This window comes from Bombina bombina, chromosome 3 (assembly GCF_027579735.1).
Source record: "Bombina bombina isolate aBomBom1 chromosome 3, aBomBom1.pri, whole genome shotgun sequence".
Taxonomy (NCBI): Eukaryota; Metazoa; Chordata; class Amphibia; order Anura; family Bombinatoridae; genus Bombina; species Bombina bombina.
The window spans coordinates 563736001-563880179 of record NC_069501.1 but is presented as its reverse complement, the minus strand read 5'-3'; the positions used below and the strand labels follow the sequence as shown (position 1 = coordinate 563880179).

At 38.3% G+C, this 144179-nt stretch overlaps 2 protein-coding genes across 4 annotated transcripts; one reads left to right on the top strand and one right to left on the bottom strand.

Moving 5' to 3' along the window:
- Nucleotides 1–36139: 36139 nt before the first annotated feature.
- SNRNP40 (small nuclear ribonucleoprotein U5 subunit 40) lies at nucleotides 36140–78675 on the bottom strand. Its single transcript, XM_053704783.1, is given in 16 exon segments — nucleotides 36140–36640; nucleotides 37475–37578; nucleotides 45301–45322; nucleotides 45325–45361; nucleotides 45446–45466; nucleotides 45468–45529; nucleotides 45927–46008; nucleotides 46010–46047; nucleotides 46212–46329; nucleotides 46331–46348; nucleotides 47314–47334; nucleotides 47336–47398; nucleotides 47401–47485; nucleotides 56470–56563; nucleotides 58987–59116; nucleotides 78457–78675. Coding segments are annotated over 16 exon segments (1035 nt in total). The 5' UTR covers nucleotides 78547–78675; the 3' UTR covers nucleotides 36140–36590.
- A 145-nt stretch (nucleotides 78676–78820) lies between these two features.
- Nucleotides 78821–136163, top strand: ZCCHC17 (zinc finger CCHC-type containing 17). 3 transcript variants are annotated; one of them, XM_053707102.1, is made up of 8 exons: nucleotides 78821–78859; nucleotides 86130–86230; nucleotides 103452–103509; nucleotides 105286–105386; nucleotides 112879–112970; nucleotides 113462–113562; nucleotides 119642–119772; nucleotides 135481–136163. In XM_053707102.1, the coding sequence occupies exons 2-8, from the start codon at nucleotides 86189–86191 to the stop codon at nucleotides 135670–135672; spliced, it is 717 nt and encodes a 238-aa protein (XP_053563077.1). In that variant the 5' UTR covers nucleotides 78821–78859; nucleotides 86130–86188; the 3' UTR covers nucleotides 135673–136163. The 3 variants fall into 3 exon arrangements, with proteins under 3 accessions (XP_053563077.1, XP_053563076.1, XP_053563078.1); XM_053707101.1 differs by having other exon boundaries at nucleotides 78830–78865; XM_053707103.1 differs by having other exon boundaries at nucleotides 78839–78869.
- Nucleotides 136164–144179: the final 8016 nt, after the last annotated feature.

Here is a 144179-nt window from a genome sequence, read left to right as displayed (position 1 = left end):
AAATTGACAAAGACGCATCCTTTCCCAAACAGGCCCTACAGGCCCACATAGCAATAATACCTAAGCCTAATAAATCTTCTAGCCAAATAACAAACTACCGCCCAATTTCACTGTTAAATACAGACATTAAACTCTATGCAAAAATTATAGTAAATAGGATTAATCGAACATTACCATCCCTTATACATCAAGACCAGGTTGGCTTTGTTCCCAATAGGGAGGCAAAGGACAACACGGTCCGTAATTTACATTTACTTAGATACGCAAAGGAGAAGGGTATCCCTTCTGTTTGGCTTTCCACCGACGCGGAAAAGGCCTTTGACCGGGTCAACTGGTCTTACCTCAAAGCAACACTACACACAATTTTTGCACTCTACCTACACCCTAGCGCCCAAATTTCCGAACACGGTATTCTCTCTGATTCTTTCTCAATCACAAATGGGACTAGACAGGGATGCCCTCTATCCCCAATTTTATTCACCTGTCTCATAGAGACTTTCGCCACCAAAATTAGAAATAATCTCGATATACCGGGTATAACTCTCAAAGATGACGAATATAAATTGTCTATGTTTGCAGACGATGTTCTCTTTTCCCTAACAAGGCCAGAAAAAGCAATCCCCACTTATTACAAGAGCTAAAACTATTTCAAAACGTTTCCAATTTCCTAATAAACCCAAATAAATCAGAGATTTTAGGAATCTCTCTCACTCCACAAATGGAGGAGCAAATTAAAACCCTTTGACCGTTTAGTTGGTGTAGGGACTCGCTGAAATATCTAGGCATTTTACTAGCTGACAACCAAGAGACGGTGTTTAAATTAAATTTCAATCAAAACTGCATTAGTTTGAGACCTCTCTTCTTGGACCTCCAAGAACTGGACATGGCTGGGTAGAATACACACCATTAAGATGAATGCTTTCCCCAGACTCCTATATATCCTGCAAACCCTTCCTATCCCGTTACCGCACAGTTACATACCACAACTACAACACATTTTTAGCTCTTTCATCTGGGATAGAAAACCACCCAGAATAAACAAACATGTCATGTCACTTCCTACACTCTCGGGTGGGCTTGGAGTACCAAATATAGAATCATATTGACAGTCTGTATTTCTTCAACGTATCCTAGACTGGAGAATACATACACAACAAAAACTTTGGGTGGTTCTGGAGGGGAACCTGAGTCCCGATATAAACCTTGGATCCGTCTGCTGGCACCCGAACATTAAGCACTTACTTGGATCAATAACCAACCCTATTACAGTTGAAACCATACAGGCTTGGGAGGCGGCTAATAGATCAAACCAGTTTTTATCACTAGACCTGGACCACTAACCTCTTTAACTTATAACGATGAATTTTTGCTTGCGGAACTACTGAATCCCCCCATAGACTTGGATACATACCAAATAATAAATAATGAACAGGTCTCCTCACAGGAACACCTGAAGGACTTGAACATCCCTTGGGCATCTAGTTGGTTTTCGTACAGGAGGGTTCATCATTACATTACAACTCATAAACTCACTCTTAACCTAACCCACCCACTAACTAACCTTGAGAGACTATTCACATCAACCCCCCCTCTCAAACACACGTTGTCTCACATTCACAAACTTTACTCACAACCCCCCCCGGGAAACACGCCGTACTATATTGAAACATGGGAAAAGGAACTGGGTACAACCATCACCCCCCAGATAGCGACTAATATTTTCCAAAATACAAAGTCTTCCTCCACAACATCAGCCATATTGGAGATAAACTACAAACTGCAACACTGTTGGTACTTAACACCGAAGCGCATGCATAGATTGTTTCCTAAAACCAGCAACAGTTGCTGGAGGTGCGGGCATGTGGGCAGCGGTATGGGCCACATGTGGTGGTGGTGTAATCAAATTAATCAGTACTGGAGAGATATAATAACGGAAATTGAAGACATTTTACAAACAACCCCTCCCCTAGATCCAAGGATCTGGCTGTTAAATAAATCTATTAAACTCCCTAACAAAACATACAAACCCCTCTTTCGAGTAATGGTTAATAGCGTAAGAGTCCTAATTGCCAAAAACTGGAAGTCTAAAGAAATCCCCTCCCTGAAAATGTGGAGATCAAAAGTTACTAACGTGCTTGAACTAGAAGAATATAGCACATATAAACTAGAAAATAGAGACCCGTTCATTGAATCACAGGCAGCGTGGGAACAATACCTGGGGAAAAAAAATAAATAAAAAAAAAATAAAAAAAAATAAAACTGAAATAACTATATTGAGCCAGAGGGAATCATATTAGTCCTAGGGGTATAACGTGCCTAAAACTTCACACAGACTGCACCAGACTAGGAGCTACAATAAACTGTACATTTATATAATTTTATGAGAGCTACAGGGATACAGAGAGCTGCGATGCTGCAACTACTATTGATTATTGTTAATTTTATTAAGAATGGAATCCACAATGTAAAGTTTTAATTTATTCAAGAATAATTGTAATACATTGTTGTTTACTTCTCTGGATTCTTAATAAAAAGAAGTTGGGAAAAAAAAAATATAATCAACAAGTCTTTTGTTTTTTTTTAAACAGAAGTTGCATTTTTTTTATCAGCTTCAAAAAACATGAACCACTATTAATTAAGGGGACATAAAACCCAAGTTTTTAAGCCACGATTCAGATAATGCATGCAATTTGAAACAACTTTATAATTTACTTATATCTATTACCAAATTATTTTTTAAAATTGTATGTTTGGGTTTCATATTCCTTTAATGATATATTATTGTCAATAAATAAAAGAATTTCCTTAGAGATGCTCGCTATAGAAGCTGCCAGGAAGTTTTTTACCCCAACTATAACATATTTCATAAGAACAATGTTATAGTCCTATAACAGCAACCATGATGTCCCCCGTTATGATTAACACTAACAAAATTCACCAAAAGTATCCTCTTGCACATAATAAACCCCATTTCCTCATTTGAAGCTACCCCACCTCACACTAAATTACATTTAAACTTTACACTTTTATTTTGTATACAGCAGTGTATATTGGATTTTGATTTCACAAATTCTGATTATGCCTCACAGTTTCTGTATCACTTTAACAAATTAGTCTCATACTTGGTATATTTATGTGCATCTTTTACAAATTGCATTGCACTTTGCATTTCTTCTATTTAAAACTGAAAACCCGTTAGCTTCAGTTTCCCAGAGCAGAGAGCTTCATTACTTTCTATGGGCTAGATAATCAAACATTCTCTAATTTGACAAGAGATTATAGTGCAAACTTCACAGGGACTGAACTCACTGAATTTTCTAAGAAAATGGGAGGAACCTTGATGTCCCAGATAGATGAGAGATACCTTCCAAAGAAAGTAATGAAGCTCTCTGGGATACAAAATTTCACATGGGAAAGAGAATGTAACTGGAGAACACTATGGGCTATTATTTCTTTTGAGCATTTAGTGAGTTCAGCCCCTGCGAAGTCTACAATTTCTATCCAAGCTGGAAAATCCTTTGAATATCAGGGCCTATGTCCCCACACTCAGACCCCTTCACTGAAAATGGGTGAGCTCCATTTTAATAGTGAGCCTGCTCATCTGTAGTCCTGAATAGTTGGATTCATTTAGTCTAAAAGGGGTAATTGGGTTGGTGACATTGTGTTGGGACCTAGTCTAAGGGCCCGATGATCTACAGCTTTCTGCTTAGATGAGATGATTTAAAATGATCCTCCACCACTGTGAGGTCCCTCTGAAGATTCTAAAAAGGCAAATTTTGCTATACTTCTCTAAGGGGCATTCCATTCATTTCTGGGTGTGAAGGAGAGACAAGCACAGTGTAATAGAATACTGCATGGCATGAGTGTTTTGTCACATTTACACTTTGTATTTTATATTACTTTAGCCTTCAGATTGTGTCCTTTAAGTTTAATTACATTTAAGCTTTGCACTTTCTATTTTGTAATGTAATGCATTTAGAATCTCTATATAACAATGCATTTAAGATTGTGATTTTACAAATTCTGATTATGGTTAGAAGAAGTTTGTTCAAAATTCACATATACTTATTTACCTGACAGAAAAGTAATAAAATAATATAAACTTGAAACAGACTTTTTATTACACAAAATATAACTGAAAGTTTCAGAAAATGGCAGAGACAGGCGAGTTCCCCGGGCTGAACAGGAAAGTTCCTAAGACTAATCCCCAAATAGGCACTCACCGTTCCTGAAGTCCGGCGGGAAAGGTCTTCTTCCACAATTCTTATGATATCCCCTAAACATTTTACACCTGTGGGTCTAGACAGCTGTATGCAGAAAAAGTTTTCTTAAAATTGACATACATTTATTTAGCTGACAGAAAAGTAATGTGTACAAAACTAGAAGCAAATTTAAGTTAAATTGTACTGAAAACATTTGTTTTTAGTTGTATTTACTGCAAACCTGGACTTGATATCAGTGCTATGTGCCCACCTGTTAACTTTGTTATCCCCTGTGACATTATCTATCCCAGAGGGCTTTATTACTTTCTATGGGAGGCAGCTCTAATTTCTCTGAAACTTTCAAGTCCTGACTTTTTACATAGAGAAATCAGTGAGTTCAGCCCCAGAAAAGTCTGCACTATAATTTCTCTCCAAGCTGGAGAATTTCTGATAGTCTAATCCTAAAGGAGAAACTGCAAAGTGAAGGACATCTTGAGGGGCCAGGTCAGCTTAGCTTAGGGTGAAGTGTATATTGGAGGATGGATAAATCTTTATAGGGACATGGGACCGAAAATGTATCTTTCTTGATTCAGAGAGAGCAGGAAATCTTAAACAACTTTCCAATTTACTTCTATTATCTAATTTGCTTCATTATCTTGGCATACCTAGCTAGACTCAGGATCTGGCAGTTAGCTGCTGATTGGTGGCTGCACACAAATGCCTCTTATCATTGGTTTACCAATGTCTTCAACTAGCTCCCAGTAGTGCATTGCTGCTCCTTCAATAAAGGATAACAAGAGAATGAAGCAAAACTGAAAATAGACGAGAATTACACAGTTGTTTACAATGGTATGCTCTGTCTGAATCACAAAATAAAAATGTTGGGTTTCATGCCCCTTTAAGGTGGAGAGATCTTGTGCTTAGAGTTAAAGGGACAACAAAAATGTTTATTGTTTAAAAAGATAGATGATTCCTTTATTACCCATTCCCCAGTTTTGCACAGCCAACATTGTTATATTAATATACTTTTTCCCTTTGTGATTATCTTATATCTAAGCCTCTCCTGACAGCCCCCGATCACATGGCTATTTATTACATATTGGCTTGCATTTTTGTCAATTAGTGCAGTGTCATGCACAACTCCATGGCAGTGAATACAATGGGGGTTTTTTATGGCACACATGAACTACTAGTTGTGGAAAGCTTATAAAAAAAAAAAAAAAGCATGTGACAAGAGGCTGTCTGTAGTGGCTTACAAACAGGCAGAAATTTAGAGGTTTAAATGTTATAAAGTGTATTAATATAACAATGTTGGCTGTGCAAAGCTGGGGAAGTAAAGACGTTGTCTATCTTTTTAAACAAAAACCATTTTGTTGAAGACTGTCCCTTTACCTATAATTTGGGTCACTGGGTAAGCAATGGTTATGGTTAAAAGAACAAGAAACCCATTTGTATTATAATATAAAATGCTTAATTATGTAGCAAAAACACCTTTAATATACTTTATTTATTTTGCCTTTTTCCTGTAATTTAACTCTGACTTGTGAGTTTTCCAATTGGAAGTGTACACTACAGATTTTACAAGTATATCCCTTATATTTAACAGTTCCCAACTGGCCTCAGCAAAAGACATAAGGAACTGCAAAACAATGCAAGTTTTCCTAACAAAATAGCAGCAGCAACATATGTTAGCTCCAGTAAGACAAAGTTGACTTTGGACATCGAAAAACAATGTCAACAAATAAAGTGTAAATGTATGCTAAAAGTTTCCATACTTAACTGGTATGGTTATTTACTACAAGCTGATTTAATTGCAATCAGGAGGGGTTTAACTCAGTGTGGATCATATTTTACTTTAGGCTGCTGAAATGCCGTTGTATAACAGCTGAAATATATCTCTACCAAAATGAGTTTGAGTAGAATTATAGGCTGCTGAAAAAACTGCAACACAAGATACTTATATATTGACTTCCATAGTAATAACTGTCACTGTTACTAAGGAGCTACCACGGGTTGAGCTGCTGAACTTCTGTAGCAATCAAGTGTTTTGGCTGACTTGCTGCTACTGATAGTAACAGGGCCATCAATATGTGTCATTGCTATGTTGCTCTCAGTTATAGTTTACAGGGGACGTATTTTTTTTCGAATTCAAAGAAACTGGTAAAAACTTGAACTTTATTCCAAACATAAAAAATGGCTCACATGAAAAGTTAAAATGATTAAGGTACAGACTTATTTTTTTCCCCTTGTCCCAGGGACAAAGCAACATCTAAGAATTTCAAACAGTGAATTTCCATTTGTGAGCATTTAACTCCAAGTAATGTCCCATCTTTTGAGTTAAAGCCCAGCGCTGTTAGGACGGCATGGTACGTACTAACATCGTGAAGTTGTTAATTGGCACATTCAGAGTTTTGTGAATACTTGAGAAACACAGTAGGACCATCAAATCAGTATCAATGCACAAAAAAAGAAGTCTCTTGTTTCTCTTGTGGCAAAATAGACAAATTGCCCTATTAATGAAGAAAAGCAGCAACACACTAATGGAAACTATCTGCTGATTGATGGATGGATATATATATATATGCGCGCCTCTTGTCATTGGCTCACTTGATGTGTACGGCTAGTAACCAGTAGTAACCAGTAGTGCATTGTTGCTCCTTCAACAAAGAATACCAAAAAAATGATAAGTGAGATTCGATCATTTAAGTAAATTGAAAGTAAATTTGAATTATGAAAGTAAAAAAGTGGGTTTCATGCCCCTTTAAGAGAACAATGAAACTGAGCATATATAACTATATATGCAGGGTTAACAAACAAATGCTTCTCAAAGATTTTTTAACATGCTCCAAAACAGATTATCTGAGTTCTGCTGGTGTGTAGTTTTACAATACTTCCCAATAAACTACCACTGTTTTATGGAATTGTTTTTTTACTAAATGTAAACACTTCCAGTAAAAATGAAACCAATGCGATCACTTGATTTCAAGACCAGGATCGGATGGGGGGGGGGTTCCTAAAATATTAGCAAGGGTGTGTGAAAAAGGCTCTTGAAAGAGTAAAAGGAAAAGTAAACACCTTGTAATTACAAAACATTTCTGATGTGCCGATATAGAATAACTTATCAACCAAGTCTTATTTTTAAAACAAACATCCTTTTTACTGCAATGATTTATCAATTGCCAAACTCTGCCCATCATTTTCTAGCCATAGTTATAAAGTTAGTATAAAAGGAATTGCTTTGCAGTTATCTGCTAAAGCCAGTCAGGGACATATATGTAGCAGAGTTAGCCAGCCTTTATAAGTCAACAGGGTACATTCCATGTTCTGAGAATTGTAAAATGCATAAAGGGATATAAAACCCATTTTTTTTCCTCAGGATTCAGATACAACAAACAATTTAAATCAACTTTTAATTTACTTCTATTATCAAATTCTTTTCCTTTTTTATTCTATGATGAAAAGCAGGAGTTAAGTTCAGGAGTGTTCATGTGTCTAAAGCACTATATGGCAGCAGTTTTGCAAAAATTTTATATAGTAGCCAAAGCAATAGATGGCACACGCTACCTATCTGGATATCTCATTAACAAAAGAACAACATGAGTACAATGCAAATTTGATTATAGAGAATACAATTTTTAAAACGTTTTCCATTTACTTCTATTTGAATCATGAAAGAAAAATGTTGTATTGCATGTCCCTTTAATTTTCAGAGCTAACTTAAATGAAAAAGGGACAAAAACATAATTTATGTAAGAACTTACCTGATAAATTCATTTCTTTCATATTAGCAAGAGTCCATGAGCTAGTGACGTATGGGATATACATTCCTACCAGGAGGGGCAAAGTTTCCCAAACCTTAAAATGCCTATAAATACACCCCTCACCACACCCACAATTCAGTTTAATGAATAGCCAAGAAGTGGGGTGATAAGAAAAAAGTGCGAAAGCATATAAAATAAGGAATTGGAATAATTGTGCTTTATACAAAAAAATCATAACCACCACAAAAAAGGGCGGGCCTCATGGACTCTTGCTAATATGAAAGAAATGAATTTATCAGGTAAGTTCTTACATAAATTATGTTTTCTTTCATGTAATTAGCAAGAGTCCATGAGCTAGTGACGTATGGGATAATGACTACCCAAGATGTGGATCTTTCCACACAAGAGTCACTAGAGAGGGAGGGATAAAATAAAGACAGCCAATTCCTGCTGAAAATAATCCACACCCAAAATAAAGTTTAATGAAAAACATAAGCAGAAGATTCAAACTGAAACCACTGCCTGAAGTACTTTTCTACCAAAAACTGCTTCAGAAGAAGAAAACACATAAAAATGGTAGAATTTAGAAAAAGTATGTAAAGAGGACCAAGTTGCTGCTTTGCAAATCTGATCAATCGAAGCTTCATTGCTAAAAGCCCAGGAAGTAGAAACTTACCAAGTAGAATGAACTGTAATCCATCGAGGCGGAATTTTACCCGACTCGACATAGGCATGATGAAATAAAGATTTCAACCAAGATGCCAAAGAAATGGCAGAAGCTTTCTGTCCTTTTCTAGAACCGGAGAAGATGACAAATAGACTAGAAGTCTTTCGGAAAGACTTAGTAGCTTAAACATAATAATACAAAGCTCTAACAGCATCCAAAGAATGCAATGATTTCTCCTTAGAATTCATAGGATTAGGACATAATGAAGGAACCACAATTTCTCTACTAAGGTTGTTAGAATTCACAACCTTAGGTAAAAAATTCAAAAGAAGTTCGCAGCACCGCCTTATCCTGATGAAAAATCAGAAAAGGAGACTCACAAGAAAGAGCAGATAATTCAGAGACTCTTCTGGCAGAAGAGATGGCCAAAAGAAACAAAACTTTCCAAGAAAGTAATATAACGACCAAAGAATGCATGGGTTCAAAAGGAGGAGAAATTGACTTAATGACAGGTTTTATACGAACCAAAGCTTGTACAAAACAATGAAATATCAGGAAGATTAGCAATCCTTCTGTGAAAAAAGAACAGAAAGAGCAGAGATTTGTCCTTTCAAGGAACTTGCGGACAAACCTTTATCTAAACCATCCTGAAGAAACTGAAAAAATTCTCGGTATTCAAAAAGAATGCCAAGAAAAAATGATGAGAAAGACACTAAGAAATATAAGTCTTCCAGACTCTATAATATATCTCTCTAGATACAGATTTACGAGCCTGTCACATAGTATTAATCACAGAGTCAGAGAAACCTTCTTTGACCAAGAATCAAGCGTTCAAACTCCATACCTTAAAATTTAAGGATTTGAGATCCTAATGGAAAAAAGGACCTTGCGACAGAAAGTCTGGTCTTAACGGAAGAGTCCACAGCTGGCAAGAGGCCATCCGGACAAGATCCGCATACCAAAACCTGTGAGGCCATGCTGGAGCTGCCAGCAGGACAAACGAGCATTCCTTTAGAATCTTGGAGAATATTCTTGGAAGAAGAACTAGAGGCGGAAAGATATAGGCAGGATGATACTTCCAAGGAAGTGATAATGTATCCACTGCTTCCGCCCGAGGATCCCGGGATCTGGACAGATACCAGGGAAGTTTCTTGTTTAGATGAGAAGCCATCAGATCTATTTCTGGGAGTTCCCACATTTGAACAATCTGAAGAAATACCTCTGGGTGAAGAGACCATTCGCCCGGATGCAACGTTTGGCGACTGAGATAATCCGCTTCCCAATTGTCTATACCTGGGATATGAACCGCAGAGATTAGACAGGAGCTGGATTCCACCCAAACCAAAATTCGAGATACTTCTTTCATAGCCAGAGGACTGTGAGTCCCTCCTTGATGATTGATGTATGCCACAGCTGTGACATTGTCTATCTGAAAACAAATGAACAACTTTCTCTTCAGAAGAGGCCAAGACTGAAGAGCTCTGAAAATTGCACGGAGTTCAAAATATTGATCAGTAATCTCACCTCCTGAGATTCCCAAACCCCTTGTGCCGTCAGAGACCCCCACACAGCTCCCCAACCTGTAAGACTTGCATCTGTTGAGATTATAGTCCAGGTCGGAAGAACAAAGAAGCCCCCTGAACTAAACGATGGTGAACTGTCCACCATGTCAGAGAGTGTCATATAATCGGTTTAAAGATATTAATTGAGATATCTTTGTGTAATCCCTGCACCACTGGTTCAGCATACAGAGCTGAAGAGGTCGCATGTGAAAACGAGCAAAGGAGATCGCATCCGATGCGGCAGTCCTAAGACCTAACATTTCCATGCATAAGGCTACCAAAGGGAATGATTGTGACTGAAGGTTTTGACAAGCTGATATCAATGTTAAACTTCTCTTATCTGACAAGGACAGAGTCATAGACACTGAATCTATCTGGAAACCTAAAAAGGTTACCCTTGTCTGAGGAAACAATGAACTGAATGGTAAATTGATCCTCCAACCATGATCTTGAAGAAACAACACAAGTCGATTCGTATGAGATTCTGCGAAAATGTGAAGACTGAGCAAGTACCAAGATATCGTCCAAATAAGGAAATACCAAAACCCTGTTCTCTGATTACAGACAGAAGGGCACCGAGAACCTTTGAAAAAATTTCTTGGAGCTGACGCTAGGCCAAACGGTAGAGCCACAAAACTGGTAATGCTTGTCTAAAAAGAGAATCTCAGAAACTAAAAGTGATCTGGATGAATCGGAATATGCAGATATACATCCTGTAAATCTATTGTAGACATATAATGCCCTTGCTAAACAAAAGGCAGGATAGTCCTACAGTTACCATCTTGAATGTTGGTATCCTTACATAACGATTCAATAGATAGATCCGGAACTGGTCTGAAGGAATTGACCTTCTTTGGTACAATGAAGAGATAGAATAAAACCCCAGCCCCTGTTCCAGAACTGGAACTGGCATAATTACTCCAGCCAACTCTAGATCTGAAACACATTTCAGAAATGCTGAGCCTTTGCTGTGTTTACTGGGACACGGGAAAGAAAAAAATCTCTTTGCAGGAGGCCTTAACTTGAAGCCAATTCTGTACCTTTCTGAAACAATGTTCTGAAACCAGAGATTGTGAACGGAATTGATCCAAATTTCCTTGAAGAAAACGTAAACTGCCCCATACCAGCTGAGCTGGAATGAGGGCCGCACCTTCATGAGTATTTAGGAGCTGGCTATAGGTTTCTATAAGGCTTGGATATATTCCAAACTGGAAATGGTTTCCAAACTGATACCGCTCCTGAGGATGAAGGATCAGGCTTTTGTTCCTTGTTGTGAGGAAAGGAACGAAAATGATTATTAGACCTAAATTTACCTTAGATTTTTTATCCTTTGGTAAAAAAGTTCCCTTCCCTCCAGTAACAGTTGAGATAATAGAATCCAACTGAAAATCGAATAATTTATTACCCTGGAAAGAAAGGGAAAGCAAAGTTGACTTAGAAGACATATCAGCATTCCAAGTTTTAAGCCATAAAGCTTTTCTAGCTAAAATAGCTAGAGACATATACCTGACATCAACTCTAATGATATCAAAAGATGGTATCACAAAATAAAATTATTAGCATGTTATAGAATAATAATAATGCTATAAAATTATGATATGCTACTTGTTGTGCTAAAGCTTCTAACCAAAATGTTGAAGCTGCAGCAACATCCGCTAAAAATATAGCAGGTCTAAGAAGATTACCTGAACATAAGTAAGCATTTCTTAGAAAGGATTCAATTTTCCTATCTAAAGGATCCTTAAATGAAGTACTATCTGCCATAGGAATAGTGGTACGTTTAGCAAGAGTAGAGACAGCCCCATTAACCTTAGAGATTTTGTCCCAAAACTCTAATCTGTCAGATGGCACAGGATATAATTGCTTAAACGTTTAGAAGGAGTAAATGAATTACCCAAATTATTCCATTCCCTGGAAATTACTTCAGAAATAGCATCAGGGAGAGAAAACACTTCTGGAATAACTACAGGAGATTTAAAAACCTTATTTAAACGTTTAGATTTAGTATCAAGAGGACCAGAATCCTCTATTTCTAATGCAATTAATACTTCTTTAAGTAAAGAACGAATAAATTCCATCTTGAACAAATACAAAGATTTATCAGCATCAGAATGATGATGTTCATTTAAAAATTCATCTGAAAAAAAGAGAAGTTTTAAAAGACTTTTATGTATACTAGAAGGAGAAATAACAGACATAGCCTTCTTAATGGATTTAAAAAATAAAATCTCTTATGTTATCAGGAACACTCTGAAAATTAGATGTTGACGGAACAGCAACAGGTAATGTAACAGTACTAAAGGAAATTTTATCTGCATTAATAAGTTTGTCATGACATGCAATACAAACAACAGCTGGAGAAACAGATACCAAAAGTTTATAGCAGATACACTTAGCTTGGTAGCTCCAGCACTGGGCAGCGATTTTCCTGAAGTATCTTCTGACTCAGTTGCACATCCGGAACGCCGACACTTTTGACGCAAAAAAACGTAAAAAAATGACGCAACTTCCGGCGACACGTATGACGCCGGAAACAGAAAAAAAATTTTGCGCCAAAAAAGTCTGCGCCAAGAATGACGCAATAAAATGAAGCATTTTCAGCCCCCGCGAGCCTAACAGCCCACAGGGAAAAAGTCAAATTTTTTAAGGTAAGAAAAAATGATTGAAACAAATGCATTTATCCCAAGTATGAAACTGACTGTCTGAAAATAAGGAATGTTGAACATCCTGAGTCAAGGCAAATAAATGTTTGAATACATATATTTAGAACTTTATAAAAAAGTGCCTAACCATAGCTTAGAGTGTCACAGAAAATAAGCTTACTTACTTACCCCAGGACACTCATCTACATGTTGTAGAAAGCCAAACCAGTACTGAAACGAAAATCAGCAGAGGTAATGGTATATATATAAGAGTATATCGTCGATCTGAAAAGGGAGGTAAGAGATGAATCTCTACGACCGATAACAGAGAACCTATGAAATAGACCCCGTAGAAGGAGATCATTGCATTCAAATAGGCAATACTCTCCTCACATCCCTCTGACATTCACTGCACGCTGAGAGGAAAACCGGGCTCCAACCTGCTGCGGAGCGCATATCAACGTAGAATCTAGCACAAACTTACTTCACCACCTCCATAGGAGGCAAAGTTTGTAAAACTGAATTGTGGGTGTGGCGAGGGGTGTATTTATAGGCATTTTAAGGTTTGGGAAACTTTGCCCCTCCTGGTAGGAATGTATATCCCATACGTCACTAGCTCATGGAATCTTGCTAATTACATGAAAGAAATAAATAATGAAAGTATATTGCAACGTTGTTTCAGTATGCATAACTAAACTTTTTTAAATAAAAATGTCAAGGTGTTTACTGTCCCTTTCATGTCTTTTGTTTGATGGAGTTAGTATAGCCTCTATCGAGGGAATAGACCATTCCCACTTTTCAGAGGTATTTTTCAGCAAAAGCAGGCAAAATAAATAATAAATGTATAGATTTTTAAATTTTTGCTTTAAAGGGACAGTCAATGCAAACATTTGTATTATTTAAAAATATAAATAATCCCTAACTAAAAGATGAGAACTAACTCTAACCAAAAGATGAAGCTGCAGCAACATCCGCTAAAGATATAGCAGGTCTAAGAAGATTACCTGAACACAAGTAAGCTTTTCTTAGAAAGGATTCAATTTTCCTATCTAAAGGATCCTTAAAGGAAGTACCATCTGCCGTAGGAAAAGTAGTACGCTTAACAAGAGTAGAGACAGCCAATATGAAAAGAAATGAATTTATCAGGTAAGTTCTTACATAAATTATGTTTTCTTTCATGTAATTAGCAAGAGTCCATGAGCTAGTGACGTATGGGATAATGACTACCCAAGATGTGGATCTTCCACGCAAGAGTCACTAGAGAGGGAGGGATAAAATAAAGACAGCCAATTCCGCTGAAAATAATCCACACCCAAAACAAAGTTTAAAACTTATAATGAAAAAAACTGAAATTATAAGCAGAAGAATCAAACTGAAACAGCTGCCTGAAGTACTTTTCTACCAAAAACTGCTTCAGAAGAAAACACATCAAAATGGTAGAATTTAGTAAAAGTATGCAAAGAAGACCAAGTTGCTGCTTTGCAAATCTGATCAACCAAAGCTTCATTCCTAAACGCCCAGGAAGTAGAAACTGACCTAGTAGAATGAGCTGTAATCCTTTGAGGCGGAGTTTTACCCAACTCGACATAAGCATGATGAATTAAAGATTTCAACCAAGATGCCAAAGAAATGGCAGAAGCCTTCTGACCTTTCCTAGAACCGGAAAAGATAACAAATAGACTTGAAGTCTTTCAGAAATTCTTAGTAGCTTCAACATAATAATTCAAAGCTCTAACTACATCCAAAGAATGCAATGATTTCTCCTTAGAATTCTTAGGATTAGGACATAATGAAGGAACCACAATTTCTCTACTAATGTTGTTAGAATTCACAACCTTAGGTAAAAATTTAAAAGAAGTTCGCAACACCGCCTTATCCTGATGAAAAATCAGAAAAGGAGACTCACAAGAAAGAGCAGATAATTCAGAAACTCTTCTGGCAGAAGAGATGGCCAAAAGGAACAAAATTTTCCAAGAAAGTAATTTAATGTCCAAAGAATGCATAGGTTCAAACGGAGGAGCTTGAAGAGCCCCCAGAACCAAATTCAAATTCCAAGGAGGAGAAATTGACTTAATGACAGGTTTTATACGAACCAAAGCTTGTACAAAACAATGAATATCAGGAAGATTAGCAATCTTTCTGTGAAAAAGAACAGAAAGAGCAGAGATTTGTCCTTTCAAGGAACTTGCAGACAAACCTTTATCCAAACCATCCTGAAGAAACTGTAAAATTCTCGGAATTCTAAAAGAATGCCAGGAAAAATGATGAGAAAGACACCAAGAAATATAAGTCTTCCAGACTCTATAATATATCTCCCTAGATACGGATTTACGAGCCTGTAACATAGTATTAATCACAGAGTCAGAGAAACCTCTTTGACTAAGAATCAAGCGTTCAATCTCCATACCTTTAAATTTAAGGATTTGAGATCCTGATGGAAAAAAGGACCTTGTGACAGAAGGTCTGGTCTTAACGGAAGAGTCCACGGTTGGCAAGAGGCCACCCGGACAAGATCCGCATACCAAAACCTGTGAGACCATGCTGGAGCCACCAGCAGAACAAACGAGCATTCCTTCAGAATCTTGGAGATTACTCTTGGAAGAAGAACTAGAGGCGGAAAGATATAGGCAGGATGATACTTCCAAGGAAGTGACAACGCATCCACTGCTTCTGCTTGAGGATCCCTGGATCTGGACAGATACCTGGGAAGTTTCTTGTTTAGATGAGAAGCCATCAGATCTATTTCTGGAAGACCCCACATTTGAACAATCTGAAGAAATACCTCTGGGAGAAGAGACCATTCGCCCGAATGTAACGTTTGGCGACTGAGATAATCCGCTTCCCAATTGTCTATATCTGGGATATGAACCGCAGAAACTAGACAGGAGCTGGATTCCGCCCATACCAAAATTCGAGATACTTCTTTCATAGCCAGAGGACTGTGAGTCCCTGCTTGATGATTGATGTATGCCACAGTTGTGACATTGTCTGTCTGAAAACAAATGAACAATTCTCTCTTTAGAAGAGGCCAAGACTGAAGAGCTCTGAAAATTGCACAGAGATCCAAAATATTGATCGGTAATCTCACCTCCTGAGATTCCCAAACCCCTTGTGCTGTCAGAGACCCCCACACAGCTCCCCAACCTGTAAGACTTGCATCTGTTGAAATTACAGTCCAGGTCGGAAGAACAAAAGAAGCCCCCTGAACTAAACGATGGTGATCTGTCCACCACGTCAGAGAGTGTCGTACAATCGGTTTTAAAGATATTAATTGAGATATCTTTGTGTAATCCCTGCACCACTGGGTCAGCATACAGAGCTGAAGAGGCCGCATGTGAAAACGAGCAAAGGGGATCGCGTCCGATGCCGCAGTCATAAGACCTAGAATTTCCATGCATAAGGCTACCGAAGGGAAAGATTGTGACTGATGGACACTGAATCTATCTGAAAACCTAAAAAGGTTACCTGAGTCTGAGGAATCAATTAACTTTTTGGTAAATTGATCCTCCAACCATGATGTTGAAGAAACAACACAAGTCGATTCGTATGAGATTCTGCTAAATGTGAAGACTGAGCAAGTACCAAGATATCGTCCAAATAAGGAATACCACAATACCCTGTTCTCTGATTACAGACAGAAGGGCACCGAGAACCTTCGTAAAAATTCTTGGAGCTGTAGCTAGGCCAAACGGCAGAGCCACAAACTGGTAATGCTTGTCTAGGAAAGAGAATCTCAGAAACTGATAGTGATCTGGATGAATCGGAATATACAGATATGCATCCTGTAAATCTATTGTAGACATATAATGCCCTTGCTGAACAAAAGGCAGGCTAGTCCTTACAGTTACCATTTTGAATGTTGGTATCCTTACATAACGATTCAATATTTTTAGATCCAGAACTGGTCTGAAGGAATTTTCCTTCTTTGGTACAATGAAGAGATTTGAATAAAACCCCAGTCCCTGTTCCAGAACTGGAACTGACAAAATTACTCCAGTCAACTCTAGATCTGAAACACATTTCAGAAATGCTTGAGCCTTCGCTGGGTTTACTGGGACACGGGAAAGAAAAAAATCTCTTTGCAGGAGGCCTTATCTTGAAGCCAATTCTGTACCCTTCTTAAACAATGTTCTGAATTCAAAGATTGTGAACGGAATTGATCCAAATTTCTTTGAAAAAACGTAATCTGCCCCCTACCAGCTGAGCTGGAATGAGGGCCGCACCTTCATGTGGACTTAGGAGCTGGCTTTGATTTTCTAAAAGGCTTGGATTTATTCCAGACTGGAGATGGTTTCCAAACTGATACCGCTCCTGAGGATGAAGGATCAGGTTTTTGTTCCTTGTTGTGATGAAAGGAACGAAAACGATTATTACCCTGGAAAGAAAGGGAAAGCAGAGTAGACTTAGAAGACATATCAGCATTCCAGGTTTTAAGCCATAAAGCTCTTCTAGCTAAAATAGCTAGAGACATATACCTGACATCAACTCTAATGATATCAAAGATGGCATCACAAATAAAATTATTAGCATGTTGAAGAAAAAATGCTATGAGAATTATGATCTGTTACTTGTTGCGCTAAAGCTTCTAACCAAAAGATGAAGCTGCAGCAACATCCGCTAAAGATATAGCAGGTCTAAGAAGATTACCTGAACCCAAGTAAGCTTTTCTTAGAAAGGATTCAATGTTCCTATCTAAAGGATCCTTAAAGGAAGTACCATCTGCCGTAGGAAAAGTAGTACGCTTAACAAGAGTAGAGACAGCCAATATGAAAAGAAATGAATTTATCAGGTAAGTTCTTACATAAATTATGTTTTCTTTCATGTAATTAGCAAGAGTCCATGAGCTAGTGACGTATGGGATAATGACTACCCAAGATGTGGATCTTCCACGCAAGAGTCACTAGAGAGGGAGGGATAAAATAAAGACAGCCAATTCCGCTGAAAATAATCCACACCCAAAACAAAGTTTAAAACTTATAATGAAAAAAACTGAAATTATAAGCAGAAGAATCAAACTGAAACAGCTGCCTGAAGTACTTTTCTACCAAAAACTGCTTCAGAAGAAGAAAACACATCAAAATGGTAGAATTTAGTAAAAGTATGCAAAGAAGACCAAGTTGCTGCTTTGCAAATCTGATCAACCGAAGCTTCATTCCTAAACGCCCAGGAAGTAGAAACTGACCTAGTAGAATGAGCTGTAATCCTTTGAGGCGGAGTTTTACCCAACTCGACATAAGCATGATGAATTAAAGATTTCAACCAAGATGCCAAAGAAATGGCAGAAGCCTTCTGACCTTTCCTAGAACCGGAAAAGATAACAAATAGACTTGAAGTCTTTCAGAAATTCTTAGTAGCTTCAACATAATAATTCAAAGCTCTAACTACATCCAAAGAATGCAATGATTTCTCCTTAGAATTCTTAGGATTAGGACATAATGAAGGAACCACAATTTCTCTACTAATGTTGTTAGAATTCACAACCTTAGGTAAAAATTTAAAAGAAGTTCGCAACACCGCCTTATCCTGATGAAAAATCAGAAAAGGAGACTCACAAGAAAGAGCAGATAATTCAGAAACTCTTCTGGCAGAAGAGATGGCCAAAAGGAACAAAATTTTCCAAGAAAGTAATTTAATGTCCAAAGAATGCATAGGTTCAAACGGAGGAGCTTGAAGAGCCCCCAGAACCAAATTCAAATTCCAAGGAGGAGAAATTGACTTAATGACAGGTTTTATACGAACCAAAGCTTGTACAAAACAATGAATATCAGGAAGATTAGCAATCTTTCTGTGAAAAAGAACAGAAAGAGCAGAGATTTGTCCTTTCAAGGAACTTGCAGACAAACCTTTATCCAAACCATCCTGAAGAAACTGTAAAATTCTCGGAATTCTAAAAGAATGCCAGGAAAAATGATGAGAAAGACACCAAGAAATATAAGTCTTCCAGACTCTATAATATATCTCCCTAGATACGGATTTACGAGCCTGTAACATAGTATTAATCACAGAGTCAGAGAAACCTCTTTGACTAAGAATCAAGCGTTCAATCTCCATACCTTTAAATTTAAGGATTTGAGATCCTGATGGAAAAAAGGACCTTGTGACAGAAGGTCTGGTCTTAACGGAAGAGTCCACGGTTGGCAAGAGGCCACCCGGACAAGATCCGCATACCAAAACCTGTGAGACCATGCTGGAGCCACCAGCAGAACAAACGAGCATTCCTTCAGAATCTTGGAGATTACTCTTGGAAGAAGAACTAGAGGCGGAAAGATATAGGCAGGATGATACTTCCAAGGAAGTGACAACGCATCCACTGCTTCTGCTTGAGGATCCCTGGATCTGGACAGATACCTGGGAAGTTTCTTGTTTAGATGAGAAGCCATCAGATCTATTTCTGGAAGACCCCACATTTGAACAATCTGAAGAAATACCTCTGGGAGAAGAGACCATTCGCCCGAATGTAACGTTTGGCGACTGAGATAATCCGCTTCCCAATTGTCTATATCTGGGATATGAACCGCAGAAACTAGACAGGAGCTGGATTCCGCCCATACCAAAATTCGAGATACTTCTTTCATAGCCAGAGGACTGTGAGTCCCTGCTTGATGATTGATGTATGCCACAGTTGTGACATTGTCTGTCTGAAAACAAATGAACAATTCTCTCTTTAGAAGAGGCCAAGACTGAAGAGCTCTGAAAATTGCACGGAGATCCAAAATATTGATCGGTAATCTCACCTCCTGAGATTCCCAAACCCCTTGTGCTGTCAGAGACCCCCACACAGCTCCCCAACCTGTAAGACTTGCATCTGTTGAAATTACAGTCCAGGTCGGAAGAACAAAAGAAGCCCCCTGAACTAAACGATGGTGATCTGTCCACCACGTCAGAGAGTGTCGTACAATCGGTTTTAAAGATATTAATTGAGATATCTTTGTGTAATCCCTGCACCACTGGGTCAGCATACAGAGCTGAAGAGGCCGCATGTGAAAACGAGCAAAGGGGATCGCGTCCGATGCCGCAGTCATAAGACCTAGAATTTCCATGCATAAGGCTACCGAAGGGAAAGATTGTGACTGATGGACACTGAATCTATCTGAAAACCTAAAAAGGTTACCTGAGTCTGAGGAATCAATTAACTTTTTGGTAAATTGATCCTCCAACCATGATGTTGAAGAAACAACACAAGTCGATTCGTATGAGATTCTGCTAAATGTGAAGACTGAGCAAGTACCAAGATATCGTCCAAATAAGGAATACCACAATACCCTGTTCTCTGATTACAGACAGAAGGGCACCGAGAACCTTCGTAAAAATTCTTGGAGCTGTAGCTAAGCCAAACGGCAGAGCCACAAACTGGTAATGCTTGTCTAGGAAAGAGAATCTCAGAAACTGATAGTGATCTGGATGAATCGGAATATACAGATATGCATCCTGTAAATCTATTGTAGACATATAATGCCCTTGCTGAACAAAAGGCAGGCTAGTCCTTACAGTTACCATTTTGAATGTTGGTATCCTTACATAACGATTCAATATTTTTAGATCCAGAACTGGTCTGAAGGAATTTTCCTTCTTTGGTACAATGAAGAGATTTGAATAAAACCCCAGTCCCTGTTCCAGAACTGGAACTGACAAAATTACTCCAGTCAACTCTAGATCTGAAACACATTTCAGAAATGCTTGAGCCTTCGCTGGGTTTACTGGGACACGGGAAAGAAAAAAAATCTCTTTGCAGGAGGCCTTATCTTGAAGCCAATTCTGTACCCTTCTTAAACAATGTTCTGAATTCAAAGATTGTGAACGGAATTGATCCAAATTTCTTTGAAAAAACGTAATCTGCCCCCTACCAGCTGAGCTGGAATGAGGGCCGCACCTTCATGTGGACTTAGGAGCTGGCTTTGATTTTCTAAAAGGCTTGGATTTATTCCAGACTGGAGATGGTTTCCAAACTGATACCGCTCCTGAGGATGAAGGATCAGGTTTTTGTTCCTTGTTGTGATGAAAGGAACGAAAACGATTATTACCCTGGAAAGAAAGGGAAAGCAGAGTAGACTTAGAAGACATATCAGCATTCCAGGTTTTAAGCCATAAAGCTCTTCTAGCTAAAATAGCTAGAGACATATACCTGACATCAACTCTAATGATATCAAAGATGGCATCACAAATAAAATTATTAGCATGTTGAAGAAAAAATGCTATGAGAATTATGATCTGTTACTTGTTGCGCTAAAGCTTCTAACCAAAAGATGAAGCTGCAGCAACATCCGCTAAAGATATAGCAGGTCTAAGAAGATTACCTGAACACAAGTAAGCTTTTCTTAGAAAGGATTCAATTTTCCTATCTAAAGGATCCTTAAAGGAAGTACCATCTGCCGTAGGAAAAGTAGTACGCTTAACAAGAGTAGAGACAGCCCCATCAACTTTAGGGATTTTGTCCCAAAACTCTAATCTGTCAGATGGCACAGGATATAATTGCTTAAAACGTTTAGAAGGAGTAAATGAATTACCCAAATTATTCCATTCCCTGGAAATTACTTCAGAAATAGCACTAGGGATAGGAAAAAACTTCTGGAATAACTACAGGAGATTTAAAAACCTTATCTAAACGTTTAAATTTAGTATCAAGAGGACCAGAATCCTCAATTTCTAATGCAATTAGGACTTCTTTAAGTAAAGAACGAATAAATTCCATTTTAAATAAATATGAAGATTTATCAGCATCAACCTCTGAGACAGAATCCTCTGAACCAGAAGAACCATTATCAGAATCAGAATGATGATTCATTTAAAAATTCATCTGAAAAATGAGAAGTTTTAAAAGACTTTTTACGTTTACTAGAAGGAGGAATAACAGACATAGCCTTCTTAATGGATTTAGAAACAAAATCTCTTATGTTATCAGGAACACTCTGAGTATTAGATGTTGACAGAACAGCAACAGGTAATGTAACAGTACTAAAGGAAATATTATCTGCATTAACAGTTTGTCATGACAAAACAGTACAAACAACAGCTGGAGGAACAGATACCATAAGTTTATAGCAGATACACTTAGCTTTGGTAGCTCCAGCCCCAGGCAGCGATTTTCCAGAAGTATCTTCTGACTCAGTTTCAACGTGGGACATCTTGCAATATGTAATAGAAAAAACAACATATAAAGCAAAATTGATCAAATTCCTTAAATGACAGTTTCAGGAATGGGAAAAAATGCCAGTGAACAAGCTTCTAGCAACCAGAAGCAATAAAAAATGAGACTTAAATAATGTGGAGACAATAGTGACGCCCATATATTTTTAGCGCCAAAAATGACGCCCACATTATTTGGCGCCTAAATGCTTTTGGCGCCAAAAATGACGCCACATCCGGAACGCCAACACTTTTGGCGCAAAAGAACGTCAAAAATGACGCAACTTCCGGCGACACGTATGACGCCGGAAACAGAAATATTTTTTTTTGCGCCAAAAAAGTCCGCGCCAAGAATGATGCAATAAAATGAAGCATTTTCAGCCCCCGCGAGCCTAACAGCCCACAGGGAAAAAGTCAAATTGAAGGTAAGAAAAAAATTGATTTATTCATATGCATTATCCCAAATATGAAACTGACTGTCTGAAATAAGAAATGTTGAACATCCTGAGTCAAGGCAAATAAATGTTTGAATACATATATTTAGAACTTTATAAAAAAGTGCCCAACCATAGCTTTAGAGTGTCACAGAAAATAAGATTTACTTACCCCAGGACACTCATCTACATGTTGTAGAAAGCCAAACCAGTACTGAAACGAAAATCAGCAGAGGTAATGGTATATAAATAAGAGTATATCGTCGATCTGAAAAGGGAGGTAAGAGATGAATCTCTACGACCGATAACAGAGAACCTATGAAATAGACCCCGTAGAAGGAGATCATTGAATTCAAATAGGCAATACTCTCCTCACATCCCTCTGACATTCACTGCACGCTGAGAGGAAAACCGGGCTCCAACCTGCTGCGGAGCGCATATCAACGTAGAATCTAGCACAAACTTACTTCACCACCTCCATAGGAGGCAAAGTTTGTAAAACTGATTTGTGGGTGAGGTGAGGGGTGTATTTATAGGCATTTTGAGGTTTGGGAAACTTTGCCCCTCCTGGTAGGAATGTATATCCCATACGTCACTAGCTCATGGACTCTTGCTAATTACATGAAAGAAAAACCTAAACTACCCATTGTCCCTAAAAGGGCATTTGTATGGGCATTGCCCTTAAAAGGGCAATCGGCCCTTTCACAGCCCAAAAAACCCTAATCTAAAAAAAAGCCACCCCAAAAAATAAAAAAACCTAAGACTAATCCCCAAATAGGCACTCACCGTTCCTGAAGTCCGGCGGGAAAGGTCTTCTTCCAGGCGGCTCCATCATCTTCTAATCTTCATTTGGAGTGAAGACGGAGCGGAGCGGGCTTCCCCGATGTGCGGATCTTCAGTGGCGGTCCAAAGCGGCGTGGAGGCTCCTCTTCATGTGATCGTCTGCCGCACACTGAAGATTAAGTGGAAGTGGATTCAAGGAGCGCCAAATAGGCAGAGATAGATATTTAATTAACAATAAGTTCACACAGGTTATACAATACTAAAATCATATAATGCTAAAAAATCATACAAGTTTATACAATACTAAAAGTCATGGATCCATGATAAAACAGTTAAAACAATACAAACAAATTGATTCACAATAGAGTATACAAACAGTTCTGTTTGAAAATTCAAACGTTGGATGCTAGTGACATAAAGCATATGTTAAAATGCTAGTTCTGAAATACTACTAAATTACTAAAATACTAATACTGGCATAAATCAAATGTGCCCAAAAAGTAATGATGTGTGGACAATGACAGTGATGTGTTGATGATGTCAAGTTATCCTGCCCACTATTTTCAGCTCTGCGTGTTCAAAATACTTAAACCAATGAAATTGTGTTTAAAGCGCCATTTTGAAACCTAGGTATTGTAAACGGATTGGTACAGAGCAAAGGATACCCACGGAGTGGGTTTGGAAAACAATTAAATTTGCAGACAAGATTTCTGATATACGGTAGAGATATGTTAATGAAAAGCTATTGATAAAAAGCGTATTTGGGGTAGTTAGTTAGTAACAGGCATAGAAAATATTTACTTACAATGGCCCTTTAAATATTTAAACCTCCGCTTCATGTATCTGTATTGTTCGTGAAGCCGGAACCGGAAATGACCTAGTTACTCATGGAGCCAGAACCGGAAATGACCTAATTATACGTCACTTCCGGATTTCACATACCGGATGTTGTTGGAATGTATTTCTGTTTACGTTACACCGGTTTATATTATTATGTATACACGGGAATAGATTATATGTACAGATATGATGATAATAAAATATATATTTAGAACAAACGGTCAAAAAATTGCGGATCATAGATGAATCCGTGGTGATGGGGTATATTCCAATGGAAATGGTTCCATAAGCGGAATTTTTCATAATTATAATAGGTTAATGTACTAATATATAATTATTAGACATATATAGAATATCAAATCCTGAACATGTATAGCAAGGGTATAAGGTGGGAAACATAATATAGATATAATATAGATTAGATTGAGGGTAGTTCCGACCTGGAGACTTCTCCATGTTTCATAATCGGTATGTGTATTTATCCCGAAAAAATGGGGGATGGATCTAGATATCCATCACGCCCAAAACCTCATATAGAAATTCGAACCTTCAAGTAAAAAACTTTATATACAGAACCTTATTAAGCCTTATATAAACCCAAATAAAAAACTTGTATATGAAAAACTTAGCTGGCTGATGCCATATAATCTAAACCTTCCATGACTAATAGGGCAATTGGGGAAATAATAGGAGATATAAAAATGTGAAATGGAAATGCTCTTTTGAAATAATCTATTGATTATAACCAATTAAGATGACTCTTGTTCCATACCTTGACGGTATACTAATGTTAACTAGCAGTGACTAATATAGGTACCGGATAATCTGATAAGCCTGGTTCTCATTACACAGGATATTCTGATAGATGGCTTAAGTTATAGGCTGGAGGGGATATAATAGACATTGGTTAGCTATATATTAGATACTAGTATTAAACTCCTAGCTACTCGTCGCTAGTATGAAAATACATGCTAAACTTATGCTAGGATAGTGTGAGTATTAATCTAGTATACATCCATAATATATAAAGGTTTTTGTAACTAGAAAATAGGCGGACATGAGTGTATAGATCTATGTCTAATTATGTCATTTCAGATTAAGTAAATGTGATAAATCTTCCTTATTGTTTAATCCTCTAGGATATAAACAATCCAGATCAAAGATCCACCTGGACTCATAGGTCAGGAGCTTCTTTTCAAAGTCTCCACCTCTCCAGCTAGGTGTTACCAATTGAATGCCAAAGTAGCTCAGATCCTTTTGGTTGCCCTGATGATGTGTGGTGAAGTGTCTGTAGAGAGGGGTGTCGGTAGTTCTGTGTTTCACTTGGAGTAGGTGCTCTTGTATCCTATCCTTGAGACACCTAGACGTTTGCCCCACATACTGTAGGCCACAGCTACATTGTACTACATAAATGACTCCTTTACTACTACATCGTATCAGGTCCTTAATTTCATAGCTTACTCTGGAGTTGTGGGAAATGAAGCTCTTTATCTTAGTGCCCCTTTCACATGCTTTGCATGTGGTATATGGGAAGAAGCCTCTTATATCTTTGCCGAAAACATCTTTTACTCTTTGCTTCTTCTTTCGGGGTATACTTGGGGATAATATGCTTTTCAAATGGTCTGTTCTCCGATATAGAAATCTTGGTCTTGTTATTAGTTTCTCGCCGATTATCTCATCGTCTTTAAGAAGGGACCAGTGCTTTTCTATGATTTTCTCAATTAAATGCCTATTTTCTGTGTATTCGGTTATAAATGGAACTTCCAAGACATCTCCATCATGTGGATTCTTCTTATCTTTATTTTTGTCTTTATACTTTAAAAGTTCTCTGAGATCTGTGTCTCTTACATCTTGAATATGGATGTTTAGTCTATCCTCCTCGTATCCTCTTTCCAGAAACCTTTCCTTTAGAACCAGGGCTTGTTCTTCCCATTTGTCGGGGTCTGAGCAGTTCTTCTTAAGTCTCAACAATTGACCCTTAGGTATGTTGCGTTTCCATTTGGTGTGATGGCAACTGTCGTTGTGGATGTAATTGTTGCAATCTACTTTCTTAAAAAAGATAGAAGTTTTAATTCGCCCATTCTTAATCTCAATTTTCAGATCTAAGAAGGTGATTTCTGTACTACTGTATTCGTAGGTAAATTTCAAATTATGGATGTTATTATTCATCACTCTTATGGTATGTTATAGGTCATCTGTGGTTCCCTTCCCAATCAAGAGAATATCATTGATATATCCGGGGTAGAGGACCAGGTCTGCGCCAGCCGGGCAGGAGTCCCAAAATATGAGTTCCCACATGCCCATGTATAGATTTGCGTAGCTGGGCGCGAACCTGGTCCCCATTGCTGTTCCACAGAGTTGCCTATAGTATTTTCCGTTGTTGAAATAATTGTGATTTAAAATATATTATATGCTTTGTAGTATAAAGACTTTCTGTGATTCGGGTACTGCTGGATCTTTATCTAGAAAGAATTTCGTAGCTTCTAGACCACCCTCATGCGGTATACTCGTATATAGAGAGGTAACGTCACGTTACGAGTATGTAGTTCTCTGCCCATTCGATGTTCTCTAAGATGTTAAGAACTTGAGTCGAATCTCTTAGGTATGAGGGTAACGATGAAACATATTTTTGTAGATTTTTATCGACATATTCTGACAAATTACTCGATAGTGAGCCAATGCCTGAGATAATCGGCCTCCCTGGCGGATTGTGGAGAGACTTATGTATCTTAGGTAAATAATAGAATACGGGGGAAATTGGATGTTTCACCCCCAGATACATATATTCTTTCTCATTCAATATGCCTTTGCATTTAGCGTCACCCAGAATTACATCCAACTCTCTTTTGAAAGCCTCAACCGGATTGTTTCTCAGTGTTTCGTAGGTCTTGGTGTCTGATATTCTTTCACATTCGAGATCATAGTCCTCTTTGTTTAGGATAACGATCCCACCTCCTTTGTCCGCCGGTTTTATGACAAGACTGTGGTTCTTCTCTAGAGTTTTAATGGTCTCCAATTGAGTTTTGGAGAGGTTGTGTTTATGTTTTTTCAATCTGTTGGGATTGATATCTCTAATTTCATTGCAGATTAGTGTTTCAAACGCCTTTATGGCATTACCCTTACTAGCAGTAGGGAAGAAGGTAGACTTTGGTCTAAGATCTGTATGTTGGTATGGATCCGTATCTGCTCTGTAGTTGTTACCAAAAGCCTGTGAGTTAAATTCAATTGGTGTTTTTAGGAAATGTCTTTTCAATGTGAGTTTCCTCACAAATTCCTTAGCGTGGATGAATGTGTTGAACTTGTTTATGCTTTTAGATGGAGCAAAGGAAAGTCCATAGCTCAGAATAGAGTTTTCTTTCTCTGTGAGTTTTGCTGAACTAAGGTTATATATACCCTTTGCTCCAATGGTTGGAGTGTGTTAATTAGGGTACCTTGCATTCCAATTGGCTGAAATATTGAAATTTAGCCAATAGGATGAGAGCTACTGAAATCTTATTGGCTGATTTGAACAGTAGCCAGCCAATAGGAATGCAAGGTACCCCAAATTGAATGCATTCAATTTTCAGTGTACGACGGAGATCGGATGAAGGAGCTTCCACGCAGATTTGGGACGCTGCGCGCCGCCTTAGCTCCGGATGAAGATAGAAGATAATGGAGCCGCCTGGAAGAAGACCTTCACCGCCGGACTTCAGGAATGGTGAGTACCTATATGGGGCTTAGTCTTAGTCTTTTTTTTTTTTTTTTTAAGATTAGGGATTTTTGGGCTGTAAAAGAGCTGAATGCCCATACAAATGCCCTTTTAGGGGCAATTAGTAGCTTAGGTTTTTAGACTTAGATATTTTTTATTGGGGGGGTTACTGTTAGGGGGTACTTAGTAATTTATACATGTAAAAGAGCTGATTTATTTAGGTCAATGCCCTAGAAAAGGCTCTTTTAAGGGCTATTGGTAGTTTATTGATAGATTAGGGGGGTTATTTTACTTTTATAGGAGTATTAGTTTGTTTAAATTTTTTATTTTGGATAGCTTTATTTACATTTTTTTATTTTTTGTAATATTAGCTTTGTTTTTTTTTTTAAACATAGACTGCCCTCTGGGCAGGCTTATCGCCTAGTAAAAATATAATCATTTTTTTGTGCAAAACTGAAGAATGGGTAGTAAAGGCATTATCTATCTTTTTAAACTATAACAAATTTTTTTGACTGTCCCTTTAAACATTTTATAGGAAGATAAAAAAAAATCTTAAGTTTAACGCCCTTTTAGCTGAAAACCAAAATTTCCAAAGAGGGCCGCGGTGCATCGCATGACAATTAACCAGCACTGTACAGCAGCCAAAGGTCTTAACACACCAAAGATTTTAAATATTCCAATTCAATTTAATAGACTGCTTTTTGCATGTGATCTGTTGGAAGTGCATCAATCTAGTTCTGTGTCAGGTGTGATCTGCTCGAGGAAAATCTTTAATCTGGGCTAATGTATTTTTATACTTTCCCTTTTAATTTTTGAATACATATGTTGATTATTATTAGGTCTGTGGGACTAGTGTACAGCAGCCTAAACCTTTATCTAATAAGTGATATACAACAGTGACCATTCATACACTTTCTCCCATGTGCTTAGGGTTGTGTAACAGTCATCACTAAGCATAATCTATGAAGTAAACTATATGAATAATATGAAGTAAAAAAATGCTATATGAGCAAGCAGCATTGCTCCCCCTCCACGCCTTTAGCAAATCAAAAATGTTGATATTCATTAGAACAAAATCATTAGAACAGAACTAGAAAAAAAACAGAATTTAGGCTTACCTGATAAATTACTTTCTCCAACGGTATGTCCGGTCCACGGCGTCATCCATAACTTGTGGGAATATCTCTTCCCCCAACAGGAAATGGCAAAGAGTACAGCAAAAGCTGTCCATATAGTCCCTCCTAGGCTCCGCCCACCCCAGTCATTCGACTGACGGACAGGAGAAACTATAGGATGCCGTGGTGACTAGTGTATAGAGAAATAAATTTATCAAACCTGATTAAAAAACCAGGGCGGGCCGTGGACCGGACACACCGTTGGAGAAAGTAATTTATCAGGTAAGCATAAATTCTGTTTTCTCCAACATTGGTGTGTCCGGTCCACGGCGTCATCCATAACTTGTGGGAACCAATACCAAAGCTTTAGGACACGGATGAAGGGAGGGAGCCAATCAGGTTACCTAAACGGAAGGCACCACGGCTTGCAAAACCTTTCTCCCAAAGATAGCCTCCGAAGAAGCAAAAGTATCAAATTTGTAGAATTTGGCAAAAGTGTGCAGGGAAGACCAAGTCGCTGCCTTACATATCTGATCAACAGAAGCCTCGTTCTTGAAGGCCCATGTGGAAGCCACAGCCCTAGTAGAGTGAGCTGTGACTCTTTCAGGAGGCTGCCGTCCGGCAGTCTCATAAGCCAATCGGATGATGCTTTTCAGCCAAAAGGAAAGAGGTAGCAGTAGCTTTTTGACCTCTCCTTTTACCAGAATAGACGACAAACAGAGAAGATGTTTGTCTGAAATCCTTTGTTGCTTCTAGATAAAACTTTAAAGCACGGACTACATCTAAATTGTGTAACAAACGTTCCTTCTTTGAAACTGGATTCGGAAACAAAGAAGGCACAACTATTTCCTGGTTAATATTCTTGTTGGAAACAACTTTTGGAAGAAAACCAGGTTTTGTACACAAAACGACCTTATCTGAATGGAACACCAGATAGGGCGGAGTACACTGCAGAGCAGATAACTCAGAAACTCTTCTAGCAGAAGAAATAGCAACTAAAAACAAAACTTTCCAAGATAACAACTTAATATCTATGGAATGTAAAGGTTCAAACGGAACCCCTTGGAGAACTGAAATAACTAAATTTAAACTCCAGGGAGGAGTCAACGGCCTGTAAACAGGCTTGATCCTGACCAAAGCCTGAACAAAGGCTTGAACATCTGGCACAGCTGCCAGTCGTTTGTGTAACAAGACAGATAAAGCAGAAATCTGTCCCTTTAGAGAACTCGCTGATAATCCCTTATCCAAACCCTCTTGTAGGAAGGAAAGGATCCTAGGAATTTTATTCTTACTCCATGAGAATCCCTTGGATTCACACCAACAGATATATCTTTTCCATATTTTATGGTAAATCTTTCTAGTTACAGGTTTTCTGGCTTGTACCAGAGTATCTATCACAGAATCCGAAAACCCACGCTTAGATAAAATCAAGCGTTCAATTTCCAAGCCGTCAGCTGGAGAGAGACTAGATTTGGATGTTCGAATGGACCCTGTACCAGAAGATCCTGTCTCAAAGGTAGCTTCCATGGTGGAGCCGATGACATATTCGCCAGATCTGCATACCAAGTCCTGCGTGGCCACGCAGGAGCTATCAAAATCACAGAGGCCCTCTCCTGTTTGATCCTGGCTACCAGCCTGGGAATGAGAGGAAACGGTGGAAAAACATAAGCTAGGTTGAAGGTCCAAGGCGCTACTAATGCATCCACTAGAGTCGCCCTGGGATCCCTGGATCTGGACCCGTAGCAAGGAACTTTGAAGTTCTGACGAGACGCCATCAGATCCATGTCTGGAATGCCCCATAATTGTGTCAACTGGGCAAATATCTCCGGGTGGAGTTCCCACTCCCCCGGATGGAATGTCTGACGACTCAGATAATCCGCCTCCCAGTTTTCCACTCCTGGGATGTGGATCGCAGATAGGTGGCAGGAGTGATCCTCCGCCCATTTTATGATCTTGGTCACTTCTCTCATCGCCAGGGAACTCCTTGTTCCCCCCTGATGGTTGATGTAAGCAACTGTCGTCATGTTGTCTGATTGGAATCTTATGAATCTGGCCTTTGCTAGCTGAGGCCAAGCTTTGAGAGTATTGAATATAGCTCTCAGTTCCAGAATGTTTATCGGGAGAAGAGATTCTTCCCGAGACCATAGACCCTGAGCCTTCAGGGAGTCCCAGACCGCGCCCCAGCCCACTAGACTGGCATTGGTCGTGACGATGACCCACTCTGGTCTGCGGAAGCTCATTCCCTGGGACAGATGATCCTGGGTTAGCCACCAACGTAGTGAGTCTCTGGTCTTCTGATCTACTTGGATCACTGGAGACAAGTCTGTATAGTCCCCATTCCACTGTTTGAGCATGCACAGTTGTAATGGTCTTAGATGAATTTGCGCAAAAGGAACTATGTCCATTGCTGCAACCATCAATCCTACTACTTCCATGCACTGAGCTATGGAAGGTCGAGGAAGAGTGAAGAACTTGACAAGCGTTTAGAAGCTTTGACTTTCTGACATCTGTCAGGAAAATCTTAATTTCTAACGAATCTATTATTGTCCCCAAGAAGGGGACTCTTGTCGACGGAGACAGGGAACTTTTTTCTATGTTCACCTTCCAGCCGTGAGATCTGAGAAAGGCCAGAACGATGTCTGTGTGAGCCTTTGCCTTTGAAAGAGACGACACTTGTATCAGAATGTCGTCCAAGTAAGGTGCCACTGCAATGCCCCTTGGTCTTAGAACCGCTAGAAGGGCCCCGAGTACCTTTGTGGAGCAGTGGCTAGCCCGAATGGGAGAGCCACAAACTGGTAATGTTTGTCCAGAAAGGCGAACCTTAGGAACTGGTGATGATCTTTGTGGATAGGAATATGTAGATACGCATCCTTTAAATCCACGGTAGTCATAAATTGACCCTCCTGGATTGAGGGTAAAATCGTTCGGATAGTTTCCATTTTGAACGATGGTACTTTGAGAAATTTGTTTAGAATCTTTAAATCTAGGATTGGTCTGAAGGTTCCCTCTTTTTTGGGAACTACAAACAGATTTGAGTAAAAACCCAGTCCTTGTTCCACAATTGGAACTGGGTGTATCACTCCCATTTTTAACAGGTCTTCTACACAATGTAAGAATGCCTGTCTCTTTATTTGGTTTAAAGATAAGTGAGACCTGTGGAACCTTCCCCTTGGGGGTATTTCCTTGAATTCCAGAAGATAACCCTGAGAAACTATTTCTAGTGCCCAGGGATCCTGAACATCTCTTGGCCAAGCCTGAGCAAAGAGAGAGAGTCTGCCCCCTACTAGATCCGGTCCCGGATCGGGGGCTGCTCCTTCATGCTGTTTTGGTAGCAGCAGCAGGCTTCTTGGCCTGTTTACCCTTGTTCCAGCCTTGCATCGGTTTCCAAGCTGGTTTGGTCTGCGAAGCATTACCCTCTTGTCTAGAGGCTGCAGAGTTGGAGGCCGTTCCGTTCCTGAAATTGCGAAAGGAACGAAAATTAGACTTATTCTTGGCCTTGAAAGGCCTATCTTGTGGGAGGGCATGGCCCTTACCCCCAGTGATGTCTGAGATAATCTCTTTCAACTCTGGTCCAAAAAGGGTTTTACCCTTGAAGGGGATATTAAGCAATTTTGTCTTGGAAGATACATCCGCTGACCAAGACTTTAGCCAGAGCGCTCTGCGCGCCACAATTGCAAACCCAGAATTTTTCGCCGCTAATCTAGCTAACTGCAAAGCGGCATCTAAAATAAAGGAATTAGCTAACTTAAAGTGCGTGTATTCTGTCCATAACCTCCTCATACGGAGTCTCTCTATTGAGCGACTTTTCTAGTTCCTCGAACCAGAACCACGCTGCTGTAGTGACAGGAACAAAGCACGAAATAGGTTGTAGGAGGTAACCTTGCTGAACAAAAATCTTTTTAAGCAAACCCTCCAATTTTTTATCCATAGGATCTTTGAAAGCACAATTATCCTCGATAGGAATAGTAGTGCGCTTGTTTAGTGTAGAAACTGCCCCCTCGACCTTAGGGACTGTCTGCCATAAGTCCTTTCTGGGGTCGACCATAGGAAATAATTTCTTAAATATAGGAGGGGGAACAAAAGTGTATGCCGGGCTTCTCCCACTCCTTGTTCACTATGTCCCGCCACCCGCTTGGGTATAGGAAAAGCGTCGGGGTTCACCGGAACCTCTAGGAATTTGTCCATCTTACACAATTTTTCTGGAATGACCAGGTTGTCACAATCATCCAGGGTAGATAACACCTCCTTAAGCAGTGCGCGGAGGTGCTCTAATTTAAATGTCACAACATCAGGTTCTGCTTGTTGAGAAATTCTACCTGAATCTGAAATTTCCCCATCTGACAAAACCTCCCTCATGGCCCCTTCAGAATGGTGTGAGGGTATGACAGAACAATTATCATCAGCGCCCTCCTGCTCTACAGTGTTTAAAACAGAGCAATCGCGCTTTCTCTGAAATGCAGGCATTTTGGATAAAAAATTAGCTATGGAGTTATCCATTACTGTCGCCAATTGTTGCATAGTAACAAGCATTGGCGCGCTAGAAGTACTAGGCGTCTCCTGCGTGGGCAAAACTGGTGTAGACACAGAGTGAGATGAAGTAGAACTATCTTTACTCTTCATCTGATGAACCATCTTGGGCAACCTTACTATCTGTGGCAGTACTGTCCTTACTTTGTTTGGACGCTATGGCACAATTATCACACAATTTGGAAGGGGGAGACACATTGGCTTCCATACATACAGAACATAGCTTATCTGAAGGTACAGACATGTTAATGTCAATAAAGTACAAAAAAACGTTTTAATTAAAACCGTTACTGTCTCTTTAAATTTTAAAACAGGGCACACTTTATTACTGAATATGTGAAAAACAATGAAGGAATTGTTCACAATTTTACCAAATTTTCACCACAGTGTCTTAAAGCATTCAAAGTATTGCACCCAAATTTTCAGAGCTTTAACCCTTAAAATGAAGAAACCGGAGCCGGTTATAGATATAACCCCCTCTACAGTCCCAGCTACAGCCTTTGCTGCAACTTTACCAAACCCAGGGGGGAATACGATACCAAAATGAAGCCTTTCTAGGAACCTTTTCAACTACTTTCAGATCCACACACACGCAGCTTGCATGTCTTGCTCTCAAAAGTAACTCCGCAGTAATGGCGCGAAAAATGAGGCTCAGCCTACTACAGTGAAGGCCCTTCCTGACTGAAAAGGTGTCTAAAACCAGTGCCTGACGTTTAAAAAAAACGTTCCCCAAAGTTTATAAGTGTGAAATTCAACCTCATCTGTATAAATGCCCAAATAAAGCAATCGATCTTGCCCATAAAAGTGGTCTACCAGTTGTATAGCCCATATTAAGCCCTTTATTTTTGTTTGAGACTAAGAAAATGGCTTACCCGGTCCCCATGAGGGGAAATGACAGCCTTCCAGCATTACACAGTCTTGTTAGAAATATGGCTAGTCATACCTTAAGCAGAAAAGTCTGCTAACTGTTTCCCCCAACTGAAGTTATTTCATCTCAACAGTCCTATGTGGAAACAGCAAACGGATTTTAGTTACTGCTGCTAAAATCATATTCCTCTCACAAACAGAATCTTCATCTTTTTCTGGTTCAGAGTAAATAGTACATACCAGCACTATTTTAAAATAACAAACTCTTGATAGTAGAACAAAAACTACAACTAAAACACCACATACTCTTAACCATCTCCGTTGGAGATGTTGCTGCTGTGGCAACGGCAAAGAGAATGATTGGGGGTGGGCGGCGCCTAGGAGGGACTATATGGACAGCTTTTGCTGTACTCTTTGCCATTTCCTGTTGGGGAAGAGATATTCCCACAAGTTATGGATGACGCCGTGGACCGGACACACCAATATTGGAGAAAATAAATCTACCTCTGTTTCATGTACCCTTTTTTTCTGCTAAAAAGTAATAAATAGCAAAGCTGCCAAAAAAAAAAAAAAAAGTTAGAAAAGTTTAAAAACAATCTGGAGTTCTATAGACAAATCAATTAGTGGGAGTAAGTGGTGCTAGTTCCATTTAGAATATAATCATCCATCAGCTACTTACAATTAAAACTGATCGCAGGGAAGTAAAGTTAGCACTGTACTGATCAAGCAGAGTTCTTCTGTGTTTACCATATGGGAGATAATACAAAGACGCAATTAGCAAGGGGATAAATGATATATTCCCCAACGTGGCTTTTCTTTCATTTCACACTGAGCAACACTTAACAGTGAAAAAACTTCTGTGACTGTTAATAGAGTTGGACACGATCCATTACAAACTAGACTCTGAAGAACCATCTATAACCTACTAGTTAATGTCCTACCCCCCAAGAAAACTGTCCCTTTTACTGAATAAATTGTAACTTCTTCTCAAATCACAAGGTGAAACCATTTGCCGAATCTGTTGTATGGATTTTTACTCAATGTGAATCATCTCAACCAGGGGATTACACCTGTATTTCAAACTTAGTAGCCAGAAAAGAAAATTTTGTATATTGATACATGTGGAATATTTCAAAATATAAGGAGATAAAAAAAAAAAATTCTAAAAGCCTTATGCTCCCTTAACTTTTCACGTCCTGAACATAGAGCACAAAAAAAACAGAAAGTATAATTCCACCTATTACTTTTCTAAGCCATGCAGAAACTAACAAAGGTTAGGTGGACATATTAAACTAAGCATACCAGTTGGGGAAACCTAATTAATCTTAAGACATTGGGGTAGAATTATTATGCTGCGGATGCAGCCGTTTCCACGCGAGCCTTCAGGCTCGCTGGAAACAAAAGGTTAAGAAGCAGCGATCGTAAGACCACTGCTCTTTAACTCATCCGCCACCTCTGAGGTGGCGGACAGCAATCATCCCGATTGACACCCCCTGCTAGCGGCCGATTCACCAGAAATGCTTGTGCAATGTTAAATGCCTACAGCGTATGCTGCAGATCAAGTCCGCCCGACACTTGATAAATCTACCCCATAGGCAAAATGTGAGCTTGGCACTTTCATACCTTCAGGTACATTTGTCATGTTCATTATGCCATTATCAGTACATCAAAAGTTATATTAGCATAAAAAAAATGATACGAATACATTTAACATTTTCTGACATTTTTAGAAGGTTGTTGGATATATCCAAATAAATGCTACACTTCCAGGCCCAGATAATCTTCATATTTTAAAAATGCAGGTTTATGCTCAGCACAAAGATCTACAGACAGACTGAGCGGTTAAGTAACATCCCCTGTCTAAACGTGCTGGTTATTGACAACAACTGAGATAGGGAGTAACAAAAAAATAAAGACAAAACACACAGTTGTAATAAAATCATTTATCATACAAAATAACAAATCTAAATGAAACAACTGTAATGGGACAGGTAGGTAAATCAAACAGCTTTTACCAAGCTACAAATACAAGATAAAAAATATCTTTAAACCAGCAGTCTAAAGATTTGTTTTGTTTTAAGTAAAGGACTATTTAAATTACAAAACTGGCAATCCTAATATATGTGAGAATCAGCTCAACTGGTCTCCTGGTTAAACGAAATTCAGTGGGAGCATAAAAAAAAATTCTGCTGTAAAATATTTCAAATGTGGGAACAAGAGACATCTTAGAGAGTCCATTCCTATCTGGTTCATATACTGTCCGTAAAGACATTCTTTATACAGCCCCACTTTAGGGCCTGTTCCACTTCACTAGACAAAATGTTCAGAATGCAGAGCTTCATCTGGAAATAGATTCTAATGGTATCTTCAGCCACCGAGTCACTGAATTTCTCCAATGTACAACCTCTTATCACTGGATGCAGACAAAACTGATTAGAGAGCGGAAAAAAAAAAAATTATTAACTTTTGAAATCCTTTTTGTTCCATACTTCTCCTGCAAGCTAAATGCAATGGTTACCAAATGGGACAGACATTATCAGCTATCTACTATACATCAAAATAGTGTAACGCTTCCAATATTCATTTTTTGACCTGTTCATCAGAGCCCATGGATGCCACAAACAGCTATGAAACATGAAATCAAAATATCAGTATCAATGCATTTCAAAGTAAACAAAAATGTATTCATTTTAAATTAAAAGAATATATATTTGCTATAGAAATTAAAAAAAAGGGGACAACATAATTAGTGGGGATATTTGTTTTCTATGAATGTGCATTTCTACTGCAGTAACTGCTTTTCCTGGTGTGTTAAACACCACTACACTGCCTCAGATGTTTCACAGACACTAAGTTATCATCACTGTGCCAAAAAAACCCAAAAAAACATAGCATCTTGATACCTGGGTTTAACATAATACATTTCCATTGTACATTAACTTATCAGCAAGAATTCTGAATAAATATAAATAAAATATGGTTAGGCTCCACATTCACAATTTTATACCCGAACTACAGGGCAGATAAAACCCAAAATAAAAAAACCTTCTGCACTAAGTGAATGATTTATGAGAATTTTTAGCATATGATAATCTATGAACAACCTTCCAAACTGGCTCCTAACATTATACTAGCTTGCAGTTTGAGAGACGCTACCAGAATACCTCATAAGTGGCATTATTGCTTTTATTACAAGACCAAGCAAATACAATTCTAGGTAGTGATATTAAGCAGGAAGAGGATTATCAAGGGCAGAAACTTACCAATGGGCTCCTCTGGGTGGAAGGCCACCTCATTGACTGATCCAGCATGACCGGGGAGTTTGTAGAGGATTCTCCGTGAAGTAGTGTCCCAAACATAAACAAATCTACAAAATGTAAAACATAATTTATGCTTACCTGATAAATTTATTTCTCTTGTAGTGTATCCAGTCCACGGATCATCCATTACTTATGGGATATTAACTCCTCCCCAACAGGAAGTGCAAGAGGATTCACCCAGCAGAGCTGCTATATAGCTCCTCCCCTAACTGCCATTACCAGTCATTCGACCAAAAACACGCAGAGAAAGGAAAACCATAGGGTGCAGTGGTGACTGTAGTTTAATGGAAAAATTACCTGCCTTAAAGTGACAGGGCGGGCCGTGGACTGGATACACTACAAGAGAAATAAATTTATCAGGTAAGCATAAATTATGTTTTCTCTTGTTAAGTGTATCCAGTCCACGGATCATCCATTACTTGTGGGATACCAATACCAAAGCTAAAGTACACGGATGACGGGAGGGACAGGCAGGCTCTTTATACGGAAGGAACCACTGCCTGAAGAACCTTTCTCCCAAAAACAGCCTCCGAAGAAGCAAAAGTGTCAAATTTGTAAAATTTGGAAAAAGTATGAAGAGAAGACCAAGTTGCAGCCTTGCAAATCTGTTCAACAGAAGCCTCATTCTTAAAGGCCCAAGTGGAAGCCACAGCTCTAGTAGAATGTGCTGTAATTCTTTCAGGAGGCTGCTGTCCAGCAGTCTCATAGGCTAATCGTATTATGCTACGAAGCCAAAAGGAGAGAGAGGTAGCCGAAGCTTTTTGACCTCTCCTCTGACCAGAATAAACGACAAACAGGGAAGACGTTTGTCGAAAATCCTTAGTTGCCTGTAGATAAAATTTCAGGGCACGGACTACATCTAGATTGTGTAGCAGACGTTCCTTTTTCGAAGAAGGATTAGGACACAAAGATGGAACCACAATCTCTTGATTGATATTCCTGTTAGTGACCACCTTAGGTAGGAACCCAGGTTTAGTACGCAGAACTACCTTGTCTGAATGAAAAATCAGATAAGGAGAATCACAATGTAAGGCAGATAACTCAGAGACTCTTCGAGCCGAGGAAATCGCCATTAAAAACAGAACTTTCCAAGATAACAACTTGATATCAATGGAATGAAGGGGTTCAAACGGAACCCCCTGTAAAACATTAAGAACTAAGTTCAAACTCCATGGTGGAGCAACAGTTTTAAACACAGGCTTGATCCTAGCTAAAGCCTGACAAAAAGCTTGAACGTCCGGAACTTCTGACAGACGTTTGTGTAAAAGAATGGACAGAGCTGAAATCTGTCCCTTTAAGGAACTAGCGGATAAACCCTTTTCTAAACCTTCTTGTAGAAAAGACAATATCCTCGGAATCCTAACCTTACTCCATGAGTAACTCTTGGATTCGCACCAATATAAGTATTTGCGCCATATCTTATGGTAAATCTTTCTGGTAACAGGCTTCCTAGCCTGTATTAAGGTATCAATAACTGACTCAGAAAAACCACGTTTTGATAAAATCAAGCGTTCAATTTCCAAGCAGTCAGCTTCAGAGAAATTAGATTTTGATGTTTGAAGGGACCCTGGATCAGAAGGTCCTGTTTCAGAGGTAGCGACCAAGGTGGACAGGATGACATGTCCACTAGATCTGCATACCAAGTCCTGCGTGGCCATGCAGGCGCTATTAGAATCACTGATGCTCTCTCCTGTTTGATTCTGGCAATCAATCGAGGAAGCATCGGGAAGGGTGGAAACACATAAGCCATCCCGAAGGTCCAAGGTGCTGTCAAAGCATCTATCAGAACCGCTCCCGGATCCCTGGATCTGGACCCGTAACGAGGAAGCTTGGCGTTCTGTCGAGACGCCATGAGATCTATCTCTGGTTTGCCCCAACGTCGAAGTATTTGGGCAAAGACCACCGGATGAAGTTCCCACTCCCCCGGATGAAAAGTCTGACGACTTAAGAAATCCGCTCCCAGTTCTCCACTCCCGGGATGTGGATTGCTGACAGGTGGCAAGAGTGAGACTCTGCCCAGCGAATTATCTTTGATACTTCCATCATTGCTAGGGAGCTTCTTGTCCCTCCCTGATGGTTGATGTAAGCTACAGTCGTGATGTTGTCCGACTGAAACCTGATGAACCCCCGAGTTGTTAACTGGGGCCAAGCCAGAAGGGCATTGAGAACTGCTCTCAATTCCAGAATGTTTATTGGTAGGAGACTCTCCTCCTGATTCCATTGTCCCTGAGCCTTCAGAGAATTCCAGACAGCGCCCCAACCTAGTAGGCTGGCGTCTGTTGTTACAATTGTCCAGTCCGGCCTGCTGAATGGCATCCCCCTGGACAGATGTGGCCGAGAAAGCCACCATAGAAGAGAATTTCTGGTCTCTTGATCCAGATTCAGAGTAGGGGACAAGTCTGAGTAATCCCCATTCCACTGACTTAGCATGTACAATTGCAGCGGTCTGAGACGTAGGCGTGCAAAGGGTACTATGTCCATTGCTGCTACCATTAAGCCGATCACCTCCATGCATTGAGCTACTGACGGGTGTTGAATGGAATGAAGGACACGGCATGCATTTTGAAGCTTTGTTAACCTGTCTTCTGTCAGGTAAATCTTCATTTCTACAGAATCTATAAGAGTCCCCAAGAAGGGAACTCTTGTGAGTGGAAAGAGAGAACTCTTCTTTTCGTTCACCTTCCATCCATGCGACCTTAGAAATGCCAGTACTAACTCTGTATGAGACTTGGCAGTTTGAAAGCTTGAAGCTTGTATCAGAATGTCGTCTAGGTACGGAGCTACCGCAATTCCTCGCGGTCTTAGTACCGCCATAAGAGCACCCAGAACCTTTGTGAAGATTCTCGGAGCCGTAGCCAATCCGAATGGAAGAGCTACAAACTGGTAATGCCTGTCTAGAAAGGCAAACCTTAGATACCGGTAATGATCTTTGTGAATCGGTATGTGAAGGTAAGCATCCTTTAAATCCACTGTGGTCATGTACTGACCCTTTTGGATCATGGGTAAAATTGTCCGAATAGTTTCCATTTTGAACGATGGAACTCTTAGGAATTTGTTTAGGATCTTTAAATCCAAGATTGGCCTGAAAGTTCCCTCTTTTTTGGGAACCACAAACAGATTTGAGTAAAACCCTTGTCCTTGTTCCGACCGCGGAACCGGATGGATCACTCCCATTAATAAAAGATCTTGTACGCAGCGTAGAAACGCCTCTTTCTTTATTTGGTTTGTTGACAACCTTGACAGATGAAATCTCCCTCTTGGGGGAGAGAATTTGAAGTCTAGAAGGTATCCCTGAGATATGATCTCTAACGCCCAGGGATCCTGGACATCTCTTGCCCAAGCCTGGGCGAAGAGAGAAAGTCTGCCCCCCACTAGATCCGTTCCCGGATCGGGGGCCCTCGATTCATGCTGTCTTAGGGGCAGCAGCAGGTTTCCTGGCCTGCTTGCCCTTGTTCCAGGACTGGTTTGGTCTCCAGCCTTGTCTGTAGCGAGCAACAGCTCCTTCCTGTTTTGGTGCAGAGGAAGTTGATGCTGCTCCTGCTTTGAAATTACGAAAGAACGAAAATTAGACTGTCTAGCCTTAGGTTTGGCTCTGTCTTGAGGCAAGGGCATGGCCTTTACCTCCTGGTAATGTCAGCGATAATTTTCTTTCAACCCCGGGCCCGAATAAGGTCTGCCCTTTGAAAGGTATATTAAGCAATTTAGATTTAGAAGTAACGTCAGCTGACCAGGATTTTAGCCACAGTGCTCTGCGTGCCTGAATGGCGAATCCGGAATTCTTAGCCGTAAGTTTAGTTAAATGTACTACGGCATCTGAAATAAATGAGTTAGCTAACTTAAGGGCTTTAAGCTTGTGTGTAATCTCATCTAATGGAGCTGATTCAAGTGTCCTTCCAGAGACTCAAACCAAAATGCTGCTGCAGCCATGACAGGCGCAAAGCATGCAAGAGGTTGCAATATAAAAACCTTGTTGAACAAACATTTTCTTAAGGTAACCCTCTAACTTTTTATCCATTGGATCTGAAAAGGCACAGCCTATCCTCCACCGGGATAGTGGTACGCTTAGCTAAAGTAGAAACTGCTTCCCTCCACCTTAGGGACCGTTTGCCATAAGTCCCGTGTGGGTGGCCGTCTATTGGAAAACATCTTTCTAATATCGGAGGGGGTGAGAACGGCAACACCGGGTCTATCCCACTCCTTAGTAACAATTTCAGTAAGTCTCTTAGGTATAGGAAAAAACTCAGTACTCGCCGTACCCCGCAAAATACTTATCCAACCTACACATTTTCTCTGGTATTGCAACTGTGTTACAATCATTCAGAGCCGCTAACACCTCCCCTAGTAATACACGGAGGTTGTCCAGCTTAAATTTAAAATTTGAAATATCTGAATCCAGTTTGTTTGGATCAGAACCGTACACCCGCAGAATGAAGCACTCCGTCCTCATGTTCTGCAAATTGTGACGCAGTGTCTGACATGGCCCTAATATTATCAGCGCACTCTGTTCTCACCCCCCAGAGTGATCACGCTTACCTCTTAGTTCTGGTAATTTAAGCCAAAACTTCAGTCATAACAGTAGCCATATCCTGTAATGTGATTTGTAATGGGCCGCCCAGATGGTACTCAGCGCTACAATATCACGCACCTCCCGAAGCGGGAGATGCAGGTACTGACCACGTGAGGCGAGTTAGTCGGCATAACTCTCACCCTCGTTGTTATGGTGAATTATGTTCAATTTGTACAGACTGACTTTATTAAAGTAGCATCAATACAGTTAGTACATAAATTCTCTATTGGGCTCCCACTTTGGCTTTAGCACATATAGCACAGATATCTTCCTCTGAATCAGACATGTTTAACACACTAGCAAATAAAACTAGCAACTTGGAAATACTTTTCAAGTAATTTACTATAATATGAAAACGTACTGTGCCTATAAGAAGCACAGAAAAAGTTATGACAGTTGAAAATTAATAAACTGAAAAGTTATAGCATCAAATCTTTGTAAAAAACACAATTTTAGCAAAGGATTGCTCCCATTAGCAAAGGGATAACTAACCCTGATAGCAGAAAAAAAAAAATACAGAAATAAACGTTTTTTTTTATCACAGTCAACTACAATCTCACAGCTCTGCTGTGAGTGATTACCTCCCTCAAAATAAGTTTTGAAGACCCCTGAGTTCTGTAGAGATGAACCGGATCATGCAGGGAAGACAATAAACTTCTTGACTGAATTTTTTGATGCGTAGCAAAAGCGCCAAAAAAAAGGCCCCTTCCCCTCAACACATAACAGTGAGAGAGATCAGTAAACTGTCATAAATTAAATAAAACAACAGCCAAGTGGAAAAAAATAGTGCCCAAAACATTTTTTCACCCAGTACCTCAGAAAATTAAACGATTTTACATGCCAGCAAAAAACATTTAACATTAATAAATTGAGTGTTATTAAAAAGCCTGTTGCTAGTCCCTGCAAATTAGGCTAAAGTTTTATGCATACAGTATAATTCCAGTGAAGTGCCATTCCCAGAATACTGAAGTGTAAAATATACATACATGACAGCCTGATACCAGTTGCTGCTAACTGCATTTAAGGCTGAGTTTACATTATATCGGTATGGCAGAATTTTCTCATCAATTCCATTGTCAGAAAATAATAAGATGCTACATACCTCTTTGCAGATTAATCTGCACGCTGTCCCCTGATCTGAAGTTTACCTCTCCTCAGATGGCCGAGAAACAGCAATATGATCTTAACTACTCCGGCTAAAATCATAGAAAAAACTCAGGTAGATTCTTCTTCAAATTCTACCAGAGAAGGAATAACACACTCCGGTGCTATTATAAAATAACAAACTTTTGATTGAAGGTATGAAACTAAGTATAAATCACCACAGTCCGGGTCTGCACACATCCTATCTATTCGTTGGGTGCAAGAGAATGACTGGTAATGGCAGTTAGGGGAGGAGCTATATAGCAGCTCTGCTGGGTGAATCCTCTTGCACTTCCTGTTGGGGTAGGAGTTAATATCCCATAAGTAATGGATGATCCGTGGACTGGATACACTTAACAAGAGAAATATATTTTTCAAAACAACAGCAGGCAGATATTTAAAAGAATAAAAAATTGTATGTAGTTTTAATTAACAATGAATGTGAAAATAAATTAGTAAATATTATGTGGAAGGGGGGTTGGTGGTGTGAATGTTTCCTTTGAGTTTTTTTCTGGACCAGTAAATTAAAGGGCATTAAAACACCTTTTGATTTTTGTGTAAAAACCGTGCTTGTCCCACAATCCCCCAGAGGTAAAAAGCAAATTCTGTAACCTATTTTTTTCCCCAAAAAGCTAAAAATAAATAGCTGGTATGGGGCACTTCTGAAGACCTTGCTTTGCTCTTTGGCCTCACTAGGGAATGTGGGGCACGCAACCCCCTTTAACACTATGTGTCCACTACACAATCGGTACCTGCCATAACATTGGTACTACTCATATATGCCAAGACAACAGTATATATCTAGATAAACAATTTGCTTGTTTGGAAGATTGTTTTTACACATAACAAAACAAAATATACTTTCTATATAATTATCAGTGTTTTCAAAAACTATGTTCACCAGGGCTCTGAGTGAATACAAAATAATAATGTTGCCTCTCAAGCAATTTGAACAACTCTGATATAATGTATATCAAACACTTTTACATTTTAGTTGTATTTAAAGGGAACAGTCTAATCCAGAACTTTTATTGTTCAAAAAGATAGCTAATATTTTTTATATGTACTATTGTTACAAATTAAACTTATATGACCCTTTAAGCTATCCATTCCAAAAGCTAATTTCTTAAAGTATTACATTAGTTAATTTTTTAAGCAAACATGATACATTTTGCAATTTCAGAACTTCCAGGAATACAGTTTGAAACAGAGGTGTAACTAGAAACCACAGGGCCCAGGTGCAAGAATCTAGAAGGGCTCACCCTCCCCCCCCAAGGTGAATTTTGATACTTTTTTTTTTTTTACACATTTAAACACAGAGGAAAAAAATGTGAATCAGATTACATGTCTGCAAAAGGAGGTACCCTGTGCCCACAGTCTGTAAGATGGTCTGACCCCCCTATTACTATAGTGACACTTTTTAACCCACCAGAACTGTATATAGTGGAGTTAGTGAGACAGTCTGTAATCTGCCGGTGAGATGGCTGGCCTGACCCTACCCGTCCCAGTACTTTATAAAGTGGCCACAGTAGTCACTGACCTGGTCCAGCACCCCTGTACTGTATATAGTGGTACTGTATAGTGACACTAATAACCCCCCGCCCTCCCATGCTGTAGTAACAAGGTCTGTAATTTTGCTGGTTCCACAAACACCACATACATAAATAAATACACACACACACAAACACCAATGGGTAAAACAGAAACACTAACCCCTGCCAGTCAGACACTAGTGAAGCATCATGTCCCACTCACATTTTAACAGTGCAGGCAGTGGCAGGTCAACATTTTTTATTTAAAAAAAAAAATAATTTAAGCTGTGCCCCCACTCTCAGAGGCCCAGTCGCAGTTGCGACCTCTGCACCCCCTGTAGTTTTGCCCCTGCTTGAAAAGCTTTAAGTCTATTAATCTCCTTTGCTGTAGTGATCAGGTTGAAATGAGCTCCTTCACTAATCTAAATCAATCACTGTGTGGCATGTAGCTTGGCCAAGACTTCAGCATACTCAAAGTACACACAGTATACAGCCCAGAATCTCATTTTGAGGAGCGGAAAATTTACCTGTCTGCTGATCCTGCTGCTATTTGCTTCCATCAGGAGACCACGAACACCGCAGGAGATTCTACAAAATACAATAAATGGTTACCTGTCACGTATAAATGACTAATGCAGCCAGAGCAATATTTGTGGCCAGGAAAGGATTTACCTTCTCAAAATTGTGCACGTTTACCTTGAAATATCTTCAAGCATCGTTCTTTGGGGGCAAAAGGTCGAACATCCCATACACGAACTTCAAAAGATGAATAGATATTGTCACTACTGTCTGTCCGAACAGCCCTATAACTTAGCTATCCTCAAACCCACATTAACAAATCTAGGTTACCCACTAAAGCACAGACATGTCGCTTAAAGTGATTGTAAAGTTTAATAAATCAGTGCCCAGTATCTAAAAAAAAAATAATCTTAAAAACAGGTGCACTTTCATTCATTAAACTTTACAAAGACGCTTATTTTTTAAGATACCTTTGCGTTATGGTAAACATAACCCCGATCCTCCGCCCGTAGAATATTTTTTTTTAGATACCAGGCACTTATTCATTAAACTTTACAATCACTTTAAGCATCACTTGCCAAAATTTGAATAATGCTCATTAGCCGCTTTGCTTAATAAAATTCCAGCATATTACCTGTGTTATCCATAGAGTTTGAGAGCAAGTATGAGCCTTCAGAGCTTAGACTGAGGCCAGTCACTGAATCCCCATGCCCTCGTCATTGTGTACATTAGTTTGTTCTGCCTTAGGTCCATACCTGAAACACAAAAACACAGTGTGTCCTTTATACATGCATCTCAGCCAATGGAAGCCATTTAGTCTTAACAGATATACCAAGCTGTTAAAATACTGAGGAGGAAAAAAATTAAGTGTGGATTGTGGATAGAAACAAGCTATGGAAAATGGTACGAAAGAATTAACAAATAATTCTTACCTTTATGTCATTATCTATCCCCCCTGAGATAATTTGGTCACTTGTATCATTAAAGGTGACAGCCAACACCTGGTAAGTGTTCAGGAATGTCTGGACTGATGCTTTATTTTCTAAAATCCCAAAGCTGAAAAAATATTTTAAATTTTTTAATACAGAGCAGCATACATTACAAGATTTATACACTAAATACATTTTATAAGCATAGTATTGAGGTTATATCCACCTCCCTCTAGTCATGGGTTCTCTAGGTTGAAATCAAGCTTTTTCTACATTGCAGTGTTTATGCGTTTTGCACATGTGGCCATGCAGGCACCCATCATTAGAGGGAGGCAAATTAAAAGTATTGTGATTAATGTACCTTTAAGCCCAAATACATTTTGCCCCCCAAAAAAACTGTTATATAACACATTTTGAAGCCCTGTGGAGGCCCTCCATTATCCAGTTTATGATCTATGCCAACTCCAACATCTTCACAAAAACATACTGAACCACTTTATTTTCCCTACATCTCTAATCTTGCAATTCAAATCAATTAAAACTCAGCCAAACAAGCACAATAAATTTAAACCCTGTCCTTCCAAACCAGTCTACCCATAATGTTCTGCTTTAATAATTAATAAAATAAATAACTTTTATTGAAAAATAAAGTGCCGGCAAAAGCAGATAAGGTTTTTTACGGAGACAAACGGAATGTCTTTGTGATACTTTAGTTGTGTTTTTCAATATAAGTTAAAGGGATAGTAAGTCAAATTAAAGTTTCATAATTCAGATAGAGCATGCCATTTTAAAACCACTTTCCCTTCTAAAAATATTAAATTAGCTTTGTTCTAATGGTATCCTTTGTTAAAGATTAATCCTAGGTAAGCTCAGGAGAGTACATTTATCTTAAGGGATAGGAAAGTCAAAATTAAACTTGCATGATTCAGATAGAGCATGTCATTTTAAGACACTTTTAAATTAACTTCTATTTTCATATGTGCATCGTTTCTCTTGGTATCCCTTTAGAAAAATAATACACATATCATACACTTGTGGGAGCGTTTGCAAAACAATTAAAATATACTTGTTGGCAGTGGTAGCAGTACTGACCTTTACTGTCCCATCGTCACTTTCCGGTGGCAGATCAGTTGGGCCCACGCCTTGCTGGATAGCAAGAATTTACAAAAGAAGTGTGTGTCCCTTCAACCGTTTGACTTCGCTCCCCTGTCTACACAGTCCCCAAATGGCTACAGTTTTGTCCGTGGATGCAGAGAAAAGGAGGCTGAAAAATTAACACCGCAAGAGCGTATATATTATACATAGGTCTTAAAGGGACACTGAACCCAAATTTTTTCTTTCGCGATTCAGATAGAGCATGCAATTTTAAGCAACTTTCTAATTCACATCCCTATTAATTTTCTTCGTTCTCTTGCTATCTTTATTTGAAAAAAAACAGAATTTATGCTTACCTGATAAATTACTTTCTCCAACGATGTGTCCGTCCACGGCGTCATCCCATTACTTGTGGAATATTCTCTTCCCCTACAGGAAATGGCAAAGAGCACAGCAAAAGCTGTCCATATAGCCCCTCCCCAGGCTCCGCCCCCCAGTCATTCGACCGACGGTTAGAGAAAAAAAAGGAGAAACTATAGGGTGCCGTGGTGACTGTAGTGTATAGAGAAAAAAAATTGTTTATAAACCTGATTAAAAATCCAGGGCTGGCCGTGGACGCGGACCACACCGTTGGAGAAAGTAATTTATCAGGCAAGTATAAATTCTGTTTTCTCCAACGGTGTGTCCGGTCCACGGCTTCATCCTTACTTGTGGGAACCAATACCAAAGCTTTAGGACACGGATGAAGGGAGGGAGCAAATCAGGTCACCTAAATGGAAGGCACCACGGCTTGCAAAACCTTTCTCCCCAAAAATAGCCTCCGAAGAAGCAAAAGTATCAAATTTGTAGAATTTGGCAAAAGTGTGCAGAGAAGACCAAGTCGATGCCCTTACATATCTGATCAATAGAAGCCTCGTTCTTGAAGGCCCATGTGGAAGCCACAGCCCTAGTAGAGTGAGCTGTGATTCGTTCAGGAGGCTGCCGTCCGGCAGTCTCATAAGCCAATCGGATAATGCTTTTCAGCCAGAAAGAAAAAGAGGTAGCAGTAGCTTTTTGTCCTCTCCTCTTACCAGAGTAAACGACAAACAAAGATGAGGTTTGTCTAAAATCCTTTGTTGCTTCTAAATAGAACTTTAAAGCATGAACTACATCTAAATTGTGTAACAAACGTTCCTTCTTTGACACTGGATTCGGGACACAGAGAAGGAACAAACTAATTTCCTGGTTAATATTCTTGTTGGAAACAACTTTTAGAAGAAACTAATAAGGTATACCAAAGCGCCAACTATACGAAGGCTGGGTCTGGACCTAATGCAATATTATCAAACTATTACAATAAACAATTTATTGAGTACACAAATAAGTTAAAAACATGGATCCATGTATAAACAATCAAATTTTATACAACAATAATAGCTAAATGAATAGTTAAAAACATAGTTATGTAACGGATATAGCATTTAAAATTGTGCAAACATTGCTCTTAAAAATATTCATAAAAAATTCCAAATTTAGTATAAGGCTCACAACAGAAATTCAACTTTGTGTTTACCCATATACACATACACAGATTTGTACAGCAATAATAGCTAAATGAATAGTTAAAACAAATAGTTAAATAGCAGATATGGCATTTAAAATTGTGCAAACAATGCTCTTTAAAAAATATTCCTAAAAAACTCCAAATTAAGTATAAGGCTCACAACAGAAATTCAACTTTGTGTTTACCACATACACATAATAGGTGAAATATATTAGTCAGTTATATAATATTATCTAACCAATATTGTTCTCGATTCTATGCAATACTAAATATTGCCCAATAGTGACTAATGTGTAGGGCTCTGAGTAAGACCTTTACTGTGTGTTTACCAACATACGCATAGTCCAAGTAAAAAATATTGTGACAGCATAAGCCAATGTAAAGACATGTGTATCAAAAAAGTTGTGTGCAAAAATTTAGTGTACAAAAGATATTAATGGTCCAAAAAAATAGGTTGATCTTCAAAAAACGTGAATTAAGAGCAAAGAAAATGAATTGTGCTTACCAGTCGACGCGTTTCGGTCACAAAGAGACCTGAGTCCTTGATAAAGGTACTCTTGTGACCGAAACGCGTCGACTGGTTAAGCACAATTTCATTTTCTATTGATCTAAAAACAATCTACACCATCATATCTTTCTTTTACAGAAGGATCATCCAGGGATTATAACAAAAATATTTGCCAAGAAAGATAGAATTTTGGGGTTGGAAAACGGCTAGCAATACTGACACAGCAATTCAGTATAAAATACTTGGAAAATCACCATAACTATTGCTGTTAGGATTCACACCACTTTAAGGATTATTGTTTTTTCTTAAAGAGGACACACTACTTATTATAATTTATTGTTGGATAATTTTTTCTATTAAGTTTTCAATGTTGGACTATTATTTACATTATATAAGTAAATATTGGAACACACACAATGTTTTTGTAAATTTTTGGTTTTTCATTTTTCACAATTCTTTGTTCTTAATTCACGTTTTTTGAAGATCAACCCTATTTTTTGACCATTAATATCTTTTGTACACTAATTTATTTGCACCCACCAACTTTTTTGATACACATTCTTTACATTGGCTTATTGCTGTCACATTATTTTTTACTTGACATTGCGTATGTGGTAAAACACACAGTTAAAGGTCTTTACTCAGAGCCCTACACATTAGTCACTATTGGCAATATTTAGTATTGCATAGAATCGAGAACATTATTGGTTAGATAATATTATATAACTGACTAATATATTTCACCTATTATGTGTATGTGGTAAACACAAAGTTGAATTTCTGTTGTGAGCCTTATACTTAATTTGGAATTTTTTAGGAATATTTTTTAAGAGCATTGTTTGCACAATTTTAAATGCCATATCTGCTATTTAACTATTTGTTTTAACTATTCATTTAGCTATTATTGCTGTACAAATCTGTGTATGTGTATATGGTAAACACAAAGTTGAATTTCTGTTGTGAGCCTTATACTAAATTTGGAATTTTTTATGAATATTTTTAAGAGCAATGTTTGCACAATTTTAAATGCTATATCCGTTACATAACTATTTGTTTTAACTATTCATTTAGCTATTATTGTTGTATAAATTTGATTGTTTATACATGGATCCATGTTTTTAACTTATTTGTGTACTCAATAAATTGTTTATTGTAATAGTTTGATAATATTGCATTAGGTCCAGACCCAGCCTTCTTATAGTTGGCGCTTTGGTATACTTATTAGTTTCATCTTTCCATTTTGACAACTAGGTGTCAAATTATCAAAGCCAGAGGTCTTAGTAGGCGCTAGGTGTACTCACTATCAACTTTTGGAAGGAAAACCAGGCCTTAGTACGCAAAACAACCTTATCTGAATGGACACACCAGATAGGGTGGATCACACTTGCAAAAGAAGATAATTCAGAAACTCTTCTAGCAGAAGAAATAGCAACCAAAATCAGAACTTTCCAAGATAGTAACTTGATATCTACGGAATGTAAAAGGTTCAAACGGAACCCCTTGAAGAACTGAAAGAACTAAATTTAGACTCCAAGGAGGAGTCATGGGTCTGTAGACAGGCTTGATTCTGACCCAAGCCTGTACAAAGGCCTGTACATCTGGCACAGCTGCCAGTCGTTTGTGTAACAAGACAGATAAAGCAGAAATCAGTCCCCTTTAGAGAACTCGCTGACAACCCTTTATCCAAACCCTCTTGGAGAAAGGAAAGAATCTTAGGAATTTTAATTTTACTCCAGGAGAATCCCCTTGGATTCACACCAACAGATATATTTTTTCCATATTTTATGGTAAATCTTTCTAGTCACAGGTTTTCTGGCTTGGACCAGAGTATCTATCACTGAATTTGAAAATCCACGCTTGGATAAAATCAAGCGTTCAATTTCCAAGCAGTCAGCCTGCAGAGAAAATAGATTTGGATGTTCGAATGGACCTTGTACTAGAAGATCCTGTCTCAAAAGGTAGCTTCCATGGTGGAGCCGATGACATATTTACCGGTCTGCATACCAAGTCCTGCGTGGCCACGCAGGAGCTATCAGAATCCACCGAGGCCTCTTCCTGTTTGATCCTGCTACGACCCTGGGAAGGAGAGGAAACGGTGGAAACACATAAGCTAGGTTGAACGACCAAGGTGCCACTAATGCATTCACTAGACGTCGCCTTGGGATCCCTGGATCTGGACCCGTATCAAGGAACCTTGAAGTTCTGACGGGACGCCCATCAGATCCATGTCTGGAATGCCCCATCAATTGGGTTAACTCGGCAAAGACCTCCGGATGGAGTTCCCACTCCCCGGATGGAAAGTCTGCCGACTCAAAATAATCCGCCTCCCAGTTGTCTACTCCTGGGATGTGAATTGCAGATAGGTGGCAGGAGTGATCCTCCGCCTATTTGATTATCTTGGATACCTCTCTCATCGCAAGGAACTCTTTGTTCCTCCCTGATGGTTGATGTAAGCTACAGTGTTCATGTTGTTCCGACTGGAATCTTATGAATCCGTCCTTCGCTAGTTGAGGGCCAAGCCCGGAGCGCACTTGAATATCGCTCTCAGTTCCAGGATGTTTATCGGGAGAAGGGACTCTTCCCGAGACCATAGACCCTGAGCTTTACAGGGAGTCCCAGACCGCGCCCCAGCCTAATAGACTGGCGGTCGGTCGTGACAATGACCCACTCTGGTCTGCGGAAACTCATTCCCTGAGACAGGTGATCCTGAGTCAACCACCAACGGAGTGAGTCTCTGGTTACCTGGTCTACTTGAATCTGGGGAGACAAGTCTGCATAGTCCCCATTCCAACTCTTTTCTACGTTCACCTTCCACCCGTGAGATCTGAGAAGGCTAGAACCAAATGTCTGTATGAGCCTTTGCCTTGGAAAGAGACGACGCTTGAATTAGAATGTCGTCTAGATAAGGTGCCACTGGCAATGCCCCTCGGTCTTAGAACCGCTAGAAGGGACCCTAGCACCTTTGTGAAAATTCTGGGAGCAGTGGCTAAACCGAATGGAAGAGCCACGAACTGGTAATTGTTTGTCCAGGAAAGGCGAACCTTAGGAACTGATGATGATCTTTGTGGATAGGAATATGTAGGAACGCATCCTTTAAATCCACGGTAGTCATATATTGACCCTCCTGGATTGTAGGTAAAATTGTTCAAATGGTTTCCATTTTGAACGATGGAACTCTGAGAAATTTGTTTAGAATCTTTAAATCCAGAATTGGTCTGAAAGTTCCCTCTTTTTTGGGACATACAAACAGGTTTGAGTAAAACCCCCTGACCTTGTCCACAGTTGGAACTCGAGTGTATCACTCCCATCTTTAACAGGTCCTTCTACAAAAATGTAAGAATGCCTGTCCTCTTTATTTGGTCTGAAGACAAGCGAGACATGTAGAACCTTCCCCTTGGGGGCAGTTCCGTTGTGAATTCTAGAAGATAACCCTGAGAGACTATTTCTAGTGCCCAGGGATCCCGGAAAATCTCTTGCCCAAGCCTGAGCAAAGAGAGAGAGTCTGCCCCCTACTAGATCCGGTCCCGATCGGGGGCTACCCCTTCATGCTGTCTTGGTAGCAGCAGCAGGCTTCTTGGCCTGTTTACCCCTTGTTCCAGCTTGCATTGGTTTCCAAGCTGGTTTAGCCTGGGAAGCGTTACCCCCTTGTCTAGAGGCTGCAGAGTTAGAAGCCGGTCCGTTCCTGGAAATTGCGAAAGGAACGAAAATTGGACTTATTCTTAGCCTTAAAAGGCCTATCTTGTGGGAGGGCATGCCCTTTCCCCCAGTGATGTCTGAAATAATTTCTTTCAATTCTGGCCCAAAAAGGGTCTTAAATTTGAAAGGGATATTAAGCAATTTTGTCTTGGAACATACATCCCGCCGACCAAGGACTTTAGCCAGAGCGCTCTGCGCGCCACAATACAAACCCTGAATTTTTCACAGCTAATCTCGCTAACTGCAAAGCGGCATCTAAAATAAAGGAATTAGCTAACTTAAGTGCGTTAATTCTGTCCATGACCTCCTCATATGGAGTCTCCGTACTGAGCGACTTTTCCAGTTCCTCGAACCAGAAACACGCTGCTGTAGTGACAGGAATAATGCACGAAATTGGTTGAAGGAGGGTAACCTTGCTGTACAAAAATCTTTTTAAGCAAACCCTCCAATTTTTTATCCATAGGATCTTTGAAAGCACAATTGTCCTCAATGGGAATAGTTGTGCGTTTGGCTAGTGTAGAAACCGCCCCCTCGACCTTAGGGACTGTTTGCCATGTGTCCTTCCTGGGGTCGACCATGGGGAACAATTTCTTAAATATAGGAGGAGGGACAAAAAGGTATGCCTGGCTTCTCCCACTCCTTATTCACTATGTCCGCCACCCTCTTAGGTATCGGAAAGGCATCAGGGTGCACCGGACCTCTAGGAATTTGTCCATCTTGCACAATTTTTCTGGGATGACCAAATTGTCACAATCATCCAGAGTAGAATAGCACCTCCTTAAGTAATGCGCGGAGATGCTCTAATTTAAATTTAAATGTCACAACATCAGGTTCTGCCTGCTGAGAAATTCTTCTGTATCAGAAATTTCTCCATCTGACAAACCCCCCTCACTGCCACTTCAGACTGGTGTGAGGATATGACAGATAAATTATCATCAGAGCCCTCCTACTCTACAGTGTTTAAAAACTGAGGCAATCACGCTTTCTCTGAAATGCTGGCATTTTGGATAAAATATTAGCTATGGAGTTATCCATTACTGCCGTCAATTGTAGCATAGTAACAAGCATTGGCACGCTAGAAGTACTAGGGGTCGCCTGCGCGGGCATAACCTGGTATAGACACAGAAGGAGAGGATGCAGAACTATCCTACTTCCTTCATTTGAGGAATCATCCTGGGCAAACCTTACTAAATGTGACAGTGCTGTCCTTACTTTGTTTGGACGCCATGGCACAATTATCACATACTTTTGACGGGGGAACCACCTTGGCCTCCATACATACAGAACATGATCTATCTGAAGGTACAGACATGTTAAACAGGCTTAAACTGGTTAATGAAGCACAAAAACCTTTTTTAAACAAAACCGTTCCTGTCTCTTTAAATGTTAAACAGAGCACACTTTATTACTGAATATGTGAAAAACTATTAAGGAATTATCCAATCTTTACCAAATTTTTCACCACAGTGTCTTAATGCATTCAAAGTATTGCACCCCAATTTTCAAGTTTTTAACCCCTTAAAATGCGGAAACCGGAGCCGTTTGCAATTTTAACCCCACTACAGTCCCAGCCACAGCGTTTGTTGCTACTTCACCTATCCCAGGGGGTATACGATACCAATTCAAGCCTTCTAGGAACGTTTTCAGTGGATACCAAACCCTCTCACATGCAGCTGTATGCACTGCACTCAAAAGAAACTGTGCAATAATGGCGCGAAAATGAGGCTTGCCTACTACAGTGAAAGGCCCTTCCTGACTGGGAAGGTGCCTTAACTAGTGCCTGGCGTTAAAAACGTTCCCCAAATAATAAAAAGTGTGAAATCCACTTCAAACTGTAAATAATACTTAAATAAGCAATCGATTTAGCCCTTAAGAGTGTCCACCAGTTAATAGCCCATAATAAGCCCTTTATTCTTTTTGAGTCTAAGAAAATGGCTTACCGATCCCCATGAGGGAAAATGACAGCCTTCCAACATTACACAGTCTTGTTAGATAAATGGCTAGTCATACCTTGAGCAGAAAAAGTCTGCAAACTGTTCCCCCCAACTGAAGTTCTCTGGCTCAACAGTCCTGCGTGGGAACAGCAATTGATTTTAGTTACTGCTGCTAAAATCATACTCCTCTTTTAAACAGAACTCTTCATTCCTTTCTGTTTTAGAGTAAATAGTACAACCGGCACTATTTTAAAATAACAAACTCTTGATAGCAGAATAAAAAACTACAACTAAACACCACATACTCTTCACCATCTCCGTGGAGATGCTACTTGTTCAGAGCGGCAAAGAGAATGACTGGGGGGCGGAGCTTGAGGAGGGGCTATATGGACAGCTTTTGCTGTGCTCTTTGCCATTTCCTGTTGGGGAAGAGAATATTCCCACAAGTAATGGATGACGCCGTGGACCGGACACACCAATGTTGGAGAAAAGGCATCTAAGCTTTTTTTGGTTCAGACCTGTGGACAGCACTTTTTTTATTGGTGGATGAATTTATCCACCAATCAGCAAGGACAACCCAGGTTGTTTACCAAAAATGGTCCGGCATCTAAACTTACATTCTTGCATTTCAAATAAAGATACCAAGAGAATAAAGAACATTTGATAAAAGGGGTAAAATAGAAAGTTGCTCAAAATGTCATGCTCTATCTGAATCACAAAAGAAAAAAATTGAGTTTAGTGTCCCTTTAAGTACCAGATACTTACTGCTTTAAAATTTGCATAACAGTAAAAAAATCTCCTACATCCAAAGCAATTTGCAAATCTGTTTTAAAGGGAAAGTAAAACCCAAATATTTTCTTTCATGATTCAGATAGAGCATGCAATTTTAAGCAACTTTCTAATTTACGCCTATTAATTTTTCTTCTTTATTTGATTAAACAGGAATAAAAGCTTTGGAGTCGGCCCATTTTAGGTTGAGAACCTAGGTTGCGCTTGCTGACTGGATGGCTAAATGTAGCCACCAATCAGCCATCCCTATCCAGGGTACTGAACAAAAAATAGGTCGGCTCCTAAACTTTTATTCCTGCTTTTTCAAAGATACCAAGAGAAAGAAGAAAATTTGATAATATGAGTAAAATAGGAGTAAAATTAGAAAGTTGCTTAAAACTGCATGCTCTATCTGAATCATGAAAGAAAATATTTGGGTTTCATATCCCTTTAAAGCTTTGGAACTGTTGAGGATATACAGGGCTTTTTTTTTTTTTTTTTTTTTTTTTTTAAGTAACCTGGGAATGATTTCTATATTAATGAGATAAGATACATACAAACCAAATCATTATACATTTTGATATTTACAACGCAATATAATTGCAATCTAGATAATACACCACAACTGCACAAGTTTACTAGATTTTTGGATTATTCTGCCAAAGTTTTGGATACACCTTGTCTGGCTCTAGTTTGTGCCGTACCTTCCATCTGTATTATAATGCAGCTCCATGACAGCCCCACTGTGGCCCTTCAAGGTTGCATAATTATCACAGTCATTGTAAACGTTCCATAGCACTGAAAGTACAGGGGGAAAAGTATTTATCCTTCCAGCAACATAAAACTCTCACCACATACACAGGACTATTAAACAACACAATGGACAATCCCAACCAGTTAACAGGTTTCTCCTGGGACATTATAGTATAATAGTAAATTTACCTAATTCAACAGTGCATTTTATTATTAAATGAAAGCCAATTTCTAAATATGGAGTCGATCACAATCTTTTAGAAAAGCTTATTAAACAATTTGTCTACAAACATTCCTATAGGAATTTTGTAGAAAATCATTAAATAAATGTTTCTAAAGGATTGTGATCGACCCTTATGTCTAACTCCTGCAATGAAGTGTTCTTTGTTTAAAGGGACAAACACTAAAAACGTTTTATGCACCTCTATTTGGGAACTAACGTTTCACTGCAAGCAACTGAAGAAGAGTTGATGCAAACATGTCAGTACTGGAATATAGTTAAAGTTAGATTTTAAGAAGGCGGAATCTATGACTAGAGGGGGGCTGAGAATAAGCTTAATACTATGCATATACAATGTATAATGTAGGATTGTAAAATGTTTAAAGCAAGATATTCACAACATACTTTTTCATCTCTAGAGGGCTTCTCAAAACCTGCAGACAATGGACTTCACAGAACCTCTATTAGATAACAGAAAATGCACATCCAAGCCTAAATCAGTGCTACCCCTCCCCCGTGACATTTTTAGCGGGTTTTACTGACTACCCAGCTAAAAAGGTAGCTACTATTAAGCTCAAATTTGCAAATATAAAACATGTTACATTTTTGTTGCACAAATAATCATTGAATATATTTATGTTAAATTATGCTATTAAAGGGACACCGCACCCATTTTTTTTCTTTCATAATTCAGATAGAGCATGCAATTTTAAGCAACTTTCTAATTTACTCCTATTATCAATTTCTTCATTCTTTTGCTATCTTTATTTGAAAAAGAAGGCATCTAAGTTTTATTTTCGTTCAGAACTCTGGACAGCACTTTTTTATTGGTGAATTAATTTATCCACCAATCAGCAAGGACAACCCAGGTTGTTCACCAAGAATGGGCCGGCATCTAAACTTAAATTCTTGCATTTCAAATAAAGATACCAAGAGAATGAAGAAATTTGATAATAAGAGTAAATTAGAGAGTTGCTTTAAAATTTCATGCTCTATCTGAATCACGAAAGAAAAAATTTGGGTTCAGTGTCCCTTTAACTTCTACTTTGGATAGCAGAAAATTATATAATATTAGAAAATACTACACTGCCCCCCCACCAGGCTACTTCATAATTCCACTCGGCTGGCAACAATTTCTGTGGAAAACACTATAAATGTTACATAACCGGCACACCAGTATTTTAGTCAACCACCTCCCCCAAAATAGACCCAGTAAGAATGCATAATAAATCAGGGCTCAACAAACCCAGTAGTCATAGAGCCACAGGCTCCTAGTTTTTTTTACCCCTGGCTTCTTACTTTTTGGGTTATCTGTATACTGTACAGATACAGTGCCTGGCTTCTTAATTTTAAACAGATTTATTGACCCCTGTATAATTCATATTTCTCAACAGCGTGTCACATGATCCTTTATGCAATAGAAAAAAATTGGGATTATTAGCAATTTCCAGATTTCTTCTCCTTTCAGGGGTTGTGTGCATTGGCTTTTGTTCACCGCTGCACCCACATTTGTTTATGTATCAGAAAGGGTTTTCACTATAATACTGAACAAATAATTTATCTTTTCAGATCCTATTTAGCATTCCCTAATTACAGACCACCTTTGGGTTCTGTCTATACAGCCATTCGTAAAAAAAGGTAATCTAGCGCCGTCTGATGGAACCTTATCTCAGGACCAAATAACACTATACCTTGGGAAGACAACTTATTTGCACATTCCCTTTATTGAAAAAAAAAAAAAAAAAACCCCACTCAAACCGTACCTCAAAGCTCATAACATTTCCGGATAAAGGGGCATTAAACACAAGGTTAACATTAAAAAAAGGGAATATATATTATTATTTAAAACAATTGCCATTTGAGATAGCTTTGTGGATAAGCATGTTTCCATAATGCATGCACAATAGACGCCAGTAATGTCATGACACTGACTGCACATTTAATGTAGTATGTAATGTTCTGTGCTGAGGACTGAAAGCAAATAATATTACGTTCTACTTAAAAATGTTACACGATTTTAAACTAATGTTTACGTAAGAAAAAAAAACACACACTTCTTTGTATTTTTCTCTGTTGACCAGAGCTGTCAGTCATTACACCATCAGCCAGTAAGCAAAACATAAGTGGATTTTAACAACTGATCTATAAATATAGCAAGATGTAGGTCCATCAGTAAATCTGATCTTTAGAATTCACCAGAATACTAATAGTACAATATTGTTGTGGAACGTCAAAATAAAACACTTACAGATTAGTCTGTCAAATCCTGCTGAGCATAGTGTGAGCCCATTTGGGTGAAATTTTGAGCAATAAACTTCTCCTTCATGGCCGGAAAGAAGCATAATTGGAGCCTGCAGACTTGATGTTCTGGGTGGGCCCTACAAACAGAAAAAAATAAATAAAAAGCAATACACTAAATGTCAGTTATTTTTTAAAGCACTGTTCTTTAGAGATGTTTCAGTAACATCAATAACTAGTCAGAGCTAGCAACACCAAGATTAAATCGGGGGTCAAAAAATGTGTTTAAAATGAAGGATCCAGTAAGAATATTTAGGAGACCGTGGCATTTTATATAGATATATGGAGAATTACCAAAAAATTAGGAGCCAGGAGTAAAATTCTAGGAGCCAGTGGCTTTGTTGAGCCTTGGGTTAAAAAAATATGTCTGGATTCTTAAAATTACATTTTTGGTTCTTAAAACATTTTGTTTTAAGAAACAAAATGTTCTTTTGAGGTCTCATTTTTACCGAGAACACCTATCCATTCAGACACTAAAATGGCGCTGAGAAAGAATGCCAATTTGTAACCCCATCTGTACTGGATGCCATGTTTTCAAAGCAGAGAGGTGAGAGGACGCAAAGTCCCCCTCCGTTGGAGTGTCCTAGTGCTCAAGTCCTGATAGAAATGTACAACGTTTCCTTGAAACTTGAAAGTTTTTTTGAAGGTAGGTGGCGGCGATGTTAGGGAGGGCAGATTAGGGGTTAATACAATTACATTTTTGTTTTAAGAACCAAAAATGTAATTTTAAGAATCCAGTAATATTTTTTTAAACCAAGGCTCAACAAAGCCACCGGCTCCTAGAATTTTACTCCTGGCTCCTAATTTTCATTTCTGGGACACAAGGATAAAAAAAAAATATATATATATAAAAAGAATATTACTATTGCTTGCATATAACTATGTTTAACAACTGCAAGACATTAAATCCATAATTAAAGTGTTACCACAGAGCAGCAATACATTACTGGGCGCTATCTGAACATATGGTCAGCATATGACAACAGACAAACGTGCAGCTACCAATCACCAGCCTGCTCATTGCTGCTGCTGCTGCTGTGGATATGCACATATGATTTTTAACAAATGTTACCAAGAGTTGCAAGTACATTTATAAGAAGTGAATTTGAAATGTCTTAAAGGGACATGAAACCCAAAAATGTTCTTTCATGATTCAGATAACATAAAAAATATAACTTTTCAGTTAACCTATATTATCAGTTAATTCATTCTCTGGGTATCCTTTATTAAAGAAGCAGCAACGCACTCCTGGGAGCTAGTCAAACACATAAGGTTAGTCAATGGCAAGAGGCATTTATGTGCAGCCACCAATCAGTAACTAGGTCCCAGTAGTGCATTGCTGTTCCTAAGCCTTCCTTGGTATGTTTTCATTAAATACCAAGGGGACAAAGCAAATTAGAGAAGTCAATTGGAAAGTTTAAAATCCATATGCTCTATCTGAATCAAGGCGGTTCACAAGGACACTAAAAATCAAAACTGAACTAAAACCAATTCACATGGAGCATACAGTATTAAGAGACTTTCCAATTTACTTCCATTATCAAATGATTTCCAGATTTATCCTGAGGCACCAGCTACTACTGAGCATGTGCAAAAGTTCACAGCACATATGTAAATTTAGCCACCAATCAGCAAGAGCTACCCATGTGCGGAACTAAAAATTGGCTGGTTCCTAAGCTTACAATCATGTTTTTCAAATAAAGATACCAAGAGAACGAAGAGAAATTGATAATAGGAGTAAACTAGAAAGTTGCCTAACATTGCCTTGCCTGTTCTATCTGAATCAAAAAAAGAAAAAAAAATTGGGTTTCATATCCCTTTAAAGGGGTTAAAGGCACAGCAAGTGGACAGAACCACTGCACCAATAGTAACATTTAGAAAAAAAGTGTTCTAACTTATTTTTTATACATTATTAAGTTTGCTAACAAAAAATAAACTGGGGATGAATACATAACTGGCAGACATATTTTACATTTTTTTTTCTCATCTATGAGAAACGAGTATAAAGGGACACAAAAGTAAAAAAATAAAAAATAATAATTCATGATTGAGACACCACATGAAATGTTAAGACACCACTTCTAAGTTCTTATAAAATGTTACTTGCTCTCTTGGTGTCCTTTGTTCAAATGTATAACTAGATAGGCTCAAGAGAAGCAATGCACTACTGGGAGCTAGCTGCTGATTGGTGGCTGCACACATCTCCACAGAAATGTTTACCAGCCAGGTGGCATTATAAGTTACCCATGTGTAGGCAGAATAATACTTTCAAATATTACAACATTTTCTGTTACTTTAGCTATCTGAAGTATAAATTAATTGAGTCATTTCACATAAAATAATTCAATGATAATCTGTGCAACATATTGAAAAAAATGTAACATCAGCTATATTTAGCTTACTACTGACATAAATGTTACCCGGTTGGTGTGTCCATTGAACAAGTCTGTTCTCCATAGAAAATGTTTCCAGCCAGGTGGGGGCAGTGTAATACTTACTACAGTATTATAATATTTTCTGCTACCCATTTATTTTATGATAATTTTCGCAATGAACATTACATTTTTTTTTAAGGTTGGTTAATTTTAGGTAAATATTGGCTAAAAGTTTAGCCGGGCATTGCACACATTAAAAAAGTCCTTGGGAAGACAATGCATATGACTCTTGTTTTGGTTTACTAAATTTGTACAGCTAGCTCCCAGTAGTGAATTGCTGCACTGGATTCAACTGTAACTGTGTTTAATCCCTTTGCAGAGGTTTAACATACAGTTATACCCAACAAATAGTGCAATAATAAAATGCTAACACATAAGAGCATTTCCTTTTGCACTTGTATGTCCCTTTAATGCAGTGCTTAAAGGGACAGTAAAGTAAAAAAAAAAAAAAAATCTTTCATGATTTAAATAGGGCATGTAATTTTAAACATCTTTCCAATTTACTTTTATTACCAAATTTGCTTTGTTCTCTTGGTATTCTTAGTTGAAAGCTAAATCTAGGAGGTTCATGTGCTAATTTCTTAGACCTTGAAGACTGCCTCTAATCAAAGTATTGTGACAGTTTTTCACCACTAGAGGGCGTTAGTTCATGTGTTTCATATAGATAGCATTGAGCTCAGGCACATGAAGCTCTTAGGAGTCAGCAATGATTGGCTAAAAATGCAAGTCTGTCAAAAGAACTGAAATAAGGGGGCAGTTTGCAGAGGCTTAGATACAAGATAATCACAGAGGTAAAAAGTATATTATTATAACTGTGTTGGTTATGCAAAATTGAGGAATGGGTAATAAAGGGATTATCTACCTTTTTAAACAGCAAAAATTCTGGTGTTTACTGTCCCTTTAATGAATTTCTAGTATTTTGCTTATGGCTACAGAACTCAAAAAACCCAGGAGCCATGGAGACACTGGCTCCTAGAATTTTACACCTGGCTTCTAACTCTTGGTTATTCTCCACATATATATGAATACCCCTGTCTGGCTCCTAAATTTTAAAGTGAAGGTCAACTTCACGCAACTGCCCCATGGCACTGGATAGACTTTGCAAAATGAGGGTGGGTTTAATTAATCAAATTTGTTATATTTCAGTATTTTTACCTTTTGAGCGCCCCCCGTCCCGTCCCTTTGCATAAACGTCACGGCCCGGAGGGAAACAAGGATTAGTTCTTTTAAGAATCTTCATCTGTCAATCAATTTGACAAAATGCCGGGCGGGAGAGCTGCGCTTATCGTCGGAGCACTTGAAAGGTAAAATTTTTAAAAATACTGAAATATAACATATTTCATGAATTAAACCCGCCCTCATTTTACAAAGTCTATCCAATGCCGTGGGGCAGTTGCGTGTAGTTGACCTTCACTTTAAACAGATTTGTTGACCCCTGGCTTATGATAGACATTTATATGTGCACATGACATTGTCTGGCTGACTCCTATATTTCAGATCAATTTGTCAATATACTTTTGCAGATAAATGTCACAATAGTATTCATTTCACAATAGTATCACTAACAATCTTGAAAGGATGTTATGGAAGATTTTGCCAAGTTATAATTAGACTACACTTCTATGAACATAAAACCTAGAGAGATAGGACTTTTTTAGATTTATATTGCACACATTGCATGTTAAAATATGCTGTAAAACATGCAGCCTCTTGACCAACTGTGGTTCTAAGGCAGTAAAAGGAATCTACAATCATTGTTGTAGCACTCCAATTTTTTTTTTTTAAATGTACCAACAGTCATAGATTTGTTTGTACTTTTTGTTTTTATAAATGCAATTTGCTAGGCAGGACAAGGAAAGATAAACGTTGGCAAAAGAAGGTTTAAACAGGAAAGCGGGTAGTATAGCAAAAGACGATTCCACAGTACTTCCAAAAACCTTGTTATGTAGCTTAGATGTAACCTTTTTTAATGCCCCTAATTTTTGTTAAAATCAAAAGCCACCCTGCTTCCAACTCGGTGTCTGCTCAACATCTTCCCACTTTGTGTCTCAAATTAAAGAGGGATAGAAAGGCAATAACTGAAATGTGCATTAATGCATTTAAATTTAAATAGAATTTGAAATATACTCTCTTTGGCAAAAATGCTTCGTAAATTCTTTTATTTATCAATCGACAGAGTACAAAAAGTGTGTTGGGGGGGGGGGGAAAGAACACAGGATATTATGATCAAACATATAAAACTGTCAATACAGATGATTCGTAGTATCTCAATATCTGTGTTGAAATATGACTAATTGTACTCTTTGAGTTTTCTCTTTTTAAACCCTACCCCAGGACAGACAAAAAAAAAAAAAAAAAAAAAAAAAAGAAGAAACACCACAAGGGGGAAAGTAAATAATACTAATAATAATAATAGTAGTAATAGTAGTTCCCCCTCTCTCCCTTTGTCATTCAGCCTATTGATCCTACCATATTCCAAGTAGGATTAAGTTTGTGTTTATAAATTAGAATATAATAATGTCTTGTTCTTCCTTAGAAAGTGATTTAATGAAAGTTGACCATTTTCCAAAAAAAGACCAGACTTGTGGTTCTAAATTAGTATCTGTCTCTCTGTTCGATAATACATTGCTTTTTAATAAAACTAATTATTTCTGTAAATTTAGGTGTTGCCTTATCTTTCCATTTGTGGAAGATGAGGCTTTTTATGGAAAAAATTGAGTTAATGAGTTTATTATTGGGCAAATCTAGGGGGAGAGAAGGACTATATTATACTTGGAAAAAGTAAAAGGAGATATCTTTAAGACCGTATTGATTCTGTATTCTACCTTAAGCCACAGTTTTATCTTCGGACATTCCCACAGCATATGCATTAGGTCAGCTCCTAATAGTTGAAATTTAGGGCATTTGTTAAAATATAAATTGTACCACTTAAGTCCCTTATACGGAGTGTAATAGGTCATGTATAAGAGTTTGAGATGTGATTCTCTCCAGAAAGCCGGTAATGTAGTTTCACGCACCATATTGATAGAATGCTTTATATCATGAATATGAGAGTTTAAAAGTATAGGTTGCCACTTGTTGAAAATGTAAATTAAATTTTCATCTACTCCAAGTCCCAATAAAGTTCTTGTACCAGGGAGAGATGGGAAAGAAAGACCATTTTGTAGGGTAGTGATATTAAGGATTAATGTCTTATCTGAAATAGGCAAAGAAGTCCTTATTACCTAAAAGTTACACTTCTTTCAGGTCAGAGAAAGATTTTACTTTTTAAATTGAAATCTACAAATTGTGCTAATTTAAAGAGCCCCATGCAGGCCCATTTTTGGAACACTTTCGTATAAATTCCAGGAGTAAATTCAGGATTTTCCCGTAGTAACCTGATGGTTAGAGATTGCGTATGTAAGGTCAATTTTTTTTTACATATCTTCTGCCAGGCTAAGAGTAAATTGTATACCCGAGCTTAGGTTTTTAACTGATCTAGGAATAGTTTTAAGATTACAATAAAGGATGGCTATAGGTGAATATGGGTATAAAACATTGTCTTCAAGTTCTAACTGAGAAAAATAATTTGGAGTTCCCAAGCCAACCTATAACAAATCTCTCCAAAGAAATTAAGCTATATAATTCCAAATTGGGAAGTGCCAAACCGCCATTTTTTTTGTGTGAAAATTATAGGAATATTCTGGATTACATAAAGAATTTAGGAAAATAAATAATTTTAAACATGGCAACCCTTCCCGAAATGTTAAGCGGCAACTTATGCCAATGGTGCAAATCTTCCTTGACCTTAGAGAACATCTTTGTAATGTTTAAGGTATACCAGGTACACGGATCCCTCAAAATATTAATACCAAGATATGTAAATGAGTGTTTTGCCACTTTAAATGGTATAGATACTAAAAAGAGGGATCATGTTTCTTGAGCCAGAAAATTTCTGATTTTGTTGTATTTACTTTAAAACCAGAGAACTAACTAAATATTTAATATCTTATAAGAGCTGCAGAATATTTCTTGAAAGATTAGAAATATAGATTAAGAGATCATCAGCATAGAGGGCAACCTTAATTCTCTTTTACAAATTGTAATACCTTCAATTCTTTGACGGATAGTATTGGAAAAAGATTCTGTAGCTATGATGAATAGAGGTGAAAGCGGACAATCATGCCTAGTCCCTTGTTTTAAGATTATGTTCTTTGTCTGTTGACCATTGATTAACAAAGATGTTTTGGAAGTTGTTTTAATTTCCTTCACAAAGGTGCAAGAAAAGCCCATGTAAACCAAATCTTTCCAGAGAGAAGATATATGATCGTGGTGCACCGAGTAGAACGTCTTCTCTGCATCCAGTGAAAGGACAGCCATATCCTTGTACGTTCTAAATAATGCAGTAGATAAAGCTTCTTTTGATGAACAATAATCTATTGTAAAAAATAGTTCTTTAATCTTGGCAGAAGCATTTCTGCCTTTAAGAGAACCAACCTGATAGGAATTAATTATTTGATTTAAAGGGCTCTGGAGTCTGTTGGCAAAAATAGAAGTTAAAGGGACAGTAAAGTCAAAAACTAAAACTTTCATGATTCAGATAGGGGCATTGCAATTTTATAAACAACTTTCCGATTTACTTTTATCATCAAATTTGCTTTGTTCTTTTGGTGGTATTTTTGAAAAGCTAAACTTAACTAGGCTCAAACTGATTTCTAAACAGTTAAAAACCGCCTCCTAGCTCAGAGCATTTTGAAAGTTTTTCACAGTTAGACTGTGCTAGTTCACATGTGTCATATAGATAACATTGTGCTCACTCCCGTGAAGTTATTTAGGAGTCTTCACTGATTGACTACACTGCATGTCTGTCACTTAGATAAGGAGGCTGTCTGCAAAGGCTTAGATACAAGGTAATCACAGAGGTAAAAAGTATATTAATACAACTGTGTTGGTTATGCAAAAATGGGGAATGGGTAATAAAGGGATTATCTATCTTTTTAAATAAGAACATTTTTGGTGTAGACTGTCCCTTTAAGATTTTGTAGTCAGAGTTTAATAGAGCTATCGGCCTATAGGAACGCATTTCAAGAGGATACTTACCATTCTTTAAAATCAAAGTAGTCCAGGATGCAGAGAAGGCGTCCGAACACTGATTTGTTTTTTACAAAATAATGATTAAAAAGGTTTTTTAGATGTGGAATAATATTAAGTTTCAACATTTTATAAAATTCATTAGGAAGTAAATCTGGATCCGGTGTTTTATGTAGGGATATAGAATCTATACTATCCGAAATTTCTTTATCAGAGATAGGAGCATTAATCAAGAGTAGTAAACGTTCTGGGCAAATCGGGACCGAAATACTATCCCAGAATTTTGCTTTATAATCTAAGTTGGATTCCTTATATGAATATAAATCAAAAAAATAAGAAAAAGATAAGATCTCTTTTGAATCTTTGTGAATATTGCCATTTAATTGAATCACTTCAATACCTTGGAAACTAAAGGAATTTTTAATTATTCTGGCCAAGAATTTACCTGTCTTATTCCCGTATCTATAGAATTTAGCCTGGGTTTTCAACTCAGTCAATGTTGTAGACTGGAGAAGTAAAGTATCTCGTTCTTTCTTAGCATTGAGATATTTGACCCAATTTTAAATTAGAGGAATTTAAGAGATAAGCATTATATGTATTAACTAAATGATTTGTGGTTTATTTATTTTTCTCTCTTCATAAGTATTTTCTTCATATTAATCATAAAACTAGTAATATCACCTGTCAAGACTGCCTTGGCAGACTGCCAGAAGAGCTCAGGATTATCAATGTGTGCTTGATTGAAGAAACAATAATCCTCCCATTTTCTAACAAGATCATTTCTAAATTTGACATCATTAAAACAAGTAATGAAATGAAAAAGACAAAAAAAAAGAAAAAAAAAAGAGAGAGAGAAGATTTTCCAGAATAATAGGTGCGTGATCCCGAAAGACAAAAAGGGAGAGATCAATGTATTAACTCCCATATTTATTAAGCTGTTGCTAATAAGAAACATATCGATCCTGGAGAGAGAACCATATTTTTGACATGCAAGTATAAATTTTTGATATCAGGATTCTGTTCTTTCCAGACATCTCTGATCCCCAAATTACAAAAAAAAAAAAAAAGTTTTCTAAAATGTTTATTCTATTGTTTATCTCTATTGGTCTTGGCACTGTTTTGACCCTGTCTAAGGGGTACTGTGGGATCATATTAAAATCTCCTCCTAAAATAAGGTGACCTTCTACTATTTTTAATATTCTAGTTTGGAGAAGATTCCAAAATAATGTATCAAAATCATTGGGTGCATATATGTTACATAAAGTAAATAAACCATTAATAGTTTTTATTTTTAATATCATAATTCTCCCATCAGGATCAATATAGAAATCAATCTCATATTTAAAAGATTTTCCAAGCAGAATAGCCACTCCCCTCCTCCTAGCAAGTGAAGGAGAAACTCTCCTACCCATTGCGTCTTAAGTTTCAATCCTTCTTCTAATGATGGGTTTCCTGAAGGAAGGCTATCAGTATGTAATTTCTTTAAAGGGCCATTATACCCAAATGTTGAAAACACTTGAAAGCAGGGATAGGCACAGACCAGGGCTGTGGCCGACATTTTCCAAAGGACACAAGGTACATTTCAAATTAGAAATGTAAAAAACACTCACTTTACCGAGAGGGTAGTGGATGCATGGTGGAATGGCCATCCAGCAGATGTGGGTAAAGACAGTAGAGGAGTTTAAATATGCTTGGGATAGGCATAAGGCTATGCTAGATATTAAGATAAAGCCTGGAACTAAAGAAAGTATTCAGAAAATTGGGCAGACTAGATGGCCGAATGGTTCCTATCTCGCTGACACATTCTATGGGGCCCGAATTATCATTGTGCGAGCGGACACGAATCAGATATTGCGGATCATGTCCGCTGCCACATCGATAAATGCCGACAAGCATACGCTCTCTGCATTTATCATTGCACCAGCAGTTCGCAGCCAATCAGACGATAGCAGCAGGTATCAATCAACCCGATCGTATTCGATCAGGCTGATTTCTGGCGATGTCCTGTCCGTTGCCTCAGAGCAGGCGAACAGGTTATGGAGCAGCGGTCTTCAGACCGCTGCTTCATAACTTGTGTTTCCAGCGAGCCTGACTATGTTTCTATAAGTTCAGGAGAGCGGCATTACAGACACCAATTAACTAGTCAGGGCAGTTTATTTATAATCCGTCCCTCACTGGATATCCCCCCCCTGCAGCATAGCAATGCTCCATAAAGCATGGGCAGCACTTTTCATGTACTCTAATCAGCATGCAGAAATAAAATATGTGTCTGTGATGAAGCAGGACTGGGTTCCACCTGAGTACAAGCCAGGACAGAATTGTTACCAACTCTCCTAGATCTATTCCCTGCAGAGAGCCTGTTTTAACCCTTGACTCTCCCCTGGGTGTTCTCAGCATGCAGACCCCCTGGCTGCTAACATATTCACTGGGGGGTCCCAGTGCAAACAGAACAGCAGGCTCTTTAAATTGGCTGCTCTGACTCCAATCCTTCTCAGACAGTATCCTGTGTCCCAGCAGCAGGAGCTTCCAGGAGGCTCCTGCTGTTGGGACAAAGGATTGGGGGGAGTCTGGGACCCCTGTTTAAATAGAATCTGGAGAATCCTGCTGCTGGGACACAGGATACTGTCTGAGAATGATTGGAGACAGAGCCGCCAGTTTAAAGAGGCTGCTGGGGGGCTCTGCAACTCCTGACCAAACCACCCACCATGATGCTAATTGAATGATCATCATGGTTGGTTACTTACTTGGTTAGGTAAGGTTTTTTAGAGAAGACAGCGGTCCTTCTACACACAGACACCAGCACCAACGCTACCACACAGATCAAGGAATGAGGGTGGGTCATGACTCATGGGTGGTTGACACAGGCTGGACTGCAGGCAGCTTGCGTCTTCCCTTTCTTTTACTCACTTTTTCACTTTTTTTTTTGGCACGGCCCCAATCCTATGAAATGTGGCACCGCGGTGCATCAAGGAGAAGGGTCCAGGACCAGCATTCATCTGTCCTACCCCTCCCTCCCCACCGCAAACTGTGTGGTGGACACTGCAAGGGCCAGTCACAGACTACCAGTGTCCGTGTACGGACACCTTGCCTATCCCTGCTTGAAAGTGATGCAGCATAGCTGTAAAAAGCGGACTAGAAAATATCACCTGAACATCTCTATGTAAAAAAGTAAGATATTTTACCTCAAAATGTCTTAAGTATTCAAACCCCATTGCAAATGACTAAGCAGCAAATAAGTATGCCTGTCCCGGGACAGCCAAGGGAGTGAGCTTCATGCACACTCATTATTTCCCTATTCAGTTTAAGGAAGTTTATCATATCTCATGAGAGTTAAGTGAAATCTCATGAGATCACAGTAAAAGAGTTCATTATCTCAGGCACTGCTGATGCCGATTGGCTGCTGTTCATTTCTTCATTTTATTTTACCTGCAGCTAAGCAGCAGCTGAAGTATAACTTTTTACACAGAACCTTACTCTGCTAGCTGAGGAAATTGTGAGGTAAAATATCTTCTTTTTTACATAGAGATGTTCAGGTGATATTTTCCTGTCAGCTTTTTACAGTTATACTGCATCAGTTTCAAGTGATTTTGTATATGAGTATTATGTCCTTTTAAGTGTCGAAGAATGGCTTTCCTTTTAATGGGGGAAGTAAAACCCCCTATATTCCAAGACAGTATAGTAAGTTTCCTAACTTTATCCATGTCTTAACTTACTAAGTCCATGGAATATACAAGAAAGAGAGAGGGAGGGGGAAGAGGAAAGAGAAAAAAAAAGGGGGGGGGAAATGAAAAAACAGTTGAACCCCAATGGAAAAAGTCTGAGGACAATAAACAGTTTTTTTTTTTTTTTTAGATTTAAAAAAAAAAAAATTGCTCAGCTTCTGTTGCACTATCAAAAAAAATATATTTGTATTACCATCAGAGACCTTCAACTTAGCAGTATAAATGACTGTAGCCCTAATACAGTCTCTAACATTTTACTACAAATAGGAGAGAGTTTTTTTATTTTAAGAGTTTCGTAAGAAAAAACTTGAAATATTTTAATCTGGGCATTCTCTATTTGAACAATTTGTTTTTTTACAAAAATGTTGAAGTATTTTCTCTTGAAAATTTTTAAATTTAAGCAACAACTGGTCTAGGTCTGTTACTCCCATCGCTTATTGGTAAATATTTTGCCCAATCTGTGTGCTCTTTCCACAATAATAGGAATCGAAGATGGAGGAATTTCCAATAGGGAGGGGAGTGTTACAGAAACAGATTTTATTAGATCTTCATATTCCTTCGATCAGGAATCCCAATTGATCTGATATTATTCCTTCTACTACGATTTTCAAGATCTTCTAACTTTGTTTTAAGTTTTCGGGTCATACTTTCATTCTCTGACAAATGTGTTTTCTGTAAAACATTAGTATCTTCAAGATCAGATACTCGTTCTAATTCTGATACTCGGGTAGAGAATTCTCTAACCTCCTGTCTCAGAGAAGATATCTCTAATTTAAATTCTATTTTTTGAGATTCAAAATAAGGTGATAAAGATTCAATAATGTCCTTTACTAAGAGTTGTCTGAGTATAGGGTCATTTGATACAGATAAGGTAGTATCAGAGTGTGGTCAACTAAAGACTCTGAAGGTTGTTTCTTTTTCTGATCTCTTTTAGAAGCCTTAGTTGGAGATTTTACTCTAGACTGCAGAATAGGGGAGAGAAATTTCTCCATAAAAATACTTTGAAAAAAATAAATAAAAAGGAGTGATAAGACCCTTTTTTTAAAAAAAAAAAAAAGTCAGTAAATATAAGAAAGGACAATATCTAGCTAGGTATATAATGAAAAGCAGAGGCTGGGATATACGTTTAAATGTGATAAATACTAGTTCTAACAGAAGAGTATAGTATAAACCCCAAACTTCACATTGTTATAGAAATCTCAAGCAATTACTCAAAGCTCTACATATATAAACGTATACAGTGTAAGCAAAGTAGTAAAGTCACTGTAGATGAATTGATATCCACAGTGAGTGGAGTCAGAAAAATAGAAAAGCAAGAATAGAAGCTTTTATAACGTTGTCCGAGGTTTTCTATTATGTGTAATAAGCAGCAACAATCAGTTCTCTTCCAACTCAGAGTAGAATAAAAAAAAAAAAAAACATATACGTAGAGCAATAATTCCAAATTAAGAACTCAGTATTATCAATATACACAATCTAATAAAGAGTGAACCAGGTGGTAATTAAACAGCGTGTGATTAATGTCTTCACAGGCATAAAAAGCACCAGTAAGAAAAACAGGTATATAAATCTATGAAATTCTACACACAAAAAAAAAAAAAAAACTTCTGTGGCCCTACAATAAATTTTCAGTTCTTATATATGATAAACAGCAGGAACCAATGCAGTTTTCTGACCCAAACTAGGTCACCATACATATGTGGGGGTCACAAAAAAAAAAAGAAAAAAAAAAAAAAAGAAAAAAAAGAATGGAACTTTTAAATTAAACGTTCACATCTTCCCTTGTGTGTATTCTTGAAAAGGTGTAAATCGATATCTTCACAGGGATTCAGCAGAAAAGTATAAAAGTCATTGCAAATAGGTTAATGTCGTCTTTAGAGTAATGAGCCAAGAGTAGGGAAACAGATGTAAGCATTTAAATAGTACTGAAAAAATAATTCTGTGCTTGTATACAATAAGCAGCAACAGCCAGTGTGAATCTCACACCCAAATTAAGTTATCAGACATAGAAGAGTCTCTTGTTGAAGAAACATTAACTAGCAACAGCTTTTGCCTTAGTTTGTTCCCTTCAGTGAAAGTCAATTTTCCAGGACTAAAGAGTCTAAAATGTAATAGTTAACATGGAAAGAACTCTGTGAGGTGCATTGGTGTCTTCACTGGGTTTTAGCCAGGACAGGCAGCAAATGTGGGTACTTAAAGTAAAGGTAAAGTTTCAATGGTTACTAAACACAATAAAATGTAACATTTAAAATCATTTGGACTTTCATTCATGAAATGTGTTATATATTTGTTTGCAAACAAAGTTTTACATGATTTAAAACACTAAATATTTGAATCGTTAATAACAACCCGTTTTTCGGAACCTCTACTACTTCCTGATCACGTTTTGCAATTCTCCAATTGAAATCCTGGCCATTAGGTGGCCGTGACACTACGTCATCTTCCTATCGGCCGATCTGCGTATGCGTCCCATCTAATACGCATAGCTTCTATCACAATGCTCGTGACCGATTCATAAACGTCTTCTGATTTCAATCAGTAATTGCAACATTGAAGCGGATCGCATGCGCTTTGGAGACAAGCTGTATTGGGAACGCACATATCTAATACGTATAGAGCGGGTGGGACCGCTCTATGCGTAAACACTGAAAAAGTAAGGAAATAGAAGAAGGGAGGAGCCCAGATGAAAACATAATGTATTGAAAATAAAGGTGAATTGAATATTTTTATTAAAAAAAATAAAATAGCGATTATGTTTATATAGATGGCAAGAATGAATTACTGTTTTGAAATGGTCCGAAATTTACTTTCACTTTAAATAGGCCTTTCGAGAGTTTCCATCTCACTATATACTGTACGAGGAATATAAGTGGATCCCACACTCCCAGACTAGTTTACCAAGCTTGCAGTGATTTCCAAGATAACAAAATTCAGTGAAACTTCACCTGTGTTGGTGTCTTCACCAAGATTAAGCATAAAACAGCATATGAGGGGTTACATAAGATTATAAGCAATCAAAACTTCACGATATAGAGGAAAAGACAAAATCAACATGCACTCCCCACTCTGACTGGATTACCAAACCACAGGGCTTACAGTCTTCTTCTTGTATATGATTTACAGCAAGAAGTTGTACTGAAATATATTATCTGCTTACATGGGGTCTTTGTAGGTTTAAAATGCCTCATACCATTTAAGAGTGGCCAGGATCTTCCTTGTTCCAGAGGAAGTTTTCAAATAGTGCTGCATCAAAGAACAGCACACTCAGCGTGAATGAAAAGACACTGAGGAATTTAAGCGGGTTGATGAGAAACCCTGTCAGCTATTCCATGCTCTGTCAGGCTCCAGGCGTTCGGTCCCCATGCCAAGGATTCAGCCGTACGGAGAAAAGCAACCTAAGCTGCAACGCATCAAGCTGACCACGTTCCAAAAACCCCCTAAAAAGAGCAAAAATGCTTCTAGTAAACGTTTTTTAAGTGTTATGCTATTTGTGACTACAACATCAAGATTCAAAACACCATGGCTGCTCAGAAAGCTGCTAGTGGCGTGTAATCCTATATAATAAAAGGCCAAGTATGTTTGTCCGACGCAGTCATGCGCAGTAGAGACTGCGAAAGACATACATACCTGGCATTAACCCCTTAACGTCCAGCGTCGATTCGCCATAGAGACTGCGCAAGGACGATGCTGGTTGTTAAAGCCCTTAAGGACCTCTGCCGCAATTTCACTAAAAGTAACGAGATTGTGCTATTTCTGCATGCCCCACGAGGGGCAGTCAGAAATAGTCTTGCAGAGGTACCGAAGCAGAGAGGGACACTCTGTATCAGTGAGTAGCAGTGATGGTGCCGATCTTTGGTGGCATGGGAGGGTTAGGAGGGAGGCAGGTGGCCGGCCCATTGCTGGAGGGGGCAGGAACAGGTGATACCGCTACACTACAAAAAAAAGAGCTAAGAGCTACAGGGAGGTGGAAGGAGGGAGGGGGGGAGGAGGTACAGGGGAATCCTAGAGTGGAGGGGGGGATAAAGGATAGGGAAGGATCTTGAAGGGGGGCCATTTTGGCCCGTGTACACAGGCTTTAACACTAGTAAGTGAATAAAGACTAAAAGGGCTATTTCAGTTGAAATATTTAATTATTTAGTTTGCTAGAGCATGTCATTTAAGATTGCAACTCTAACCCCTGCAAAGATGTTAAATATATAGTAGAAATACTATTCAGTGAGCAATGCTGGTCCAAGCGGAAAGATGCAGACACAATCAGCAGCACTAGTTGCACAACCCAGCTGTGTAACTATAGTTGATGATTGGAATAGCATCAGTTTGCACTAGGAGACAGCAGTACTTCTACTTTGTGTTTAACACATAGGTGCAGTGTCTCTTGTCTTAACCCCTTAATGACCACAATGTACCCTGTATGTCACTGGTTGTTAAGGGTTTTTTCAGGACATAATAGCACAAGTCTAGCAAGAACACGCTATTAATGCACTCCCTCCAGCAGGCTTTGTGGAATAGAGCAGTCTCAACGCTGGTGGCAAGACCGCACTATAAAACAATCAAGTCCCAAAAAAAAGGCCAGCGACATACAGGGTACGTCGCTGGTCCTTAAGGGGTTAAAATGACATGATCAAACATATTAGAAAGTGTGATTTTTCAACTATAATGGCCTTTTAATGTGTCATTCAAGCCACGGATGACGGTGCATGTGGCTCTCACAAAATATGAGTATAAGCCAGTGATGACTTTTACTAGAAGCATTTCTGCTAAAGGAAGTGAAGGCAATTTGTCATTTTAGCATATTTTATACCCTATGGTAGAACTAAGCATTTTAAATTACCAGCCAATGTCAATCATTTCTATACAATACTGCAACTTGAAGAAACTACACAGACCACTTGTAGCCGCTGTTAGGGCAGCTTATTGATGTATTAAATCCCTTTTGCTGTGAACCCCTGCAATGCCATTAGTGATGGACCACTGTGAACCCCTTTTCTTACTAATCCCTGCAATGCCAACATTAGTCTCCCCACAACTACAGTAAACTATCTTTCTCCCGTTGCTAGGACATTCACTGTGTTATTCCTTTCATTCCAGCAAATGACATCTCATATTTCTCATATGTAGTCTCTAAACCCATGCAATGCCAATATCAGTCACCCGGCAATAACTCCCCTTATCCTTCACTAGAACTACATTCCGCTACATGAACCCTTTCCAGAAAGCAAATGAAGAATCATCTTTCTCCTGTGTTCTTAACTCATACAGTAGCCCCTATTTAGCACCCCCCCCCCACACACACAGAAAACACGCAACAGCCCCTACGCAAATACACAAAAACAGTACAGTCCACATAGAAGCATAGAAAGAGTTAAGAACAGCAAAGGCACATAGTTATTTGATGTCATTTGGAAAAAATATTTGAGTAACACATCCAAAAAAGAATGAATAGCGTAAGACAACTTAAGGGGACAGTATACACCAATTTTCATATAACTGCATGTAATAGACACTACTAAAAAGAATAATATGCACAGATACTGATATAAAAATCCAGTATAAAACCGTTTAAAAACTTATTAGAAGCTTCCAGTTTAGCTCTCTTTAAAAGGTTACTGGAACACCCACTGCAAGTGGGAAATACCAGACACCCCCCTCCTTTGCATATGAAAAGACCCTTTACACAAACAGAAGCAAGCTGGAGTAAGTATACGTCGGTATTCTCCTAAAACATTGGGGCTTGGTTAGGAGTCTGAAAATCAGAGCAATGTTATTTAAAAATAAGCAAAACTATTTATTTAAAAAAACAAAACAGTATGCGCTATATAAAATGGATCATCTACAAAACATTTATGCAAAGAAAAATCTACTGTATAATGTCCCTTTAAGGCATGAAAATAGAGCTGCAACAACTAATCGATATAATCGATTATGAAAATAGTTGTCAACGAATCTCATTATCGATTAGTTGGTTTGCGATTAGATGGTCTGTGCACAACACCAGCTGCTTCACTCCAAAAAGCTCCTGCACATGGTATTTTGTTTTATGATTATGCCTTTAGCCTAAAGGACGTCCAGACACGATTACTTTTCACTTTTTCAGGACAGTATCAGTCTACAAATACTCCTGGCTTATGTACAACCCAGAAATAATAGAAATCATTATTTGAACGGTTTATATTAAATCGGGTGATTTGGGACTATGCTTTGCGTGATATAGTGCCGAGCTTGTTATTAAAGGGACATTAAACCCAAAAAATGTATTTCATGATTCATATAGAGAATACATTTTTAAAAAGTTTCCAATTTACTTCTATTATCAAATTTATTTAAATTCTCATGTTATTCTTTGTTGAAGAGATACCTAGGTAGGTAGCATGTACATGCCTGAAGCCCTACATGACAGGAAATAGTGCTGCCATCTAATGCTCCTCCTAATGTATAACATTGTTGCAACAGTGCTGCTATAAAGTGCTGCAGACACGTGCACACTCTTGAGCTTTCATTTCTGCTTTTCAAATAAGGATTACAAGAAAACCAAAAAATACGATAAAGTAAAGTAAATTAGAAAGTTGTTTAAAATTTGATGTTCTATCTAAATCATAAAAGAAAAAAAAATGGGTTTTATGTCCCTTTAACACCTAGCCATAGATTGATGTGATTTGTTATTTGAATTGATGTGCACTACTATCTGTTTGCACAATTATTAGCAGATTGCTTGCTTTTGCTGATTATATGTACTGTATAGATAATGTGGTAAAGCTTTGTCCTGTTATTGATATACAGTCCTTAGCACTTTTGACTTTTTTAAAATTGTTTTTTATATATTTTTAATTGAATTGAAATATGTTCTAGATTCAACCTCTATAAGTATATATCTGTTATTTTAAGAGCGGACTAGATCAAGATATTTTTTATTTTAGAATGAAGTCCAGGCTTACTTTATTGAGAGGCCCTTGTCAAGGAGAAAACCCTTTGCATTGGTGGAGCTAACAAAGATAAATATCCCACCTTAACTAAATTGGCAAAACCCTACTTATGCATCTCAGGCACCTCAACACCATCTGAGCACCTCATCTCTGCTGCAGGCAACATAGCTTGCAAAAAGAGAGCCAGCCTCAGCCAAGAGCATGTGGTCATGTTGCCATTTTTGCATTTCAATTTAAAGTTTCTGAAAGAGTGAATAACAGAATGTTCTAAACAGTGATAGTTCTACGTCTTTCTAGTTCCACCTCTTTTCAAACAGTTTGTGGTTTTGTTTGACTTAATAATAAAAATGTGTTCTGCTGCTTAAAAATTGGACAAATGGTTATGTAAATGTAAAGTTTTAGTCTGAAGTTTTATATTTGTAACACTCGGTATGTGTATTTTGACCGTTTAGACAATTAATGGAAAAAATAATCAGCAGATTAAAAATGAAAATAATAGTTAGATGCAGCCCTACATGAAAAGGTAAACCTCACAGAGGGCAATACTAGCTGTTCACCAAAACTGAAACTAAAGGCAGGAAGGGGTTAATCTCAATGGTTTTCATGCAGCCAGGTTACTTGCAACATTGTAGCAACCTTAACAGTGGCAGCGCTAAGAATAAAATAAAAAAGCACTAAAATACGAAATTGGGCACACCACTCCTAATAAAATATGCCAAAATAAGGATAGTTATATTTAAATTCTAAATGGACCCATGAACATTTACATTTTGACATTTCTATCCTTTTAACTTAAAGGGACATGAAACCCACATATTTTCTATCAAGATTCTGATAGAGCATACAAATTTAAATAACTTTCCAGTTTAATTTGAACTCATTTGTTTTCTTCTCTTTGTATACTTTGTTGAAAAGGATACCTAAGAAGTCTTAGAAGCCGCCAATTGGTGGCTGCATATATATGCATCTTGTCATTGGTTTTCAGCTAGCTTATAGTAGTGCATTACTGTTCTTTCAACAAAGGATACCAAGAGAATGAAGCAAATTAGATAAGTAAATTTGAAAGTTGTTTAAAATGGTATGAACTAGCTGAATAATGAAATAAATATTTTGGGGTTTATTTCCCTTGAATTTAATGATTCTAAAGCAGGTTAGTCTCACTAAGATGAGAGTAGCCTTCAGTGGCATAACTCTCTTATACTTTATGACAGGCAGCAGTGATCTCGCTATAAACTAAATGGCTAGTTCTGCTTTCATCCCCCTCATTCCTTACCACCGCTGCAGGCACCGCCAATTCATTCCGCGGCTTCTTGGCTGCCATCGGGACCAGTTCCATCCCTTTCCTTTTATTTTGCTCAATCATGGCTAATACTGTTCAGTGTAAGTAGAAACTACCCTTAAACAAGGGAATAAATAAATAACAGTCTGTGACTATTTCACGTTGCTTAGGCCCTAACTTTCCGGCGCATTGCTATGATATCACAACTTTACTATTCGTTCTTGGGAAAAACAGCAGCGCGTAATCATGACGTAAAGGGGTTAGTCGCATGGTATTTACGCTATTATGCTGCGCAACAAGAGTAGTGTTCTAATTGGGTAAGAGCTCCAGTGGTTCTTTTCATTGGGCTAGAGTTATGGGATAGGGGCGGGGAATAAAATATGGCGGCTGGTGTAAGGTAAAAGTAGGTACTAAAAGCGTATTGGGAATTATCGGGCTTATTATTCTTCTTATGAATATTTAATGCATATAGTTATGATTATATACGCACAGTGTTATAATTTTATGAATGGTTTAAACTAAAAACATATCTATGGAACTACAAGGTTTGCAACAAAAGTTAAAAACGGTAAAAGTTATTGTCATGTTCATACAGCATTGTTTTATATTGGGGCTCTGTTCAGAGCTGTAAACGATTTTGCAGTATTGTGCCCCCAGGAACAAAAGGGGCCATATTTTAAAGTGTGAAAGTCTTGGAGTCCCCATAGACTTTCCACAGGCATCAACTCTGAATTTTGTTGCTGATAGTAGATTGTAATTAGTAAACTGTTTTTAAAATGCAAAATATTACAGGGACATGAAACACTAAATAAATGCTAGAGAGAATGATGCATTCAAAGAAAAGATTGGTCTGAGAATAACATGTAGATTTTTTCCCCAAAGTTTCATTGGCTGTTTAAATAGTGACAAAATAAGTGTAAAGTTTTAATGTCTATAAAACAATGGGAGCTGCCATGTTGTAACTAAGAATAGTTTTCAAAACTATTCTTATTACATTCAAAAATATAGAAGGATCTTTTCTCCCTTGTAAGTTGTGTGGTATCCTCTTTATAACCAGCGCTCTGCCTAAACACTTTTAATAATGTTGTAACTAAGGTTATGTTCTCTGCTGTGGCCAATTAGGGACAGTTATTAATAGGTTACTAGAGTGTGCAGCCAATGGCTGTGTGGAATACATCAGTGTTCTGCACTTCCATTTCTAACAGGAAACTAAAAAGCTTACAATTTCAGAATGGAATTACAGGAAAGTGGTACAAAATAGTAATTTTATATTACTCTCAAAGTGTTTAATGTTCCTTTAATGCTTGTGACAGTGTTATTTACAGTGAAGCTGTATGTTCCTTGAGAACCGTGGCAATATTGTTCACAGCACTCAACTGACCTACATTTCAATTTTTACTGTTACAATGTTGTATGGCTGAGAAAATAGTTTAAAAAGCTAAACTCAGGTTTTTACATATAAAAGATATCATGCAAGTAATAAATAAACATATTAAAGGGATACTAAACCCATTTTTTTATTTTATTATTCAGATAGAGCATGCAATTTTAAGCAACTTTCTAATTTACTCAAATTATCAATTTTTCTTCATTCTCTTGGTATCTTTATTTAAAAAAGCAGAAATTGAAACTTAGGAGCAGTCCCATTTTTAGTTCAGAACCCTGGATAGCGCTGGCTGATTGGTGGCTACATTTAGCCACCAATCAGCAAGCGCTACCCAAGTTCTGAACCTAAACTGGACCGGCTCCTAAGCTTTCATTACTGCTTCTCAAAGATACCAAGAGAACGGAGAACAATTGCTAATAGGAGTAAATTAGAAAGTTGCTTAAAAATTTCATACTCTATCTGAATCATGAAAGAAAAAAAAATTGGCTTTAGTAAAAGGAGGCTTCTCAGAGAATAGTGGAAAACAAAGTACACATTTCAATGGTAAATTGCAGGAACAGGAAGCAAAATAAATAACAGATGTTAAATAATGTTAGCTTCTAGACTAAGCGTTAAGCGTACTTACAACATCAAGTTAAATTATTATTTTCAAATCAGTTATGTTTGTTTGCTTTTTACTTAAAGTATCTGTGAAATTTACATTCATGTGTCTTCAACATGATTGTTGAGATTGTTTTATTGGTAGAGCTAATTAGATACACCAACAGCTATTTTCTGTACATAAATAGGTTAAAGGGACACTAAAATCCAAATTAAACTTTCATGATTCATATAGCGCACACAATTTTAAACAACTTTCCAATTCACTTCCATTATCTAAATGTGCAAATTATTTTTATTTCCACACTTTGAGAGAAAAAGATCCTACTGAGCATGTGCAATAATTCGCAGAATATATGTACAGTATATGCATTTGTTATTAGCTGATGGCTGTAACATGATGCAGTGGGAGGGAAAAGTTAGTTCTATAACTTTAAAATATGTCAGACATCTACTACTCATTTGAAATTCAAGCTAAGTGCTATTACTTTATCTTTTTTATGCATTTACTGATTATGCTATTCTACTTTATTTAGTGGTTCATTCTACTCCCAGAATTTTTATTGTTTAAAAAATAGATAATACCTTTTATTACCCGTTCCCCGGTTTTGCATAATCGACACAGTTATAGTAATACACTTTTTACCTCTGTGGTTAGCTTGAATCTAAGCCTCTGCAGACTGCCCCCTTATTTCAGTTCTTTTGACAGGCTTGCATTTTAGCCAGTCAGTGCTGACTCATAAATAACTCCACGGGGTGAGTACAGTGTTATCTATACGGCACAAATCAACTAGCGCTATCTAGCTTTGAAAAACTGTCAAAATGCACTGAGTAGGGCTGCAACAACTAATCGGTAAGATTGATCATAAAAATAGTTGTCAAAGAATCTCATTATCAATTAGGGGGTCAGCGATTAGTTGGTTAATTGCACAGCACCAGCTGCTTCAATCAGATGAACTTCTGCACATGGTATTGTGCAAACATTTTTATTTATTATTTTTTTTTCTATCTGATTAATCGGATGATTATTGTCCGATTAATCGGATAGAAAAAAGATAAAAAGAAAAATGAATAAATTCAAATTTTTTTGCCTAATCTTAGTTGCAGTAGATCATCAGATTAAAGCGGCTGGTACTGTGCAACTGACCAACTAATCGCTGACCACCTAATTGATAATGAGATTTGTTGACAACTATTTTTATGATCAAACTTACTGATTAATTGTTGCAGCCCTAGCACTGAGATAAGGGGCGACCTTCAAGGGCTTAGAAATTACCATATGAGCATACATAGGTTTAGCTTTCAACAAAGAATACCAAGAGAACAAAGTACATTTGACGATAAAAGTAAATTGGACAGTTGTTTAAGATTGCATGCCCTGTCTGAATTAAGGCTGTGACACACTGCAAGCGATGCGGCGCGAGGCGAAGCAGCTGCTTCGCTCCACGTCTCATCGCTTCTGAAGTTCAAATATTTAATCTCTGATCGCTCAGCTATGCGACCTGACGCAGCAGAGTGCTCCAAGATGAAAAGGCAGGACACACTGAACGCACACAGCCACATGTACACGCTGCGCGCCGCTCCGCTTGCAGTGTGTCACAGCCTTTATGAAGGTTTCATTTTGACTTGACTGTCCCTTTAACTGCCTTGTGGAAAAACACTACTTATAACTTTAAATATCAACTACTGTTGTAATAAATATGTAAACTTTGTAGAAACAGGAGGATTTATACAATGACAATGATTTTATTAATAATACATATATGAAAAACTGGCTAAACAAAATTAAAACAGGAGGAGGGGCCTGCTCTGAAGTGCTTACAGTCTGCAGGTTTGGGGTAGCTTGTCACATGGATTGTAGCTGCAGCTACAAGTAAGAGACAAGTAAGAGGAGAGGTGTTAAAGGGACACTAAACCCAAAATGTTTCTTTCATAATTCAGGTAGCCAATACAATTTTAAACATTCCAATTTACTTCTATTATCTAATTTGATACATTCTTTAGATATCCTTTGTTGAATTAATAGCATATGGGTGAGCCAATCACAGGAGGCATCTATGTGCAGCCACCAATCAGCAGCTATTGCGCCTATCTGGATATGCTTTTCAGCAAAGGATATCAAGAGATAGAAGCAAATTAGATAATGGAAGTAAATTGAGAAGTTTTAAGAGAGAAGGAACTGGTCATAACTGCAGTGGAGAGGTGTATTTCAGAAGTTGATTGAAGAGGGCAGGTGGTGGAGTATTTGGGGATGAGTGAGGTTATTGAGTGCTTTGTAGGTTAAGGTCAATCTTTTGAACTTTATACTAAATTATTTGGGTAGCCATTGTAGGGACTGACAGAGTGGGGCAGCTGATGTACTGTAAAATTGTATTCCCCTAAATGTGTTCCCAACAACTTGTTATATTAGCTGCAGAGTATAAAATGTATGAGAAAATATTCCTTTGTTTTTTTGTAAATTAAATAGCTGGAGTTTCTTTTTGATATTGCAACCCCTCAAAATAGGCTAAGCTTGCAGAGAGATCAGACATCCTTATCTGATCACTCAAATGCATCCCTTTCTTATCTCTGTCTCTATGTAATACTTAGAACAATTGAAAATTAACAATTTAGACCAAACTTTCTCTTTCTCCTACCTCCCACTGGATGTGTAATTTCTTCTGCGTTGTCTTTTTACAGGAATGTAACCAAAGCATTGTTGACAGTTTTTTAGTGGAGTTAGTCAGGGTTTAGAAAGGCCATTTAGGAGTAGGTTGCAATAGTCAATATGGGACAAAGTTAGCAAATTGATGAATCCAAAGTGTTCTCAGAAAGAGCCTTAGAAACTTGTATAGTCCTACTACCGAAACCTAACAAGTCCCCAGAACACCACTCAAACTACCTCCCTATTTCGCTATTAAATACTGACGTCAAGCTATACGCAAGAATACTGATTTATAGACTTAACCAAATCCTCCCTGACGTCATTCATTTGGATTAGGTCGGTTTTATACCAAGAAGGGAGTCGAAGGACAACACGTTCACTACGCACAAAACAAGAGTGTTCCATCAATACTCTTATCAACAAATTCAGAGAAGGCCTTTAACCGTGTTGCTTGGGATTTTCTTCGAGCCACCTTAATCCACATGGGTCTTGGACTACAAATAATTGCTAGAATTTTCTCCCTTTATTCCTAACCCAGTGCGAGCATACTAGTAAATGGTTCGTCCCCCCCCCCCCTCTCTATCACTAATGGGACCTGACAGGGATGTCCACTATCCTCCTTGTTGTTTGCTTGTATTATAGAAACTTTATCTGTAAAAATAAGGCAAAACCCACACATATCTGGAATCAATATAGGCTCTCAGAAGTATATCATATCCTTGTTTGTGGATGATATGCTCTTTTCCCTTACAATCCCCAACGAATCAATTCCACACTTTATCTAATTTCTCCATTAATATGTCCAAATCGGAAATCTTAAATATAAATTTAGACAACACCACCTTAGCAAAAGTCAAAAAGGTTACTCCATTCGCATGGTGCTCCCATTCCCTAAGCTACCTAGGTGTGAATCTTACGCTTACGATTGATAGAATATTCAACTTAAATTATATACCAATTAAACATACTATTATACGAGACCTATCATCCTGGCGCTCAATTTTTTTTTTATCGTGGCTAGGCCGCATTGATGTCATTAAGATGAACGTATTCCCTAGAATACTATATCTTCTTCAAACCCTACCATCCCCTTACCCAGAACATACCTTTCGACAATACAAAAGGCATTTAGTGATTTTATGTGGTATAAAAAACCACCAAGAATTAACAAATAATTCAGTCCCACAAAATACAGGGAGGGTTGGGTGTCCCAAACCTTACATTGTACCGACAGGCAATTTTTCTACAAAGTATAGTTGATTGGAACATCCACTACAATCATAAACGTCGGGTTCTATTGGAATACCTAGTTCTAGAAAAACCACATTTGGGAAGATTATGCTGGGACAAATCTAATATATTCAAAAAATCCACCTGTAATAATCCTAAAATCCAGGAGACATTTCATGTTTGAGAAAAATCTATGAACACAAACCATTACATCTTATCCAATCTGTCGCCACTGACATCACTAATTAAAAACGGGGAATACACGGTAAGACCATACACAACTCACTCCACAATCAACACAGTCAATAGAGACTTCACAATACACCTACTGACCAATAATAAAACTTTGCTTTCACAAACTGAATTAATAGATAGAGACTATGACTGTTTTAAAAACTGGTTTACATACCGACAAACACAGAACTTTATAGTCAAACGTAGAGTATACAAAAACTCAGACATATTTTATCTATTATATATAAAATCCTAATAGAACACCCCCCCCCCCCCCCCAGATTCATTCCACTGTATATGGAAAGCTGGGAAACAGATCTAGGAACTATAATTCTTCCCCAGATGAGCATATCTATCTTTCAGGCAACAATTAACTCTTCCATTTCATCCTCAATTTTGGAAACAAATTTTAAATTATTACACAGGTGGTATCTTACTACACCACCTATATCATACTAAAAAAAAAATCAGTGTTGGCGCTGCGGACACGTTAACAGCAGTGCAGCACATATGTGGTGGTGGTGTAACTCCATACAAAATTTATGGAGAACAATAATCAGTGAAATAGAATCAATATTAGAAATTAAATTCCCACTAGACCCCCTGATATGGTTATTGAACAAACCCCCTAAAATAAAACATAAGCCATATCTTAAATTGTTCTAAATTATGACCAACGGAGTAAAAGTTTAATAGCAAAAAATTGGAGACCTTAAGAAGCTCCATATTTAACTATATGAGTTAACAAAATCACTGAACTAATAGAACTAGAGGAATATTATTATCTTAAAAATAGCCAAATAAATATATATGCAGGAATTTCACATCTATGGGAACATTATTCTCAAACCAAAATAAAAGGCTATAAGTAGAACCCATCAAATATGTAGGAACTAGTATGGGATTCCATATCACACAAAAACAATTCAGGAGCCATACATGCGGGGGGCGAGCGACCTGGGATTTAGTTGTTTTAAGTTAACTTTTAATTATTTCAGTATTAAATACAATACTGTGCGGCCTGTGTGCCTTCTCCTGTAACATGTTTGTTACCACTTTGGGCTCAATTTAGAAACGTATTTACTACGTCAATGACGAAATAGCCCATGTGGAAAAACCATTTCCTAACAAAGAAGAATAACACACAAAAAGGGGGAGGTTATATGGACTTTATCTGCAAATGTTATACTTTGTTTATAATTTACACATGAAAACCAACTATTGTATGTTACAAAATGAAGCTGCGTTTCCAACAATATGTAAAACTAAACGATCTACAATAAAGTTGGTTTAAAAAAAATAAAAATAAAGATTGAACATGTTTAATATTCACTAATATTACTTATTATTGACTAACATATGAGCCAGGTGGTGTGCCCATTAAAAAGGTCATCATGAGAACACTAGAATGTAAAGTTTGAAGTCCAGTGTGACTTTGTTAACAGAGTCTCCTACAGTATAAGAAATGTCAAGTGTAAGGTGTCTATTATAAGAAATATCTACCTGAAATCTGTTAAGATTTGTAAGCAAATGTATCCAAATATAATATATCTTTTATTTTATTCCACACAGACTGCTGCAGTGTATGTACTTGCACAAATAAATGTATCAGTTTTATACTACACCAAGCCATGGAACGCTTGCCAGAACTATATGAAATCTTTCAAGGAGAGGTAAAAACAAATCTTTTTTTTTTTATCAGCTTGCTTTTGCTCTATCTCTCAGCTTGCTAGGGCTCACTTTCTTTATTTTAGCTCACCAATGATCGCTTTCTTTTTAGCTTATGCTGATAATCTTTTTTTTTTTTTTTTTTTTGGAACAATGAGTGGACTAGTAACCTTTTAACATTTAGAGAGAGAGAGAGAAAAAAAATATTGGAAAGTACATGCAAAGAAAAGGGGCAAGGAAATGCAAGGACAAGAAGTAGGAGTAAAAACAAAATAAAATCTCTCTAGTGTTGTATTTTAAACCTGCTCACATGATTACACCTCAAAGCGCATAAGAGGTGTTTTGTGGGGATATAATCCCTGTCTGTAGTAATGATGGATCTTCTGTCAGGACGGAGCTAGAATAGAGCTGTGACTTCCGGTTTCGCAGGAACCAAGGACGCTATTTGAAATAAGCTGGTAACTTTTTCTCATAACTTTGCTCTTCATAATATTCAAATTTGAACAGTTTTTATACATCCTGCATACTTTGTGATTCCTAATGGAGAACTCCTGGTAGCTGTGGATAATGGGACTTTTCATACAATTTGTTGAACATTTGTTGCAAGAATATCTAAGTGGAAATTACTTTGGGAAATAAACTCCTTTAATTCTTTCTTGTTGAGCCAACACAATGTATTGTGACAGAGGATACATCTTTACTACAGACAGCATTATATCCCCAAAACTCAATATACCTCATATGCTTTGAGGTATAATCAGGTGAGCAGATTTTTTACTTATGTTTGTACCTGGTTAAAATACTACACTACAGAGCGTATTTTTGTCTCATCCCTTCTCCTACTTCTTGTCACTGCGCTTCCTTGTGTGTGTGTGTATGTATGTGTATATATATATATATATATATATATATATATATATATATATATATATATATATATATATATATATATATATATATATATATATATATATATATATATATATATATATATACATACACACACACACAGAGCCTTTTTCTCTCTATCAAGCACACAGTAATATTTAAAAGCAAAAATGGGAGAGTTAGTTGCATTTGGTGCCAAATGGTTTAAGCCCAGGACTATATCAAGGTTCCTAACCAGCAGCCACACAATGCATGTTGAACCAACCAGCGTGACACATGTCTTTTTTATTTTCCCTAAGCACATACAAAACACAGAAATGGACTGCATTCTCACACTAGAATGGGTACATATCCCAAGTCACTGTAAAACCCACAGCCTTAAAGGGTTTGAAATCTTTACTTTTGGAGCGTACTACAAAATACATAGTCACTTAGTTAAGGTGTCCTAGATTAAAAACTACTGATTTTGGGGGGCGTGTCCGGGCGGCAGCCATAAAAGGCTGCAATACTTGGAGCTCTGCACAACATCAGCATAATCTGCCGATTATCAAAGGCTATGCGACCCATCTGTTTTGTTTGTCTACAGTTATGGACTTATAACACACTGATCTACAGACTGATACTACTCTTGCCAGATTAGCCTAAATTGAAGCCCAAGTCTGGACCGTCAGAGGGAAGGCGGCGGCCACATTACATTCTCTTTGATACCCCCCGCCCCGGTTCTCCGGGTAAAGCAGTTCTGGAAACTGCAGTGATTGGAACTGTGGGGATAGAAATCGGAGTCTGTTCTACAGCCTCTTTTATGGACAGAGCAGTGAAGGCAGGTGGAGAGAAGGAGAAAAGAGAAAAACCCCAGCAACAGCCACGCACCGGCCTACCTAAAATGGAGCCAGCCGTTAAGCTGAAACTACAGGAGGTGGAAGCACTACTTATAGCTCACTTTGAACAACTCGCTAGGGTTTTCAAAGAGGAATGGAGCGCTTTGAGGGCTGAGTGCGGCTCGGCTGCCAGGAGGACACAGTCATCAGCGGTGCCTCCAGCTGCCTGTGACCCGCCTCCTGAGCGAGGCTCCGTGACAAAGAGGCCCTTGGATCGGGCCGCCACAGCTGATGACTCTGATCAGCGTACAACTGTTCCCGGAGACAGCCCGCACATCTTTCTCGAGGAGTCTGAAATGGAGCGCAATTGCGCGGAGCACAGTGGATTGCAATCTTGGAGTGGACGGAGGGGTAAGACCTCTTCAGTTGGTCACAGAGAGCCGACTGGATAGGGTACTGGATGATTCGGCTGCAAAAGTCCTTGATAGCTACCATATCATTATCCAAGCAGCAGCTGAGGACTCTACCTTACAGATACAGCCTTATGCCGATAATTCATCACACATGGCCTCTTACATCTCTGCGACACAAACTGTGAGGATTAGGGTGAGACGCTCACAGATAGCTCCAGCTCAGTCCCTCGACTTTTATTTCTGGAGGAAGTTGTCTTGCTGCCCTTGTGTTCATTCCGTGAAAACATTGGGGCTAAGGAGCTGGCAACTTACTCTCTTGGGGTACAATATTATATTTCATGTCACTGAACGGCACGGAGTGGGCTGAAAAAGAGACATAAGAATCAGGTCCTTCTCGCTATAATGTACATAAGGACACCTTATTAACCACTGCAGTAGCTAAGAAGTCCCGGTTTGGTATACTGAGCCTGCATATAACAAGGAAGGGGGGGTATTATCCAGACTAATTTGAGCGGTAAAGGCTTAGTCATAAGACTGCCATATTTATGAGGACTTATAGTCTGAATGTGTACTAATGGCTGCAAACTGTCCTGTATTTTAGTCGTTTTTCCCTCTGGGTATGATGTATATACTTTGCATGTGTCTTATATGAATCAGAGATAGGCTCCTATAAGTATACATATCATTTTGGCTCACTGGCTCAGTTTGGTTGGTATCATTTCCCCCCTCCCCCCTCCACTAATGATGCATTCATATTCTGTAGCATTCACAATGTTTAATGTTTAGGTTTGATTGGAGCTGGTTCCATAAGATGACCAATAAGTGTAACACAGTATAGGCCTTCTATTAAATACTCGCTTTGTTTTTCTAACGGCCATTACTTCACACTCAGAGCATAATTTCTGCTTGTAGATGCAGCAACCTATAGTCTTGCCTCACAACGCTACCTTGCAAGAGCTACAGTGACATTAAAGACCTAAACCCATAGAATGCTATCTATATCTATATATCAGATTTGAACTGTGCTTTATATGATATTTATATTAGAAGTAGTGTATATCCTTTCCCTATGTATTTCTTTATTTTCCTAATGCAGGCTGGGGTATTTACATATTATGTTCTGTTGGTATGCTATCCGCGGCCGGGGTAGCATGCCTCTAGCCTTATCCAGAGAGTCCATTAAAATTACTAGCTACAGGAAATCACACATTATTAAGTGCTTATATAATGTGGGGTTAGATAAGCTGGAGTTCTGTAAATTAATAATTAGCCGATATGTAATAATAATTCTAGCACCCACATATTTTATTTTCCAGAGGTTTTCCCCAGCATATGTGAATAGAGCTCCTAGTCCGATTGTATAAGAGGGGTATATAGTTATTTGTTATAATAGCACCCTACAAGCTTGGTAGTATAGCTTCAACTCCAACGATATAGGGCGACTGAGGATAGACCATGAGATTTCTAGCTCTATGTATAATTGTTATGGGGGTTGTAGATGCGAATTATAACTGATTGTGTTTGTTCTACCTATATTTTTGTGTAGAGTATCATCTTTAAATACTCACTGTTATTAAGAGAGCTAGGCAGCTAGTTATGGATATGATTATATGTTACCCTGAGCTCCCCATGATTCTAACTTCCTAGAACTTAACTGCATTACTTTAGAAATCTAGCAGTCATATTTCTAGATAGATCAATTAGCACAAATGTCTGTGGAGATTTCATCTCATATCTTGTATTGTATAGTTTTGCATCTTACTGAACTATTATAATATAGCACCTATAACAACTTGCCAGGTCATCAGGCTCCGATATTATAGCTTTCTCTGAAGGATTAAAATTCATCCCCATTTTATTTTCTATATTACTTAGTTTTTAAATATTGGTTCAACCATAGTGAAAATTGTTTGTTCCATCCCTTGTAAAAAGAAAAAATAAGATTCACTAATTGGGATCCAAGAGTGGTCTCTAAAAGTTTTTAATAGCCCTCTTTAGCTAAATAGCTTTTCCTAAGACTCTGAGAGGTCCAAGAGAGGCCTTATTGATCATTTAGAGGGTGTTTAGTTGACTGGGCATAATTTTCACTTTATGTGTATACTAATGTTATGTACTTTCTATTTCTGCGTCTAAATCTGTTTATGGTTTGATTGTTTTGTAACTATTTCTTTGTTTACTTTGCGCTGACATTTCAGCTTTGTATGCCTTATTATGAATCTTAATAAAAAAAAAACAAAAAAAAAACTACTGATTCTTACCTTCAACAAAGCTTTAATGTGTAAAAAAAATTATGTTTTATACGACCGCCCATAAATGTAGGTTGGAGTTGCAGATAATCTGTGCCAGCACTTCATCCAATAGCACTGCAGCACAGATCATGTAATTTGAATATTTCAATGAGCTACTGTACTCAATTTCGTCATTTTAACTTGTGTGCGCTCGTATGCGCAATGCACAGTGAATATGCATACCTACAATATCGCAAGCGCATACATTATGTACCTCCTAACTGAGCTGCCAATAACTTACTCCATTGTTCTGGTGCGCCATGCCCACTACTACATCACGCATCTGGCGAGGAGTTGATGATGCGCGCGGCTGAAGCTGAAGACAAGTAGCATATACGCATGCGTTGGAAGAAGTTACTTTAAATGCGCATGTGCAACGCCATATTAGTTCTACCTAGGTAGAAATCAGCAATTTGACTGCATAATAATCCAAAAGAAGGGTTTGCCAGCATTTATATTTTGTTTTGCAAAGTGTACGTAAATGCTAAATAATGGCTAATAGGTGTTATTTGTGTAATTTAATATCTGAATATGATGTTTTAAACAATGCCAAAAAATTTTTTGGGTCTACTATTCCTTTAAATACTTAGATAGCTATACAGTTTCCAGCAACTCAGACATTAAACCTGGGACCAGCCTGGATGATAAGCCCATATGGATAATTTTGTTTTGTAAATTTCCCTATGGGCTTGTCACCCAGGCTGGTCGGAGGTTAACTGCCTGAGTTGCTGGAAACTATACAGCTTTCTGTAAGTATTCAGGGCTGTGGGTTTTCTGTGTGTGTATATATATATATATATATATATATATATATATATATATATATATATATATATATATATATATATATATATATATATATTTATTATTATTAGGGATGTGCAGAAATTCGTAAAGCACTCCAAAGCTCAATGTGGCAGCCTACAGCCATATTCAGCATTTTGTTTCAGTAATCGATTACAAATTTCTGCTAATCTCTAATAGATCATTTATAAATTTTTAAATGTTTGGTACAAGTTTTAAGTACAAACATATCTAAAGAGATGATCAGTTGCATACTGAGCTAATTAGTGAAAAAACATAATTTATGTAAGAACTTACCTGATAAATTCATTTCTTTCATATTGGCAAGAGTCCATGAGCTAGTGACGTATGGGATATACAATCCTACCAGGAGGGGCAAAGTTTCCCAAACCTCAAAATGCCTATAAATACACCCCTCACCACACCCACAATTCAGTTTAGCGAATAGCCAAGTAGTGGGGTGATAAAATAAGGAGTAAAAAAGCATACAAAAAGAGGAACTGGAAAAAGAATTGTGCTTTTATACAAAAAATCATAACCACCATAAAAAGGGTGGGCCTCATTGACTCTTGCCAATATGAAAGAAATTAATTTATCAGGTAAGTTCTTACATAAATTGTTTTCTTTCATGTAATTGGCAAGAGTCCATGAGCTAGTGACGTATGGGATAGAAATACCCAAGATGTGGGAGACCACAGAAGAATCACTAGAAAAGGAGGGATAAAATAAAAACAGCTATTTCCACTGAAAAAATTAAATCCACAAAAAATAAGTCTTTCTTATAATTTACAAGAAAAAAACTTAAATCATAAGCAGAAGAATCAAACTGAGGCAGCTGCCTGAAGAACTTTTCTACCAAAGACTGCTTTTGCAGAAACAAAAACATAAAAATGGTAGAATTTAGTAAATGTATGCAAAGAAGACCAAGTTGCTGCTTTTCAAATCTGATCAACTGAAGCTTCATTCTTAAAAGCCCAAGAAGTGGCGACTGATTTAGTAGAATGAGCTATTATTCTCTGAGGCAGAGACTGACCCGCCTCCAAATAAGCCTTGTGAATCAAAAGCTTTAACCACGATGCCAAAGAAATGGCAGAAGCTTTCTGGCCTTTTTCTAGAACCATAAAAAACAACAAATAGACTGGAAGTATTTCTATAATCCTTAGTAGCTTTGATATAGTATTTCAAAGCTCTTACAACATCTAAAGAATGTAAAGATCTTTCGAGAGCATTCTTAGGATTAGGACACAAAGAAGGAACAGCAATTTCCCTACTAATGTTGTTAGAATTCACAACCTTAGGAAGAAATGTAAACAAAGTCTGCAAAACAGCTTTATCCTGATGAAAAATCAGAAAAGGAGACTCACAAAAGAGAGCAGACAATTCTGAAACTCTTCTAGCAGAAGAGAGAGCCAAAAGGAACAACACTTTCCAAGAAAGTAGTTTAATATCCAGAGAATGCATAGACTCAAATGGAGGAGTCTGCAAAGCTTTTAAAACCAAATTAAGACTCCAAGGAGGAGAAATTGATTTAATAACAGGCTTGATACGAACCAAAGCCTGAACAAAACATTGAATATCAGGAAGCTTAGCAATCTTTCTATGAAATAAGACAGAAAGAGCCGAGATTTGTCCCTTCAAAGAACTTGCAGACAAACCTTTATCCAAACCATCCTGAAGAAGCTGTAAAATTCTAGGAATTCTAAAAGAATGCCAAGACAATTTATGAAAAGAACACCATGAAATATAGGTTTTCCAAACCCTATCCTAAATCTCCCTTGAGACAGACTTACGAGCCTGAAGCATAGTATTAATCACTGAGTCAGAGAAACCTCTATGACTAAGCACTAAGCGTTCAATTTCAAATTTAGCGATTTGAGAAACAGCCCTTGAGACAGAAATGGCCAAGGTTGGCAACTGGTCATCCGGACAAGATCTGCATGCCAAAACCTGTGAGGCCATGCTGGTGCTATCAGAAACACATGTGATTTTTCCATTGTGATCTTGGAGATCATCCTTGGAAGAAGAACTAGAGGCAGAAAAATTTAAGCAGGTTGGTAACGCCAAGGAACTGCTAACGCATCCACCATCTCCGCCTGAGGATCCCTGGACATGGAAAGGTACCTGGGAAGCTTCTTGTTTAGATGGGATGCCATCAGATCTATTTCTTGAAAACCCCACATCTGAACAATCTGACAAAATACATCTGGATGGAGAGACCTCTCCCCTGGATGTAAGAACTGGCGGCTGAGATAATCCGCTTCCCATTTGTCTACACCTGGGATATGTATTGCAGAAATTAGACAGGAATTGGATTCCGCCCAAGACAGTATCCGAGATACTTCTTTCATCGCTAAAGGACTGCGAGTCCCCCCTTGATGATTGACATATGCCAGAGTTGTGATATTGTCTGTCTAAAAACGAATTAATAATTCTCTCTTTAATAGCGTCCAAGCCTGAAGAGCCCTGAAAATAGCACAGAGTTCTAAAATATTGATTGGTAACCTCGCCTCTTGAGGATTCCAAACTCCTTGTGCTGTCAGAGACCACCAGACAGCACCCCAACCTGTGAGACTTGCATCTGTTGAAATCACAGTCCAGGCAGGACAAACAATAGAGGCCCCTTGAATAATCCGATGATGGACTAACCACCAGGACAGAGAGAGTTGAATGTTGGGATTTAAGTATATCAACTGTGATATCCAAGTATAATCCCTGCACCATTGATTCAGCATGCAAAGCTGCAGAGGTCTCATGAAAATGAGCAAGGGGATCGCGTCCGATGCTGCAATCATGGGACCTAAAACTTCCATGCACATAGCCACTGAAGGGAATGATCGAGACTGAAGATTTCGACAGGCAGAAACCAATTTTATTAGTCTCTTGTCTGTTAAAGACAGAGTCATGGACACTGAATCTATCTGCAAACCTAAAAAGGTGACCGTTGTCTGAGGAATCAAAGAACTCTTTGGTAAATTGATCCTCCAACCATGTCTTTGAAGAAACAACACAAGTTGATTTGTGTGAGAATCTGCTAAATGTAAACACAGAGCCAGTACCAAGATATCGTCCAAATATGGAAATACTGCAATACCCTGCTCTCTGATTATAGATAGAAGGGCACAGAGAACCTTCGAAAAGATTATTGGAGCTGTTGCTAGGCCAAATGGAAGAGCAACAAATTGGTAATGCTTGTCTAGAAAAGAGAATCTCAGAAACTGATAGTGGTCTGGATGAATCGGATTGTGAAGATATGCGTCCTGTAAGTCTATTGTAGACATATAATGACCTTGCTGAACAAAAGGCAGAATAGTTCTTATAGTCACCATCTTGAAAGTTGGGACTCTTACAAAACGATTTAAAACTTCAGATCCAGAACTGGTCTGAAAGAATTTTCCTTCTTCGGGACAATGAATAGATTTTAATAAAATCCCAAACCCTGTTCCAGAAGTGGAACTGGTACAATCACTCCTGAAAGCTCTAGATCTGAAACACACTTCAGAAAAGCCTGAGCTTTCACAGGATTTGTTGGAACGTGAGAGAGAAAAAATCTTCTCACAGGAGGTCTTATTCTGAAACCTATTCGATACCCCTGGGAGACAATATTCTGAATCCAATGATTCCTAATGGAACCTGCCCAAATGTCTTGAAATAATTTCAATCTGACCCCCACCAGCAGAACTGGATTGAGGGACGCACCTTCATGCAGACTGAGGGACTGGCTTTGGTTTCATGTAAGGCTTGGATTTATTCCAACTTGAGGATGGCTTTCAATTGGAGCCAGAGTCTTTAGGGGAAGGAATGGTTTTCTGTTCTCTATTCTGACGAAAGGAACGAAACCGATTAGAAGCTTTAGATTTGCCTTTAGACTTTTAATCTTGAGGCAAAAAAACTCCCTTCCCCCCCAGTAATAGTGGAAATAATTGAATCCAACTGGGAACCAAACAAATTGTTACCCTGGAATGAAAGAGATAGTAACCTAGATACCATGTCAGCATTCCATGATTTGAGCCATAAAGATTTTCTAGCTAAAATAACCAAAGACATAGATTTAACATTAATCTTGATGATATCAAAAATAGCATCACAGATAAAATGATTAGCATGTTGAAGCAAATGAACAATGCTACGTAAATCAGAGTCTTTTTCTCGTTATGCTAAGCTATCCAACCAAAAAGTTGATGCAGCTGCCACATCAGCCATAGAAATGGCAGGTCTAAGCTTATAGCGAGATTCAAATAAGCTTTCCTTAGATAAGATTCAATCTTCCTATCTAAAGGATCCTTAAAAGAGGTACTATCTTCCATAGGAATAGTAGTACGTTTAGCAAGAGTAGAAATAGCCCCATCAACCTTAGAGACTTTTCCCCAAAACTCTAAATTAACCACTGGCAAAGGATACAACTTTTTAAACCTTGAAGAAGGAACAAAAGAAGTACCAGGCTTAGACCATTCCTTAGCAATCACATCAGAAATAACATCAGGAACAGGAAAAACCTCAGAGTAGACACAGGAGGTTTATAAACAGAATTTAAACGTTTACTGAATTTTTTATCAAGAGGACCAGACTCCTCAATATCCAAAGTTATCCACACTTCTTTCAACAAAGAACGAATATACTCAATCTTAAAAAGATAAGATGATTTATCAGTGTCAATGTCTGAAGTAGGATCTTCTTATTTAGAGAGATCCTCATCAGAGGAGGATATATCAGTATGTTGTCGGTCATTACAAATTTCATCAGTAATATGAGAAGTTTTAAAAGACCTTTTACGTTTATTTGAAGGCAGTATAGCAGCCATAGCCTTCTGTATCGCATCAGCAATATAATTTTTCATATCAACAGGGATATCATGTACTTTAGATGTTGAAGGAACAACAGATACTGTACTAGCACTAATATAAACCTTTTCTGCATTCAAAAGCTTATCATGACAACTGTTACATACTAAAGTTGGAGATATAATCTCCACTATCTTACAACAGATACACTTAGCTTTGGTAGAACTGTGTTCAGGCAGCATGGTTCCTACAGCGACTTCTGAGACAGGATCAGATTGAGACATCTTATAAAATGTAAAAAAGAAAAAATAACATTAAACAAAAATATCTTATTTCCACATATAGCAGTTTCAGGAATGGGGAAAAATGCAAATGCTAAAATTGACAAAAAAGCAAATAGCATAGCCTGCTGAGCATAAAGAAGGCAAGGAGCATATAGGAAGTGGGGTAAAATATAAATACATTTATTGGCGCCAACAAACATCCGGAAATGACGCAACTTGCGTCATAACAAACGCAATTTCGCATCAACTAAAATGCATGAAATGACGAACTTGCTTCATGACAGACGCACATTCACGCCCAAAAAAATTCTCACACCAAGAATGACGCAATAAAAAACAGCATTTTACACCCTCGCAAGCCTAATATGCCCGCAAGTTTTTTAAAGAAAACAAGTCAAATTGAAAAAAGACTATACCCCAGGTAAGACAAACTTCCTTAACATGATTCCCATAACGAAACTGCTGGACTGCAAAGGGAAATACACATAGACCTGACTCATGGCAAATATAAGTAAAATACATATTTTTAAAACTTTATATTAATACATAAAGCGCCAAACCATAGCTGAGAGTGTCTTAAAATAATGATACATACTTACCGAAAGACACCCATCCACATATAGCAGATAGCCAAACCAGTACTAAAAGCTATCAACAGAGGTAATGGTATATAAGAGTATATCGTCGATCTGAAAAGAGAGGTAGGAGATGAATCCTTACGACCGATAACAGAGAACCCTTGAAAAGATTTCCCGCAAGGAAAAACATAACATCAAACGGGCAATACTCTCTTCACATCCCTCTGACCAGGGCCGTCTTTAACACAGGGAAAAAGGGGCAGCTGCCCAGGGCCCAGTCTTTGTTGAGGGGCCCAAGATTCCTAAAAAAAAAATATATATTTTTTTTTTGGTTCATGCCAGATTGCTGATGTTATATGATATGGGGGACACACACAGTCAGTTCTAATACTGTCACAGTCAAAAGTTTTCTGCTTATATTTATTTGTGGGAAACTGTGCCAGACCGTGCAGGTGACATGCCAAGCTAGTGCCATGTGCTGTTTTAGATGTGCACTGTGCAGCACTGAATGCAAACCCCTAACTCGGCATTCAGCCAATCCCACTGCATCAGAAAAGGTCCTGCTGGGGTTACCACTGTTACCAGGTAACTGCTCTGGTGGTGGGGATTGTTTCAGGGTAGGGCTGACTGTAGGCGCATGCAGCAGAAAGCTGGAGCGGCCAGGCATGTGAGGATTTGAGCATCTGTGCAGCTGCAGACACTGCTCTCTTCAGTCTTGAGGCTGTGTGACTCATCTCACACTGTATCCATGCAGCCTTGGACAGACAGCATCCAGTCTACTGGTCCCGTTAACCTCTGACAAACACTGTACTCTGAGAGGAATTGGGCTTCAGAATGCTTCGAAGAGCACAAACACAAAGAATTTAGAAAACATCAAGCACAAACTTACTTCACCTCCTCCATAGGAGGCAAAGTTTGTAAAACTGAATTGTGGGTGTGGTGAGGGGTGTATTTATAGGAATTTTGAGGTTTGGGAAACTTTGCCCCTCCTGGTAGGATTGTATATCCCATACGTCACTAGCTCATGGACTCTTGCCAATTACATGAAAGAAAATTCACTTTGTTTTGTCATTATAAAATGGAAAAATAAAACTTAGGTTATATATCAATTCACTGATACTAGGTGCTTTCCATTGAAAGTAGGTAGTAGTTTTTTAATAATATAATATTTTTTTAAAGGGACATTAAACACTAAATAAATGCTAGATAGAATGATGCATTCAAAGAAAAGATTAGTCTGAGAATAAGATGTAGACGTATTTTTTAAAGTTTAGCTGTTTAAATATTGACAAAATAAGTGTAAAGTTTTAGTGTCTATAAAACAATGGGAGCTGCCATGTTGTAACTTAGGTTATCATTTTATATTACGATCTCAAATTGTTAAATGTCCCTTAAATTGCAGTAAACACAGAACCTGCAAAAATGTTCACAGCTCAGAGGATGTAAGCATTAGTATACCTGACTTCTGCATAGACTATGCTTAGTTTAAATACTGTTCATTGCCAAGATATACAGGTTCTATAAAAGGGACATTGTACACTGGATTTTTCTTTGCATAAATGTTTTGTAGATAATGTATAGTTTTGCTTATTTTTTTTCCAATATATCTTTTTATTGTTTTCAAACAGGTTTAAGGAAAAGAAACAGTATACAATGTATAAATACGCCTATAGGCAGATGTGAACAGCAAATACAATTAAATCAGGGATAACACATAGAATCACGATACTTGCCAACCTTACAGATTGTTACTGGCTATATCTAACTTCCAGACGGGATCCACAGACAATGTTACAGAAACAGTAAGATAGTAGACAGAGGACCATATAATTTGAATCAAAGCATTTGTGCTGGGTTCATTCGCCCTGCTCCCAGAGGAATATCACATCAGCAATAAAATCTTGTTTACCTATATGTGTGTAGTATATTTTTTCAAGTTCAAGTACATGTTTCACTTCTTTAACCCACATTCCATATGGTGGTGTGTCTGCTTTTTTCCAATATCTTGGTATAAGGCGTCTAGCACAATTAAGCATGACATGTAGCAATTTTTTCCGATACTGACAGGTTACATCTGGGAAATTATTTAATAGGATCAGGCTAGGGGAAAGATCCAGGGACCTACCTATTATCTTGTTAATTTGTGTGTTTATACTGTGCCAATATGGCTGAATATGAGGGCACTTACACCATATATGAGAGAGTGTACCGACTTCTCCACAATGTCTCCAACACAGGGGGGAAGAGTTGGGAAAAATACTGCGTATTCTGTGTGGGGTAAGGTACCACCTGGAAAGCAGCTTAAAATTTGTTTCTACTAAAGTTAGTGATAGGGACGACTTTTTGGTTTCAATAAAAATATGGCCCCATTGCTCATCTGTCAATGTTATATCTAGCTCCCTCTCCCACTTGGTGATGTATGCAGGTCTCTTAATGGGGAAGGATCCACTTAGTAGCTTGTAAATTATAGAGATATGAGCTTTAGTCATGGAGGGGGATGTACATAAGGTTTCAAATGGAGTCAGTGTTCTGGTTAAGTTTGCTTTGTGCGGACTAGAAAAAATGGCATGTCTAGCCTGCAAATATGGAAACCATAAATGGAACGGGGAACCTATTAATTGGCTTACCTCAGCCTGTAGGCGCATCAAGCCATTGTGTATCAGCATGTGTACTGGTACGTTGGAGGGGGCTCCAGCCATATGCGGGGTCGGGATGGTGTAGTTTTGTAGCAGTAGGGGGTTATTGAGTAGTGGAGTAAGAGGGGATATTGGCGTTGATAACGATCTATCTTCTACTAGGGATTTGTCCCATATTCGCAGCGTGGAGGCTGTATAGTAATTACTCCCTATGTCCGGGGACCTCGATTTATGTGGGATCCAGCACTGTTCTCCCAAGTCTAACCTCCCCGCTAAAAAGGATTCTATCTGCACCCAGGGTTTGCTCGTCAGCGAGCGTTTCCATGCAACTATTCGTGCCAAATGAGATGCCTTGTAGTAATTAACCAGGTTAGGGGATCCGAGCCCCCCATCTGCTCTGTTAAGGAACAACGTATTTCTGTTTACTCTGGGTCTTTTATGTGACCAAATAAATCGGTCAAATTTTCTCTGTTGTTTCTGCAGGAATTGTATGGGGAGATCTAGGGGGAGGACTTGAAATAGATAAAGGAATTTGGGAAGGATGTTCATCTTTAATGCATTTATGCGCCCCATCCATGAAAGATGGCCTTGTTTATGCCAGGAATCTAATGACTTTTCAGTTTCTATTTGAAGAGGAACATAATTGAGATTGAATAATTCTGTATGAGTAGGGGATATATCAATTCCTAAGTATTTGATTTTCGAGGTCAACTGAAAAGAGGTGTGGGTTTTAATGTAGTGCATGTCTTCTGCATTTAAGTGTATTGGGAGTATCATCGATTTTTCCATATTGATTGAAAAGTTGGAGACGCTTCTATACTCCTCCAGCTCCTCAAGGAGGGCTGGTAGGGACGTAGAGGGGGAGCTCAATGTGAATATAATATCGTCTGCGTATAGCAGACATTTCTGATGGAGCTCTCCAAAAGTGACCCCCTGTATAAGAGGGTTACTCCGTATCCTGGTGGCGAGTGCCTCTACTGCTAGGGCAAATAACAAGGGCGAAAGGGGGCATCCCTGTCGCGTGCCATTATTTATCATTATCTTTTGCGAAAGGGTGTTGTTTGCATTAATATATGCCGAGGGGTTGCTATATAGGGCTTTAATACGTGAGATCATTACTTGGGAGAATCCAAACTTTGACAGAGCAGACCAGAGAAAATCCCAGTCCACCCTGTCAAAGGCTTTCTCGGCGTCGGTGGAGAGAAGGACTAGGGGCGAGTTAGAGTTTGTGGCCGAGAATAGGGTATGCAAAACTCGGATGGTGTTCTCCTTAGCCTCCCTACCCGGGATAAAGCCTACCTGGTCTACGTGTACTAGGGACGGTAAGTAATTACTGATTCTCACTGCGAGTAGTTTAGCGTATAATTTGATATCCACATTTATTAGGGATATAGGACGGTAGTTAGTAACTTTATCTGGGGGCTTACCTGGTTTAGGGATTATGGAGATTGTAGCTTCCAGGAGCGTGGGTGGGAGGTGCGTAAACTGGTCAAAGGAATTGTACATTTCTAGCAAGTGAGGACCCAGGAGGGATTTGAAAAGATGGTAATATTTGGGAGTAAAGCCGTCTGGGCCGGGGGCTTTGCCCTGTGGGAGATCTCTTATGGCTAGCAGAACCTCCTGCAGTGAAAATGGTGCGTCTAAAGCTTCTCTATCAGAATCGGTCAATGTTGGAAGCAGGGCCTTTTCCAAGTATGTATGTATACTATTGTGTTTTTCTTCAAGGTGTGTGCTCGGGAGGTTATATAGTGAGGTGTAGTATTCTGCAAATTGATCAATTATTGCTGTGTTATCAGAGTGGGTGACATCCTTGGAGTCTGTAATTTTAGAAATGTGGGTTTTGTATCTCTTAGTTTTGCTTATTTTTAAATAAAATTGCGCTGATTTTCAGGCTCCTAACCAAGCCCAAAGTTTTAGAAGTATACTGATGTATACCTACTCCAACTTGCTCCTGTTTGTGTAAAGAGTCTTTTCATATGCAGAAGGAAGGGGAGTGTCTTCACTTTTTGGTATACAACCACTTTCAGTGGGTGTTCCAGCTAACCTTTTTCAACAGAGCTAAACTGGGAGATTCTTAGTAAGTTTTAAACAGTTTTATACTGGATTTTTAGATCAGTATCTGTGCAAAATATTCTTTATAGTAGTGTCTATTACATGACGTTATATGACAATTGGTGCATACTGTCCCTTTAAGCTTCTTGCTTGCTCTTATGTTTAGATACATTTATTAAACAGAATTAGAAATACTTAAAGGGACACTGTACTACACTGTACTAAAACAGTTTTCTCATTAAAATCATCAACTGTTTTTTTTTTTTTTTAGCAAACCTGCTAATGTTATCTATGCTAGGTATTGAAATGCTGATTGTGGCTGGGGGTTTGAATGAGCACACTGGGAGATTATTTACTGCTGTTGTCTCATGGTTACATAGGTTTTCTACAGATAAAATGTTTGTTAATAATATTTTCAATGTAGGTGGGGATACAACAGGTAAAAGTAACTATTTCAAATATAAAATAAAGGTAAACAATCTGTTTGCAAAACAATGAAATACCCTTTTTTTATTTATTTTTTATAAATCCTACTGAGTTTCTGTAAAGTAATGAGTGCCGCAAACTTAAAGGGACACTGAACCCACATTTTTTCTTTCGCGATTCAGATAGAACATGCAATTATCACATTTTCTTTATTCTCTTGGTATCTTTATTTGGAAAGGAAGAATGTAAGTTTAGAAGCCGGATCATTTTTGGTGAACAACCTGGGTTGTTCTTGCTGATTGGTGGATAAATTCACCCAACAATAAACAAGTGTTGTCCATGGTTCTGAACCAAAAATATAGCAAGAGAATGATTAAAAATTGATAATAGGAGTAAATTAGAAAGTTGCATGCTCTATCTGAATCACAAAAGAAAAAATTTGGGTTCAGTGTCCCTTTTAAGAGTTAACCTTATCTCACTATCCTGCTGCAAACAATTAGGTACAAATATAAAACAGGCAATAAAATAGACTACCTATACAATGTTATGTGAGTTTCCCGGTTCATATATATATATCTTTCCCTAATTGTTCTCAGCAGAAGACAAAAATAAATAGAAAATTAGTTCAAACATGGCAGCACTCATTACTTTAGAAACTAAACCTTTACACTTATATCATCAATATTTAAACAACTAATATAATAATAAAAATACATCTACATGTTATTCTAAGTCTAATCTTTGATGTGAATACATCAGCATGTCTAGCCTGTTTTACTGTTTAATATCCATTAAATACATTTTTAGAGTACACTGTCCCTTTAAGTAACAGTGTTCAGAGACAATAAATCTCTTCTTTTAACTTTTAAAACATATTTATTGTTTAATGTTAGTTAGCATATGCTGAAAAACAGCTGCAGGGTCATTTTGCAAAATCGGTTTTGATTTTCCGTGTACTGTGGTAACATTGTTGCACTACTTTGCACCTAAATACTGGTAAAAAAAAACACCAATTTTTCCTTTTTTTTTAATTAAAGGGACATTAAACACTAAAAAGATTTCATACACTTCCCTCTGGAATGCAATAAAATGTCAATTTTAATATTGCGGCATCTATGACTAGCAGGAGGTGGGGAATATCCTCAATACTATGCATATAAAATGCATTTAGTGTTTAATGTCCCTTTACTTCTGGTTTGAAAGCAAAGTAACCTTTTTTCCATGTCCCTTTAAATAACTTGATGTTTTTTATTATACACAGGTTGCTAACGTAACTGATTATGGAGCATTTATTAAAATCCCAGGCTGCCGAAAGCAAGGTGCGACTTTATACTGACTTGTTATATACATATTTGTCCCTGTTTCTTGTACCTGCATTCTGTCTATTGCTGCTATTGTTACTGGAGCCCATATTTATCCCAGAGCCTGGAGGTCATTTAAAGTGACATTGAATTACACATAGTTGAATAAGTATTTTGGTATGTTAAAATTATTTAATAAGTATGTAAATGATATATTTATACACACACAGTGTTCTCCCCAGGGCACACCACCCGGCTAATTTTACTTGCCACCGGGCTAAAATTTAAGCCAATGCTAAAAAAAACTTTAATATTTCTTCTTCAATGTTAGTTGCAGCTTTGGAAACATTTTGTGCTTTGGATGATTTTGGGGCATAAAACTCAAAATGTTTCTTTTATGATACATCATACTTGTAAAACAACTTTCCAGTTTACTGCTATTGTTTAATGTGCTTCATTCTCTTGGTATCCTTTTTTGAAAAGCATACCTAGGTAGACTTAGGTACAGCAACACACAATTGTGAGTTAGCTGCTGATTGGTGGCTGCACATATAAGTATCTTGTTATTGGCTTACTTGATGTGTTCAGTAGTGCATTTCTTCTCTTTCAACAAAGGACACCAAGAGAATGAAGCAACTTTGATAATATAAATAAAGTGGAAAGTTGTTTAAAATAGCATGCTCTATCTGAATCATAGCAGAAAATGTTGGGTTTCATTTCCCTTTAAGTAACTTTTATAAATAACAGGAAATTTCATAATTTTGCACATGCATAGTACCATTAGAGCCATAAGCTCACTTGTTCAGAGAACAATAAGATAAAAAGTTATAGTTACTATGTTGTACAAATTCCTTTTTCTTTATAGTCCCCTTTTAAGAAAAACAAACAAAACACTATGGCTATATTTTTTTACCAAGCTATTTGAAGATACTTTTACAAGTATGCCGAATTCCTTGTCTAATTATACAATAGATTGTAAGGACAATTCTACATTTTCAGGATTTAAATAAAGCATGCAATCAAAAAAGAAAAAAAAATACTTCCTAACAAAGTTACTTTGTTCTTTTGGAATCCTGTGTCAAATTTTATACCTAGGCTGGTTTATGTACTGAGTACTTTATGGCAGTTGTGTTTGCAACAATGTGTAACATTTTTATAGACCTTGTTGCAAACACTGCTGCCACATTTTGCTTACTGTGCACGCTCCTGAACCTACTTAGGTATTCTGTATAACAAAGGCTCTAACTAAATTATGAAAGTTTCATTTTGACTTCAATGTGCCTTTAACTTTTTAGCACCATAATACATGTTTATAACGAAGAAGCCAATTATACCATTATAAAAACTTATAGTAAAACACCACAAAATGATTATTATTAAGGGAAAAAAACAGATTGATGTAAGAATCTGTTTCAGCAGATTGGGCTGCATTTTATTCTAATTATCAAATTGCAGTCTCACAGAAATAAAAATGTGAATGTGACAGCCATTGCCAGTAGTAAACATGTTTCAAGGAAATGAATGTTTATTTTAATATTGTGTACAGCTGGCTACATAATGACACTAATTCATGGTAACAATGAAATATAGATACATACAAATGCAAATTAAGAAAAGTGAGAATTTGGGAGTGATTAAAGATTGTGAGGTTTGGCTGCAAATAAGTGATGGTAATAATAATACTATTGCTTTTGCTCTTACATAGTTGGTTAATGTCAGTTACCCTATGTTCCCTCTTGAGATATTTCTATTAACTGTTCTGAAACTTTTCCTAATGTCTTTTTTTTTGGTCAGGTCTTGTCCATAGGACACACATGTCAGCTACCCGGGTGGACAACCCCTCAGAGATGGTGGATGTTGGAGAGAAAGTTTGGGTGAAAGTTATTTCACGTGAGGTATGATTAGGTCCAGCTTGTAAGTAGTTGGCAAATTTAGCTAATCCCAAATTGTTCAGCTTTTTTATTGTAAGCCTTGTGGCATAATAAATAAATAAATAAATATATATATATATATATATATATATATATATAATCTCAAATCAGATTCAGTACACTATACTACACTATAGGGTATTGCGACTGGGTAGCTCCGCCAAACGGGTCCTGCTTCCTCCCTGCTGACTGCAGCTATGTAACTGGCAAGTGACCACAGCCTGTAGCCACTTCAGGGTGTCATTTTAAAGCTCTCTGTCCAAAAATCAGCATGATTCGTTACTGTGGACCGGAGTTACAGTCCATTGAAGTTATGGGGTTAGGGGTGTCCAAAACCCCCGGTTCCCAAAGGAGCTCCCCTCCAATAATTCCCCCAGCTCTTGTCCTCCCTAGGGGCTACCAAAGGGCTGCTGGAGCGACCAGGGGTAAAGTTAGCGGGTGTCCTGTGGCCGACCGGGAGTTCCAGCAGCCCAGCCAGCCTGAGAGGGGTTGGGCGGGTGTCCGTTGTGAGGCGGCCGACCGGGAGTTCCAGGAGCCCGGCCAGCCTAGGAGGGTTTACCTTAACAAGTTTTAAAACACAAAAACAAGCCAACAAAAGCAAACAAAAAGCTTCCAGAGATTGTGGTTGCTCTAAGGATCCCAAAACCACTTAGAAACAACAGGGGGGAGGTTGTAGGGGGGTGGTGGGTAGCCTTAGCTGTCTGGTATCCGTGGCAGGTATACTTTATGCTATTAATAATTTGTGTCTGTCTAAGGATTCAAATAAAATCTGTGTGTGAGAATGATAGCCTGGGGATTAGAAACATCAGTGTCAATAGAAATATATATATTTCTCCTGTTAAGTGTAGTCAGTCCACAGGTCATCATTACTTATGGGATATTAACTCCTCCCCAACAGGAAGTGCAAGAGGATCACCCAAGCAGAGCTGCTATATAGCTCCTCCCCTCTACGTCACACCCAGTCATTCTCTTGCACCCAACTAATAGATAGGATGTGTGAGAGGACTGTGGTGATTAAACTTAGTTTTTTATATCTTCAATCAAAAGTTTGTTATTTTAAACGGCACCGGAGTGTGTTGTTTCCTTCTCAGGCAGAATTTGAAGAAGAATCTACCTGAGTTTTTGTATATGATCTTAGCGGACGTAACTAAGATCCGTTTGCTGTTCTCGGCCATTCTGAGGAGTAAGGTAACTTCAGATCAGGGGACAGCGGGCAGGTTCACCTGCAAAGAGGTATGTTGCAGTATATTATTTTCTAAGGAATGGAATTGACTGAGAAAATACTGCTAATACCGATATAATGTAAGTACAGCCTTAAATGCAGTAGTAGCAACTGGTATCAGGCTGATATGTATATATGTTTACACTTAAGTATTTCTGGGGAATGGCACTTCACTGGGAAAATACTGTATGCATATAACTTTTAGCCTAACTTGCAGTGTGAGCGACTAGCAGCAGGCTTTTTAATGACATTTCATATATTAGATTTTCAACGTTTACTGGCATGTTAAATCGTTTAATTATCTGAGGTACTTGGTGAAAATTGTTTTGGGCTTTATTTTCCACATGGCTGTCGTTTGTTTTAAATTAAAACAGTTTACTGAGCTTCCCTCACTGTTGTAGTGTGAGTGGGAGGGGCCTATTTTGGCGCTTTTACTACGCATCAGAAATTCAGTCACAGTCTGTCTTTTTCTCCCTGCATGATCCAGGACGTCTCCACAGAGCTCAGGGGTCTTCAAAACTAGTTTTGAGGGAGGTAATCACTCACAGCAGACCTGTGAGACTGTGCTTGACTGTGATAAAAACGCTTATATTGTCAATTGGTATACGTTTTTTTTCTGATATTAAGGGTTAATCATCCATTGCTAATGAGTGCAATCCTTTGCTAAATTTGGTTTCTATAACTAATCCGGTTCATTGTTATTCAACTGTGACAGTTTTTTTGTGTGCTTCTTAAAGGCACAGTAACGTTTTTACATATTGCTTGTAAATTTAGTTGAAAAGTATTTCCAAGCTTGCTAGTCTAATTGCTAGTTTGTTTAAACATGTCTGACACAGAATCTCTTTGTGCAATATGTTCAAAAGCCAAGGTGGAGCCCAATAGAAATTTATGTACTAATTGCATTGATGCTACTTTAAATAAAAGTCAATCTGTACATGTTAAGCAACATTCACCAGACAACGAGGGGGAAGTTATGCCGACTAACTTGCCTCACGTGTCAGTACCTGCATCTCCCGCTCAGGAGGTGCGTGATATTGTAACGCCAAGTACATCAGGGCGGCCATTACAAATCACTTTACAAGAGGACGGAGAGCTTCATTCTGCGGGTGACGGATCTGATTCAAATAAATTGGATTCAGACATTTCAAATTTGAAGTTTAAGCTGGAAAACCTCCGTGTATTGCTAGGGGAGGTGTTAGCGGCTCTGAATGATTGTAACACAGTTGCAATCCCAGAGAAAATGTGTAGGTTGGATAAATATTTTGCGGTACCGACTAGTACTGACGTTTTTCCTATACCTAAGAGACTTACTGAAATTATTTCTAAGGAGTGGGACAGACCCGGTGGGCCTTTCTCACCCCCTCCTATATTCAGAAAAATGTTTCCAATAGACGCCACCACATGGGACTTATGGCAAACGGTCCCTAAGGTGGAGGGAGCAGTTTCTACTTTAGCTAAGCGTACCACTATCCCGGTGGAGGATAGCTGTGCCTTCTCAGATCCAATGGATAAAAAGTTAGAGGGTTACCTTAAGAAAATGTTTGTTCAACAAGGTTTTATATTACAACCCCTTGCATGCATTGCGCCTGTCACGGCTGCGGCAGCATTTTGGTTTGAGTCTCTGGAAGAGACCCTTGACTCAGCGACATTAGATGAGATTTCACTTAAGCTTAAAACCCTTAAGCTAGCTAATTCATTTATTTCTGATGCCGTAGTACATTTAACTAAACTTACGGCTAAGAATTCCGGATTCGCCATTCAGGCACGCAGAGCGCTGTGGCTAAAATCCTGGTCAGCTGATGTAACTTCTAAATCGAAACTACTTAACATACCTTTCAAGGGGCAGACTTTATTCGGGCCCGGTTTGAAAGAAATTATCGCTGATATTACAGGAGGTAAAGGCCATGCCCTGCCTCAAGACAGAGCCAAACCCAGGGCTAGACAGTCTAATTTTCGTGCCTTTCGTAACTTCAAGGCAGGAGCAGCTTCAACTTCCTCTGCTCCAAAACAGGAAGGAGCTGTTGCTCGCTACAGACAAGGCTGGAAACCTAACCAGGCCTGGAACAAGGGCAAGCAGGCCAGAAAACCTGCTGCTGCCCCTAAGACAGCATGAAGTGAGGGCCCCCGATCCGGTAACGGATCTAGTGGGGGGCAGACTCTCTCTCTTCGCCCAGGCTTGGGCAAGAGATGTCCAGGATCCCTGGGCGTTGGAGATCATATCTCAGGGATATCTTCTGGACTTCAAAGCTTCTCCTCCACAAGGGAGATTTCACCTTTCAAGGTTGTCAACAAACCAGATAAAGAAAGAGGCGTTTCTACGCTGTGTACAAGACCTTTTACTAATGGGAGTGATCCATCCAGTTCCGCGGTCGGAACACGGACAAGGGTTTTACTCAAATCTGTTTGTGGTTCCCAAAAAAGAGGGAACCTTCAGACCAATATTGGATTTGAAGATCCTAAACAAATTCCTAAGAGTTCCATCATTCAAGATGGAAACTATTCGGACAATCTTACCCATGATCCAAAGAGGTCAGTACATGACCACAGTGGATTTAAAGGATGCTTACCTTCACATACCGATTCACAGAGAACATTACCGGTATCTAAGGTTTGCCTTCCTAGACAAGCATTACCAGTTTGTAGCTCTTCCCTTCGGGTTGGCTACGGCTCCAAGAATCTTTACAAAGGTTCTGGGCTCTCTTCTGGCGGTACTAAGACCGCAAGGAATTTCGGTAGCTCCGTACCTAGACGACATTCTGATACAAGCGTCAAGCTTTCAAACTGCCAAGTCTCATACAGAGTTAGTACTGGCATTTCTAAGGTCGCATGGGTGGAAAGTAAACGAGGAGAAGAGTTCTCTCTTACCACTCACAAGAGTTCCCTTCTTGGGGACTCTTATAGATTCTGTAGAAATGAAAATTTACCTGACAGAGGACAGGTTAACAAAGCTTCTAAATGCTTGCCGTGCCCTTCATTCCATTCAACACCCGTCAGTGGCTCAATGCATGGAGGTAATCGGCTTAATGGTAGCGGCAATGGACATAGTTCCTTTTGCACGCCTGCACCTCAGACCGCTGCAATTGTGCATGCTAAGTCAGTGGAATGGGGATTACTCAGATTTGTCCCCTACGCTGAATCTGGATCAGGAGACCAGAGATTCTCTTCTATGGTGGCTTTCTCGGCCACATCTGTCCAGGGGGATGCCCTTCAGCAGGCCAGACTGGACAATTGTAACTACAGACGCCAGCCTACTAGGTTGGGGCGCTGTCTGGAATTCCCTGAAGGCTCAGGGATCATGGACTCAAGAGGAGAGTCTCCTTCCAATAAACATTCTGGAATTGAGAGCAGTTCTCAATGCCCTTCTGGCTTGGCCTCAGTTAGCAACTCTGAGGTTCATCAGGTTTCAGTCGGACAACATCACGACTGTGGCTTACATCAACCATCAGGGAGGGACAAGAAGTTCCTTAGCGATGATGGAAGTATCGAAGATAATTCGCTGGGCAGAGTCTCACTCTTGCCACCTGTCAGCGATCCACATCCCAGGAGTGGACAACTGGGAGGCGGATTTCCTAAGTCGCCAGACTTTTCATCCGGGGGAGTGGGAACTTCATCCGGAGGTCTTTGCCCAAATACTTCGACGTTGGGGCAAACCAGATATGGATCTCATGGCGTCTCGCCGGAACGCCAAGCTTCCTCGTTACGGGTCCAGGTCCAGGGACCCGGGAGCGGTCCTGATAGATGCCTTGACAGCACCTTGGACCTTCAGGATGGCTTATGCGTTTCCACCCTTCCCGATGCTTCCTCGTTTGATTGCCAGGATCAAACAGGAGAAAGCATCAGTGATTCTAATAGCGCCTGCGTGGCCACGCAGGACCTGGTATGCAGATCTAGTGGACATGTCATCCTGTCCACCTTGGTCTCTGCCTCTGAGACAGGACCTTCTAATTCAGGGTCCTTTCAAACATCAAAATCTAATTTCTCTGAAGCTGACTGCATGGAAATTGAACGCTTAATTTTATCAAAGCGTGGATTTTCGGAGCCAGTAATTGATACCTTAATACAGGCTAGGAAACCTGTTACCAGGAAAATTTACCATAAGATATGGCGTAAATACTTACACTGGTGCGAATCCAAGGGTTACTCATGGAGTAAGGTTAGGATTCCTAGGATATTGTCTTTTCTACAAGAGGGTTTAGAAAAGGGTTTATCTGCAAGTTCTTTAAAGGGACAGATCTCAGCTCTGTCCATCCTTCTACACAAACGTCTGTCAGAAGTTCCAGACGTTCAGGCTTTTTGTCAGGCTTTGGCTAGAATTAAGCCTGTGTTTAAGACTGTAGCTCCACCGTGGAGCTTAAACTTAGTTCTTAACGTTTTACAGGGTGTTCCGTTTTCCCCTTCACTCCATTGATATCAAGCTGTTATCTTGGAAAGTTCTGTTTTTAATGGCTATTTCCTCGGCTCGTAGAGTCTCTGAATTATCAGCCTTACATTGTGATTCTCCGTATCTGATTTTTCATTCAGATAAGGTAGTTCTGCGTACTAAACCTGGGTTCTTACCTAAGGTAGTCACTAACAAGAATATCAATCAAGAGATTGTTGTTCCATCATTGTGTCCTAACCCTTCTTCAAAGAAGGAACGACTTCTGCACAATTTAGATGTAGTCCGTGCCCTGAAATTTTATTTACAGGCAACTAAAGATTTTCGACAAACTTCTTCCCTGTTTGTCGTTTATTCTGGACAGAGGAGAGGTCAAAAAGCATCTGCTACCTCTCTATCCTTTTGGCTTCGTAGCATAATACGCTTAGCCTATGAGACTGCTGGACAGCAACCTCCTGAAAGGATTACAGCTCATTCTACTAGAGCTGTGGCTTCCACTTGGGCCTTTAAGAACGAGGCCTCTGTTGAACAGATTTGCAAGGCTGCAACTTGGTCTTCTCTTCATACTTTTTCCAAATTTTCCAAATTTGACACTTTTGCTTCTTCGGAGGCTGTTTTTGGGAGAAAGGTTCTTCAGGCAGTGGTTCCTTCCGTATAGAGATCCTGCCTGTCCCTCCCGTCATCCGTGTACTTAGCTTTGGTATTGGTATCCCATAAGTAATGATGACCCGTGGACTGACTACACTTAACAGGAGAAAACATAATTTATGCTTACCTGATAAATTCCTTTCTCCTGTAGTGTAGTCAGTCCACGGCCCGCCTTGTTTTTTAAGGCAGGTCTAAATTTTTAAATTATACTCCAGTCACCACTGCACCCTATAGTTTCTCCTTTCTCGTTTGGTTCTCGGTCGAATGACTGGGTGTGACGTAGAGGGGAGGAGCTATATAGCAGCTCTGCTTGGGTGATCCTCTTGCACTTCCTGTTGGGGAGGAGTTAATATCCCATAAGTAATGATGATGGTGACTGACTACACTACAGGAGAAAGGAATTTATCAGGTAAGCATAAATTATGTTATTTTAAAAGGATGTTAAAAAGCAAATACATTCTAGATTTAATGATGTTCGTGCCTGGTTGAGCACTTCTACTTGTTAATATATGAATATGATTCTTGGGGTCTCCTAAGTGTCATGGGGGAAATCAGACTCCCTGCCCAATGTGCCTAGAGGGATATGGCTGCACCTCACTGACGAGGCTCAAAGAAGGCCGAATCGATCTACTGGGGTTGCTGTGTTCTTTAATCAGAGAAGAATTGCCTGGTATTTTCGGGCTATACTTACCTGTATAGGCAGGATCATACTGATATTCTTTAGGAAATGTCTCGTCTTTGTAAGCACAATTGGGCACAAAGAGACTGTTCCCTGGTGGCAATTTGCCAGAGGACAAGCTATTGAGCTGTTGTTCGTGCCTGGTGACAAGAAGCTGTCTGTAGTGGCTTAGAAACAGGCAGAAATTTAGAGGTTTAAATGTTATAAAGTATATTACTATAGCAATGTTGGTTGTGCAAAGCTGGGGAATGGGTAGTAAAGGCATTATCTATCTTTTTAAACAATAACAATTTTAGTGTAGACTGTCCCTTTAAACATGTTAAATTATAATCTCATACTGTTTAATATCCCTTTAAAAAGTATTCTGTTATGGGGAAGATAAAGTAACTCACAAGCTGTAGGGCCCCAATATGTTAAGCTTTAGGTCTAAAAATGGTGTAAGCTTGAGTGACAGGAAGGAACGGGTTTGAAATCTGACTAGAAAAAGGGCTCACGATAAATGGTAACCAATTGCACCACTCCTCTCTAGACAAAAGATGGAAAGGAGAAAATATCCCTGTCAATGAAGGTCGTCAACCAAGGAACTGGTAAAGATTTGGATTCTAACAATGTGGTGTTGGAGTAAGTTGAGCTTTTTTATTTCAATGTCTTCTTTTCACTGATAGGTTTGTGTTGTTACACTTTCTGACCATTATTCTCCTTCACTGCGGGAACCGACACAAATTTAGCCAACACGTTTTATTTATTTATTTATTTATTTATTTATTTTGAAGGAACAAGGAAAGTCTGACTGTCTGTCTATTTTATTGATCTACATACAAAAAATTAAAACCAGAGTAAAGTAGTTCGGGTAATGTTCTCACATTTCTAAAAAAAAAAATTTCCCTGTTTGTTATCAATCCTTTTTTTTTTCCCATCCCACATTCTTACTCATTTTAAGAAGCTTTTGTAACTCTTTGTGGATGTTTCAGTCCTCTTTTCGTAGAGATAATCATTCAGGAAATAAAAGGCCATTACTTGAGCAGAACATTAATATGGGGTAAACACCTGACTGTAACAGGGATTTGGTTACACATACGACTTGACTATTTCTCCCTCTTGTTCCCTTTTAGACAAGATGAGAGGAAGAGAAGGGAATTTAAAGACTATAGCAAGCAGAAGATCACACTAGAGGCTGTGCTAAACACAGTGTGCAAGAAATGCGGATGCAAAGGTAAGTCCGTATGACCAGTCTCTAAGGATGCAACTATTTATTGAAATGCCTTGTTTTTCTTAAAGGGGCATGAAACCCAACTTTTATCTTTCATAATTCAGATAGAGAATACAATTTTAATCAACTTTCCAATTAACTTCTACTATATAATTTGCTTCATTCTCTTGGTATACTTTGTTGAAGAGGTAGCAATGCACTACTGGGAGCTAGCTGAATGCACTGGGTGAGCCAATAAGACGAGACAAATACGTGCAGCCACCAATCAGCAGCTCCTGATACTATCTAGGTATCCTTTTCAACAAAGAATTTCAAGAAAACAAATTAGATAATAGAAGAAAATTGGAAAGTTGTTTAGAGTTTCATGTTCTATCTGAATCAGGAAAGAAAAAGTTTTGGTTTTATATCCCTTTAATATTTGGGAAGTTTTGCTATTGGTAGAGCACCAAGACGTAAAGTGTGTAACAATTTGTGTTCTGTAAAGAGTTAGTGGAGGGAGGGTTACTTTAGACATAAGGAAAGAGGAAAATGTGCTATAACCCCTTCACTACCGGGACTTTCAGAGGAAAAACTTGCATAAAATACCGGAGAATTTTTAGCATTTTTGCTATCACTCCATTTAAACAGAAATAGAGCTTTGTGTTTTTTTTGTTTTTTGTTGTTGTTTTTTTTATTTACCTTTCAAACTATAAATCTTTTTAAGTAGACAACCCAAGGTATTGCTCTAGGTCCATTTTGGTATATTTCATGCCAAAAGTTCACTGCCAAATGCGATCAAATAAAAAAAATCGTAAATTTTTTACAAACTTTGGGTTTCTCACTGAAATTATTTAATACCCCTTGTTCAATCATGGCACAAATGGTTGTAAGAGCTTCTCTGGGATCCCCTTTGTTTAGAAATAGCAGACGTATATGGCTTTGCCATTGCTTTTTGGTAATTTAAAGGCCACTAATTGCAGCTGTGCACCACACTTCTATTATTCCTGCCAGTGAATAGGGTTAATTAGGTAGCTTGTAAGATTAATTTTAGCTTTAGTGTAGTGATTACCCTCCTACCTGCCACTTCCCACCCCTTGATCCCTCCCAAACAGCTCTCCTCTCTCCCTTACCCCCCGATGGTCACCCCCATCTTAAGTACTGGCAGACAGTCTGCCAATATAAAAATGTAAGACTTTTCTTTATTATTATTAATTCTGCTGGGTAGGATACCCCCGTACCCTCCAACCTCCCTGATCCCTCCCAAACAACTCTCTAAACTCCCCTCCTCTAACTAGTGCCGCCATTTTAGGTACGATCTACCAGTATCTATAAAAACCCTTTTTTATGTATTTTTTTTTTATTATTATAATATTTTTTCTGTAGTGGTCCCACTCCCCCTCCCACCATCACCACTTAGGGACCCCCCACCATTTTCTGTAGTGTAGCGCCCCTTCCCTCCCACTCCCTTTATTTTTTTATTTTCTGCAGTGTAGGGCCCTCCCACTCCCTCCCTCCCCCCTCCGTTGCTGGGCCACCCACCTGCCTCCCAGATTTTCTCCCACACCTTCCGCTGGCACCAGCAGCTGATCGCTACACACAGTGACACAGACAGTGTCACTGTTTGTAACGATCTAGCATCTGCCCTCATATGGAACTAGAGCACTGATCGCGCTCCGGTTCCCTATGCGGCAGGGTTGTGCGGTATGATAGTCAAAGTACTGCACAACGTATATATACATCGGATTAGGTGAACGGGTTAAAAACTAATTTCATTGGTAATAAGATTTACTATCATAATGTTCTGATGTGACTGATTTAATTGATTTTAAAACTACTGTAATATAATAGGAAGTGCGCTAGTGCTTATCCACCAGTGGGCAATCTGTGTCTAGAAATAAGTTGTGCACAATTGGTGGAAATAAACAGGCCCCATAAGCATAAAATACAAAAACATTTTTTTATTCAACACAGGAACATCTGTTTTTTTAATTATATATTGTTAATTGCCTCTCTTGCAAAATTAAAAAATGTACTTTAAAGCAGAGCCTCTTAATCTTTTTACCTGGGGCCCCTTTTTAAATTTATTTAATTATAATATAGTCCAAAACAAATCGGTTGTCAGATGAGTATACAATTTTTTTATACATCAAAATATACCACACAAGTAAGGGGATTATTAGTGAAAATAAATAAATTCAACTTTCATGGCCATTGCTAATCACTAATGGTTAGACCTACTGTATAACTCTCACGTTTTCAAATCTTGGGACCCCTGAAAATTGTAGTCCTTTTTGGAAAAGCATACCTAGGTAGGCTTAGGGGCAGCAATGCACTACTGGGAGGGAGCTAGCTGGTGGTTGGTGAGTACACACAAGCTTCTTGTAATTGGCTCACCAGCTGTGTTCAGCTAGGTCACACCAGTTCATTGCTGCTCTAGAGCTGGCCTTTGCAGGGGTTAAACACAAATGCAAAGAGTAATACAAGTTCTCTAACACAGGGCCTTTTCTTTTTGCACTTAATGTCCAATTTAAGCATGGTGAGCTAAGATGGGAGCTTGGAAGGGGCTTGACCTCCATCTGGGGATGGTGGCTTCATGTTGCTGAGTCACAAGGGAAGTGGCCAGTGTAGCTGCCCCCCCCCACACACACACGCACACTCCGAACACCGCAGAAAGAAACACTTCTTGCTCTGTCAACCTTTACAACTTTTGAAATGTGACACAAAATGATAGTGACTTCAGAAAAAGCAATTTATAAGAGCAGTGGAGCTCATAAATTAGTCTTTGTAGATGAGAAGTCTAGAATGGATGCACGTCACATTGTACACCACCCATTCTAATTTCTGTGCAAAAACACTGTATGGCAGCACCGGTAAAGATGATGATGATATTATTATTATTATATGTTTAAGCCATTACAATGCATAAGAGGAGCCAAGTAACACTGCTAAATTTAGTAAACAATATCTGATTAAACACAAAACACTATATAAGGCATTTTAATGCAGTTGTTACTGGTAGTTTTACAAACTTTCACATAAAAAGATAACAGAGTCCAAACAAAAACATGGCTGCTATTTAATAGAATATTGATGATAGCTAATACATTTAAATGTTTTTTTTTTGTTTTCACTTAAAAGGACATGAAACCCCAAAATGTTTGATGATTCGTATAGAGCATACAATTTTCCAATGTACTCCTCTTATCTGATTTGCTTCATTTTATGAGCCTACCTAGGTATACTTTTCAACAAAGGATACCAAGAGAAGGAAGCAAAATAAATAATTGAAGTAAATTGGAAAGTTTTTTTTTTAAAATAACATGCTTTGTCTGAATCAAGAAAGTTTCATTTTGACTATACGGTCCCTTTAACCAATAGCTTCAGTTTTGAATTTGAAAATATTTGTTTTACCTTCCAGGTATTGCGAACATAAATAAACATTCTGATGATATATTTAATTTGTGTACAAGTTAACTAAAACAAAATAAACCGCTGAAGGGGCACATATTAATAACTTAGTATGGGAATATATCAATAGTTACGGTGTGGCCCAAGGACTAATAACCTCACCTAATACTCCAAAACTGGTATATTGTGTAAAGTCAAAAGGCATCTCCGGTAAAAATAACACAAACATCCATAAAAGATAAAACATAAGGAAATTAGTGTAAAACATTATGCTATTAGCAGTATTTTCCAAGCAGATTATACCCCATAAATCATGCCTCCCCCTTATGTTTTGAGCCTGCAAGCAAATAGTTTCTTGCTGTCACATATGGTGAGGATGTAAATTAGTGACACAAATATGCAAAATCTTTGAGACACATTATTTATGACATACTGCAGATAAATACACCACAGGAGCTCTGTGATATGAAATCAGAGAGCTAATTAAGGCTGGTGTTAATTAGCATTCAAAAAAGACAGTTTCGATGTACTCTGTAGTTTTCTGATTAGAACACCAGGGGGTGCTATGCATTCCAAATCTATATCAGGAATTCACTTAGGTCACAAACATCCTAAATACGTTGCAGGTTTCCTGATAAAGCATTAAAATATAATGCTTTATAAGGTTCAGACAAATCAAAATGTTTCCAGTAAATACATCATTACATCTTCTGTACTCTAGCTGGAAATGTTATATTCTCTTAATTCTATGTGTTTATAGAGTTTCATACATTATACTTTTTCCCCCGCAAAACCTTTTTATATTAGGAAGAATACATTTAAAGGGATAGTAAAGTCGCATTTTTTTATTTCATGATTCAGATAGAGTATGTAATTTTAAGCAATTTACTTCTTATGTATAATTTGCTTGATTCTCTTGGTATTGTTTGTTGAACTTGTCATTGGCTTATTTGATGTGTTCAGCTAGCTCCCAGTAGTGCATTGCTGCTCCTTCAACAAAGGGTAACAAGAGAATGAAGCAAATTTGATAATAGAGAATATCATTTTAAACAACTTTCCAATGTACTTCTATCTGAATCATGAAAGAAAGAAAAAAATTGGTTTTCATGTCCCTTTAATGTATAGCATAGATAATCTCCTTATCTATCCTTACCAAATCTGACAAAGCAGTATTTTTCAGGTAATATCTAGTGCTTGACTGGCATGTTGAAAGAATCCTCCGTTCTCAAAAAATGTGTAGCTAGGGAAGGGCTAATGGTATGTGCACCTTGAATAGGTTTAATAGATGTATAATAAAGGGGTGTCACTCCTGGTGTGTGCACCATACCCTTTTACATTAATTACTAAATAAATCATCTGCGATCATGTGATCTGTTAAGGGCGAGGATGCAATCACAAGGGAGCAATTTGAGCTCCCTACCCGTAATCATGCAGAGATTACGGGTTCGTGGAAGCGCAAATATGCGCTCAACTCATAATCTATCCTTGAGTGTTTAACCCTCAGGAGCATGGGCTGTTTTTTTATGGTAAGTGTAAATAGTGTCACAGAATAACATGTAATTTGTATTATAGTTATATCTCAATACATTAGTTTTCCCTGACATAAATAGTTCTTAAAAGATGCACATTTAAATGCACAATAGAACATTTACAACTTCAATTTAAAAAATGGGTGGCAATAGGGGTTCTTTGTCAAATTCTGTGTTGTGTTTTTTTAAATTTATAAAGCAGGGCTGAACATAATTAGATGCAGCAGTACTCATTGTCAGGCTGCAAACTCTGCTTGAAGAAAGATTATTTGGATAATAATGTGTGCTGTTTGTTTGGTTGTTTTCTTTCATCAAAAAAAAATAAACTCCCTAGAGAAGCAACAAAAATAATTCTGTAACCGGCAAACAAACAAAAAATCTATATATATATGTGTTGGTCTCTCACTAAAAAAAAGATGTACAGTGTGGCTTAAATATGAGCAGAATCTAAAAATGCAAAAACGGCTCAGCATGGGTGTAAATGGCCCAGCAGTTAAAGGGTTAATGTCCCCTTTAAAAAAAAAAAAAAAAAGCAGCAGGAACATTAAACGTTATTTTTAATGCACATTAATGCTATACTTAGAATAATCAAGCAGTACGTTTCAAATGGTCAGCATGCAAAATACATGTTTTCAAAAGTATTCAAATTTGTCATGTTAGCAAAATTTCCATTATTTTGCAGTTCAGGAACATACCCCTTGAAACGCTTCATGAGTGTGTTCATCTAATTTCCTATGCTATGATCAGATAAGGACAAATATAAATGATTCCCTGCAATCACTGTGTAATATATTTTATGGTTTTGCCTCTGTGGACAGTGGAGACAGCGCTAATTTTCTGGCTTAAGATAAAACTAGGAAAATAAAACACAAATGTAAATTGCAAAGTTTCTTTACTACACATATATAAACATTTTATACGGAATTCATCTTTGAGTTTACAGTTCCTTTAAGTATAGCCCTTGTTTATAGAAATCTAAGTCTGTTTACTGCTGTGTCACCTTTCTTCAAATAGGCAAATAACTAGTCGGGTGTTACCCAAGTTTTAAAGTACTATCGTTGGACAAACCTATCACTTTACTGATATATATGTAAAAATAAAAATACATTGTAATTCCATATAACTGCAAAGACAGTTCTATACAAATATCCTATTTTTTTATACAGGTCATTTTGCCCAGGATTGTTTTATGCAACCTGGAGGAACAGTATATGATTTGGTACCAGATGAAGAAGACGATGACTTTAGGGGGGATAAGGGACAAACTGAACATCGTTCTGCTAAAAAGAAAAAAAAGGTAACCTGCAGAAACCATTTGTTCCTGGTTCTTACTGTTTACATTTAAGCTGTTTTGTCTCTGTAACATGTATGAGTCTCAAAGATGAATGTGATTTACAAAATTATTATTATGATATATATTACTGTGATTTTGCATTTTACACTGTTATGTGATTCTTGCTGTGGCAGAACTTAAAGGGACATACTGAATCATGTGAGTGATGCAGCGAATCTGTATAAAGTTGATTAGAAAATGTCACGTGACGATCTCTACGAGAAAAACGTTTTTTCACCTCAAAATTTCCTTAGCTCACCAAAGTAAGTGATCTGTGAGTTGTTCTCGTTCAGCTACTCTTTTAGTGAAAAAAGAAACGGTCATTTGACATCATTAGTGGTGAGTTCAAACTTTGCTGTAATTTCACAGGATTTCGCCACGATCCTGCAAGATTTCATAGTAAACTTCCTTAAACTGTGTAAAGAAATAAAGTTACTGTCTGCACATGCTAGATGCACTCTTCCTTGCAAATCCCGGGCAAAACCATTGTGATCTATTACTTCACAAGCTTTTCTAATAGCACATTGCTAAAGAAATATTGAGGTAAAATATCTTCCTTTTTCATGTCATAATTTGTCCACTTTTTACTGATATGCTTCATCACTTTCAATTGATTCAGCATTTGCACTTGCAGGACTAGAATGACATTTTGGGGGGAAATTACCACTTTCTAAATGTTTGTCTATTTTAGCAGGTTATATAAATTTGTTTTATTTATTTATTGTTATTTATTTATTCCTTTTTTAAGTCTGATTGTTTTTGATATTTATATTGACGGTTGACCTGATCTGGTCAAACCAGACTAGACTTTGCAGACTGACTGCATGAGAGTAAAGACTGTTTTAAGGGGCACAGAAGTTCGTTCCTTGTGCAGTAACACCCTTACAAGGGGCTGTTTTCTTTCTTCTATACACAGTTGGGAGGCTTGATTTCTTCTGCTCTCTTGTGTAAACAGCTTTTCTTTAGATATTACTGCAGTATTGCAATTTTAAGTTTAGGTGGTAGTTTCAATAGCAACAACAGCTATTTGAAACGATAATGTTATTTGTAAACTATTTTATAGACCCAGCAGTTTTAAAGTATCATTGAGAAGACATTAAATGGGAGTTGCAATAGGGAATGTGGATGTTTGATATTTTGGTAAAATGGACATTAAAACTGATTTATTTTGTACATGGTTTAATAAACATAAACAAATGTATGTTGGATATACTTGTTTACTGGTCTGCATGATGTATGTATAAAATGGAAAACTGTGAAATTAATGGTCAAGTAGCTAGAGTGTGGAATAGATCAGCTTTCTGCTGAACAAAACAGGTTCTAGGCCCCACAAGCAGTTTGTATTTGTGTTTTGTTTTAATACTCAAAAAATGAGTTTATGGTGTCATTCATAATTCATTTGTTAACAAAAATCAGCTTTAGGGCAGTAGAGAAGTAGCAGCCTAAATTTAAATAAAGTTAAAGTAGTAGCTGGCGCTACTGCTACAAACCAGCAGCAGCACAATTATTTTTATCTTAATGGGGTCGGGATTATCGTTTAGTTATTACATTAATATAAATTAAAAACAAAATACATACACTTTACAGAAAGACTTGTATGTAGGAAGGCAGCTTCACTTTCCAGCTTCTGATTCATCAGCATGATCAGTGAATCAGTGGGAGCATGGGAACAACAATTCCATCTGCTCTGTAACGGAACATTTTGTTGTACAGTGTAAGAATTTGTTTAGAGGCTTTTTTTTTATATGTTAACAGCTTACAATTAGAGAAAAGTACCTGTCATGTTTTTCTTCATTATCTCATTTACTTAGAATGCACTAATTCAACCAACTGACTTATTTGTTATGCTTGTACAGGTAAAAACTTCCAAAACCTATTCTGAAATACACATTTTTTAAAATTAATTCTTTTTTATTATTATTTTTCTTCCATTCACAGTTGCAAGGATAATATTAAACTGGATACAATTACACTTTAGTAGTGATCAAGCACAACTTTTTTTTTTTCCTCTTCTTTCTTATTTTTGGAAATAAACACCCACCATTATATTATCTTAACCTTTGTTTATTACTAAATGTCAGTGAATTTTAATCTCTTAATATTAGTGGAATTAACTCACCAATGAAGCTGTAAGAAATTCACTAAGGAAAAGGTGTTTTTTGTTTTGTTTTTTTAAGTTATAAGTTTATTGAAAGCCAGTATTTATTCAATTGTTTTTTTTGTTACAATATAAACATAGAAAAGAGGAAAGAAAAGACAATAAAGAACATTCTATTACATATTGTATGGTGGTGAGTCACTCATGTGTCAAAAGGTCTATCTGACATGTTTCAAGTTCGATTTAGGTCAATGTACTTCTTTAAATCCAAACCATATTATAAGTAGTTATTGTGAGATAGTTAAAGCTGAATGGCCCTTAACTGTAAAAGAACTTCATGATCCTCAACTACACCTGAGGTGGCCTATAACATAAGATCTAGGCTTTATAATGGTGATGGCTGGGTGTGTGGAATTTGTTTATAAGATATGTCTCCCATAACGATTGCATTTGAACGTAATTATCAAGACATTTGTACTATAAAAAGTGAAATCCTTCTAGTGATAAAGTTTAGTTACATTCTTGTCGCCATTGAGCTAGGGTATGGGATTTTGTCTGACTTCCAATTTCTGGCAATGAGAATTTTAAAGCTATTACTTAGTATGTTAAATAAATTTCTTTGCGGCATTGTGATTTTTTTAAGGACTTTATTGAAGAGCCAGATACATGGGTTTAAAGGAACGGGCATCTCTATTTTCTTGCTCACTTAAAGTGAGAGTTGGGTCATTGCCACCATATGTGGGCCATATGTGCGTCAGATACACCACATCTCCAACACTGAGCAGTGTTGAGGTTATATATTTTTTGCATCTTGCTGGCAGGAGGTACCACCTCTGAAGAATTTTGAGATTTAGTTCTAAGAATTTACATGCTACAGATGATTTCTTAACACTATAGAAGATGAGTAGTGAGTCTGTGTAGGAGATGTATATGTCTAGCTCTGTATTCCATCTATCTGTATAGTATGGGATGTCACCAGGGGGAGATTGTTGTAATAAGAAGTGAAAGAGCTTGTCTGGTGCAGAGGACTTACGACAGATTCAAAATGTGTTAGTTATCTGAGCATATTCCTATTTCTCTTGTTAAGTGTATCCAGTCCACGGATCATCCATTACTTGTGGGATATATTCCCTTCCCAACAGGAAGTTGCAAGAGGATCACCCACAGCAGAGCTGCTATATAGCTCCTCCCCTCACATGTCATATCCAGTCATTCTCTTGCAACCCTCAACATAGATGGAGGTCGTGAGAGGACTGTGATGCTTTATACTTAATTATTTCTTCAATCAAAAGTTTGTTATTTTTAAATGGCACCGGAGTGTGCTGTTTTTTCTCAAGCAGTATTTGGAAGAAGAATCTGCCTGCGTTTTCTATGATCTTAGCAGAAGTAACTAAGATCCACTGGCTGTTCTCACACATTCTGAGGAGTGGGGTAACTTCAGAAAGGGAATGGCGTGCGGGGTCTCCTTCAACTAAGGTATGTGCAGTAAAATATTTTTCTAAGGAATGGAATTGACTAAGAAAATGCTGCTGATACCGAAGTAATGTAAGTAAAGCCTTAAATGCAGTGAAAGCGACTGGTATCAGGCTTATTAATGTATGTGCAGTAAAATAATTTTCTAAGGAATGGAATTTGACTAAGAAAATGCTGTTAATACTGAAGTAATGTAGTAAAGCCTTAAATGCAGTGGAAGCGACTGGTATCAGGCTTATCAATAGAGATACATACTCTTTAAAAAAGATGTTTTAAAACGTTTGCTGGCATGTTTAATCGTTTTTTAAGGTACATTGGTGATAAAACTTATTGGGGCATAATTTTTTCCACATGGCTGACTTAATTTCTGCATAGAAACAGTTAACTAAGGCTTCCCACTGTTGTAATAATGAGTGGGAGGGGCCTATTTTAGCGCTTTTTTGCGCAGTAAAAATTCAGACTCAGTCTTCCTGCTTCTTCCTACATGATCCAGGACGTCTCTAGAGAGCTCAAGGGACTTCAAAAGTCATTTTGAGGGAGGTAATCAGTCACAGCAGACCTGTGACAGTGTGTTTGACTGTGTTAAAAACGTTTTTTTTCTCTATTGATTATCCGTTTTGGGTATTAAGGGGTTAATCATCCATTTGCAAGTGGGTGCAATGCTCTGCTAGCTTAATACATTTACTGTGAAAATTTGGTTGGTATAACTGATTTGGTTCATTGTTATTTCAACTTGAGACAGGTTTTGTGCTTCTTAAAGGCGCAGTAGCGTTTTTTATATTGCTTGTAAACTTATTTTAAAGTGTTTTCCAAGCTTGCTAGTCTCATTGCTAGTCTGTTTAAACATGTCTGACACAGATGAATCTGTTTGTTCATTATGTTTGAAGGCCAGTGTGGAGCCCCATAGGAATATGTGTACTAAATGTATTGATTTCACTTTAAATAATAAAGGTCAGTCTTTATCTATAAAAGAATTATCACCAGACGACGAGGGGGAAGTTATGCCGATTAACTCTCCTCCCGCTCAGGGGGCGCGTGCTAATATGGCGCCAAGTACATCAGAGACGCCCATAGCAATCACTTTACAGGACATGGCTACAATCATGAATAATACCCTGTCAGAAGTATTATCTAGATTGCCAGAATTGAGAGGCAAGCGCGATAGCTCTGGGATTAGGACAGAGCGCGCTGGTGCTGTGAGAGTCATGTCTGATACTGCGTCACAGTTTGCAGAACATGAGGACGGAGAGCTTCATTCTGTGGGTGACGGATCTGATCCAGGGAAACCGGATTCAGAGATCTCTAATTTTAAATTTAAGCTTGAGAACCTCCGTGTATTGCTTGGGGAGGTTTTAGCTGCTCTGAATGACTGTAACACAGTTGCAATTCCAGAGAAATTGTGTAGGCTGGATAGATACTATGCGGTGCCGGTGTGTACTGACGTTTTTCCTATACCTAAAAGGCTTACAGAAATTATTAGCAAGGAGTGGGATAGACTCGGTGTGCCCTTTTCCCCACCTCCTATATTTAGGAAAATGTTTCCAATAGACGCCACTACACGGGACTTATGGCAGACGGTCCCTAAGGTGGAGGGAGCAGTTTCTACTTTAGCTAAGCGTACCACTATCCCGGTGGAGGATAGTTGTGCTTTTTCGGATCCAATGGATAAAAAATTAGATGGTTACCATAAGAAAATGTTTGTTCAACAAGGTTTTATCTTGCAGCCCCTTGCATGCATTGCGCCTGTCACTGCTGCTGCGGCATTCTGGTTTGAGTCTCTGGAAGAGGCCATTCACACAGCTCCATTGGATGAAATTATGGACAAGCTTAAATCACTTAAGCTAGCTAATGCATTTGTTTCTGATGCCATTGTACATTTGACTAAACTAACGGCTAAGAACTCCGGATTCGCCATCCAGGCGCGGAGAGCGCTATGGCTTAAATCCTGGTCAGCTGACGTGACTTCTAAATCTAAATTACTTAATATTCCTTTCAAGGGGCAGACCTTATTCGGGCCCGGCTTGAAGGAAATTATTGCTGACATTACTGGAGGTAAGGGTCATACCCTTCCTCAGGACAGGGCCAAATCAAAGGCCAAACAGTCTAATTTTCGTGCCTTTCGAAATTTCAAGGCAGGAGCAGCATCAACTTCCTCCGCTCCAAAACAGGAAGGAACTGTTGCTCGTTACAGACAGGCCTGGAAAACTAACCAGTCCTGGAACAAGGGCAAGCAGGCCAGAAAACCTACTACTGCCCCCAAGACAGCATGAAGGAACGGCCCCCTATCCGGAAACGGATCTAGTGGGGGGCAGGCTTTCTCTCTTCGCCCAGGCGTGGGCAAGAGATGTCCAGGATCCCTGGGCGTTGGAGATCATATCTCAGGGATATCTTCTGGACTTCAAAGCTTCTCCTCCTCGAGGGAGATTCCATCTATCAAGGTTATCAGAAAACCAGATAAAGAAAGAGGCATTCCTACGCTGTGTACAAGACCTCCTAGTAATGGGGGTGATCCACCCTGTTCCGCGGACGGAACAAGGGCAGGGATTTTACTCAAATCTGTTTGTGGTTCCCAAGAAAGAGGGAACCTTCAGACCAATCTTGGACCTAAAGATCTTAAACAAATTCCTAAGAGTTCCATCATTCAAAATGGAAACTATTCAAACCATCCTACCCATGATCCATGAGGGTCAGTACATGACCACAGTGGACTTAAAGGATGCCTACCTTCACATACCGATTCACAAAGATCATTATCGGTACCTGAGATTTGCCTTTCTAGACAGGCATTACCAGTTTGTAGCTCTTCCCTTCGGGTTGGCTACGGCCCCGAGAATCTTTACAAAGGTTCTGGGCTCACTTCTGGCGGTTCTAAGACCGCGAGGCATAGCGGTGGCTCCGTATCTAGACGACATCCTGATACAGGCGTCAAGCTTTCAAATTGCCAAGTCTCATACAGAGATAGTTCTGGCATTTCTGAGGTCGCATGGGTGGAAAGTGAACGTGGAAAAGAGTTCTCTATCACCACTCACAAGAGTCTCCTTCCTAGGGACTCTTATAGATTCTGTAGAGATGAAAATTTTCCTGACGGAGTCCAGGTTATCAAAATTTCTAAATGCTTGCCGTGTCCTTCATTCCATTCCACGCCCGTCAGTGGCTCAGTGCATGGAAGTAATCGGCTTAATGGTAGCGGCAATGGACATAGTGCCATTTGCGCGCCTGCATCTCAGACCGCTGCAATTATGCATGCTAAATCAGTGGAATGGGGATTACTCAGATTTGTCCCCTCTACTAAATCTGGATCAAGAGACCAGAGATTCTCTTCTCTGGTGGCTTTCTCGGGTTCATCTGTCCAAGGGCATGACCTTTCGCAGGCCAGATTGGACGATTGTAACAACAGATGCCAGCCTTCTAGGTTGGGGCGCAGTCTGGAACTCCCTGAAGGCTCAGGGATCGTGGACTCAGGAGGAGAAACTCCTCCCAATAAATATTCTGGAGTTAGGAGCAATATTCAATGCTCTTCTAGCTTGGCCTCAGTTAGCAACACTGAGGTTCATCAGATTTCAGTCGGACAACATCACGACTGTGGCTTACATCAACCATCAAGGGGGAACCAGGAGTTCCCTAGCGATGTTAGAAGTCTCAAAGATAATTCGCTGGGCAAAGTCTCACTCTTGCCACCTGTCAGCGATCCACATCCCAGGCGTGGAGAACTGGGAGGCGGACTTTCTAAGTCGCCAGACTTTTCATCCGGGGGAGTGGGAACTTCATCCGGAGGTGTTCGCTCAACTGATTCATCGTTGGGGCAAACCAGAACTGGATCTCATGGTGTCTCGCCAGAACGCCAAGCTTCCTCGTTACGGATCCAGGTCCAGGGCCCCGGGAGCTGTGCTGATAGATGCTCTAGCAGCCCCTTGGGTTTTAAACATGGCTTATGTGTTTCCACCGTTTCCGCTGCTGCCTCGACTGATTGCCAAGATCAAACAGGAGAGAGCATCGGTGATTCTGATAGCGCCTGCGTGGCCACGCAGGACCTGGCATGCAGACCTAGTGGACATGTCGTCCTGTCCACCATGGTCTCTGCCTCTGAGGCAGGACCTTCTAATACAAGGTCCTTTCAACCATCCAAATCTAATTTCTCTGAGGCTGACTGCATGGAGATTGAACGCTTGATCCTATCAAAGCGTGGCTTCTCAGAGTCAGTTATTGATACCTTAATACAGGCACGGAAGCCTGTTACCAGAAAAATCTACCATAAGATATGGCGTAAATACTTATATTGGTGCGAATCCAGGAGTTACTCATGGAGTAAGGTTAGGATTCCTAGGATATTGTCCTTTCTACAAGAGGGTTTGGAAAAGGGCTTATCTGCTAGTTTGTTAAAGGGACAGATTTCTGCTCTGTCTATTCTTTTGCACAAGCGTCTGGCAGAAGTTCCAGACGTCCAGGCTTTTTGTCAGGCTTTGGCTAGGATTAAGCCTGTGTTTAAAACTGTTGCTCCTCCGTGGAGCTTAAACTTGGTTCTTAAAGTTCTCCAAGGAGTTCCGTTTGAACCCCTTCATTCCATTGATATTAAGCTTTTATCTTGGAAAGTTCTGTTTTTGATGGCTATTTCCTCGGCTCGAAGAGTCTCTGAGTTATCTGCCTTACATTGTGATTCTCCTTATCTGATTTTCCATTCAGACAAGGTAGTTCTGCGTACTAAACCTGGGTTTTTACCTAAGGTAGTTTCTAACAGGAATATCAATCAAGAGATTGTTCTTTCATCATTGTGCCCTAATCCTTCTTCAAAGAAGGAACGTCTTTTGCATAATCTGGACGTAGTCCGTGCCCTGAAGTTCTATTTACAGGCAACTAAAGATTTTCATCAAACTTCTTCCCTGTTTGTCGCTTACTCTGGACAGAGGAGAGGTCAAAAAGCTTCGGCAACCTCTCTCTCCTTTTGGCTTCGTAGCATAATACGCTTAGCCTATGAGACTGCTGGACAGCAGCCCCCTGAAAGGATTACAGCTCATTCTACTAGAGCTGTGGCTTCCACCTGGGCCTTTAAGAATGAGGCCTCTGTTGAACAGATTTGCAAGGCTGCAACTTGGTCTTCGCTTCACACCTTTTCAAAATTTTACAAATTTGACACTTTTGCTTCTTCGGAGGCTGTTTTTGGGAGAAAGGTTCTACAGGCAGTGGTTCCTTCCGTTTAAGTTCCTGCCTTGTCCCTCCCATCATCCGTGTACTTTAGCTTTGGTATTGGTATCCCACAAGTAATGGATGATCCGTGGACTGGATACACTTAACAAGAGAAAACATAATTTATGCTTACCTGATAAATTTATTTCTCTTGTAGTGTATCCAGTCCACGGCCCGCCCTGTCTTTTTAAGGCAGATCTAAATTTTAATTAAAACTCCAGTCACCACTGCACCCTATGGTTTCTCCTTTCTTGTTTTTGTTTCGGTCGAATGACTGGATATGACATGTGAGGGGAGGAGCTATATAGCAGATCTGCTGTGGGTGATCCTCTTGCAACTTCCTGTTGTGAAGGGAATATATCCCACAAGTAATGGATGATCCGTGGACTGGATACACTACAAGAGAAATAAATTTATCAGGTAAGCATAAATTATGTTTTTGAGGGTGGGTCATAATATGAGTGACATTGTCTGTAGAAAAAAAACAGTCTTTAAAGACTTGAAAACCTAAGTCTACTAATTCATTTGCCGAGGCAAACATTTGATCATTTCCTAAGTGGTAGATCATTAGAGATCTGTTAGGTAGGCCTAGAGGTTTTTCTAGTCAGTCAGTCCAGGGATGAATTCTAAATTGTATACGAGGGGAGTGAGAGGTTATATTCAGGAAGAGATTCATTTTATCCCAGACAGTAAAGGTTTCTCTCACTGTTTGTGCAGATTCTTTGAGGATTGTATCTCTATTTTTTGGGGTCCAACAAAGTATACCCAAATGAGGGATCTGAACAATTTTGTGCTCTAGTCAGACCCAAGCCTTATTACGAATGGAAGATGCATCATTTTCTTATTAATCTTTGCTTTAGTTTTGTGCCAAATTAAGTCAAGTAATTATTTTTGTGAAGAGGTAAGGAAGGTGTTTGGGAAGGGAATAGGTAGAGTTTGGAGTAGATATTGAAGCCTTGGGAAAATGTTCATTTTAACCCCTTAATGACCACAATGTACCCTGTATGTCACTGGTTGTTAAGGGTTTTTTTCAGGACATAATAGCACAAGTCTAGCAAGAACACGCTATTAATGCACTCGCTCCATCAGGCTTTGTGGAATAGAGCAGTCTCAACGCAGGTGGCAAGACAGCGCTATAAAACAATCAAGTCCCCAAAAAAGGCCAGCGACATACAGGGTACGTCGCTGGTCCTTAAGGGGTTAAGAATGTTAATTCTGCTTAGCCAGGAAATGTGCTTTCTCAAACAAGAAGTTAGGTCTGAAAATATTGTGGAGAGGAGTGGTTTGTAATTAGTCAAACAAATCCTGCACTCTGGGGGTTAAGTATACACCTAAGTATTTGAGGGTACTTGATTGCCACCTGAATATACATATTTGTCTTACTGTATTGTGAGGGAGGCTAATAGAAGCTTAAAACTTTTTTATCGAAAAATCTACATATTGTATTCTTTCAAGAAATAAACCTCACTAATTCGGAACATGAAAAGCTCAAGGGCAACTGGGTAAATTAAGTTGATGACAATGGTAGATTTATTATAGCCTCAATAGCTAATACTATGGGCTTGATTTATCAAGTTGTTTGCCCCCCCTACAACTGCAGGTTCTAACCTCTACTCCAGATGGAGAATTTCAATCTCCCTTGTCCTGTCCAACCGGGGAGATATACATCTCCTGCCCGGGCATGATTGGCTTGCGTGGGCAGGGGGTGATGTTGCATGCGAGCGCAAAATAGCGCTTATGTGCAATGCTGAATTCCATCAGCGGATTGCTGCCCCGCCACAGGTGAGCTGGGGCTGACAGGGGTAAATATGTATGCCCCTGTCCGCCCTAGCTTGATAAATCGAGCCTTATGTAACATCTGTGGTCCAATGAGTTTTATACAAATCTCTGGTATAATCTTCTAAAGGTTTTAATGCAATTTATTGATACTAAAATTGTCCTATGTGTTCATTTTACATTTAATTTAGTGTCTCACCTAATACTGGACAAGAGTAGGAAGAACAGTAAACTGTCTAAAACTACTAAACGTAAGGACAGTCAAAATAGAAAATGAATTTCTTTTCTGAATAACAAGCTAGATTTAATTGATATCTGGAGATTAGATAACCCTTCTTTATTCATGTTTTTCAAAAACTGATCAAGTTTTATCTAGAGTTGAACTCTTTCTCATCTCTAGATTTCTTGTTAATCAGGTTACGAACTCTCAAATTCACAATTATAATACTCACTGACCATGCTCCCAAATTCTTAACTTTATTTAAACTTTCTGGAAATAAACCCTCAAATAATTTTAGATATCCTAACTACCTTTCAGGCTCCGAGCTTTTTAAAAGCTTTTTGATCCAAAAATGGGAAGAATTCTAACTTAAAGTGAAGGTAAAGTTTTTAAGATTTGAACACCTTGATGCATTCAGTAATATCAGAATAAGTTGATCGCTAAGTTTATTTGAATATAATTTACCTTTTTCAATATTTTTTTATGAAAGTAATATCCATAACTTTTTCATGTAAACTCCTCCCCACCTCTATTTCCGGATTTTAAAGGCTCTTACGTATAGAGCGGTCTTACCCGCTGTATATGCATCTTCAAAGCGTGTGCATGTCGACTATCGTAAGTATTGCGCATGCGCAATTCGCTGGTGTCTATTACTGATGCGCATGCGATACTCTACGATCTGTCAAACCAATGCGCATGCGTTATTTGCGGTTTGCAACATAGTATTAAAGGAATAACTAGACTTTATTCTTTCAGTGCTATGTTGCGCGGTCGAGTGAGCGGCATAATTTTTTTGTGTGACCAGATCCAAGCAGCAAATAATGTCAGTAAAAAACAATGTGATGTAATGTGGGCGGTACAACATATCTATTACGCCTGCGCGAAACGGGGGTGCGCTTAGAGATCAAGATAGTCTATTACACACTAGCGCATGCGCAGTCTAAATAGGAGGCGGGTGACGTAGGGAGATGGCCGCCTAACGGACAGAATTTCAATAGGTTGTTGGGAGAACGTGATCATAAAATGCAAAGAAAAGAAAAAAAACGGGATGATTTTGAAAAGCAAAAAATATATATTTCAGACGGCGATAACTTTATTTCAAGCAGCATTCAGAGAAAATGATGAATGAAACTTATGTTATTTTGAGAGAGAGAATTGAATAAAAGTTAGACATACAGGTAACTTAACCTTCACTTTAATAACATAGAACATCTGAAAAATCATGAGCTCTTTTGGCAAACATGAAAAGTTGTTATAAGAGGAAAAATAATATCATACATTGCTAGAGCAGTTAAAACAGCAAAACATCAGTTTGAGAGGTTGAGCCAACATGTAACACAAACATATATAGGTGGCCCTCGGTTTACATTGGTTCAATTTGCACCGTTTCAGAATAACAACCTTTTTTTTTCAGTCATGTGACTGCTATTGAAAAGCATTGAGAAGCAGTGCATTGATTAAAATAGCCAGTAGGTGGAGCTGTCCGCTTGTGTTGCAGCAAAGATATCCAAGCTGAAATTAATCAGTTTAACCAGACCTGAGCTATCGAGCAGCTTGCAAAGGAACAAGATCTTCCTGTCTATAAATCAGTCCAGATTGGAATGCATAGAAAGAACTGTTTGCTGAAAAATGCAAGTAAAGTCTGTGTTGTGTGATTATTCTATTAGGTTTATAATGCTGTTTAGAAAATGTTTTGTTAATTTAACTTAGTTTAACTATATATTCTGTGTTGAGTGATTATTTTATTAGGTTTATAATGCTGTTTAGCAATTAAAGTCTTAATTTCAAAGCTTTCAAAATAATGTATTAGGTGTTACTTATGCCAATTTTGAGAGGGGCCTGGAACCTAACTCCCCACTTCCCATTTACTCACATTATAAACTGGGTTTCAATTTACAACGGTTTCAATTTACAACCATTCCTTCTGGAACCTAACCCCAGCGTAAACTGAGGGCTACCTGTACTTTATATTTAAACTTTCAATCTCCAAAGAATTTAAAAGATTATACGGATGCCAAAAGCATAGACTGGCTGATAACTTCAGAACAAGTCTGTAATTACAAATTGGAAAAATGTATATTATTTGGAATTTCCCCTGCCTTTTTGCCATGTGTTAAAGGCAAACTTTAACGAATTTGATTCTGATGATACGATTAAGAAAATAACTAGGTTTTGGGAATTCAAACTATCTGAAACAGTTGATTGTGGTTTAATAACAAAAAGTGTAAATACAGTTGACTAGGTTACATTATAAGAATACTTTAGGGAGTCGGAAATGAGACTTTTACATACAGATTATGTTACCCCAATGAGGGTATCAAAATGGAATACGTTGTGTTCAAATGCATGCTGTAAATGTGAAATGGAGGGTCCAAATCTTAAGCATTATTTTTGGACCTGTCCTAGGATCAGGCACTTATGGGATAAGCTCAGCTTCTGGCTGTCAAAAATCACAAAAGTCTCCATCTTCTTGATTGATGGTCACCAAGTCTTATTTTTAGGTTGGGATTATTCGAGGAAAAAAAGTCTGATTGCCTTTATGACTATAGTAATACTTTGTATCAGAAAATGTATTTTTAAATTATGGTCATCATCTAAAAATCCAAGTATTGGTCGGATTAAGAATTGTTTCTTTTTTTTTTTTTAATGAAGAATATTGGACCAGATTACAAGTGGAGGGCGATATTTGTGCTCCACTTAGTAATACCAGCGCACGTCAATGTGCACTGGTATTACAAGTTAGGTGCAATGCAAACACGACCTTGCGTTTGTATTGCATGAAAGCATTGGGCTCACTAGCTCGTGCTTCCATAGGCTCCAATGGGAGCCTCGTTCTCATGCCGTCAGACAAGGCATTAGACCCTAGCGTAGCTAAGGGGGTAAGTTGCGCAGTAATTTTAGATCTATATGTATATGCTTATATACATATATTTTTATTTAGATACACATATTAACACATAAATATATATGTGCATATACATATATATTTACAGGGGACACAGTTCCACATAGACCTCAATGTAAAGGCACATTTCGGTGCATTTTTTTTTTCTAACACCCCACTCCTACCAACTTTAACCCAATATAACTCCTTCATGTAGTTACTTTCTTAGAAAAAAAAGATGATACTATTTTTATTTTTTAATAAAGAACAGTAAACTGAAATTTGGGGGCAAATCTGATCTCTGATTAATTTTCGGAGCACTAATTGCTACCGCAAGCTTTCATTAGCAATAACCAGCCACTTGTAATTTATCACACTCCCGCAAACTGGCGAATTTGCCCGTTTACAGGCGCACATTAAATTAGTGCTTCACTTGTAATCTAGCCCATAATGTATTATTTGATGCCAACAGGAATATCTTGGTTTTAATTAATGGATGGAGGTTTTTTATTAAATCATGTGATGAGATAATACAGAAGCAGATCTTAACTCCATATATTAAATGTCATATGGATGATATAGGGGACAATATCAGACTTTGAAGAGAGACTTTAACCATGATACTTGATACTGGATTTAGAGGATTAGAGACAGATGCTGATTGTTATTAATTGTATAATTGACATAATTGTATAGTGATGTAATAGGGTTAGATATTAAGCGAGATCACAACATTTTAATATGAATTTTTAGTCTTTTATAAAGATATTCCTCCTCTTCTTTTGTAAATTTGTATTAAACAAGTAAAAAAAGGAGAGAATACGTTGTATTATGACATATAAATGTTGCCTAAATAACATAAGATATTGTTGTTTACACTTGGTTCCATCCCCTCTCCAAACTGTACCATTTTACAGATATAAATATTCCAAAATCCAAACTATTCCGAAATCCAAACCTTTTCTGGTCCCAAGCAGTTGGGATAAAGGGTTTTCTACCTGCAATTCCTTTAGCCTGCCTCAATTCAGCATCCATGTATTCTCTTGTCACCAGGTCGCTTCTCATTGTTACTCAGATATCTGCTTCTTTATTGTTTGTGTACAACTTCTAAATGGAAAGTTTCAATTAGAAAAAAACCCACACACCATGTTTTTTACACGCATATACTTTCATAGAACTGCATTCAAGGGCACACACCATAGAAAATTAGTCAATTCTATAGTAAATTAGACAAAACAACAAACCAATAGGCTTATGTATTTAAATGGGTATTAAATACAGTTTTATTTATGCATTACAAATTATTCACTGCATCACAACAGCTCTACATACAAAATAGATTGTAAATGCTTTTATAAAATATGCATTGTTTTGTAATCTCAGGACACACCACATCAAAGGCCTCATGAATGTCGTTTATCCTTCTTCTTTAGCTGTGGCCAATTAGGGATGGATCTAAATGAGTTTCTGCACATATCAACCAATCACTGTCCAGCACATACGTGTCTGGTTCTGTATTCTGTGGAATACACTCCAGGTTCTGTGGGCAGTGGAAACATTACAACTTTCTTAGTTAAATTACAGTAAGAACAGATCCAAAAATAAAATGACATTTATTTGCAAAGAAGTTTAATTATGTATAATTAACCTTTTATGAGGAATGGAATCCTGAGTTTCCTGCCCCATGAAAGATATGAAGCTTCTGGAAATATGTAATAAGAGAGCAGTAGTACAACAGTTTCAGTGTTTGATTCAAATTGACAGTAAACGCCAAACCTTTTTGCTTTGATATAAAACTTCAGGCTGAAAACTTGCATCAAATTGGAAATAGAAGCATGTTGAACATTTGACAGTTCAAATGATTTATTTTCTCCCTCCTATAAACACTACATATTAACTATACTTTCTGGGCATTTTTTTATTTTATTTAAAACGTTGTACTGTGTTTTCTAGTAATTACCTTAATAGACACAAATACCAGATGGTGTCAGTGTGAAAGTGACTTTTAAAGCAATAACACTTTCTGTTTTCTTAAATCAGGAAAAAGAGAAGAAAAGAAAGAAGCGCGAGAAAGAGAAACAAGACTCTTCCAGTTCAGACAGCTCAGCGGGTTCTGACTCAGATAGTTCTGACTCTGGACCATCTAGGAAAAAAGGGAGACAGGAAGAAAAGAACCGGAAGACAGCAAAGAAAAAGAAGAGGAAACACAAGAAACGCAAACACAGAGACTGAGAACCAGCCCAGTGGGAGCTTCACCGTGTCTACTCTGCCAGAAGATGCAGCATTGTTTACCATTGTGGCTGCTGCTTGCAGATCTAGCTTTAAAGAAATGTCCCCAACATATTTGTTTTCTGACACACGCTTTAAGCTAAATCAATGCTGTGTCAATATTCTGTTGTTATGCCAGCATAAGTATGAGAAAATAACTTATTTGTTAGGGAAAAAAGAGGAAGTGTATGTTTGTGCACAACTTGTCCCACTGGCTGGTATAGGCAGCTTTCTTACTGGCATTCTTTTAAATAAATCCAATTAAAAAAAGGCTTGTGTGTCATGTTTTTTTTGTTTTTTTTATAAACCCTAAATCACAGGTAGAGGGATGAATGAATTGTGTAACAAACTATTAAACTTGGGGTGTTAAATTCAAAATTGAGCGCGGCATGGAACTGCAATTTCATGAGAATATTTTTTTTCAATAAATAATTCAGCTTTGTGTTGTCACATTAGTATATTTTTATGTTTTTTTCACTGATTTCCACCCACTGGAAAAAAAGAGTTCCTTGATGAAAACCACAACCCTTTCCATATAGCTGTGGTAAAAGCATGCACGGTGGTTCACATACAGGCAGTAGAAGCAAGAGAGGGGAATGCTCCCCCCCCCCCTTCTCTTACATTTAAAGGGATATGAAACCCCAAAAATATGATTTCATGTTTCAGCTATAACTTACAATTTAAAAAAACAGCAACTTTCAATTCAAAGAACAAAGCAAATTAGACACCAGAAGTAAATTAGTATGTTGTTTAAAATGGTATGCTCTATCTGGATCATGAAATAAGTGTTTTGGGTTTCATGTCCCTTTAAGCCAGGGGTGTCAAACTCAAATTCATCGGGGGCCACATCAGCAGTTTGGTCACCCTCAAAGGGCCGGTTGTATAGGACTATGTGTCCACTCTTTATTATCATAATAAATTATTGTCACTGCATTCAATTATTACTGTTTTTTCTAATAATGTGTAAGTAATAACTAGCTCTGAAAGCAGAAACATAGTCAGAATAATGGAAAGTAGATATTCAAAATATCAGCCAGGGTAATTAAAAAATTAAGAAGCTTTTACTATTTTTTAATTACCCCTCAGATTTGCGAATCTACCTGCTGCCTGGTTGACAATGTTACAGTTACTTTAATAATAAAATTTGTCATTTTATTACCAGCATTTTTTCCTAGCATAACAGACTGTGCCTGACAAATAAAACTTACTTAAGAATAAGTCACAAAAATGGATATTTTTTTTAAAATAATTCTGATTTCATGGTTTAGCAGCCAGAGTGCCTAAAACTTTTTATTGCAGCTGAGCCTGAGAGCACAGGTTCATATGCGCAGCAGGCAGCCAGACTCTCACAGTCTCGACTCACTCTCGTCTGGTCCAGATCGGCAGCGCCAAGTCAGAGGATTACGGGGCCCGGTGTGCGACACAGTGAGTGACAATCTCAGCTGCTCACTTGTCAGACAGTGTCCTCTAGCCTGCTGCCGCGTGTTCCTGTGAGAACTTCACACTCCTCAGTGCTCTAGAGCAGCAACCGGGTGACATCATGCCCCGGGTGACATCATGCCTGCTTGCTTGTCGCTGATTCGCTGCTGCTGACCGCGGCGCGAGAATTACAAATTCAAAGGAGGGGAGGACGGGCGGGCCTCAGTGTCACGATCGCGGACGCGCTACTGTAGCAAACATTATAAATATAAATGTTTATTTTTTATATTACTGAATCGCGGTATCAGGGGTGAAGGCTGGCGGCCGGCGGCGGCTACATGGGCCACATGACAAGGTCTGGTGGGCCGGATTCGGCCCGCGGGCCTTGTGTTTGACACCCGTGCTTTAAGCAGTAAACTCTGCTAAAATTAATATATTTAGCCTTGCAGTATTCATGTTTTGAAGGCATTAGAATGTTTTGTAGATCTTCAGGCCCTATTAGAAAGGTCTCACATCCTTCAGTAAAGTATTGTGAAACATAAATGCTGCCATAAATGTAAAATATATCAAATTAGGAAAGAGTTAAAGGGACAATCTAGTCCAAAATAAACTTTCATAATTCAGATAGAGAATCTAATTTTAAACAATTTTCCAATTTACTTTTATCACCAATTTTGCGTTGTTCTCTTGGTATTCTTAGTTGAAAGCTAAACCTAGGAGGTTCATATGCTAATTTCTAAGCCCTTGAAGGCTGCCTTTTCTCTCAGGGCATTTTGACAGTTTTTCACCACTAGAGGGTGTTATTTCATGTGTGTCATATAGATAACAATGTGCTTACGCACATGGAGTTTAGGTGAGCTAACTGAATGGCTAAAATGGATGTTTGTCAAAAGAACTGAAATAAGGGGGCAGTTTGCAGAGGCTTAGATACATGGTAATCAGATAGGTAAAAAGTGTATTTATAGAACTGTGTTGGTTGTGCAAAACTAGGGAATGGGTAATAAAGGGATTATCTATCTTTTTAAACAATAACAATTCTGGTGTAGACTGTCCCTTTAAAGGAAATAAGATAGAGAATAATGAACAAGTTTGCTTTATTTATGATTGTAAACACAACCTGCATAACTCAATTGTTATTTCCATAACAAAGTACACTTTTTCTTCGAGGGCTATTTAGAGATAAATATGAAAGTTTATGCTGAGAATTCAAGCAGAATCCAAAACATTTAGTTTGGTATTTGTAACCTGCAAGAAGTGTGCAGGGGGCCTCAGAATCTATTGACAAAAGAAACCAATAGTAATTGATGGATTATAAAATGTGTAGCCATTTTAAATTAACCATGATTGTAATAGGGAAGATCTGAAACTAGAAGTGAGAAACTGCCTTTCTTGAAAACCAAACTAGGCAAGAGGGGAACATTATGATATAATGTTCTATATTAAAGGTAGTTATAAATAAGGATATTCGGGTGGAATAGTGAATCATGCAACATTCAAATTAAAATGGTGTCAGGGTTAGGACTATAAGCACCCCATCCTTCCAAATAAAGTAAATGTGGTTGCGTTTTATCTCCAGAAAGCACATTAAATCTGTTTTAAATGTGATAGCTTCTAAATCATCAGTTTGCACCTTGCAAACGTTATTTTGGAATTTCTCTAACAAATTGGGACATAAAAGACATGTGGCTAGATTATGAGTTTTGCGTTAGGGTTAAAAAGCAGCATTGGCCGGTCCCAACGCTGCTTTTTTACGCCCACTGGTATTACGAGTCCTGCAGGTACAGGTGTACCGCTCACTTTTTTGGCCAGACTTGGAAATACCGAAAATCCACTTACGTAAATTGCGTATCCTATTTTTTCAATGGGACTTGCATAGCCGCCGGTATTACGAGTCTGACAAAAAGTGAGCGGTAGACCCTCTCCTGTCAAGACTGATGCCGCATTTTAAAGTCAGTAGTTAAGAGTTTTACACTACGTCATAGCATAAAACTCTTAACTAAAGTGCTAAAAAGTCACTAACACCCATAAACTACCTATTAACCCCCAAATCGATGCCCCCCCCCCCCACCGCAAACAATAAAATAAAATTTTTGACCCCTAATCTGCTGAACCGGACATTGCCACCACTATAATAAATATATTAACCCCTAAACCGCTGCACTCCCGCCTCGCAAACACTAGTTAAATTTTATTAACCTCTAATCTGCCGTTCCTAACATCGCTGCAACCTACCTACATTTATTAACCCCCTAATCTGCCGCCCACGTCGCTGCCACTATATTACATTTATTAACCCCTAAATCTAAGTCTAACCCTAACACCCCCTAACTTAAATATAATTTAAATAAATCAAAATAAAATTACTATTATTACCTAAATTATTCCTATTTAAAACTAAATACTTACCTATAAAATAAACCCTAAGCTAGCTACAATATAACTAATAGTTACATTGTAGCTAGCTTAGGGTTTATTTTTATTTTACAGGCAAGTTTGTATTTATTTTAACTAGGTAGAATAGTTATTACATAGTTATTAACTATTTAATAACTACCTAGTTAAAATAAATACAAAAGTACCTGTAAAATAAAACCTAACCTAAGTTACAATTACACCTAACACTACACTATAATTAAATAAATTATATACAATTAAATAAAATTATCTAAAGTACAAAAAAATGCTAAATTACAGAAAATAATAAACAAATTACAAGAATTTTAAACTAATTACACCTAATCTAACCCCCCTAACAAAATAAAAAAGCCCCCCAAAATAAAAAAAAAGCCCTACCCTACACTAAATTAAAAATAGCCCTTAAAAGGGCCTTTTGCGGGGCATTGCCCCAAAGTAATCAGCTCTTTTACCTGAAAAAAAAAGTACAAATCCACCCCCCAACATTAAAACCCACCACCCACACAACCAACCCTACTCTAAAACCCACCCAATACCCCCTTTAAAAAACCTAACACTAACCCCTTGCAGATCACCTTACCGGGAGAAGTCTTCACCCAACCGGGCCGAAGTCCTCAACGAAGCTGGGAGAAGTCTTCATCCAAGCCGGGCGAAGTGGTCCTCCAGACGGCATCTTCTATCTTCATCCAGACGGCACGGAGTGGAACAGCCAATAGAATGCAAGCTCAATCCTATTGGCTGATTGGATCAACCAATTGTATTGAACTTCAATCCTATTGGCTGATTGCATCAGCCAATAGGATTTTTCCTACCTTAATTCCGATTGGCTGATAGAATTCTATCAGCCAATTGGAATTGAAGGGACGTCATCTTGGATGACGTCACTTAAAGGAACCGTCATTTAGTAAGAAGACTTCGATGGAAGAGGATGCTCCCCGCCGGATGGATGAAGATAGAAGATGCCGTCTGGATGAAGACTTCTGCCCGTCTGGAGGACCACTTCGCCCGGCTTGGATGAAGACTTCTCCCGGCTTCGTTGAGGACTTCAGCCCAGTTGGGTGAAGACTTCTCCCGGTAAGGTGATCTTCAAGGGGTTAGTGTTAGGTTTTTTTAAGGGGGTATTGGGTGGGTTTTAGAGTAGGGTTGGTTGTGTGGGTGGTGGGTTTTAATGTTGGGGGGGATTTGTACTTTTATTTTTCAGGTAAAAGAGCTGATTACTTTGGGGCAATGCCCCGCAAAAGGCCCTTTTATTATTATTTGTAATTTAGTGTGGGGTAGGGCTTTTTTTATTTTGGGGGGCTTTTTTATTTTGTTAGGGGGATTAGATTAGGTGTAATTAGTTTAAAATTCTTGTAATTTGTTTATTATTTTCTGTAATTTAGTGTTTGTTTGTTTTTGTACTTTAGATAATTTTATTTAATTGTATTTAATTTATTTAATTATAGTGTAGTGTTAGGTATAATTGTAACTTAGGTTAGGTTTTATTTTACAGGTACTTTTGTATTTATTTTAACTAGGTAGTTATTAAATAGTTAATAACTATTTAATAACTATTCTACCTAGTTAAAATAAATACAAACTTGCCTGTAAAATAAAAATAAACCTTAAGCTAGATACAATGTAACCATTAGTTATATTGTAGCTAGCTTAGGGTTTATTTTATAGGTAAGTATTTAGTTTTAAATAGGAAATATTTAGTTAATGATAGTTATTTTTATTTAGATTTATTTAAATTATATTTAAGTTAGGGGGTGTTAGGGTTAGACAGGTTTAGGGGTTAATAACTTTAATATAGTGGCGGCGACGTTGGGGTGGCAGATTAGGGGTTAATAAGTGTAGGTAGGTGGCGGCGACATTGGGGGCGGCAGATTAGGGGTTAATAAATATAATGTAGGCGTCAGCGACATTGGGAGTGGCAGATTAGGGGTTAATAATATAATGCAGGTGTTGGCGATGTTGGGGGCGGCAGATTAGGGGTTAATAAGTGTAAGATTAGGGGTTTTTAGACTCGGGTTCATGTTAGGGTGTTAGGTGTAGACATACATTTTATTTCCCCATAGGAATCAATGGGGCTGCGTTTGAAGCTAAACGCTGCTTTTTTTTGCAGGTGTTAGGTTTTTTTTCAGCCGGCTCTCCCCCCATTGATTCCTATGGGGAAATCGTACACGAGCACGTTACACCAGCTCACCGCTGACTTAAGCAGCGCTGGTATTGAGGTGAGATGTGGAGCAAAATTTTGTTCAACGCTCACTTTTTTGCGGTTAACGCTGGGTTTGTAAAAACCCGTAATACCAGCGTTGTATGTAAGTGAGCGGTGAGCATAAACTGCTCATTAGCACCGCACCCCTGTTAACGCAAAACTCGTAATCTAGCCGTTAGGGAATATTGATATGATCAATGTGCAGCATGTGCTTTTTTTCTCTCAGGTGATGCTGAGACTGTATCTAAGATACTAAAAGGCACGTTAAGTTGTACTAGACATAAATATGTAGATTAGTAATTTGCTTTAAAATACAATGGTATCTCCAGAAACCTTATTATATGGGGGCAAACAACTCCTGGGTTTAGCCATAAGTGGGAACAGGTTGAGTGGAGGTTACAGGTGTTCCATGGCAAGGTCAGAGCAGAGGGAGACCTAGGTGGTCCGGGGGTGTAGTTAGGCAGTTGGGGGATGGAGCAGGGAGTTGTAATTTTTACCATCCTCCTCCTCCTCTTTTTTTTTTGCATGAAGAAGTTAAATGAAAGCGGATTTGATTTTGAAGTCAATAGGAAGTGTATTTCTGTACATCCTATTTGATGGCTGGTTAGCAGAATTGTTCTATTGGTAGACAATGACATGCCTTCACAAGTATATATATATATTTATTTTTCTCAGTAGAGGAACATTTGTTAAATTATTAAGGTTGCCAGCATCCTTGGGCCTTGCCTTGCAGCCTCTTGGTGTGCTTGTTGAGGTCAGTGGACTACGTCCTTACACTCTGGGGCTTGGCCTCTCATGGCTCTGTGTCACATGCTGGAGTGCTCAGGCTTAGCCTGCTCTGACTGGCCTATTTTATTTGACATCCTACTCCATATACAGCCCTGGAATAACTAAGATTTCTTTAAATCCATAGGATACTTCCCGTACATATTTTAAATAGCTGTTTGCTATTCTACCACCATGCAATGTCAAGATCATGGGTTGTGTTGCTCAGCAGGCACCAGCTGCTGCAGTTTGCTTTCTCCGTACATCTGAGTATTTATTTAAAACCTAGATCAACTCACAAAAAAGAAACTGCTATGTGAGCATTTACCATTCAGTTACTCTGTATACTGCCATCTGCATGGTTGAATAAAATATCCAATTAGCATCATCAGCGCCTGCTTGCAGCCCTCAAGAACTGCAACCTGTCTGAACGAGCTTGCCAGTAACATTGTACAACTAGAAGTGCAAAGGTTTGTGAGAAGCTATTAAAGGGCCAGTAAACCTAGCAAATAATGTTATATAATTCTGCACATAGTTCAGAATTATATAACATTAGCTTAGCGCCAGGTTTCTAAAGCAAATTGTTAGATAGATATTTAGCAAAGAAAACACAACGCCGCTCCTTGCTCTACTGAGCGGGTCTGTTTTCTTCTGCTAAGCACATCGCGAGCATGCTGTCTAGTCACAGCTACCCCGATAGCGCTGTTAAAATCAATGTAGCTCGCTCCCGCTCTGGTCTGGTAGTGGGAGCGAGCTACATTGAATTTAATAGCGCGATCGGGCCAGCTGTAATTAGACAGTGTGCCCAGATGCGCTTAGGAGTAGAAAACAGACCCGCTCAGTAGAGCCAGGAGCGGCGTTCTGTTTTCTTTGCTAAAAATCTATCTAACAATTTGCTTTAGAAACCTGGTGCTAAGCTAATGTTATATAATTCTGTACTATGTGCAGAATTATATAACATTATTTGCTAGGTTTACTGGCCCTTTAATATTGCTACATTATATCTCAGCCAGTTACTCCATTGTAAACTTAAAGGGATATGTTACCCAATCCTAAATCACTTAAAAGAGATGCAGCATAGCTGTAAAAAGCTGACTAGGAAATATCACCTGAGCATCTCTATGTAAATAAGAAAGATAGTTACCTTAAAATTTCTTCAGCACACCAGAGTAAGTGCTATGTGAGTAGTTATCCTTCAGCTACAGTTTTTATAAAAACAACAGCCAATCAACATCATCAGTGCTGAGGTCACACTGTGTTTTAACACTTCATCAACACTCTGGGTTGAACCCAGAATGTAACCCACTGGCAAAGATGTTATTAATATTAGTAACCAGAACAGGTATAAAAATAGGTACAGGTAAAGATTGGTCTTCAGGCAACTTACGGCCAAATATCAGGTACAAAGCAGATCCATAAGAATAGTCAGGCCGGGCAAGGACGATAAGTTGGTAATAACAGGCATTGTAAGGAAACAGGGATGTCCATCAGGGTAGTTGAAGCAAACCAAAGGTTAGCACCAGAATAAATTAGAAGAATCGGCAGGTAGAAAGGTAGTCAAAAACAAGGCAAAGTCGTACACAGATTAGCAGCGAAGAAATACACACATCCATGTAGCAAGTACAACAACCAGAGGTCTGGCCGTGTGGAATGCCGCTTTAGATAGAAACAG

Bases quoted from the DNA above. Each gene is read 5' to 3' on its own strand.
- ZCCHC17 (XM_053707102.1), top strand. From the start codon at position 86,189: ATGGAACGCTTGCCAGAACTATATGAAATCTTTCAAGGAGAG. The intron at 86,231-103,451 runs GTAAAAACAAAT...TATTATACACAG, and splicing joins ATGAAATCTTTCAAGGAGAG to GTTGCTAACGTAACTGATTA. The intron at 103,510-105,285 runs GTGCGACTTTAT...TTTTTTGGTCAG, and splicing joins CCCAGGCTGCCGAAAGCAAG to GTCTTGTCCATAGGACACAC.